At 37.1% G+C, this 135066-nt stretch overlaps 2 protein-coding genes and 2 long non-coding RNA genes across 4 annotated transcripts in view; 3 read left to right on the top strand and 1 right to left on the bottom strand.

Moving 5' to 3' along the window:
- LOC112966162 (5'-nucleotidase domain-containing protein 1-like) overlaps positions 1 to 1824 on the top strand; it is a 47697-nt gene extending 45873 nt beyond the window's left edge. Inside the window, exon 9 of the mRNA XM_026065968.1 lies at positions 1326 to 1824. Coding sequence (XP_025921753.1) covers positions 1326 to 1393 — 68 coding nt within the window. The 3' untranslated portion in view covers positions 1394 to 1824. The remainder of the gene's footprint in view (positions 1 to 1325) is intronic.
- A 22920-nt stretch (positions 1825 to 24744) lies between these two features.
- On the top strand, positions 24745 to 121271 carry LOC112966146 (5'-nucleotidase domain-containing protein 1-like). The gene is made up of 8 exons (XM_026065944.1): positions 24745 to 24843; positions 25376 to 25487; positions 66355 to 66529; positions 71362 to 71459; positions 98919 to 99037; positions 100056 to 100214; positions 106885 to 107053; positions 121041 to 121271. The coding sequence occupies exons 1-8, from the start codon at positions 24745 to 24747 to the stop codon at positions 121157 to 121159; spliced, it is 1050 nt and encodes a 349-aa protein (XP_025921729.1). The 3' UTR covers positions 121160 to 121271.
- On the bottom strand, positions 72937 to 91309 carry LOC112966155. The gene is made up of 3 exons (XR_003253525.1): positions 91164 to 91309; positions 88200 to 88290; positions 72937 to 73089 (listed from the first exon to the last, which is right to left on the bottom strand). It is a non-coding gene; the product is annotated as an uncharacterized LOC112966155 (long non-coding RNA).
- Positions 121272 to 132503: 11232 nt separating the features above from the next.
- Positions 132504 to 134441, top strand: LOC112966156. The gene is made up of 2 exons (XR_003253526.1): positions 132504 to 132571; positions 134325 to 134441. It is a non-coding gene; the product is annotated as an uncharacterized LOC112966156 (long non-coding RNA).
- Positions 134442 to 135066: the final 625 nt, after the last annotated feature.

Genomic DNA, 135066 nt, shown 5'->3' on the forward strand with positions numbered 1-135066 from the left:
CTGAGTATTTGGAAAGTTTTTATTTTGTGTGTAAGCTATGTAATCATTTTGTTTGTAAAATGTAGATCCGCTCCTGGGGACCTCAGGCTTACTGTGTGTAATGGTCGTCTGGGAAGTCCTGGACTGTCATATAGCACCCATAATAAAGGAAATACTGATGTGTTTTACTTCCATTTCCCAGTCAAAAAGGAGCCAATATCAAGGGGCTAACCAGAGAACACCAGAATGTGAGTCACTCATTGAGCAGGAATGGCAGCTAGTCAGTATTAAAAGATAGAGCTAGAAGAGAAATAAATGTGAAAYGTACTGTAGCAGTTAATGGGTCAGGTTATGGTAAGGCAAGAAAAGAGGACATAGCCCCATACTCCTCGTCAAAATAAACTCACTGTGTTAGCCTAATTTAATAGACTTCTCTAAGCTCTAAGCACCACATCTCATGATTCCAAAAACAAAATGTAAAATAGTTCTTACTGGAGAATATAACACTGAAAAGGTTTACAGTAGGTGTGGCTATTGCTGAGAAAGCTCCATCTCAAATGAGTAATATTTTACCCTTAAAAATACTGAGTGCCTTGTTAGGCATCATGCATTTTGACTTAAGTTTGATATTTGCTTGAGATATCCACAAAATTTCCTCAGCTAAGGTTGTGAGCCATCTAAGGCTACACCCAAAGTAGCCTCAATCCTCAGCGTCGGAAGTATTTTCATGCTCTGGATACCAGTTTTATAGAGGCAACTAATTGCGGTCCTCAGATCAGTCAGGAGATAAGATTTCAGATGCATTCCTCTCTCCAGCTGGCAGACTGAGGCATTCTGGCACTGAGTGTGTTGGCAATCATAAATCCATCCTTCAGTGTCTCACTCTGTCCGTTGTTCAGTGTACTTAGGTGTTGAATGCTCTGTAATGCTTGCATCTCTTTTTGCATCTGGCCCTTAGCACCCAGTGACGCTGGGTGGGATCCTCTTCATATAGGCAGAACGGCATCCAAAGGACTAAATCATGGAGGGATGTTGTCCGTGATTAATCAAACCTTTATAAAATGCAGTCTTATATACCTTCATTGCTAGAGGAGAATGAGACTGTAATCATGTACTGATGACCACATTTGTATTATAGTTTATATTTAGAACAATTAGGCAGTTGAAGATGCATCCTTAATAATTTTCTTCAGACTTAAAAATATTATATTCCTTCACTGTCTGACTCTTCCCTAAGCATCTCTGTATGGCTACTATTGGAGATAGACTAGTAGAATACACAGATATTTTGGTCTGACCCATTTCAGCCATTTCTAAATTCTTAAAGCACATCTCTTGTTTCCCAGGACGTTTGCCTAATTCCCATACTATAGATCTGACCAGATTGGAGGCAACTATTCACCATTTCTGCTGAAGCTGGATCACTGTGCTGAAAACCATTAAAGACCCAGGGAGTCAGAAAATGTTCATTGAACTTCTCATTTGTATTTTAGACTTTATCTTGCTGCAAAGGGCAATACCTTATTTCAGGACTGTTCTGTTATACAGAAATAGCATTTAACAAGCATTTAAACTTATGTGCTGTCATATCTATGATCCATGTTGATTTTTCATCTATTGTTTTGGGGGCATGAAGRGACACATTGTAACAATAGAAGATTCTGACATATAGTAACAAAGGGTTTGGTTTGGTTGTTTGGTTTGKTTTTTTTGTTTTGTTTTGTTTTGTTTTTCTTAGTGGAACACAACTAATATCAATAAAGAATGCATTTTAAGAATAGCTTCCTTTTGCCATTCCTCTACTGTGTTCCTGTCAGTTTTTGAATGTTGTTTTCCAAAATTTGCAAAAGGCAAAATGGCAAACTGTAAGGAAACCAAAAAGGAAACATTTTCTTTTCAGGGTATCCTATTTCCAACAGCACTTCAAAAATGTGGTTTCGGTCTCTTTAGAGCTGCTGGGTTTCTTTTCCAGAAGACTTTGTGGGCTGGTGGAAGTGGGTGTAGRTGGAGAGGAAAGTTATCGTTTAATTAGAAAGGTGAACACTACACATTTCATGCATAAAATGTAAGCAATAAATTTTAGAAATGAATGTGTCTGTCTCCTTCACTGATTCTTTCTATACATTTCTTTCCATCTTCTACACCTTTAGCTCTGCTGTCTGCTTCTCCATATATTTGTTGCTCCTTCATACTTTTTACTGTGTTCTGTCTATGCCATTTAGCATGGTGTGGATGAAAGAATTTCTTGCTGCTCTTTATATCAGCTCTTGATACTCATGCATTATCAAGCAGGAGCTGAACTGTGTGCGTATAGTGAGAGTCCTTTCTGGCCTAATCAGAGAAAGTATATTTTTGAAATTGGCTAGCATCTGTCTTTAGATAGCAAGAAACTGCTGTAATGTGAACCGTTCTTACTGCAAATTGTCTGACCCTATTGACATAGGGTTGCTATAATTTTAAATAGAATAATTTAACTAGCATTTAGGTTAGGTCATATTCTAGTCCATCTAAACATCCCTTCTGAAACACTATACGCAAAAGTCAGTATTTTAGCATTAGACCACTGAAGACATTGGGCTGTCTATTGACTCACTTTAGAAAGTGTCCCTATAAAAATGCAACCTGCAACAAAACCCAACAATCCTGGGATTCAGACAGAATCATTATGTAATTTAAGTGAAAACTTTGTGATTTCTAGTTCTATTTATTACCATAATTTCCTCTCATGCTGTCTGAGAATAAAATTTTCAGTCTGGCTGGTGTTAAGAAGTATCTTGCCCATTCAGCAGAACTGAAGGTCATCTGAGTTTGAGGGCAAGCCATACTGGATAAAAATCAAGTTTTATGTTTCTCACTCTGTTTGCTTGTACATACACAGAAAAGGAAAACCTGCTTCTTGGCTCTTAGCTCCAAGAAGTTGCAGAGTGACTCAGGCTTGAAATGAAATGGTTCTGCTGTGATGACAGCCCAAGAATGCTGTCTGCTCCATCAGGGCATCTTTGGGATTTGGGGTATTTTTCTTTTGTTTATATCCTTGAATTTGACAGGAGCTTCCTCCAGAATGAAAAAACTACTGATGTTTTACAAAATGCCACTCATTTCAAGTTTCTTCTTGCAGTTGCTCAGTCACTTGTTTTCTTCAACTGGTTTTAAACTCAGTGGGACTGAAAAGCTTTCTTGCCATTGAGAAATCACAGGTTTTCAGTTAATTCTCTAGTGTCTTGACATATGTCTCTAAATTATTCTCCCTTGAGCAACACATAATTTTACATATTCTTAGTAGTTAAGGCCAGACTGGATCATTACGATAATCCATTCTGACTGTCATAATGCAAGCCAAAGAAGCTTGCCCAATAGCTTCTGTTTCTGCCCGAAGCTCAAATTTTAAATGAGAAAATATCCTTTAAGGACATACCATCTGATCCTATATTTAGATGTGTGTTACTCTGGCTGCCTCACAAAGGGCTGTTGATTCTCTTGAGAGTTCCTGCTTCATATCACACAGGGGAGCTCCCTCTAGATGACTTGTCATCACGTCTTTTGCATGTTTGGCAGAAGTTTTCTTTCTTTCCTTTTAAAGTTGAATTCTGTATTAGAGTATCATGCAATGCAACTTTAGTATGCAAGGAGTACTGAACTTTGCAAATCTATATGGCCTTAATTTGATTTGGCAGAATGTAAGCATCTGTAATGTATCATCAACAGCCATTTCAGAGCTTAGTTTAGAAGGTTATGCTATCATCACCTGTTTCAAAATCATTCTTCATCACTGTAGGAAGCAGTAGTGAACCAAAGAACAATTAAGATCTTTTTTTCATATGCATCTCCACAGAGACTTTCGTTATCAGACTCTCTTGGCATCATTCCTATCTCTTTCCTTTCAGCAAACAACAGAAAAGTAATGGTAGGAACCATAAAGCATGCAGTGTGCAGAGGAGAGAGTGATGTTGGAGCACATTTTCTGACATTTTTTGGTCCTTGTCTGTATGGATGGTCGATTGATGAAATTGTTTGTCCTTTGAAAGTAACTAGCTTTTTGCTGGAGTAGCCTAAAGTGAAGCATCTGTAGTGGGTAAGAACACAAGAAATGCCCAGTTGATATGCTGCCCAGTGGACCGCTTAGTGATCCACCATCCTGTCGGTGGCATCAAGAGCAGATGTATTTTGGGAAAGCACACAAACCTGGACACGTTATCTGTAGACCATTAGCTACCATCCATATAATATCATATATAACAATCACACTTCTGTCAGGGTGCTCCATATGGAAGCTTGGTTACTGAACAACCTTCCCTGACAATCCTCCTAGTGTACACAGTGAATAAGCACAGAATGCATCTTCTACAGGACATCATCTACACAATAATCATTATGAAATCATTGGCCACCTTGCCATTTAAATTGCCAAAAGTAGGTAAAAGGACCAATATCATCACCAAAATTGCATTTTGTTTGATGTATTTAAAACACTAATTAGATCACATATTTGAAACAATGGCTATAACCAAAAAATAGGGAAAATCAGACTTTCCTCATTTATACTCCAAAGATTTGATATAATGTTGTTAGACTTGTCAGGTATTGCTCACTGAATGCAAGAACGTAGTAATGGCCTCCTGTCTCGTGCACAGGAACCTGCATCTCACTCATTCTTAATGCAGTACCCAGCTTTTTTCTCACAGTATTCACCCACCTGGCAGACACAGCTGCTTGGCTTGGTTTGTGACCAGCTATGCCTCAATCACACCATGAACAGAGCTGCAGAGCTGTACAAAACTGGTGCATGTGTCTTTCTCTGCTGTTGGAAATGATCTCTAGTGGGATGCAGAACTTGACGGGACCTCACTAGATGATAAACTACATATACTATGGCCTCTCTTTCACAAGAAAGTTAAGCTTGCCAGCAGGATCTAGTGTATACAACCTCCCACACAGGGAAAAAAAGCGTTTAAAAAAATGCAATGAGTATTATCTCTTTCACCAATTTCACCTTTCACCAGGAAATCCTTTTTTTTTCTTTTTCTTAAACCCAGTTAAGTAAAAAAGATGATCTGTTGAAAAGTTGATCTCATTGAGCATGTTTTGAAGTTGTATGTTGGAATAACTGTATTTCATCTCTCTTGTCCCATCACCGTCAGGGAAAAAGACAGAGAAACTAATCACTGTTAGCTGTATTGTAAGCTGTTTTGTTGCATGGTGTCATTTATGTTTTCAGTTCCTTATTTTTTGCTTACAGCTTCAGAAACACTTGTGCTTCACTGTTGGATTAAAAATAGCCTTTTTAAAGCTTGAGGCCTAAACTCTCAAACTTTATATTAATTTCCAAATGAAGCATCACATGGTGTAGTATTTGGGATGAAGTAATGAAGATATTCTTTTTGAGTCTGTCCTCCTATGCCACCCTCCACTGGCTTTTCTCATGCCCATCTTCTCTTCCATTACTTCTCCTGTTTCTTTCCTTCCCTCTTTAACTGCTACCTTCATCCAGCCTGTTTTCATTTCTGAGTCATTCACCCTGCCTCTTTCTTAGACTAATATCTTTTCTTAAATTCTTTTTTTTCTCAGAAAATTGCCCCTCTTGTTTTTTGCCACTTAAAAATCCTTCCTCTCCTCAACACTCAATTGAAAGTTTTTGCATTTTCGTCTTCAAGCCAAATAAGAACCTGCTTATGCATGAAATATGTTACAATAGGTATTCCATTATGCTTCTGAATAACTGTATRTATACCTAGTGTTGAACATCTCTGAGTTATCTACCAACTCCATGTAAGCTATAGCAATACCCTGTAAATATTCTATTAAAAAAAAATTATCTGCAAATGCAAAGAAACTGGCTTACGGAAAGAAGAGTCTTTGTGCTAGTCTTGAGACTTTACTCTTAGATGCAGCAAAAATTTTACTTTTTCAAATGTTTTCTTTTTTTTTTTTCTTTTCTAAAGCAAGCAAATGATCTCTGATGGGTAACCACAGCTGCATAAGGAGCCAAAACAGTTCTGAAAAATATATTTTCCCTGGCAGGAGATCTTCCTTRATTATATATTTGGTCTAACATTTGAAAACAGAGTAAAAAATGTTTTAAACAATGTAATTATCTTTTGAGAATTATTAATTAATGCTTTAAAATATGGAGTTCAGTTACTTATTCATTATGTTTCAGAACAGCGTTGTTCCCAAAAGGGAAATAACAAATAGTTTCAAAATTATTTCAGCCTCTATACACTAAAACTCATCTCCTTTACAATTGACAGGAAGTAGAATGACAGACTGTACTGTCCACTGGAGAAAATGTCTAGACTGACTCCCTGCATTTGAAAGCAGAGTCTGTTGGATTCTGACTTTGTCCATATTGACAAAAGTCCTGCCCTTGTCAAAGGTTTCCTATTAGAATAACTTGCTAAAATAGGCTGAAGTACATCTTTCATGCTGGAAAAATGAATTTAAAAGGTAAAGGCTACGGTGAAAATGAAGCTGTGGCAGCAAATATGAGTCAACAAAGGAATGCTGTCAAGACTGGCAGGCCCAAAGCCTACATGACCTACATGAAGTATTTCACAGTGTTTCTATTGAGAAATGCTTGACTGAACTTGCATCTGGCAAGTTCTTCTGACAGCCACCAAAACAGCTCCTTTTTCAGCTAGAAGAGTGGATACAGAACCCCTACTGTGACTTGCAAAATGCACACAAATAAACTTGGGACACTGGTACTATTTGTGACTGAGGTAGCAGGTTGTACTTTTCCTCTTACTGTCAGTATTACCTCTCCACATGTACGATATCATATCTTTCAGTGGCAATTTCTAGTAGACTCCATTAGATTAGTTGTGCTTCCCTATTGGGTTATTTCTTTCTTCTCTAGCAATTGCAGCTTTACAGAAGTGTGTTCCTCAGGGTATTTCATGCCTCATGCCACCTACCAAATCCTGCTTTCTGATATTTGGGCATCATAGTCTGTTGGGCACATCTATACAGTCGGCACCAGGCAAGATCTTCTGCTTCTGCAGAAAGTGGCTGGATGTGAAACAGGCTTTGACTTGCTATATGACCATCCTATTAGCAAGGGGACAACCATACTAATGCAGCTAACCTGCTTCCAGACTGCTACTGCTTTGTAGTCAGCCAGCCCAGGGTGTAGGCAGTCTGGTTGCACCTGCCTATGGAGACTTTTTTGCTGTGTTCAACAGACTGTATAGAACTGCCAGTTCTGGTGACATAAAATTAAATTATCAAATTACAGCAAAAAAAAAATATATATATATATATATATATATATGTAGTATCATTATAGAATATGAAAAGAGTGGAAAAAGAATATTGTTGGAAAGGGAAAGGAACTTTTTCTTTTGCACCAAACTATTTCCATCAAAATGCCAGAGAATACAACACTGAAAATTGGCAGGAACCTTGTCCTCACAGCAGTTTGGATGCTTAGTGGAAAGCTGCTTTGGATTTGGATGAGTGAGGAGGCTGGAAATCCTATTGTGCGTACTTAAATGATTTTGAGCAGAAGAACTTCTTAATTCTAAACAGAGAAAAATGGTAGTCTGTGTTTGGCAAATGTTAACGTTTGTCACAAATATGTATAACCTATTAAGTAGTATGCTATGCAGCTGTAACTCCAGAGGGGACACCTTTGGTTTCTATTACACCGGGTTCTTAGAACTTCATTTGGTGACTGAGTGATTTTAAAGAGAGAAAAAGATAAATATTTCCACACCCACTGGGAAAGCAGATATTTTCCTTTTAGGAAAGAACATCTGTTGTAGTTAAACTTATATACAAAATACTGTTTCTGAGAAATCCAAGTTACTGCAGTTTTTACAAACAGTAAAGACTGAAAAGAGGACAAGAGTCCTTGTGAGTTAAAGGTCCTCTTTTGAATGGAAAATGGACGCTGCCTTTGTATCAACAGAGACTTTCTCATAACCTCCATATCCTGCATAACTTAAGAAAAAACTGCAACAACAAATCACCCCCAAGAAAAACTCTAGAGCTGTGGTCTTTCCTCATTTTATATAATTTGGTTGATGTTGGTATTTTGGAAATGTAGGTATATGAAAAGCCCTGCTCTACTCACTGGACAATACGAGCAGTGAAATATTTGTGTAAGTGACATTAGGTAGCATTAGTCTTTGTCTCCCAAAAAGGCTAGTTCAGATAACAGCGTAAGAGCCGCCTTCTTTAGCTCAAAAGTTGACTCAGGCTTTTAGTTACTGATTCAGCAGAACAAGTAGCATTTGCAGCACGTGAACAGCCCCATATAATCACTCAAACCACTGAYGTGATTCAGAGAGCAATTATCCTTTGGGTTTGTATGATGTGATTTTTTCCCTCCGTAAAGAAGGTCAAGAAGCACAGAAGACCATTTAATTTCTCTTTTAAAAATGTCTGACGCTGTACAGATAGAAGCAATATTGTGGGGATTATTTAAGGTAGTAGTAGAACTCACCTGGGTTAGTAGTATCCACTGTTACACCAGCTGACATAATTGTAAGAGACAAACTTTGAGACTCAAAGTGAATGTGATGAAAATAAACAAATTCCAAGCTAATCGGTCCTGGGGGCTTTTTTTTTTTTTTTTTCTTCTTCGAGCTGTTCCAGTTAGATCAATAGGTACACTTCAGTAAAGAAGTGGAGGAACAGAAAATGTGTCTTGTTTGAGGAACAGTCACAGCTTTGATACTTGCAAGCTTGGCTACAGCTAGGTTTCTTATACTAGCCTGACTTAATTCAGTGGGTCATGCCCAAAGCAGGCATTGTTTAAAAAAAAAAAAAGCCAAAGTCCAAATCATTCTACAACTTAATCATGCTACAACTTAATACTTACTAGTTCAGTCACTGCATTGACTATTTTTTCTGATAGCTAACCTTTTTTCTGATTCATTTCTAGTGCATCTATGTATAATTTTAAGGCTGTTATGGAATAATTAAAGTTTCCAGAATAGCATAAGGGAAATGTACAACATTCATGTACAGTGCTAGTAATGCGATGTTACAAATTAGGTGCATTGCCTTTAAAGAACAGCAAAAGCCGTTGTTTGCAAAATGTCATTGTTGTTGTTATGTCAAGGGACATAAAAATGACATGCCTGATGAAGGGAGGTGTTAGAAAATGACATTATATTTCTCAACAATTACAACTACATTTCCTCTGCTCTCTGCCCCCCCTCCGGCCTCCCCCCCCCCAGGCAAGGAAAGAAATCTCAATAATGTTTAAAAAACTGTGTTTATGTAAAAAAGTGTTTTTCATTCAAAAGTGTTTCACTGGGAAAACTTTGTAATGTCTTTCTCCCTGAAACCCTTTTTCTTCTGAACATTATTGTGAAAGGCCAGGAAATTTGTGGCTTGGTTTCATTACACATTTCAAATGTTCTTTATTTTCTCCTACTAAAAACAAATTAAATGTTATACGTGTGTGTGTTTGTGTGTGTATACATGTATATATTTGTGACATATATATAGAGAGAGAGAGAGAGAGAGAGAGAGAGAGAAAGGAGGCAACCTGGAAAAGATGACAGAAGATTTACAAATATTTTCCCATCATTAATATAACCATTCTAACTTAGTTATATGTGGCCAACTTGTAAAATTCTCCATCCAAACTGGCCTTTGCTCATGAAACACAACATGGTTACTTTGGCTGCAGGAATTTTAAACAGGCATGGTATGATAAGTGGACACTGCCAAGTTAGTTGAAATGCCTGTTAAAATGTTTTCAAGAGGGCAGGGAAAAACAGTGCTACTTACTTATTTTAACTCAAAGTAGTAAAATATGGAATGGCTTTCTGCGATAGTGTGGAAAGATTATTTTTTTCCTAACTGAGAATGTAAGATACCATTAGCGGATGGATGTTGATTTTTTTGTAGACTTATAAGAATAATATAATTTATAGGCTTATAAAATATATATTGTCTTCTATTATAAGTAGAATAATTTGATCTTACCCTCTTCTTTAGACACATTTTATTTACTTATCAGCTGGTGAAAAAAAATAAAAAAATAAAATTCATATTACCACTGAGGATGGAGAAAACAGTTTAAATTAATAATAATGGCTTGAGTTTAGCAAGGAAGGATACTGTTGTTTCTGAAGCTGGAATGCAGCTGTTCGTTATATTGTCTTATTTTTCTTTTGTTTGCTGAGGGTTTAAGCCCACAAGCTAGGGCAGATCAGCTGATCTGTGAATAGCTGTCTCTGTACGTGCTTTTAATTTGTCAAGCTTCGTTTTATCATTAAATGATATTTTTTCATTGCATTTTGACTTTCAACTTAGATTTTAAAAAAACGTGCTGAAATACAGAAATATGTGCTATCTGTGAAATATGTTATATAAGGGATAAAGCATATATCTTTATCTAAAACTGAATGGCACAATTTCGTCTTTCTGTTTTTCTTTACAGTCCACAACTTTGTCAATCTTACACACCTTCTACCATTCTTCAGTCTTCTTTTTTGATTTTCCTAACCTTCTTCAGATTGCAATTTTTCATTGTCCACAACATATTTTATTATAGACTTTAAATAAAACTGCATTTATTTTTCTCATTTCATACATATAATATTGTTTCTGTATAGTGGCTCATGATTACATTTGTAATCTATTACACTGTATGTACAGGTGTGCTTAAGGATAAAAGAGAAACAAGGTGTATCTCTTTTAAACCACTTGGCAACATAGAGCTGCATGAAAATAGCGCTGTTTTGGAGTTGTTTGTTGAGCACTCTTATATCATTGTTATAAATATGAGAAGTCTATTATTTTCCATTGTTTTTCATTGTCAGAGGTTGATGTGTAATAGATGAGATAAATAAATTATATTTTAATGAAAAGGGATTAATTCAGACTTGCGTGGTTTTCCAGAACTGGAAGAGCAATGTGGTTATGAATGTTAATAATTTGTACACAATTTTGTTTTAAACTATTTTGTCATAACAATAAAATTTCTTTGCATAACTTTTTGAACCACATTATGGTTAATTACTTATTTTGGTAGGACAGGAGGAGCTGTACAAAGGCATGTAGTGGGGTTGCTCATCACAGCACATACCAGGCATCCTATCCAGYAGCTTCAACTTTTTCCAGGAGCATTTGTAATTTTATATTCAACATAAAAATTACTCCTCATGTTTCTTGCATCGTGTTTTCTTATTATAGTAAGAGGAATGAATGAAAAAGACCTGCTTGTCACAAACAAGTTAGTTTTTTTTTTTTCCTTGCATCCAGACTAGAAATACCTCTCTTAAAGGAAAAAAAGAAGTGTTCTTAAAGAACAAGAATGAATACATACCGGAGGACAAGAACTATTCTTATATTTCTGTTTAAAAGTAAAGGTGTCTCTGAGTAATTTTCACAAATATAAACATTATAGTTACCTTATAATCTTTAATAACTTGGCCTATAATTTCTTATGTGTTTTACTATAAGAGTTTAAGTGTGCAGACTAGCACAGAAAATGTCATCTGCATGGGACGGGAGAGATTGTATTTAGAGAATTTACCCCTTAGTTGTTGGAGGACCAGATTCTTGCCCTTTTATTTCCCCGTACTCCCTATCTCTATGACTAAGACTATTTGGATTGAGATATAATGATGGCAAAAAAGGGCTCTGATTTTACATTGAGGCAGCGTAATTATTTTCATAAAATTATTTTCTGTTGATAAGAAAAAATCAGAGACCAAAGGAAACACTCATAATAATTTCAGCATTTGTGGTATTTGCAAGTTATTTTCCGTATTTTAGAAGTGTTCTAGCTCTTTTTCTTTGTAATATAATACTACTTCCTAACTTAGATACTTTCAAGATAATCTTTGGCCTAACAAATGATTGAAATAAATCTAAGAAAATTGTAACACTAAGAAGCATTTTTGCAGAAATTAATCTTAACATGTAAAATGTCAAGAGGAAAAGAACTTTATTCCAAATTTGACATCTGTCTCTTATTTTTAAGCCACTACTTTAAATGATTTCATATGTGTTACACAACATCTTATCAACTGCATGTTTTATAGCTGCTAAGTTGTATTCCCTAAATTTATGCAAGATAGGTGCTTACTTATTACTCAGTAATCATTTTCTTTGTCCCCCCCCCCCAAAGTGTCATAAACACTGGAATTGTTTATGTGTAATTCCAGGGGAAGATACCTAGAGGCTCACGTTTTATAAGTAATATGTGTGGTGCCATGATCTATTACTTCACAGGAGCTGGAGACAGAAGGATCAGCCACCAGCGTGTGCACAGTGTCAAAAGGACAGTGCTGACGGTTGCGCCACTGTTGCTGTGCTTTTAACCCTGGCACTTGGCTTATAGTCAGGTTCCCACAGTGTTAGGGGTTACCCTGCATCAACACAGTAACGTGTGAGTCTGTTCTTAGTGGCCTGTAGTAAATGTGAAATTATGTGAGCAATTAAGTATGGACTTTCCTATTATGGGCTACACAAGAGTTTCTCCCCTTTTGAAAGGCTGATTACTTAATGGTTTGGGGGCACCTCCAGTTAAAATGCGATATTCTGCAGGAAATCCAACCAATTTGGGTTCAGATCTGTGAAAGCCAGTAAGTTCAAAATGGTTCATACTGGAAAATATGCCACTGGAGAGAAATGTATGTTGGGGGAGAGCTTGACCAGTCCAGCTCCTCTTTCCCCAGTTACATCCATGAGCACATGGAGCTGCCGCAGAACAAATGGGTTGCACAGCCCTCCTTGGCGGCAACGCAGGACTGCAGTACCTGGAGCCAGCCGGGCTCCTCGCGTGTGTGGCTCCTGCCGAGGCAAGAGAGAAGGACAGGCTGCGATATGATCCTGCGCTACGGACTGCAGGTGGAAATTGGAAAGGCCCTGGACTTAAATTAATTATTCTAAATCCYGCAACTTTTTATTAAGTATTCTCATTAATTTCTAATTCCTGCTTTAAACTCATGACAGTTGCTCTATTGCAAAATTGTTACCATTTTCCATTCCTGTCTTTGAGAAAGATGGACTATGCTATTCCAAGGCAAATGGTATGAGGTCACCTTACAGAAATGTTTGTCATACAATAAACATCATAGGAGGAGAGAGTATTAAAAACAGACCATGGAAGTGACAGAAAGAAAATAATTAGGTACTGGCAACAGCCAAGAGGAGGAGAAGGAAGCATATGGGAGCAGGAAAGTATGCAAGAGGAAAAGGAGGGAGAAATCCCAAAGGAGGTGGAATGGAAAGTTGGAACTGCGTTTTCATTGTTCAGAAAGGACAGCATGGCAGCTTTGCGTACCCCAAAAATAGGAGAAGTTCGACATCAGTGTATTGAAGCACAAACAACATGTTTAAATCCATATTTAATACTGAATATTGAGTGTAGATGATTCTACAAAGAACTGTCAGAAGAATGTAAGAACGACGTACTTTGTCAAACAAACGTCCCTGCAGACCAGTATGCTGCCTTCAACAATAGTCCTAGGCAGATGTTCAGGGAAAAGCAGAAACAGCGTAAGCATAGAGGCAATAATTCTCTTGAAAGATGAAACAATCAAAAGGCTGTTTAATTTGGTTTTAATTTCATGTTTCTTGGGATTTCAATCACAGCTTTTGAATGCTTGATTTTGACAATACTCCTGTATCTAAGAACACCTATCATGTCGTCTCCTTTTTCTTTCCTCATTTAAATCCAATTTCTTACCTTCCTATGTCTTGGTTTTGTTTGATAAGGTATTAAAGGTAATATTTAGATATTAAATATCTAAATATAGACACTTTCAGATACTATTTTAGATACTATTAATACTATTTAGATATTAAATATCTAAGTAAATGATTAATACTGTAAAGACAATATTAAATATTGCAGTTAAAACATCAGCAAAATTGAATTAAAAAATGATGGAAAATTTGAGAAAGATTTACTGTTTGCTCCCAATAAAAGTACAAAGTGTTGAAAAGTTTTTCTCCTCTGAACACTTTTCATATGTCTCAGAGTTTGAAAATGGAGACACACTAAATTTATCTACTAGAAATAAAAAAGAAGCTAAATGATTAATTTTAGAAAAAGTATTGTGTGTTTTCTTTTACAAGAAAAGAAAGCTGTTACTTGTATAACAGTAGTGTAGCTAATATGCTAGTAAGGATTTGATAGTCTTACTAATGTAATGTAGATATTAGCTTGTAATGTAGATATTAGCCTTGACAGCATGGACTTCCTCTATTTCATAAAATAGGGTATCATTCTTACTTACTGCTCATTGTATGAACACAGTAAACTATCACTCTTATTCATCCAGATTCCAATGTAACAGCATCTGTCAATTACTATGTATTATATTTGCACATACACTGCCATCTGCAGTATGGCCTAATTGGGGATTATAATGTTCTTTATCACCACCCATCTGGTGGATCATCCTAAGAATAACCAGATAATGCTACTCAAGATAATGCCTAAATACATTTCAGTCCATTTTAAGGGGTGTGAGGCTTAGCATTGCATGCCTCATGAACAAACATAAAAATCTGTTTATTTTTTAACGATCTTTCTTCCTGAAGTTCTCACAGAGAATCCTTTGATCTGATAGTATCAGGCTTTTTCTGCATATAGTATGTATACAGGACTGCAACCACTGCTTACTACACTTCATTGTAAACCCTCAGCTATCGTCTAAAATACAGATGAGTCATGTAACACTCATTTTGGTTCTGTCTATTGCGGAGTTGACTGGTGCGTGCAGTTTTGCTCTCCATGGCCTATTCTGTTCTTTACAGGATACAAAGTGAATGGTCTTTTCCCTTCGTTTATTGGCCACAATTACATTACCAGGAAAAGCAATCTGTATTATTCAAAGGATCCATATATTTTTTGATATTGGGAGTGGAGCTTGTGAAACATTACCCCCCAAAGCTACTACTTCATTGTATCCTGAGACTTAAGCAGATTCTGTCCGAATGGATCATTTAATAAAGGCCTAAATTTTGTTCTTGCAAAAGACAGACATTCTTGATTTAAAAAGTAGATGTCTCTCCCAATATGATTTTACTTTTTTTTCTTTATGTAAATTGCTGAATAGAATTACCTGGTTTTGATTTTTTTTGATAATATTTTCCTCTGAACCAGTAATTAGTGGCGGTTTCTCTGCTCCATATTTTCTACTTGGATCAAGAATTAAGTGTTAGAGAAAGATAAATACTGAGCTAAAAGATAGCCTTAGTATGATTTAGCCAATTGCTTGTTCCTCAACTTCATATTCAAAAGTTGTTAGTTTCAACAGATTTATTTTTCATTCAAATTCAACATCTATCACCACCACAATCTACAAGGTTGATGAAATATCAATGATAAGCAGTAATACAAATTAATTATCTAAATTGGTTTAGTAAGCAACTAAACCTTTTATTCTCCCCCAAATAATTAACGACCAGATGCATTCTTAATCTAATTTAAATTTGGCAAAGTAAAACAAATTTATCAAATATTTAATAATGTTGGGGCAGAATTATGAAATGCATTTATGCTTTGAACTTGACCCAGAAAATGACTTCATACAAAAATAAATAGCTCTGAGGCTATTTGTGGGAAAGTATTAAAAATAAGAATTCAGCACTTGGAACTACTGATGTGATAGGTAATAAATAATATACTGGCTTGTGAGGAATCACACATAGGGCATTGATAAGTAATTTATAACTGAAAGATCAGTCTGAGTCCACTGGAAAATGGTCATAGTGAAGGAAAGACTGGTGATCTGCAATCTCTCATACATTTGGAGAAAATCACTGAGCTTGTGAAAAGAAGCTGAAAAGCAATTCTGACACCAGAGGGACCAAGAATAAGGTTCTCTGCTGTTTCTGATTTCCTGACTTCTTATACTCAGTTTAAGTTCAGGATGTCTCCAGTGCAAGATTTCCTTACCAGGTTAGGGAATCCAGCGTAGAATATTTACACGAGCTATAATGAGAGTTTCACTGCTTTCAGTGAAGCAGCTATGTTAGTTTGATCTTGCTAATTTCTTTACACTGTAAGTCATCTGCAAATTTACTGGCAGCCTTCTGAAATGTCATTGGTTTAGTAATCTTAGGCTATGTCTGTACTAGTAAATTAAACCATGCCAGGGCCGAGGCCCAGGCCCTGGAAGTCTATTGCCTGTATTGTAAGGTGTTACAACTCTCCTTGTCATCCTTTTGGCCCAAACTGGCTATCATGCTCCCAGAAAATCCTTAAGCACACTTCAGGCATCATCCAGGCTCAGAAATGTTCCTGCCAAGCAGGTTAAACGGAGCTTTTTTTATTTGTTTTATTTTTTTATAGTTTATTAGTGTGAATATGACCAGACTGTGCCAGCTGGCCTCAGGGCTGGAGAACAGGCAATGACATTCTTCAGTTTACTAACCTTAGAGTTAGAGAGGGAAGTACCAAAACATAGTAAAATGTTCTGTAACCTGTAGAAAATATATTGACAGCAAATAGCAAGTGCCTTAATGAAAAATTCTGTTATGTGAAGAGGTGTTCAAAGCCAAACAATATAACAATATTTGGTGCAATGATACTAATTTGGTCATTCTTGAATGCAGATGCATACAGGGTAAATTTTAGCCTGTCAATCTGTTTCAATGAATAACTTAAGTATATTGATTATATGCTTGGTAATAGCTTGAAATAACTTATAGTGCACAGTAGATAAGTCATGGTGGAATAGAAAACTAAACAGAAATCTTAATCTTTAACTGATATGTGCGTTCATGCACTTTGGAGATCTTTTAGCCTATAGATGTAAGATATGCTGCATCTTAAAAAAAGATGCGTCTATGATGGGAAAATAAAGCTCAATCAGTAGCACTTGTGTTTGGCAGAAACGGTGTTGTCTGCTACATTTCTCTCTCCCTCCATCTTATAATATTAGGGGTATTCTCCTTTGATTTATATCACAAAGTAATTTAAGTTGACATCTTGACATCAATAAAATATGTACTTTTCTTTCTCTGAGCTGCTTCTAAAAGGCAGACTTATCAACTTGCATGGCAAGCCATGCTAAACTGTTTTGCCAACCACAAAGTCTCAAGTCTTTGATTTTAGGAAGGCTGCATCCTGTATCAAAAAGGAATTTCTGGCACATCCCTTTCAAAATGAAGGAAGGGACTTTAACCCTTTAGAACAGGCTGTTTTAGTTTTCTGTATGAATAAAAAATCTGTTGTTACGTTTCAAAGAAGATTTGGCTGTTTCGTATTCTAAAATGTGTTTAAAAAGAAAACTAGCTTTTTAATTAATCTTAGTGTTGCCGGATGGCAATACAATTTAGGCATAAGCTTGGAGGACATTTTCTTTTTGGTGATCTCTGGCTATCTATTTTAGATTTTAGTATTCCTCCTATTGGTAAGGTGTGTGAGGATGAGCTCTCCCATGGGTCCCCTGCTCAGTGGGCAGGTCTTGCAAATTCTTCTGTCCTGGTAGGTTGGGACGGTCTGCGTAAAAGACAGGATTGTGATGAGGTGGCCTTCGGACCAAGCCCAGAGAGGGAAATATTTCTGGGAGGGGATTCCTGGGGAATGGGATCTTATAAAGAAGTATGTTGCTTGGCTCTTGTGCACTAGCAGTGTGTCTGCTGTGTCCTTGACAGCAAACTCCCAAGTATAGCTGGTCAAAGGTTATGCATCGCGCTGACCAGCATCTAAGAAAGGGGAGAGGGATTCTGCCACGAAGCTGCAGATGCATGTGACAAAAGTGGGAGAGCCTGGGGTTTGTCTCATTCTCAGTATGCAGATCTTTAGAGGTGAGGACTGCCTTCAACAGACCTACTCTTTGTGCATCCTCCACTTCACACTCCAGGAATCTCTAAAGCAGTGTTGGGATGCAGCATCTGCCTCTTGGACAGACCTGCTCAGGAGGTGTTGAGCCACTGCAGAGCTTGAATTATCAACCTAATTAAAAGTGCCTGGAATAAACCACTATTAATTAGGTTTTCTTAAATCAACACAAACACTCAGATTCRGTCTTGAGCTCTGAGTCAGTGAGTAATCTGAACATGTACCTTACTTGAAAAGTGCTGATCATGTTCTATAAGTGTCCTCAATGTCTTTATTTTGTTAAACAGAAATGGAAACACATAAAATGTTGAGACTTCATTGAAAATGCAGCCATTTTGTTTGATCAGGTTTTGATACATTTCTCTATTAGCCAGTTCTGTTGTCTTCCTTGTTCAAGACCATGTCATCAGAAGTCATGAATAGATAGGATTTTCATTTTCAAAAGTTAGTATGTGCTGAAGTAGCCTTGAACTGGAAGTCCCTTGTAACTCTCCAGCACTGAAATGTGCTAATGGTTAAGAGGCAGTAAGTTATACTATCACAGGAAACACAGATGGTAAATATGGGCACACGTCTAACCCATGCACAGTTAATCCATGCTAAACACCTTGGGACGTATGGGGCACATACAGCCTCACTCTCATGAGAGTGAGCACAAGTCCAGTGTSAGGAGCTACGAGGCTAAACTGAGGGAAGACGGGTTTGGATATGAGCAGATTTCAGGTGTGGTAGGGAGTTGGAGGAAGGGGCTCAGGATGGAATAATTTGGGAGGAGGGGTACTTGGGTGACACAAGCTTCAATGGGAGAGAATTTGTGAGTAAGTAGAACTGGAAAGGAATTTGAAGCAGAAGGGAAAATTAAGAGGTCTTTGGGGCAGACTGCAGAAAAGGGAGAGTTTGGGTAGAAGGGGCGGTAGGTGGCATGACCAGAGTTTAGGAGAGGGGGAGTTTGGGAGGCAAAACATTGGCAATCTGGGATAGGAAAGGTTAGATCTGGGAGGGACTGGAACAAAAGAATTGAAATGAGGGGCTTTATGGGAGTGGGTTTGGAACAGGAAAATTTGAGCATTGGGAGGTTGTGAGGCAAAATGGACTGTGAGTCAGGAGAGGTTTCAATTGCCAGAGGGTATTCCCAGACAAAATACCTCTCCCCTGCCTCCTCTTTTGCCTTTAAAAAGCCCTGTATTTCAAACTTTAGGGACCTACTTTCTTACAGCAAATGTCAACAACTTTAAGTTTCTGATTTTCCTTAAGCAAAGTTAATAACCAAAAATAGCATTCCTGTTCTATCCTTAATTCTCTGCTTCCCCGCTCCCCTTATACAGAAAGACTGTGGACTATAATTGAAAGCTGTAGCTTTAACCCTTTTTATGCTTTCTTTAAACTGTACTGAAAAGCGTCTTTAAGGACTCATTTTGTTATGGGGCATGTTTATTTAAATGTGTCCTGGTATACTGGAGTTACCACCCTAACCTTAGATACATCTTAGAACCTATTATAACAAAAACTATAATAGAACTGGTTCAAATGTTTTTAAGTAAATGCACAAGAGATATAACATAATGTAAAAGATAATGTAAAATAATACAATGATAAAATAATATAATAGTCCATGAGAAGATTAGGTGTGAAGTACTCTCATTAATTTTAAGCAAACTAATAAATTCTTTCAAGTTATCACCATGTATTGTTTAATTTCACGGGACGAAGGAAGCATGTGGGCAAAGCTGAGCCCATATTTGCACTTTCTAATATGAGGTGTATGATAAGGCATGAGAACCATGCTTGTTTCCACTTGCAGTAGAATTCTGCAGTAGGAGGAATTGAAATCTGACCTATTAAATGCAAATTAAATCTGGTCTTGGTGTTGTGTGCAAGTTGTCAGTGTTGCCTTCCCAAGCCAAACTTGGGCCCTCCGGTAGTGATGTATAACATACAAACTCTCTGATTAGATGATCTTTCACTCTGTTGGAATGATTACTCTGAAAATGTCAGAACTTTGTCTAATTTTGTGCATAGAGTGGAGCTGGTAACAGCTGGCATGATGAGGGTCACCTGGAAAACGTATTTTGTCCATTCATGAGCTACTTTTCAAATCTCCACTGCTTTTTAAAGTCAATAAGACAAACAATACAATTGGTTGCTGAGGAGCCTAGAGTTCAAAGCAGGATTATATTCAAGTAAAATATATTCATTAAAAGTTACTGTTTTTTCTGGTAGACTGTGAAAAATATCTGAAACACAAAAAAGTATCCCCCCCTTTTCTGGCCATTTTCAGTCTAAAAATAGTCATATCTAATTAGAGGAAATCTTGGAAGGTAGCAAAAAAGAAACTTGAGTGCCAGGTATCAGCTCAAAACATGTTTATAGTAAAAAAACATACTATTTGCAATGCAGATGGAGCCTCAGTTTTAATGCTATCAGTGATAAGTTGCTTCCAAAAGAAAATAGTTCATTATTGTAACCTTGTTTTTACACTTTTTCAAATAGCAGCATTTCCAGAGTATTTAAATAAAATGAGTGCCCATCAAAACAGATTAAAGAGAGTTAAGTATTTGTTTTCAACTACATTTTAAAGCACTTTTCTGCAACTCAAACTTTTTGTTAACTTCAAGTAGTTTTGCAAACTGTTATTGCAAGTTTTACAAGGCTGCTCTGTAATATCTTAAACAGAAGTCTTTTGAATATACAGGAAATAATCATTGTTAGTAACTTGTTAAAGGATCAGGCTATTAAATATCTAACATATGATTAATTTGGGAGACAAGTAGCACTTCTTTCATTTGGCTTAATAAATGGGACAAACCCCCCTATTTACAGTGTATCCCCATGGAAATATAAGTGAATTACAGCAGAAATAGTTTTCTGAATGTGTACATTATGTCAAGGAATATTAAAAGCATTTGAAGGCACAGCTAAATCATTTTGCAATTCAAAGGCTGTATTTAGCATGAGTGGAATACTTAGTGCTATTTTAACATTTTTTATCATTTTCCAAGACTTGAATGGAATGTCTTTTTCCTACTTGCAAAAATGTTTATTACTTTTTGTTCAATGCTTGCTCGTATAATCATGAAATACAAGCAGAAATCAGCATATTTATGAAGTGTCTTGTTTTATATAATGAACAGATATTTTTCTTTTTAGAAAACACTGTATACGATTGTTTTGTCCTTAAAAAATACGGTGAGGGGTGTAACTGTTATGTATTTTAATCATGGATTTAGTACCTTTTCAATGTCCAGCTACAGGAGTTCACGCTTGTCCTACCTTGTAGTTGAATGAAAGCTGCCCCTCGATAGAGGGAGTGTCTTTTGCCAGCTGTCACCGAAACGCACTGCTTTCTTAACTCAGAGGTGCTCCTCTTGCAGCAGGCATGCTTTGCAGAAGTGCTCAGTAGGCATTTCGGAAGACTTCAAATGAGGCAGCCCTCTAATGCAGGAACCCTTTTCTTGGTGGCTTTTGTACTTTTTAACTTTTGTGAAAAGCTAAGCTGAATCATATGCTGGTTACTGAATGATGGATGGGTCTGCCTTCTGATTCAGTTCCAGGAATAGAATAATTTTTTGTTTCCCAGCAGAAAATGGTTCTGTAGGAGAGGTGGAAGGGGACAGGGGATTCTAATTTATTTAACTCCCTAGGTTCTTATTTATCTGCATTAAAGAGGAACATCAAATTTATTTGGCATGTCTCTCTAATGAGATGGGCTTCTTGGGGAGCAGAAAACAAATTCTTTTATGTTTTGTGATCAATAAAAATTGTTTGTGAGGAGAAAAAATCCCATAATTATAACATTTCCTGTGTTTGTAACTCTATTCACATTCTAGTAACAAAACTCAGATTTCAGAAAAGGTGGTAAGCCTCCTTGGAAATTTCACAAATGCCTTCATGCCTGTTATCCATTTTTCTACTATGATTGCCCTACACATGTATCAGTCAGACATATCTATGCAATTTTTTTTCTTTTAAGGAATGATAAGTAGGTCCAAAGTATTAATGTTTAGGCTGTAACCCAAAGGAATAATCTCAAATCAAGATCTTTTCTTCCTTTCTCCTTTCCATTACCACCTCTGAATCTATTAATTCAAGTGTCAGATTTGGATGATTTGAATATTTCATCTTTTAAACACTTGCTTCATGCCTGTGATAGTCCTTTACCAGACTTGCATCAAAGATGACTATGATGTGCTTCATTAAATCCATGCTTTTTTTCCCTTTTTTTTTATCTTGTTGATATAAGATATCCTATATGCTGATACTTATATTCATCACAAACAGTTCTTTGTTATAAAAAGAAGAAAACTATGCTTTTGGAGTATTTTCAGTCTCTGCCCTGGCCCTGGAAGAAAGAAACAAGATTAGAAGTATGAATTTGTAAATGACAGTTCAGGGTGTGAAGTATCATCGTATCCATGGGTTGAGGTAGATTAGTTCTTTTTACAATCACTGCTTCATTTTGGCATTTCTGTGATATTAGACTTGTAGCTACATCTTAAAAGTGCTTCTTAGACACCATTACAGTTACATTATTGTGCTATTTAAAAATGAAATATCAGAAAAATTATGTAATTCTATTAATTTATACAGACAACTCTAATTATCTTGTTCCTTGCAGCTTACTTTAAGAGATGTTTCAAAAGATGTTTCCAAATTTAGTGCAGAATACCTCAGAATTTAGATACCAAAATTTAACCTGCTCCACGGCTTTGAATTTTAAGTTAAGTGATATGGGAAATACTTTTCATTTCTGATTCTTTTTGACATGTAGCCAAAATCTTCTGAGACTAAATTATCTAGCAGTTTTGGTCCTGCTACATGGAATACATTTTTTGAGAACTGTTTATCTGCCTGATTCATCTCTATTTAATATGTGTTGGTCTACTCCAGAGCTAAACCCTAGCACATTTCTGGGTTGATATTAACCTTATTCAAAATGCAAGTCAATTACGGCTCTAAACCTTGCCTCTCTACCCATTCCATTTTGAAAATCATTTGACAGAAAATTGTAGTTTGGTGCCATTGAAGAGTCTGAGTGGGAATGCCAGTGTTGCAGTGTTGCTGTTCTGGAAGCAGTGACTCCATTCATTTCTATGATATTTTTGGCAGCATCTTCAAGAGGGACAAGCTTTTCGCTGAGCTGCAGAACTTCCCTAGATTTAGAAGCACTGGGCAGTCACCCATCCTGCCAGATAAAAGATCAATTCTGCCCATCAGGACAAGGAATGTAATATATTTCTGGTACTTCAGTCTCAGCTGTTTGTTTCACATAATGGATACATGACTTGATTTTTATAATATTTTTCAAAAGAAAGGTCTTATGGTGAAAGTGACATTTCCCATCCTATATTTATTGGATCTGCCCCTTAAAGAGACCTTCTTTAATRCATCCCTTTCAGTTTAGGGCTATGGTGTCTATAGTCAGGAGTGTTAAGTGCTGCAGAAGTGTTGAGAAGAGCAGGAATTGGCAGTAGGTCAGCTATCAGTGTCCATAAAGTAGTTTCTGTTCTCCATGTGGGCCTGAATCCAGTCTTTGCTAGCTGTGATTTTTTTTTTTTTTTTTGAGTTTAATGCACTTGTACTCAGTCTTTGATATGGCAGCTGTTGCGCTATGGGTAGTTAACATGGTTGAGATGAGGAGGGGATTCATCCTCATCTTCAGATTGATGCTGCTAACTGTGAACCTTGAAAAATATATCGTAAGTTCTTTTGCAGTAGATCCTTCCTTCTTTCCCTCTCCATTTGTGCTTTCCCACTCTGTTTCTTTACAAATTTCCACCCCAGTGATCTTCAGGATTTATCATTTCCACGCAGACTGTCTTGTTCCTCTCCAGATTATTAAAGTCCCTGAGAACTGAGAATCTCATTGCTCTCAGCTTTGGATGTGGTGCAATGCTGCTTCTAAGCTGAGGGAAGGAATTGCAGGCTGAGTTCTGCTCATGCTAAAGGAGACTTGGAAAAGTGTGCTGAGTTTCATCGTAGGAATAATGAATTATGTAATCCAGCTGGCGCAAAAATGCTATGTGGGAATTGAAAATGCATAGTGAAGATGGAATCTTTGGAGAATTTAACTGCCTTAATCTGTAATGCAAATTTCAGAAGTGTGTATTTTAGATTTCACTGAAATGTAAAAAAAAGGAATATTTTAACACCAGGATACAGCCTGCTCTATAACATAAATTTAGAGTACATATACTATAGCATAAAAAGCTAGAGTTTCTTACTGATACGGTTGTTAGATTCTTTTTATTTATTATTATTATGTATGAGCAAAACATCTTTTTAAACCATTTTCTTGAAACTCTCTAAAAATAAAAATTAAAAAAAAGAAATTGATCATGAAGTAACCATAGCATGGAAAATCCTGACTGAATGGTTAAAGTTTACAGTCACTCAGTTTGAGATTCTGGAATAAGCCACCCTAGCAGTAGGTAGGTTGGTCTGCTTTATCTATAGAAACATCCTTTTCATGCTTTTTTCACAGCAAGGATATCTCTAAAGGACAGTTATTTTTAATCCGGGGTTTAAAAATCTTGTTTTGAATGTAAGCCAGACTTCTTGTCATTGCATTACCTGTAATACTAGTACTACTAGTACTGTAATACTAGTATAGTATTACAGGTATAGCTTAGACATCCAAAACCGCTGAAACAAGATGACTTCATTGTGGTAAGTCCTGCATACAACAAACTATATTTTAGCAGATATGATTATATAAAAATTTTAATGGGCACTTATTTATCTTAGATCAAATGATGTTGACATGAAAACTCTTATCACATATTTCTTGTTTTTCTCAATCCATACTCTACTTAACCTTTAACTACACATTTTCCTTGACTGGTTTAATTTTTAACTGGTTTAATTATTTAAATATATCATTAGACCTCTTGATCTATGTAAAATCAGTGCCATAAAATGAACACACACACACAGAGTCACTGTTCAATTCTAATTTAATATTGCTTCGTTACTCTGAATACCTAGTTGCTAACCCTATAATGAGTTTAATGGATGTTAGTTTTGATTACATTACATCTGTAGAGATGCTGGACTCTGCTACTCATCGCAGAATACTAGGTATTGTCCGAGTCATGTTGGTATGCTTTGGAAAATGAACTTCGTGTTCAAAATTTTCATTTTAATTTATTAGGACATTGATACATGCCTCTTGACTTGACTTCTGCAATTCGTATTTCTAGACGGGAATGCACAATCCAAACTATGTACATAAATAAGTATAGAATGCTTCGATCGCATTTCAAGTGAGATGTTTTGTTACACATTACATTACTTCCTTTTCTTYTTTAATGGCTTTAAATCCCATGTGACTGCATTCCAACCTTAGAAAACAGGAATATATTTAAGGTGTTTTTCCAACTAAACATGAGTACACAGTATCTGATTCTACTCTAGTGGAATGAACAAACAAACAAATAAATAAACAAATAAACATAATTCAGTGGACTGTAGTTGCTAAGGAGGAAGAACCTGAGGCCAGATGCTTAACTGAAATTGAGGCATACTTGTAGACCTGTAGCTTCCTTCAACCATTAGGTGTGTGATTCTGATGAAAACAGTGAAGTGATCCCTGAAGATCTTATTTTTTTAAACATATTATTCTGTGCTTAGTGGTCCCCAGCTCTTAGCTTGTTTTCTGGGAAGCTTTTTGCACTGCTTCTGGAGGTAGAAAGAGAGCTGTTAAATGAAGGTGGTCAAGGAAAACAAGCAGATATTGGCTGTGGTACGATCCTCAAAAAACCCTGTGTTTGAGTACCACTGTTCTAGAAGACTTTTATTTTAAATAGAGATAAGCATTGCAGCTGCAGGGAGTTTCTTTCGTTTTATCTGAATTTGAGTTACTATATTTGCTTCTTTTCCATCTCTGTTAATTACAGTGATAAATGTATTTCATCCAAAACATATTATTTGGGGAAATATTAATACATACAAATTCTCTTTCATCATTTAGTTTTCATCTTTGGTTAGGAGAGATCATTCTGTGCTTATTTTAAGATGTGCTTAAGAAAGCTTTGAATACACTTCTACTTGGAAAGGAGAACCTGTGGTAATATTTCAGTTTTTACTTTGAATTTGTTCTATCCCAGACTGAGAATAAATATTATGAAAAGTAAGAGAATCAAAAAAAGGAAATAAAAACAAGAACTGAAGAAGTTCCTCACAGATTCAGTATCTTGTAGTGCATGACCTCTATTTTTCATTTAGAAAATCATTTGATCTTTATCTTCTTCTTTTAAAAAGTACTTAAATGTGGATTTTGAAAGATGTAATATAAAGGTGATTTGTGATTTACTTTTTTAATACTGAAAATCAAAAGATAATTTAAGCAAAGAATAAAAGTGATATACAATAATCTGTTATAAACTGTATGGTTTAAGATACTGGTGGTGAACTAAAATCTGAGAAGCCATATTTCTTGCTTGAATTCATCTATTTGGCACTGACTGAAAACAGTTATCATCAGATAACGCTTTTCACTAACTCATTTGACATCAGTTATTCTTATTTCAAGTTATTATTGGAAGTCTTAACTTTACAATATATACAGTGTGATAGACAGGAGCATTTTCCTTTCGTTATCAAAGTGTCTTAGTGAGAGAGTTTCCATTTTTCAGTATGTGTATTGCTGATGGCACAGAGCTAATGCCAGAAGACTCCAGTGTTCCCATTTCTGTGTGGTAAAAGTCTACTTGAATTATTATGATCGATATTCATGCATATGCTCCATTTTTCATCTTTTTCCACAACAGCAGAACTACAGAAGCTCTTTGTTATACCATTGGTTATAGTCAGGTAAATGCATGTTGGTCTAAGCCTCCAGAAACTGTTGAATTTGAAGTATTAATGTGGAAACCAAATGTTTGTTGTCGRTCAGAGTCAACTTTTCGTTAAATTATAGTATTAGTTTTATAAGAGTAGCATTAGTTTTATTAGAGACCAAATTACTCTGTGAGGAAGAAAATAAGTTGGCAAATGTTTTTGCCTATCCTGCAAAAAAACTGAAACCCAAAACTAAGTGTATGACTTCAACAATCGGCCAAATGTACAAGTTAAGCTAAAAATAAGGTCTCCTAGTTCCTTCCTGAGTTTCCCCCAGAAGAGAAGTTATGCAGAGAGAAGAAAACAAGCAGTCCAGCAAGGAGCAGAGCTTTTGATATCGGGTAGGGGAGTGGCCAAGCTTTCTGACCCTATAATCTACTTACCATAGGGACTGTCTGGAGAAGTTCATAGCTTGGAGATAACAGTAATTCTTCAGCCTGTTTATAATGGAGCTGGGTTACCCACCAGTGTCAGTTTCAGCAACCTTACTGGTTTGCTTTCTTCCATAGCAGGGATTTAGATTGTGCATCTATGTCTCTTATGCTAACCATGTTGAGTCTTGACACCAGAGCTGCATTTGATTCCTCCAGAGACGCAACCATAAGCTGGTTAATCCTTTCAAAGACAGGTCTGCTTGACCGCTAGGCCCTGACACAACCTGCAGCATAGGCAAACTGGAAAGGAGCCCGTCGGGGTCTTCCTCTACAGTGGGCATAACCAGGTGATAGATTAAGAATGGCAATTTCAGTTAGACACTACTCAGTCTGAACCAGGAGGTGGCTTTCCCTTCTTTATGTAGGAGCTTTTATGGTCCCCATCTTAATATAACTGAAGTACATAAAAGGTTAAGAATACAGAAAATGGTTCACGAAATACATAGGTGGAAAAGCCTATCTGGTCTCCTGCTCACTTCTTTTTTGTCAGTTTTTACCTTTTAGGGCTACTTTTTTTTTTTTTTTTTTTTTTAGAGAGACTTAAATCAAGATTATTGGTTTTAACACAGCCATATCTGAGGGTTTGATTCCAATGAAATTTCAGATTATTGATACTAAGGTAAAGAAATAGAACTAGACTGCTATGCATACAATTCATAGGATTTACTGTTTATTTGCTCATTAATACTGTAGTATGTGACTTTTGAATAAAAGTATTTGCCGTTTTTCATTTGAAACACTTTTAGTTATGTTAATTTAGAAGTCTAATCAGTATGGTAGTCACCCAGATCTAGTATRCAGGATCCTGTATGCAGGAATTTTTTTTTTTTCAGTTGAGGCATTTGCTTGGGTTTCAATGTTCTTGAAAGCCTCCTGCATTGCTTACTACTAGTTGATAAACAAGTTTGTTTTTACATATATATGTTTTTACATATATATGTGCAATAATATAGACAACATCCCATAAGGATATAGGAAATATCAAACAAGAAAGAGAGTCACCTGAAAGGTTACAGAACACATTATGTTTGTCTAGATTTGCATACAGTAATATGGACTGGGATGTTCTGATTTAAATCAACATGATTTAACTAACTGTTTTCTTCAATCTTTATTTAAATCAAAAAGCAAGAAACTCCAGTTCAAAATGAAAATGCTAATTTATTCTGAAAGCAATTTTTCCTTATTTTGCTAAGGAAGATTGATCCTTAATTGAGATGCTCATTTGTAACTAAATTTGATTTACATTTGTTTCTGAACTCAGCCAATTAAAAGGATACATGTAATGTGTCTATTTAAGCCTCTCTATGTCTTAATATTCATTTATTCAAATTCACAATGCTTGTGTTTTCTTATGTTATAAAATAGTGATTTTATTATTGCATACTTTTTCTTCCTGTTTTGTGTCAAGTTGGTTTAAAATGAGGCTTAAAATTTAGTTGGATATGAAGAAACATATTTTTGCTACTGGATCTCTTCCTTCCTTCCTCCTCTTTGGTTTATGCTGGACTGTTAATCTTGCCTAATTGTAGGTATTTTTCAAGTTTCAGTTTTCTTTAAAAACAAATCAGATAAAGATTTATGGGTTTCTAATTTACATGGTTTTAAAAAATCTCATTGTCTTTTAATAAGTGTTGATGTTACAAAACTTTAGATCTGTCTAATGACTTATAAATATAGAAAAAAAAAGACTGTTTCATGCAAACAGTAAATCTAGATATAYGTCTAAACCAACATTGTTTGTGAGGTCCAAATCATGTTATGTTACTGTGGATGGAACCAATCATTCATCTAAATAATGCAAGTGGGAAGGAAGGTTTGGGATGTTTCTTAACAGTTCTGGTCTATGGTTTTTTGGGTTTTTTTGTTTTTTTTTTGTTTTAAATTTTCTCTATGTTACTAAAACTTCAACTTTCCCAAAGATTATACATATTTACAGTTTCTGATCTGAAAATGAGCAACATCACCTTGAATCTCCACAAAGAGGTATGATATAGGCATATTTTTAGTGTAAACTGTACTTTAATGGTTTCATTGGTTTAGAGCTACATGTGTGGAAATTTATGGATAAATTTCTATCCTATGTACAATGTGTTACCCTAAAGTGTTCTTCCTACCATCAAAATGGGTGAAATCCTTTCTGTAATTTAGAAATCCATTCCTGAAAGTTTTCACTGCTTTCTCACTTGATGCTTGTAGCTTTGATGCTGATTATCCCCTTGCTTATAAGTTCTCCCTCATGTCTCATCTTACAGATCCATATCTAACTTAAACTACTCAGGTGTTTTCTTTAATGTCCACCATTCAGAGCGTCTAAGTGATTCCCAAGGAAACTATTCACATTTCATGAAACAAGACAGTGTTTCATGTCTTCTGCAGATCCCAGAATCCTTTATTCTTCTCCTTTCTCTGTTAGATTGCGCTTGTTTGAGAGCTCCTTATTTCTTTTTTTCTTTTGTTTCTTGTTTCTTTTGCTTCACGTTTCCTTCATTAATTAGACATTGCACCATGCCTGCTTATACAGTCAGATGATAGATTAGTCAGACTCCCTCTAGAAGCTTGTTTCACAAATGAATGTTCCTGATTTATATGGCTTTCTCCCTCAGCTTTTGCCATTGGTTGTATTAACTTTAACTTGTTTTGGTCGTTTTCATGCATTGGAATAAAATTCTTCTCCATCTTTAAAAATATTCTGTAAAAGAGGTTATTGCTGAATCATGGAAAATTTAACACATTTAACCCTTAGGCAGTATTCTCTGATGGCCTGTTCTTTTGTTAAACCCTCTGCCCACATACACTACGATATCAATTACATAATGCTTGGATATCTATTGTATTCCATTCTTGGATATCCAATTCTTGGATATCTATTGTATTCCATTGGGCAAAAGAAGAGATACGGGTGTTGATCCTCTGCAATATCAGTCTTCATTAGTAACTTCAAATGCTACTAACATATAAACTGTATATTCTTTTCTGTGAGTGACTTTCTCTGCATTACCCCTGCTAGTACTTACCTGGGCATGATTCATATCCCAATAGTTATGAATTTTGTGTTTCAAGTCAGAACGCTGAGAGAAAAGCCTTTGCACTATAGCACACGCTGAGTAGACCGGGTTGTATCTTCAGCGTGGCTCAGATCCTTTTTGTACAGTCCAGACTCAACATCTCAGATAACTGGCTTCCTCTGGCTTCCTAGAGGATTCCCACTTTCTTGCTTTCTTYGCCTTTCTCTTCACCTAAACACAGCATAAATTTGATAACATTCAGGATCTTACTAGATTTACCCAGGAGGTCCATATGGTAGTTCTTTTGTTGAACAAGATAGCTCACTAACATAATTTTACTCATTTAACTTGGATTAAGATATTGATAGAAATAAAATATGAGCCAAAAATCTGCTTTTGATCCAAAAATACCAATCATTTTTTGTTGCCAAACTCATTATTGGAATAAAATCCAGCGCCAAAAATCTCAAGTCAACTTTCGCTAATTATTTCAATTAGATGGTATTTCATTCAGATACTTAAATATTTTCTATAGATTAAATTCAACACAGATTTGTTACTTTCTTAGAGGTTATGTTTCTAGAATATGTGTCTCCTTTCTGAATATGCTTCTAGAAAACAGAAAAAAATTATTTGGTCTTATAAAAAATAATTAAAATAATCATTACATCTTTGTCCTGTGCTTTACTCACTAAGTCATTTCAGGCTACCTTTTATAGTTTGCAGCAATTAGTAACTTTTATATCTGTTTGCACTTTTTTTGTCTTAAGAAGAAAAATTAATTCTTGAGATGTTTTGCTGTAACCTTATCCCAAAGTTAACATTTATTTCTAACACATTGGAAGGGTGTGAAACAAATGCCGTATTATTTTGCTAAACTTTTGAGTCATGATATATATTTTTCAGTTTTGTGTACTCTGTTTCATTGGAGAAAGAATCTTTATGTTTACAGGAAAGTTAAAATGTCATCATAATACAAAAGGGATTCTTGAATGTTCTGTGGCAAATTTCTAAGGTAAAAGTAGAAAGTACTAGTTTTTCATGCTATCACTGTTATTCTCCTAATTTCACAGATGAGAACAGATATCCCCTTATTTTATTCCACAAACAGTTTCTTTAAGGAATCTATGCAAGTTAGCATAATTAACATATCTTTGCCTGTCATCCTATAATGGACAAAGATGTGCTACAGCCAAATATTATATGATGAACTTAAATGTTAAAAACAGTTTATTTCCATAAAGCCAAGTGTTAGCAGTCACAAGCTAGCTGGAAGGATGCAATTTGGCTCTGGCATGTGCCTTCCTACAGGTTAGTGCAAGACTACTGAGAAGGAAGACTTACCTATATAGTCTTTCTTCAGCTGGAATTAGCTTCATTGCAAATGCTGTCTGTACTGGTGTTGGTTCTCACCCCACCTGCCTTTTTTAGCTTAGAGTTTATGCTTTTCACTGTAGGGACACAGCATAAATTGAACCTAGATCTAAGTTTTTTTAAAAAAACCTTTTATTCAGCACCACTATAGCTCTCATTTAACCCTTTTATCTTAATTTACWCAGAGACTGTTTATAGATCAGAGAAGCTGTCTATAAACAGCAGCAACTAGAATGCAGCATGGCCATCTCAAAACAAACTTAGCACAGCTGCCTATGCTAGTCGGTGTAAACTGCGTTGTGTTTGCCTGGTTTCTTGAGCACATTCTCAAGTCTGTGCAATTACTGATACAAGCAGCTAAATAAATTTAAAGGTAACTCAGGTATCTTTACGATACCCTGCAGGCAGAAGTAGAAATCCGGAGTTTTAAGAGAGATCTCAGTTCCTGTACACAATGAAATTGTTTGATGGTAATCACTCACTTTAGCAGCTAACTCACAGCACCTTTAGCCCATGGCATGCCTTCTGTACCAGCCCAACTCTTTTAAGGACTACCATCAAGTAAGTATTCTTCTAGCTTTGTTCTCATTAACCTTTTCTCCTTATTAGCTATACTACATCCTTGCTCCCAGCTGCCTTGTTTGATCCCATGCTCCTATTTCAACAGTCCTTTCTGGATTAGTCCCTAAGTCCTGCTTGCTCCACACTTCTGTCTCCAATTATGGAAGCACCTAGTCCTGCTTCCACAGGTGTTTCTTCAGCAGTAGAAGAACCTGTGGCCTCTTGTAAGCTCTAGCTGCAGTTTTTCCCTCAACTTGACTTTCTTATGCTTAAGTGACTCTCCTTTCATGTGCATGCTTGAAGGCTACAATCCCATTCATCCATCAGATGGACTTCTCCCTTATTATCTATGCTCTCATTTTCTCCACATACAGCCATCTGTCTTCAAACAAGCACCAAGCTATAAATGCAGAAGAAATTCTACCGTACAAAAATATTTTATGCAATCCACAGTTACACAAGTCCTTAAACAATCTTAGATCTTCTTAAAATGATTTAGGCTGATCCCAGGCTAAATCTGCTGTTTGTGCCRTATAAAAATGCAGACTAATTCTGAAAAAATAAATAGAGCTGGGGGAGGTGAGTGTTTCATTTAGGAATAAAGGAATGGATACTGAGGCAGCAGGGCTTATCTGAATTAAGCAAAATAAGAGAAATGCACTCAGCTTCGTGTCAACATTATTTTTCAGCACTTTCAGCTGGGAAATGACAGAATTAAAAACACTGGTAAATTTATTAAGGGTGTGTGATAATGCAAAATGCTTCCAGCTGTCTGCTTTGCTTAAAACATCTTCCTTCTTGAAAACTGTAGTACTAACATGGAAAACTTTTCATCCATTAATCTTTTTGTCCATTAATGAATATGTGCCAAATACACCTTAGTAGCTTTCCCTGAGAGGTTATTTCATGATCATAGCTGCTGTTGCTGCTGCTCTTGAAAAAAAAAAAAAAAAGAAAGAAAGTAAAAACATATTTAAAACTCTTTGGGAAAGCTTTGTAATTAACAGAAACTACTTTGCATGCCGGGTGACATATTTGCAGTGTGAAGGAAATGGGTCTGACATTAGAGCTTTGGAGCAGGAAGGCATGCCTGCCGTCAGGCTTTGAAATCATGGAAATTTCATCACTTGCCTAAAATTAAAAGCAGGACCCAGCTCCTACCTCTTCCACAGATTTTCTTTGACATTATGCAAATCACATGATCTCTGGACTTTAGTCCCATGAATGTAAAATGGAGTTTCCTACTGTAGTCTAAGTAGCAGTTGGTTAATGAAAACACTGAGCTGGGACTTCTAAGTCTGATGAATATTTAACAGAGGAACAGGCAAACTTACAAAAGCTAGACAGGCAAACTCATCTCAGGAGAAGGATCTTTACATCTCTGCTGATCAAGCTGTTGTTCATCTTCTAGCCATGACAACAAATACTTCTAGCCTGAGTGTCCAGGAGCTTCTTACCAAACGGCTTTCCATACGCAGTTCTCAGCATGCTTGGAAAATAAATGTATTAATATTCATAAGAAACCTAGAAATGTCAGTGACAATGTCCGTAGAAGTACACAGATAGATGAAGAGGAGGAAACAAAAGCACTTGAAGCTTTGAAACTGAATTTCTCAACAGTAAATAGATTTAAAACTAAGGCTTCCTCTTGTTTCCTTTATTAAGTCACCACATAGTATCAAAGTATTTCAAAAATAATTAGAAGAGAGAGAGAGAGAGAGAGAGAGAAAGGTAGTAACAACATACATAGTTCATATGCTTATTTTTCTGTATATTTCTATTAAAAATAAATATGGAAACTGTTTTGTTCTGAATGTATATTAAATATGAAGACATCAAAACTTGCATAATTTTCTGCTCTACTAGAAAGTTTATAGCTTTACTTCAAATATTAACCATAAAAATATATTAACTGAGCATGTTACAGCTACAATTTTCCCCATACAACATTACCTCTGGCACAGTTTTACATGTGCTCTATTTTAAAATATTTTATCTATTCAAGATACATTTACAAAACGTATCGAGCTAATATATCAAGTTACAAATAGAGACTCAACAATGAGGACTAACTGTCAAAATAGATCTTTATGTCTGTTTTGGGAAAGATTGTCCCCAATATAATATCCTGATGTTTTCCACATAAAAGAATGACACTGAGGAAGTATGAGCTTCATGTGAAGGAAGAGAGCAAGTTCACAMTGGATTCAGTCATTACACATGTATATATGTGATATAATTTTTAGTATGTATATCTGTCAAGAGAATGTGTAATGTGGAAAGACAGGTTACTGTTCATTAAATTAATATGTATTGCTCTTTGTAAATGCACTCTTATCATACACTGTTTTTGAGTGAATCTTCTGCCAGCTGTTACACCCTGCTTTTAGGTGTTTACTGCTCTGTATCATTGTATGCAGATGTCATCTTTCTATAGAATTTTGCCATTCAGCCACAATTTCTCTATTATATTGATCCTTTTCTTGGGCACCTTTTCATACTGGCAAAGCAATCCCAGATGCTTCTGTTAAATATTTAGCTTGACTTCCTAGGAAAATACACACTGAATATGAACACAAAAGGATAACTTGTAGTATGTCACAGGATAACTTGAAGCCCCTTGGGCACTTTCTAAGTAGTTTAAAAAGCTCAAATGTAATTAAATTCCTAAGAAACTTTATTAGAATTGGTAACCCTATGAAGGTAAGAGATCTKCTTACTGCCCTTTATGCAAGTTCAAAAAACTCTAAAAAATCCATGTGGGAGAGATACCACACAAGTTTCCATGGAGAAAGCTTCAGGTGAAATTCAGAGTCGGCCCATGCAACACAAACCCATAGAATCACCAGACCATCTGTTTTACAATGCAACATGTAATAGAACTTCTGATTAAATGATTGAATAGTTCGGTTCTGTTGAAATTGAACTATTATCAGCTTATCTTGATAATGACGAGAAAAATTATTAGAAAGAAGTTTCTAAGTCTGAAAGTACATTGCTTACCATGGTTACCATACAAGTGCATCAAGCTTAAAGCTCTGATATTCCGTAAAATAGATCAAGGATCCATATGGTCATCCTGCTCCTTTTTTCCTTCTCTTCCATGTCGTTCTGCTTCCAGCAGACTGTCCGCTGCCACTGCTATGAAAATGGCTGCAAAAAATCAAATATGGTCAAATGGTTTGCAAAGCTTACCTTATTTGGCAAGGAGACATCAAATGAATTCCCACAGGATGGTGTGTATTTGGAATGACTGGCATCACAGTACTACTGTTTCACCTAGGCTAGCAATAACAGTAGAAAATTGTTCCAGAGAGATGGGAAAGCATGGGAATGCAAAAGTTGGAGCTGTTGTGTGAGTTAGTTGCAGTTATTTTGCCTACACAAGCAAAATTCTGCCATATGTAGGGAGCGGGGTTGGGACAAAGATGTGAAGAATACATGACCAAAATGCTCTGAGTGTGCAAAAAGCTTTCTTGCATGAAAGCAGTATTTCAGACTGTATTTAGAGCTTATGGGCAATGTCAGTGATATATGGATTTTGGGCCATATATTACTGACAGCATAGAATTAGTGTATCTAAGCACAAGTGCAAGCTAGATCCCTAATAAAGAAAGGACTGGAGTTTAAGTTTTTGGGGGAGGTTGGGCTTTGTTTTTTTTGTTTTGTTTTGTTTTGTTTTGTTTTTTAATGACCAAATGGAAACAGTTTGTGGAACAATATCACTAAAATAATTAATTTTAAGATGTGTGTGTACATAATCTTAGAAATTTTACTTACAGTTTGTTGGTGCCAGTCTCTCAGAAAATAAACATAGTCAAAAGAAATAAAAATAAATTTTCATACTCATTTTGAAAATGGGATGCCTGCCTTAAGGTGAGATTTGTAGAACTGTTTAAGGAACTGGAAAACCATTTCATGTTTCTTTTTCTGAAAATTAAGTAACAAAAATTACTTGGTGATTTTGAAAACTTAACATCTCTCAATACCCATATAATAGTTGTTAAGTTATGGTTTCTCATTTAAGCAGTTAAGATCTCTGTAAATAAGGTAATTGATATTCATGAGTTCTCTCAGCTTTTTTTCCCCCTTTTTGTTAAAACATAGCACAGGAAAATCAAAAGACTTAGCTGTACTTTTGGTYTTGCAGCAGGCTTGTTGTGTAGTTTTGGATAAGCCATTTAAACTTTTCTTTTTTTCCATTTCCATATCCTTTATAAACTGAAGATCATCAGTGTTTGCTTCAGGGGTCATTTTTAAAATGAATGAAAGAAAAGGTGATATATCAAGATATATATATACATATTCTATATATCTTTTTAATTAACTACCTCCCTTTTCTTGGGTGAGGTAATCTAATGCAAGGTTGGGAATGAAAAAGTTTTTTGTTGACAATTTTGCTTTTTTCATACATTTATTTTACAATTCCAAACTTTTGTCGCTAACTGTTCTTTCAGTATGTGATACCCGAGATATAGACACTGAGAAGATGCATTTATAAGAAAAATGTAGATTCAATCCCTAGCTATTTGGTACCATTATAATTATGATTGGCATATGGCAAAATGACAAAGTGAGATTTAAGGTCCATGGGGAAGAAATAAAATCTGATTGTTCATAGTTGTTAATTTATTTATACTGAGCTGATTTAAACTGGACATGCTACATAACCATCTGGTGGCTATGTTGTGAGCTTTGTAAATTTAATTTTTAGATGAAACTCTCCAAGCTCTCTTTCAAGTTTAGATAAGGACATCAGAAATGAAGTGGATTTATCTCATGATGGATTTAAAAGCCTCCACTTCATATTTAATTATAAAAAGATAGTTACTGAAACAAATATATGTTCCAATATTTATTTTAATTATGATATTCATCACTTTACTGGTGATTTAATTTGTTCAACAATGTGTATATGCCAATAATGTAAAGAAATAATGCATTTGATAATATTTCAAATGAATAATCATCTATTTTAAATTGGATAGTTGCTTGAATCACTCTTTCTTTGTTTCTCTCTCTAAAAAAAAAAAAAAAAGTTTAATTGATTAACATGCCCCCAAAAGAAAAAGCAGTAGCTCTGAATTCAGACATTTGATTCTGTTACTGTCATCAGAATTAATAAAGCTGTTATTTCTGTCTGAAAATCTGTATATATATACACTAAGGTACACTGGAAAGATATTTGAAGTGCTTAGGAGATGGCTTTTTTTTTTTTTTTTAAGTTTAAAATAAAGATTTTCCAAGGCATTTCAGTCCATTTCCAAATTACAGTTAGGAATTTAAGTTCTGGAGTCCTCTTTCAAGTGAACATAAAAGTAGCAAGGTTTTCCTGGCTCACTGAGTACAGCCTCTTCTTTACAGGCCCTGCATCATATAATCTATTTCATAAAACTGCCAGGCTCACTTTTAAAACCAGTGAGGTTTCTTGCCTTCAATATCTCTTCTGGAAGGCAATCCCAGTACCTCACTATGATAGTTAAAAAAAATTTCCAGCTTAAATCTATTCATTGTAAGTTTGTAACCTGCTGTTCTTGGTGGGAAGAGTGGGGGGGGAGTGTAAGATTAAATAGCCCTTCTCCCTCACAGGGGGTTTTAACCACATTATTTATTTAAACACTCACGTGGTTCCCTCCACGTTTCTTTCCCACAACTAACCAGCTATGCTCTTGCTTTTTTGAGATAGGCTGTCCTTTTCTTGAAAGAGTCTTGCAGAATGTGGACCACCACATATTTACCAAAATGAGATCTCACTAATGCCCTGTTAATTAACTCTTTGCTGTTTCAATTGAATTTACCTTGTGCAATATAGCATAAGAAGATATTTGAATTTTTCAGAGTTACGGGTCATACAAAATAATATATGTTTTCCTCCTTTCTCATTTTCAGCTGATGAGCTTTTATAATGAAAATTTGTAATCATCTTTGTGTAGAATTTTCTCATCAGTTTAGAAGTTAAAAGTTAGGCACCTGCCTGAGCTAGTCTACCAGACATCCTTTATGAATGAGTAGGGAAAGAGGAAAGCATCTCCATCATCCCGTTCAAACATGGCTGTCTAAATTAGATAGCATAAATTTACCAGTGAACTTGCTCACATCTTTGTATTGACTGTAGAAAGCACTTTGAGAGCTGTGAAGATGCTCAGTTTTTTAGACGAATTGGGTGAGATGAATTCCATGTTAACTGCAGGACCCTGTTCTTTGTACTGTTATATTTCATCCCATCTGTTACTCTTTTTTTTCCTTTCACATGATGTTCTTCCCCCTTTACACTGGCAGAGCCTCTCATTTTCCAACTTCTTGCATGCATTCCTATTTTAGGGGTGAAATCACAAAGTAAAATAGTAAACAAGATGAATGCCAAGACTAATCCATGAGGAAAACTATTAGAGTAATCTGTTTTCAGCCAGAGGCTCCCCTTTCAGTACAGTTCATTGGCATTTCCTCTGCTATAGTCACTTTAGTCAGCACCTTCATATTCTTTTTCTAATCTTCCTTTTTTCCAGTTTACCTAATAATTTCCATTGTGACACCTTATCAAATGTTCTACTGAAGTTCAGATTAAATCTAATCTCCCTGTGCAGTTCTTTTGTCTGGAAAATCAGGTATCCTATCAAAGAAAAAATCAGGTTAGTCTGACATGACCTAACTTTACTAAAACCATGTTACTTTTTATTCTATTGTCCACTTACCACCATGCATTGATTATTCTTTCCTTCAAATTTTATCCTAAGCTTAACATGAAGCCTGAGGTGTGAAAGGAAAAAGAGTTTGGGGTCACTTTTTATTCTCTGGTGTGGGCACGAATTTTGTAATTATCTGTGCATATCTTGTAGCTCTGCCAAAGTAACAGGATCATTAAAGATCCTTTTACTGGATCTATTATCATATGGCCATTTTTAAGCATTCTGAGATGAAAAATGATTTATGAGCAGACTCAAATTCATTAAGCTGCTTAGGCTTTGCTTCTGCCTTGACTATGATTATGTGCATGTTCTTATTGTTGTGTTCAACATCATTGTCTTCACTGAAGACATTCATTTGGTTTGGGGATCACATATTGATTATCCCTTAATTTGACTGAATGGAATTTCTACTTCTTTTCTAGAGGGTTTTTTTTTTCACTAATTAACTTTTTGTCATTTGTTTGAATATCTTTATTTTTTCAAGGAGTAATTCATTTTGCCATTTTGGCTGATCTTTCTTTTCCAATTCCTTTTAGGCTCCCTGCTTTTTAAGATATTGTTATTTATATATCTGGAACTGAAGATTATGTAAAAAGTTTTTGCCTTCCTTGAGATACAAGTTCCAATTAACATGTGAACATTTGATATAAAGAAATTCAAGTGTTCTCCATGGACATGTTGGTCTCTTTAGCTATCTTTTTCCTAGAGGACTAATATTTTGAAATACATTTCGAGGGTACTCTTGAAAAGGTGCTTGAAAGTATGTCTTCTATGCTGAAAATTTACTTTTAGAGGTTAATAGCTAAAATAAATAGCTATACCTCTTAATTAGTAAAATTAAGCTTATATTAATTGTGCACTTTTTAGAGACTTTCTGGTTAATCAAAGCTTGTTTTCCATGGCCATTTCATTACTTAGATAGTCTTTTACAAAACATTTGACTAATACATAAGCACACCATTCTGAGTCATAAAAAAAGTAATAGACTTCAGCAAAGGAAATGTAAAAAAATATTGCTGTGGCATTACATAGATCAATAACAATTACAGAATTATTGTGATATAAGTTCTCCAGGAAGATATGGAAAAAACAAGAGTAATTGCCTGTAGATGTGCCCCACATAGCAGATGCAGTTATTCCTTTAAAGTRTGGGGCCTTTTGCTGTCTAGATTTAGAAGTGCTTGGAAAGGCCAACTTGTAGACCTATTCGCTTTACAAGAAAGTAGAAAAATCAATTGATAATGGCCATTTTGGATGACAAATGTTTTGTTTGCTCCTTCATTTTTTCTTGGAACTAATTGGACTCTGATCCTAGCAGGCTAATTCAATAAACAGGCAATAGAGTTACAAAGAATATAACAACTGTTTATTTTCTTATGAAATCAAAACACCTCTCAATCAATGACACCCTGCTGGAATTTGGGGGAAGGAGGGAYGGTTGTGTGTTAAGTGAAGAGAGAGAGGTTTATTTAGCTAGTTTATTCAAGTGTTTAGTCAATGAGGTTTTGGAAAGTTGCTAATAAAATACAGAGGCCAATAATCTCCTTTGTAAACATGAAAGGAGGCTATTATGTGCCCCATCAGGAATACTCTGTATTATTTATCTTATGCAAAAGGTTTTTTGCAACAAGCGGAGGTCAACAGAAGACCCTTTTTTTCAAAAAGCCTTATAGTACCAGCTTCTTAAACCTGAATCTGGGATGAAGCGGAGACACCTGCTCTTGCCCCTCAGATACCCTTTGGAACACATCTGGTAGCTTCTAGGTGCTAGGTTGTATCCTGATGTTTAGGAATGGGATCAGCTAGTAACCTTGATTTTTTTTTTTTCRTTCAGGTTAACCTAACCTAAAATCAGATATAGATAATTAATTGCAGAATTTGCAATAAAGACCATGGTTGCAAATTTTTAAGGGAGAAGTGAATGCAAATAAAAGGAACAAAACCTCTTATGTTTGCTTAGCATAAAGGTTAATTTAAAGGTTTCCTTCTCCTCCCTGCCCCTGCCACTGCCTGTATGATTCAGCTGACATCCTATCAAATCCTATGTAGATTTGCAAGCTAAGGCCTCCCATTTTCTCCCAGTTGTGTGTGTTTGCAGAAAACAGTCCAGATTCAGGGTTTTTTTACGTGAATAGTCAAAATTAATCTTCAGTGAAAGAGAGAAGCAAAAGGATGGAAAAGAAGATCATTCCTTTTCAGACAGCATGTGCCTTTCGTCATTTGGTATTCATTAATCCAGTTTATTCTTGTCTAACTGTTGTTTGCTATCTCCTGTTCTGGAGATGTTCATGCTTAATTGGCCCAGCTTAACGAATCTCATCTGTCCAGACAGACTGGGTTTCGTGTGGCTGAACATTGGACATGTACAATTAGGCATCTGTTGTCTAGATTTCTTTTTTAAGCAAAGGAAAGAAACAGGCATTTGTAGTGTGTGACTCACATGATCTATTTTAGACATCTGTGTACACTGGGACGGGAGGAACAGCGCACTAGAAACACCCATTTTTCTCAATTGACTATAAAAGAAGCCTTGCCATCCTGCACAGATTTAGAGATTGTAGACCTCTGAAGTTAGGTGGGGTGATTCCCACCCCTAATGACTCTTCTTATACTAGGCTAAGCTGTTACCAAAGCAGCCATTCATGATGAAGAGTACTTCATCCCCTTCTCACAGTGCTGGGAAATTTCCATATCCCAGAGAGAAAYTTCACATTCTCACTATTTGGGAAACCACACGCATAATGTCACGTAACTGGGATTGTATGTGCCTCTCCTTGAAGAGCTCTTGTTTAAGACTGGTCACAGAAGTGACTCGTCAGTGTTGCCAGTAACTACTTAGGGGAGCTTCTGACTCTTTTTCGTGACACTGTGATGAAGGCAATGGAAGTCTACATTGGAAGAACTGAGGAAAAGACAAAAGTTCCTAGGTCTGCTCTTCTCTGTGATCTCCTATAGTTTTCAGGACCTTGCCATGCATTCTGCTAGCAGCTGCAAATGTTCCTGTAGCAAAGGAAAACACAGTATGTTAATGCGTGTGGAAGCTCAAACAAAGCAAAACTTGCATAGAAAGAGTGTTTTCAGAAAGTACAAATCCTTGTAGCTGTTCTAAAAGTGGTGTAAATGGGGACAATGGTAAAAGGGTGCATTTAGAAACATCTTTAGTGTCTAAATATGAACATCTTCAAACACTTTCTTTTGAATATTGAACCTGAATGTGTGTGCTCTTAGATTCAGTAATGAAGTGAACCTGGCTTAATGCTCTTAGTGCTTGATCCAAAACACCACATGACATAAAGCATTGACGTAGTGTAAATTCCCTTTTTCTGATAAGATTTCTTTCCAGAAATACTGGCAGGTTAACTTTGTCCCAGCAGGCTTTTTTCGAGGTCTCTGCCACTCAAACTTTACAAAGGATCAGATGTTTGATCTGCATTTGGCATAAAACCAGCAACAGGTCATAAAGCCAGCATAAAGAGTTCATAGTGTGCACTGGGAAACTTGAGAGTAATGTGATCATGCCCACACCTGACCTAGTGCAAAAGTGGGTGATGGGCTAGAGCACACTTCTGACATAAATGTCTGAAACATAGGCTTTATCCTATTACACTCTTGTGAATTTACTGGCCTACTCTGAGGAGAAAAAAGAAAAGAGAGTAACGAAAGAAAAGAGAGACAACCTGGTGAAGGTATTAAGGAGATAAAAGCAAATGCTTATGTTGCAACTGTGCAATTTTTTAAGAGTGATGGGAAAAATGAATACAGTATTGTTCTAGTTCCAGGCAGGAATGAAGGAATGACATTAAGGGGACATTTAAAAAAAAAATTAGAAAGACATGCTATTGGTACTTGATTTATTCATTTACAAATCTAGGTTTCCTAACACCAAAAAAGACAAAAAGAATGAAGAGAAGTAGAGGTACTTAGCTCTTATTTATGGCTCAAACAATATTCCAAACTTTTGCTGGTGTAGATTCTGTTAATAAAAAATAATATTCTCAATATCCTGACTGTTCCTCTACATCACAAAGCACACTAGGGCTTTGGCTTTGAAAGCTAAAATAAAGCAAGCTGTTAATGGAATTTTATATTTGTGCTCCCAAGATATTTAAATGAAGTCTTAAGGGTAACCACAATCCCTGGCTAGAATCCTCCTTCCTATTAAAGCTGACCTGGACAGGACTTGCTTTCATGCCACATTTAAATTGTCCAGAGAAAAGAATCTCTGTGGGAGACATCACACATTCTTCTTGCCTCCTTTCCTCTGACCAGCTTAACATAGTCACTGCATCTTAATCATTAGCAGGGGAGGGAAGGAAACCAATACTTCCCAGTTCTGGAAAAGAAAACTGTTCAAGAAAAAAAACTTACTAGGTCCCACATTCTAATAATGAAAGGTCTGTTTGATCACCAACACTTATTCTTGACCTCATCAACTGGAGTTTTTTTCTGCTCTCCTTGGGTAAGTCTTGTCAGTGAATTGTTTCAGGGTTTCTTGGGATGGATGAAGTAATTTTAAAAGTCTTTTTTCTTTCTTTCTAATCATTTTTATTTATTTATTCATTAGTCTTCCATTTGCTAATTATTTAGCCTGAACAGAAGCAATAAGTTGTCAGTAAAACATTAGCAGTTAGCGCTCTAATAGTCTTACTGTGATGTTCCCTCTAGGGAGTTAACACTTATGAAACTCTTGTCCTAAATCACCACCCTGGTCAGCCTAGGTCTCTTTGTTAATAAATTAGTAAAACTGGCTGGAAGAGTCAGACAATATGAATACAAATATTTTTATATCAAACAGATACCTTTAAGGCCTTTTTGCATCTGTCTAGCTTGAAAATAGCTCAGCTTCTTTATATATTTAAAAAAAGAAATGTTCCTAAAGCAGAGATTTAGCTAGCTAAATATAAATGTGGAGTGAATTTGTATGGTCAAATGTATAAAAAATCTTTTAACTTGGGCGTACTACCTTTTAATGAGGTTAAAAGCAAAAGAAAGAATATTGATGATATGGGATCTGACTCTGAGATGGTGACCTTTATATCCCTTTGCATGCTCTGACAGCTACTTTATTACTGCTATTAAACTTTAAGGTAAAGAGACCAACTCTTTTTTTAAAAGAAATTTAGAAGCCTTAGAAACAAATAGGAGAAGGAAAGAAACAAGCTATCTGCACAGTTTAAATGGGCTGAAAGATTTTTTTTATCATTTTGCATTAAAAACAGACATGTATCTGCTAAATATTTATATTTTCTGACAAAAATAAAAACAAAAAATGATACACAATCATATGCTAGTTTGGAGAATTGTAAGTATCAAAAAAATCTGTCAGGAAGCCAGATCAGTAATTTCACACACAAATATCACTCTGATAACTTACATTAGCCTTCAGAAGGTGACTTGAACTGTCTTGCTGGTAAATTTGGAAACAAAGTGATATGTGTCCAGTCACTGGGGATATGGCATGCATCTTCTTTCCGCTATGAAAGCCAATATATGGCATTAATGCGTATTTCAGAGGGAAACTAACATCCAGATTGCTGAAGGATAACGGCCAGCTGACTAAATGGAGAGTGAGAGAAAAAGAAACGCGGGGGAGAGCGCCACTGCTGAAACCCTTTAAGTCTCCAATGTCTTTGCACCAACTATTTACTTTAAAGAGCTTTGAACAAAACCAAACAGGAAAGATCTTAGACCTGTGGGACTGCCAAAAATTTAGTGGTCTCTGGGAGTTTGACGGTTGAACTGCTAGACCTATGTGGTATGTGAAACTGTTGGAAAGAATTGTTTAAAGTAAGGAGCCAGTGACAGCACTGCTGGATCTCAACAGCAGGTGTAGGTGCCAGACAGTCTGTTTCTTAGAGTTTAAAAAGGGCAAGTGAAGTGATCTGACATCTAATAAGTTAATCCATTAAGGTCAGGTGAAGTACAAACTCCCTAATAACAGTGACCTCCTTCCTTACCACGAGGAGGAAGAACGCTTCGTGGAGTTTATGAAATCAGACTTATACTCCTTTCACTTAAATATACTGTCCAGTCCACTGTTTGTCCACAGACCTGTATACTAATTTTGTGATATTTAGCACAATTTATACTATTTGTGAACTATATATCCTTTCTCTGAGAAAAAAATAAAATAAAAAATAAAGGGAATAGTTCCATGCATTAGGAAAAGCCTTATTGCAAGACTACCCTAGCCAGAAGCCGCTGTCATGGTATGAACGGCCTCTCTTTRGAATAGGGTGCTGAGAACGAGCTCACTGGCTAAGGTAAATATCAACCATCCAAAGAAAAAGAGAACTGGTCCCAAAACAATGGAAACCACTGAAGGAGGCAGAAGGATGTAGTTTGTGGAAAGAGTCCAAGAAACCATGACTTGTGTTCGCTCTCTGCTCCTTAAAATCTCATTTCAGGGCTTCCCTAACTTTTAAACAGACATGTGGGCAGTGTAGCAACTCAGCAGTTATGTAGCCTGAGCAGAGAAATGATGCTGCTGTGCGATGTGTATTTATGATTTTGGATAACAGATTAAAAATCGTGCCACACACGCCTGAGGATTAGCTTGTAAAGATCTTTATCACAGAAGGCAAGTTTCCTTAGCAAGCTTGGCAGAGGGTGACTTTTTTCATGTACGTTTTCATCTTCTATATTGCCTGGACACAAGGCTGTGTTTGCTCCCCAGCTCCTGTTACATTGTCAGAGTGTGCTAGTTTTCTTTTTTTTCAGCCTGTACTTTGGAAACAGGAAAATACTTTGGTTTTAGGCATTAGAAATCCCCTTAGTTCTGCATAAAGGTGGGAAGGGACAATAAGGAATTCTAATATATATATATTTGACAGATTTTTAACTGATTCAAATACAGCTGCAGGGCAGCTTGCAAAGTGCTATCTTTCAGGCATTCTCTTTGCTTGCTCCTTCCCCCAGTTCTTTGCATCTTGCCCTAAATATGATGATAAAATCCCTGTGATGGTTGGTATCTTTCTTCCATGTGCTCATACTGAGTTTAGAGTGAATGTAATATGAATCTTTTTTTGTCACTACGATACCAGTTAGATCATCTGCAAAAAGTATGCCATGAATTCCACTTTCTGTTATTGTTGCTGTTCCCTCACCCGAAACTCTACTCTCTAAAGAGGTAGCTCTTTTCCCCTTTTCCCCCTCCTTTCCAGGCTTGGACTTAGAACTTCCTGCTCTTCTCTTCCCTCTTTCCAGAAACTGGTTGTTCTTAGTTTGGAAGCAGACTTCTGGATACCCAAAGCACTACAAATTGTTTTCCTCTTTTAGGAACACCCCTTCCTGTAGGTGCTGTTTATATGGAGTTATTGTCCATGGATGTTAGCAGCCTGCTAACAGTTTGGATCAGACACCATTCATGGGGCAGAGCATGGAGGAGTAAGATGGTATACACTTCAGTCCCTCAGTCCTGAGAGAGAGCAAAAGCATCAGAGTGAATTTTCTTCAAATTCACTCAAAAATAACTAATTAAATAAAGGTTTTACTTCTGATTTGACAAAACTCAGACAGATAATCTTTCTTCAAGTATTTGGAGATAACAGTGGTCAACAGCAGAAAGATTAGTTTAACAAAACTACCTTGTCTTCCCCTAAAGTCACAAAGCTGCTAAGTCTGTAAGGATTGGTTTTGACACTTAGCTACTAAATGCATTGCTAATATGGAGCTTTTAACTGTTGAGCATGGAGCATTAGATTTATTTACTATTCTTCTGCTACTTTTTCTGTAGTTTATCAGGTTAGGCCAGCAGCTAGATCTAAAGTTTTGTACTACAGGTATGAGGAATTTAACAAACTTGTGGTCATTAAAGATGCCACAGTCTGCTATACTTTGTGAAACAATTGGTTTCTTGTAATTTATTATTTTGCTTTTAAATCATATATCTTCAGTCCTCCACATTATTGGATGTCATTTGATTGCTTGAAAGTATAGATTAGTTCAAACCTATGTTTTAGGTGAAAATTTACTGTGTACTGGACTTGATAACACTGATGATTGAGCATGCATAAAAATACTCACATAGATTCTTCTAGAAAGACAATTTTGGCCCTTATACTGTAAATGTATTAGTTTGGGTAGACAGTTACAGTTAAATAGTTGCTACTACTCCAGTGAAACTCTTAAGAGGTGCAGGGCTATGTCCTTGTGGATCTCTGCTACATTTTCTTAAATGATAACACCTGCAAAGTAGGAGATTTGGGGGGCCATTGGGAGTTCTATTATTTCTGTTTTCTCTAGCAAACTCGAGTACTCCAAGTACAAATGATAATGTATGACATCTTTAATTAATTGACTAAAGATAGACTTGGTAAGAARTGAGTACACAATATCCCTCCAATATAAAAACAAACAACAACAAAAACCATAGTGTACTATAAGCCTTTAGCCTCTCCTAAATCTTAATTAATCCCAGTGAGATGTAGGTACTAAAAAAAAAAAAAGTAGCATGTTTTAGATAATGAACCTGATTTAGTTGGGTGGAATGACTCTACTCTCACACACTAAATTAAATACTCTTAAGTTGTCAAGAAAAGAAATGGTCTGGAATACAGTATGCTCAAAACCTTTGTGAACAGCTGCTCTCCTAACAGTTTAGTGTTTTGATATTGAACCCAGTAGCAGATTGCCTTCAAAGGTGCAGGTTATTTCCTATAAAGCAAGTTGGTTCCTGATAAACATCATCTATCTTCCATTGCCATATTCTCGGTACCATGATGAATGTGCTATGTTTCCCTGCTATCTGCTGCCAAGGGAGCATTTCTTTATATGAACTTTTTAATGAAAAGATTTTCACAGTATGTCAGGAATTCTAAGGGAAATAACACTAAAAGACATGAGAGACCATAGAAAATATTATCAAGTTCTAGTTTTCAGGCATCTGTATGACACAGTGAATTAAGCAAGTGAATAGTCTTTTCTGTGTAGGCACAATTACATTGATTTTGCCCTATGGGTACTGCAGGCTAGCAAGAAAGTTTTGGCCACCTAGTCGCAGTAAAGCAAGATTATTTTCTGTATTATGTAAAAAAATTGTTATTTAGTGCTTATAAATTATTTTTAATGAAAATAAATCAAATCCTAACACATCATTTTCCATTAATGTGAAATAGAATTCAGTGATTATGGTTTGGGGAAGAGAGCTTGTGGTTTAGAATCTGTAATAAATTTCAGGGGAAAAGACCAAATTAAAATGAAAATGACAAGACTTTAAACAAAAGTGGGTGACCACCAGTGGTTTGAACAGTTCAGAAAGTTGAAAAATTCTCMTTAAAGAGAAATTGCACTAACAGTAGTGGAAAGACTGTCCCTGACTTTAGAGGTTTTTGGATCACTCTGAAACAGGTCACCACTGGCAGCAGGACAGCAGTTATGTCGATAATCCCTTGGAAGAGGACCTCAGCATGCCATGGGTGGCAATGCCTTCTGGCGAAATCTGAGCCCAATGTAGTGAAATAAACAGATTTATCATTGCAAAATCTTAAACAGTATTAAAGAACCAGGCATACATAGTCACTTGGTTAGTCTTTAAAAGTAGCTGAACTGTTTCAATTCCTGGGTAGAACTTTAGCAGTAAAGTCATTTCTCATTCTGATTTAGCTTTTTCAAACATGAGTCATCAGAGAGACAACTGATTTGGGTTGTTTTGTTGTTTTGTTTTTTTTTTTCTTTTGAGGCTTGTATAGTTTTAGTGCCTAAATAGAATTAATTCAGTTCACTGTATAGATTGATTTGACTTTGCCTGGATCATTTCCCTGGCTTCTTTTTTCTTCTTTTAGGAGAGGTGTGAGCCAATTTTTAAAAGCCTGCCTGTACCAAAATAATCTCTTTTAGATGAAGATGGCAAGGTTATTGTTTTTCCTTCCCATGGTCTGTAACAGAAAAAAATTTAAATTCTCTGTGTAAAAACCTGCACGTGTTTGGACTGAAGCACGTTCTAACTTCTTTTGCTGTTTCATGGCTCCTTGTTAACACATTTCCCCACAAACTGAAGAGCTTTGCTTCACTGAAGCATCCTTAGCCTTTTCCAGGTAATCTGACTCTAAATTCTTTGCATCTTGCTAAAGAGGATAACATGCTATTAGTAGCCTGGAGATTTTTCAATAAAAGCTTTCTTCCTCTGTGAAACTTGCTCCCTCTGCTGTTTCAGCCATGCTTGGCAAAAAGGAAAGTTGCTCATGGAAAGCAACTTGAATGCAGACTTATAATGATTTAATTACTTCATAGTAGTGAGGCAATTTTTTATTTGCAAAATGAAGAGAGATTATCACCTTGTTCAGTCAATGTTTTCACAGAGACACTCAAATGTCATTGCTGTTAATAGGGTGAGTACTACACGTGCATTCCCATATTACTCTGAATCTTTCTAGAAGTCAATCCCATTTTTCATATAAATAATCCTTCCATATATTAGGAGTTTTACAAGTACTCTGCTTACAGAATTAAAATATATATATATTGTTAGTGTCATTTTGGAAACCTAGTGTAGATACGTATCTTGTTTTCATCTAATGTAAAGCTATTTGTATCTGTCAAACCAGAATAAAAAATGACATGTAAGCATGTTCTCCTAATTTCAGTTATTCCCAGAATACTTCTAGAAAATAGATTTCAGGAATAGAAATTATCATCAGTACTTAATGGAATTATATTTAAGAATACCAAATTATGAAGAGARAAAACTTTCTGAATACATCTGACATGAGGTAATCCAACCAACGGTTTAATCCTGTTCCCAGTGAAATTGATATTACAAATCCCTTTTACTCCTGGGAGGATCAGGACCAGGCCATCATGAGCAGGTACTACAGATTACAATGTAGGTGGCGTAAAATACTTGAAAAAGCAGGAGGTTCACAGATGCCTGGGAAAGGCAGATCAAAATAATGACAGAAATATTACAAGTTCCCTCAGAATGTGTTTCAGAATTATCTGAAATATGTCTCCAGTAGTGGTTTTAGTAGATTTTATATACTTGTTCTCTGGAGATCAAGAAAGATGTCCTTATTAAAAGCATTATTGTTGAGCAACCAAGTTGAAATTTCTCTTTGGCTTTGTATGATTATTAAAATATAATATAACATGATTGTCAGATTACAAACAATTTCTGTAAAAATACACTCCTTTTTCACCTTACTGGTCTAAGACGTGTTATGCTTCTTCGCATCTCACCGACTCCCTAAGAACTTGATATTTCATATTACAGCACTGTTTTGAAAAAAAAAAACCTCTACCTTAACATGGTAGAAAACTTTTAATAAGCCAATTTTGCAGTTTTGAGGTTGGAATGATGGAATTCAGCTATGTTACAACTTAGACAAGTGCTCACAACTCTAATAACGTGGACTGGGTAACATATAAGACACGTGTTGTGTAGACAAACTTTGCATATACCAATTGAAATGCTTCTGGAATGTCTCGCATTGTAAGTCACTCAGACAACTTTCTTATTGCACTGTAGGGAAATACTGTAACCTGTTTGTTTTAGTTCTCTGCGCTTAATAAGCCAGAGTACTTTTCCCAGCCTTGGACTCCTGCAATCATCTCCATATCCATTTTGATTGGCTTAAGTAAAGGAGATTTAAAGAAGCTGGAAACAAAGTGTTTAAACTTCCCAAATGAGCACTGCAAAAGGTGTTGCTAGATTAGCATTTTACAGGGGTCATGCTCTTGTGCTTGCAAAAGGCTGGGTTAGAATATCTTAAAAAGTCACTGCCTGTCAGGTGAGATGGAGTGATTGATTATGTGTGCATGTTTAACCTGTCTCCACAGTGAAATAAAATGTTAGCCTAAAAAAGGGAGAAGAGAAGGCAGGTGTGCAGTTACAATGCCTTAGCTGACAGATGGTACTTCTTAGATATGCTTATCTGATCACTTGCAATCATCTAAACACACCCTTAGAAATTAAAAGGAGGGGGCAGGAGTAGAAGGAAAATTAGCTTGTCTCTTTTGACAGTATAACATTTCAGTAACTGATACTCACTCTCACTCTCTCACAATGTCTAGGAGGATAAATTTCTTGAAAAAGGTATTCCAATTGGAATCAGCAATTGGAGTCAGCAGAAATTTTGTCAAGGGGATATGAACAAATCCTTAAGAGGGCTTGCTTCCATTAATCTATAAAATATCTTCTAGTAGTACTGAGTCAGCTATGTTCAAGAAAGTACCAAGAGAAACGCTTTATATTAAATTATGTTACTACAGAAGATATACTACTGGCAAAAGCACCTGTATCTTTGGTTTATGAGAGACGTAATTTTTTATATGCAATGAGTGAAGGGAATAAAAAATGATGGATGTATTCCATGGCTTATCCCAGGATGCTGACATAAACAGTAGGCCAAAAATTATGAGTTTCCAGAGCAAATCACATTAGTTACATTCAGGCCAGAATTTCCTCAGATTTTGAAATAAGTTTGGGGCAAAGGAGGATGGAGAGTTTCTAGTGGTTGAATCTGTGGCATCACAGGGTTTCCAGGCTGCACTGTCTTTTACTAGCTGTTTTCACACCAGCTGGGCCCAGCCTTGCTTTGCAATTCTGTCTATGATTTCTGAATAGGCTCTTGCAGTCAGTGGCATAAGTTTTTCTGCAACACACTTGATTGATTGCAGGTGTCAAAGTGGCCAGCTGGCAGCGTTTAATATAGGTTGTCCTGGACTATGGCCCTCATGCTACTTGCATAAAACATTCTGGGGGAGATTCCCCTTCTGGCTAGTCTTACTAATGTATTAAGCCCATGACAAGAGTAACAGCACAGTCTTTAAAAAAAATTTAAAAACGCTGTGTAATCAAACTAGTGAGGCTACATTTCCCTGTAGAAGGTGCTGTTCACCAGGCAGAGATTTATTGCTGCTTCATTTGGGGAGTTTGGTCCACAGACTTGCAGTATAGTCTTCCATTTAGTTGAAATATGTGTGTTGTTTATCCCTTGCAAACTATTTTTTGCACCGGTTTGCTTATTTTGTCGAGGGCATCAGAATTACTATCTCTGGTTTTAGGATTAAATGCTACTTCTGGGTTTTTCCATTTCATACAAAACTTAGAAGAATGGGAATAGCTTCTCTTTTGAGGTCCCATTTGCCAGCTCTTTTCTTTCAGACTGTATCAGTATTAAAATCTGCTCCTTATCATATGCCCCTGCTATTCTCTTGCTTGCTGCTGAAGGCTTCTGTTTCAGTTTTCATGAGTAGTAGTTTGTAGTAATGATTTTCTTTCAGCATCTGTTTGTAGTTGCACACTTTCATTTGTATGAGGCACACTAGGACCTGTAGAGAAAACTGACTTTAAGACAGGACACTTTTTCTTCACTTACTAATCAGTTGGCTTTAATATTTCACATTTTCCTTCTTTAGCTAAAAAGATTTATGAAGCAGCTGTGGCATATAGTTAAATAGAATTTCTTCATTCTTGTAAAGCAATTTTTTCTTACATTAGCATTCTACTATGCTTTAACAAAAGAGAGAGTGTGGTTTTCCTGTGCAAGATGCTGGTTCCCTGGCAAAGATTTTTGAATAAGAAAGTTTTCCTTGTACTGTCTTACTTTTCTTCTTCGACACTAACTTCATAACGCCTTTTGAATATACCCAGCCTTCCTTCAGGCTTCTTGGGCCAGTCCCAAGAGTCAATCCCTCTTTATTGTTGAAGCAATTGGTAACACAAGTCTGAGCACTCAGGAGCATCCACTTCCTTGTTGGACTCCCCGGGCGTTCAGTTAGATTGTGGTCCTTGAGCCGGCATAGGGTTACATTCACATGCTCCTCGCTAGAACTAAATTCAGCACATCTTCCAGCACACTGCAGTAGTGCCGGGGAGATTAAAGTCTGCTGCTTTACCTTCTGAACTGGAAGACTGATATTTTCAAAGAAGTGTTTCCAGCTCCTACAGCAACATAATTTGAATAATCATGTAAAGGTAAATCAGCATCAGCTTTTACTATCATAGCAACTTCCGCCATCTAACCATGGAAAGAGTATAAAGGTAAAAATAGAAATCCAAAGACAATTTACACATCGTTTTTATATTTTTTCATTACAAGAGAATGTGCAAGTGTGTGCCCACATTTCTCCAAGATACATTTCTATAAGCAGTAACATCACAGATTGCATCTTATCAACCAAACAATTTGATCACAACTTATGCATGCAGCTTCGGCAATTGAGTAACTTATACTACTGAAGCACCACATAATTTTTTATTTATGATTTTCTAAAACATTTATGACATTCCAAAATGCTTGTCTTGTCTACTGGTCTGACTCTGTCTGTACTAAGCTGTCCATCTCAGGGCAGGATGTTCTTGAAGGGATTTCATATGTTCTTACACAAATACGCTTCAAAACCTTTCATTACATTAACTCTTTATTGCCTATAGAGGCTTAGAATTTTCTGCAGTTAAACTCATTTATGAAAAATATCTCTATTTACAACTGAAGATATTTTTGTGTCCAGGTATGCCTTTGATGTTACTGTTGTCTGAATTCCTTTCTCCATTAGGGGTAACAATACTTTGTTAGAAATTTTACATGTATGTCTATAAACACATTAGAAATGACAGTCCTTTCTCTAAAGATCTTAAAGTCTTTATTTATATGAAAATCTGAAAATTTCCTATTTCTGTAAGTACAGTTACTGAGTATTCTATCCACTAGTACATAAACTTGTAATTATAATGATAGAATATAATGGCGTTTTCCTTAAAAGTGTACTTTTCTCTCTGTACGGATACATCTTACACTCACATATGTAATATGTGCACACAGTTGTTTTGTTTTATACCAGCCTTTACCAATTAATACAGATATGGGCAAGCTCTTGAAATACCCACATGTAAAGATAGCTGGTATAGTATTATTAGACAGAGGTATGTCTTTAGTACTCAACTGGTGTGTGATGCCTGGCCAATTCCATTTAAAAAGGAAAAGGAAATCTTTATTTCTACTTCTATTACTTTTTGTTTATCTATCTTCAGTACTTATACAGCAGGAAAATTCCTTTAAAAAAAGCAATTGTAACCTAGCTACTATTGCTGATATAATTTAAGATTTGTCCTGATGTGTTATAACGATAAAAATAGAGCCCTCTATTTTGTGTTTTGTATCACTATAAATAGTTGAAGACCAGCAGTTATTATAGATACATTTTCCGTACTCAGTTCATATATTATAATAGAAAGGAGGTAATAACAGACAACCCAAACCACATAATATTAACATAGGAATCTAACATTAATGTTCAGATGTCAGTCCAAAAAATAAAGGAACAAGGATTGAAATTTTAGGTCTAATTACTGCGGAATGTATAGAGCCGCATGCAAACTGTGTGGTGCATATGTCATTGCCATCAGCATGAATGGTAATTTAAAGCCCAAGGCTGTAATAGGACTCCTTAGATGTCTGTTTTCTTGGAACTTAATAAACCAGCCAGCAAAACCTGCAATCTGGAAAACAAGAGAGCTGTTTGTGTGGCATCTGGTTTCTTCATAAATATTCAAGGAAGAGTTTTGTTGCTCTGTGGAAGCTGCCTCTACAAACATTTGTAATGGTTGTGCTGATAAATACAAATTGTTCCCATAGTCTTTCACTTCCACAGATATTCCATCCTGCTTGGCTAAGCTCCATGTAAATAGGATTTGAATGGCAGTACTTTCTCACTTGCAGCCTAGTGAGCATTAAAGTGGTAGCCAGGGTCTTTTCTTCTGTTTTTTTCCCCTCGAAGAAGTGTTTTAGTGAGGGGGCAATGGGAGGGAAAGAGAAGCAATGGAGCAGGGCTGTTGGTGGTGGTTTTCAGCTGCCTGCTGCCGGGACAGCCAGCAGCCGCACCGGGGGTAGCGGCTCAGCCACATCCTCTGGCCTCTCCTATCATCCCTGCAGTTTGGGAAGCCGTAGTGTCAGCATCATTTCTGGCTGCTGCCCGAGGATGCCAGCAAGAAAAAGGCGTTTTCTCATCAGTGCAAGGCAAGGCAGAATTGAGTCCTAAGCTTTACGTCACGGTTACATGTAGAGAAGGGACTCCTGACACCGACCAACTCTTGATTGTCAATCAGGGGACACTGTGTATTTCTTAGTATTTTTTAGCTCTATGATTTATATAGATATCTTAAATACACACACACACACACACACACATATATATATAAAGACACATCCTTTGTAAATGTTTTTTTTCAGATGTAAGCAGTTTTTGACTGTCAACTAGCAAAGAGAGAGAGAATCATTTTTGACAGTAAAATGGATGTATTACACAGTATTGTAGCTGATGAGCCACAATCAAATTTAGTTACAGAGGAATAAAGAAACATTTTTTTCTGATAATATACCAGATGAAAAGGCATTATATGACTTTAAGAGATGTGATAGATTTAGCCCTGTAAAATTTACATCAACAGAAAAAACAGTAGCAGCCTTTCAGCTATGCTGTAAGAGATATTCTGTAGTAACTTACATATTTATTTTCAAATATATAAATTATTTTAAATTTACAGAGTTTCCTGCCAGTAGCTGCAGACATCCATACGAAAATGGCCACAGAAACCCAGCAAACAGTTCTCCCTTGTTAGGGCCTACAGAAAACCTAAAATGGCAAAATGATCTGTCAAAATATGTATGGTCTATCCAGAGCATGTTACCTTCCACTTGCCACAAGAGGTCTCTTTTTCAGCCAGAGCACACATGTGTCTTCAAGTGTGTCTTCAAAAAAAGTGAGCGAGCACCATTGCTACCAGGCTATGTGCATGCGTGTGTTATTATTTCTTTTCTTTTTCTTTCTTTTTTTTTTTTAAGGGCTTCTCCTTCACACTGATACAAAACAGGGAAAAATCTGGAATCCTAATGAAATTCAGGAGCTAAAAAAATTGTTTCTCACACTATCATGCTTACGGAAACCCTGTTACTTCCTCATGCTTACTCCTGGAATTAATTTGGGCTAGCCACTGTTCACTTGGGATCTATTTTACTTTAAATTATATTTACAAGTTTACTTTTCAACTATTTGTCCTTGTTTGGATAATGTTAAAACAGACGAAGATTCAAAACATGAGAGGAAAGAATGCTGAATCACAGATCAAGCCTTTGGAAGGTTTTTCTTCATAACTTTTAAATACAGACTTCCCTGACCTCTAAGCTACACATTTTTGATGGACAGACTGACCATTCAGGACCTTCCCAACAGTGTTTTAGATATAATTTGAGGTAATTTCTTCTTTTACATTCTCCTTATAAAAGTGGTAAATTCAATTCATAGTCTTTGTACAAAGTAAATTACTTTAGTTTTGCATTTTTTTATCATTTTTTAATGGAGACATCCATCTTGTCAAATTTCTAGAAAGCCAGCTTTTTTTCTTTGTTCTCAACCTGGTAGCACTATAATAAGAATAATAAGCAGTTGTTTATGCTCATAAGAATGACATTTGAAACTGAGTATTCCTCTCGCAGCCCTCTTCTGGCAGGTTAGCTAGCACAAGAGGGGATAATCTGTAATAAAAGGTAGCATGAAGTCAACAGTTTGTGTCTGTCTCTCTCACTTGTTTTGATAAAGTTGCCAAGGTTAACCCCAGTTTATGTATTGTTCAATTTTTAGAAAACCATGTTATTAATAGCAAGAAGTCATTGCTGCTCCTTGCTGGTTTCATTTCTCTTACCTGCCTGGAAGAATATTTTGTTTCTGGCAGTTATCATAGGCATTGTGATCCATAACTAAGGTGGTTAAATGAACTCTGGGATCATCATTAAAGCAATGGGTGGAGATGGGAGTGCACAGTCATCTATAATACATAATCATAGTATTTTAAGGAACCATAGGTGATATCTTGCATTAATGCCACCAGTACCAAAGAGATGGGTTACATGTGCCATTCCTAACAGATAATTGTCCAACCTCTTTTTAAAGACCTTCATTTCTGGAAATCATACAGGCTCCTAGGCAGCTTTTCCAGTGCGTCAATACCCTTATGATTAGAAACTTGTCATGTCTCATCTGCAAGCATGTCTTGCTTGCAGAAACATAAGCTCACAGCTTCTTGCCCTTTTAGCCTTGGGCTTGGAGGACAGATTATTCCTCCTCCCCCCCCCCCCAAAGGCAGAAACTTTTTACATTCTTGAGGACTATTATTATTTCTTTCTCAGTTTTATCTTTAAGCTGTCAGATCATTGAGTCTTTTCCACTGCATATCCAGACTTCTGATCATTCCTGTTCTACCAGCTCCCTCCAGTTAATCTGTGCCTTTCTTGACCTGTGAGCGAGAATGGGTCAGAAMCTCCCACCTGAGTAGGATGGAAGAATTAAGGACATAAATTCCTAAAACGAAGGGCTTATTTAGTTTGGTTCAACAGTTGTGCTTATTGTGCGAATTAGCACAACTTAACAGATGCTGTTTGGAGTAATTTCTGTGGAACTGGTAGTTTTGGTTCTGTTCTGTCTTAAAAGTTTTATTTAAGAATTCCAGCAGATTTCACAAGAACTTCTCAGCCTCGCAGATGCTGATAAATACAGCTGTTGTAGCAAGCCACACAAAAAAGTGAACAGCCCAGAAAACAGCAGGAATTTGTTCTGCCAACATCCGTGTTTTGATCATTCTTGATAATAGGGATCCTGCATTGTTTCACAGTGAATGTGTAGGTCCCTACCTAGGAAACGCTATCCCCCTGACAGAAGTCCTTCTTTTCATAGCTGTCTTTTGTGGTCTTAAGGGCTGTGTGGATAACATGTGAAAAATTTGGCTAGGGCTACCCTTCTTTGGGGTTTTATGGTGAATGTTGTCCTCTGCTCACTAGATGGCACTAACTGCACATTGTACATAGAAAAAAAGAAATGTGCAAGGATGAGTTTCCAGTGAGGGAAGTTGGTCTCCCTCTTTCCAGTAACATATGGCTGAACTATTTATATGGCAATCAAATCTGCATATATGTAGTTTTTGTTTCCTACAGTTATGCTGGCTTGTTGGAGATAGATGATGATTGTCTTTATATCTCCTCTCCCAGTGGTGTCTAAATATAACCTGACTCTCTTCTCATAATTTAGGCTCAGCAGCTTTCATCCTAGTAGCCTGTCTTGGTTCATGTTAATTTACGAAGACCGGAAATATACATTCAGAGTCTCATCCAGGAACTGGTTTTATGAAGCACTATGAGTCAGACCCACAAAATTTGTGTGTGTAATTTGAGAGGAGAGCTATATTGACAGGATATCTAGTGTGAGAACCCAGGCAAGAAGAGTTAGGCTTTCATTATATTTAACAAAATATAATGATATGCTTAACAGAAAAAGAGGGTACATCGCCATGTAGAAGTTAATATTATTAAACTATACTTGTAAGTTAGACAAATCATGAGATCACAGAAAGCATGTAAGACTCATAACTTGAATTTTCTAATTTACAGGTTAATCACAGAAATGAAAGGTGAACAGTGTGTTGCTAATCTCCCCTATTGTCAGACTCTTCTGTGTTGTCTCATATTTAGTTTTCTCATAAGGTTACAAATGCCTCTTTTTTGTCTTCTTATTTCTTCTCTCTGTGACGTTCTTGTGGTGCTTGTTGATTGCAGTTTCCTGCTGCCCATCATGTTGTTGCTGAAGTTGGAATATGGCATATATTCAAGTATTTTAGGTAACATGCAAAACTTGAGTTTACATACAGCAGTCGGTCCATCATCTGTGAACCTCTGGACGGCTTGCATTTGTAGACCCAGAGGCTGTAACCACTTGTTATTGTTAGTGTGAAGGTCCTTGGGAGACAGAAAAAGATTATTCCTTCTTTTAAGAAAAAGTACATATTTTCTTTATAACATGTATGTATACATATATGTACACTAACAACAAGGTACTCTAATACAACCTGCCAACATAGGAAAATAGCCTGGCTTTCTCTTACAGTTTCTGTAGACCTCAACCAGAAGTAAGAATAACTCTAGATGCAAAAAAAACCCAAACATCTGATTGTGTCACTGCACTGCTAGGAGCCTTGACAGTTCTTCAGTCAGGTCACTGTGTTCTGGCTCTCTGAGGCAACTACAGTGGCAACTGGGCCTGCCCACTGCAGTTAGCTCAGAGCAGCCCTTTCTTCTATCATGGCCCAGATCATGGTGCTCAGCTGGGTGCTGAAGATTACTTGGGAGGTGAGGAGACAGGGTTAGGAAGCAAGAGTATGAAGATAAGGGGCCGGAGAAATGGGGTTGGGATCTTCTTTGAGATAGGAAAAGAGTGCCGGGGAGGGTAGATTGTGGGGAAAAGTGGCTAACAATTTACGTTTTAAAGAAAAAAAAATAAAATCAGTCTTGAAGCTGACTGGTTATGGCCAGCCCTGAAACCTGCAGCCTTGAGACTGTGTGCGGTCTGTCATAGGTGCTCTTTGGTCTGCTGTGAACTGCAGATAACAGGGGAGTTTTCAGCTAAAAGATGACGGAGCAACAATAGCATCTAATCTGACACCACCTGGAAACCGTGACTTCCACTTAAATGTAGCCAAAGATTATATGCTGTTTTTGACAATCTTTGCCACTGGAATCTTACCTTAGAAATGTGAGGGCAGGAGGGAACATTGTGATTCCTGCCTAATTATCAGGCAAGAAGTAAAAACAGCTGCTATTGGCTTCCTTAGAAGAATTTCTGGTTGTTCAGATTCCAGATAACCTAGGAACTGCTTTAGGTGCCTTATAGTTTGAGACCTATCTTTAGCTATGAAAGCATTTTAATTCTTGCAGTAAGTTTTTAGTAGGTCACAAGTAGAWAATGAGCAGAGGAGGAAGTGAACCATGAAATAGTTTAAGAGATGATGTTTTGCGTATGTGCTGTTGAAGTGTTTTGTTCTAGTCTATTAAATATTTAGATAGCCCTGCAGTCACTATTAATCCAAGTAGTCATTTTTCCCTAGCCCACCATGGATTCTTACCTTATAATCGCACCCTTGAAATTAATCAAGGTGAATGCCAAGTTGTCACCACTGGAAAACAGTTTACTATTTTAGAAAATAAGATGTGTTTGTGCCTGACCAGAGATGGATGTTGCTAAAAATATTGGAAAGATTGATGTTACATAAGCTGTAAACATCCGCTTTAATAGATAGAGAGGTAAAAGAGGCAACTGGAGGATCAAAGGATCCTGTACTCCCATTGGTAGTATGTGATTTGTTCAAAACTGAAGTGTCACAAAGAACTAACTTTGTGGTCATAAAAATCCTTAGTTTTCTGAGAACAGCAGAAGAAAAGGGTTTTGTTCAGTTTGATTTGACATATTGATACATGTTGTTCATTATCTACAGATGTATTTTATTAATACAATACATCTTACTCTTCTTAACACWGGTCTATTTTTCATCATGTTTCCTGGCTCCTCTCTTCTGTCTGTCTTCTGTCATTTCCTTTCACTTTATTATCCTCTTTCTATTCTAGTTTTACCTGCAAGAGAAAGAGAAAGTCTTTTCTAGGCAGCCACCTGCATAGCCAGGTACACAAGCTAAGCCTTTGCTTCAACAAGCATAGGTTCATCGTACTGCCATGCTCAGTCTCAGGATGGGGAACAACTTACCTAGGGAATTTTTAATTCCTGGTCTTTACTTTACAACACACCCATACTCCTTTTTTTCCCCTTTCTGTCCTCCTAGAAAAGTTCCTTCTCTCTTTTTCTCAGATGAGAAAGAAAGATTTGGTATCCTAATACTAACATCTCCATTGTCTCCAGACTCAGTAACCTCTTTTCATATCTGCTCCTAGTTAACTATGAGATGGAAATAGCCAGTATTCTTCCTGTCTGAACTCTTGACAGGATCCTTAACCCATTGATCTGTTAAGAAACTGCGCAGTCTAAGCTAAGGAATTGAGACAATTGCAGGAAACATTAAAATATACAATATTTTTCTATCTGTCACTTCTCTTTTTTGCTCTTATGACATTCATGTCTTCATGACCTTCATATCTTCTTATCTTCTTGCACTCCCATCCTTTTGTTCTGTTTTTAAACATCTTTATCTCCTGGAGGAAAGAAAGACAGGATTTATCTCTTCCTGTTGTTCCCTGTTCATGGTATCTGTCTGAACTCAGGCCTCCAGAATGTAGCCATATTTTGCGTAGTCTTCCCTGCTTCACACTTCACTCTACTTTCTGATCTTGCTTTATGCTATCATTTCCTTCCCTCTGTCTCTCATTTCTCTTCTCCTGCTCCTCCTGGAATACCCATTTTAGCTTAAATGAAAGGAAATGAAAGAGGATTTGTCTAATGTGATTTTAACCATCATCCCTTTCTCCTCTAATTGCTTTCATTAAATAAAATGTAAATTCTTTTGCAAATTCTTCTGGAAATAGGGTATTTCTCTTGTGTTTTTGTCRAATGCTTATGTTAATTGTTGGATATGCTTAGTTAGATGAGAGAAGAAGCCAAAAACAATGGTCAATGTCAAGTTTCTTTCTGCTCATGCTAAAAACCTGAAATGCTGTGAAACTACAGTTGAAAGTATTATATAATGAATATAGCTATCAGCATCATCATTTAAAGTAAGACTTTCTTTCAGCTCTTACTCTCTTTGTCAAATAAACAATTGGAACCTACAGTCCTTCATTTAGACAAATATTAGGAAAGAGGTATATCTTCTCAGTCACTTCAGAATTACGGAGAATCTGGCTAGGGATTTTGATGGCTAAGTGATCAAATTGCCTTTGAGTTTAAAAGAGAGAAACATCACACTCCCAAACAGTACTTTCATTGTAAGAGATGGTTATTTATTAAAGCCACTAAATACAAGCTACAAATTGGCAGCTGAAAGTTCATTTTTCTTGGCTGATTTCTAGTGATTCTTTTAGTCTCATACCTCTCTGCTTAGCTAAATCATACAAATAGTTGATAAATTCCTTTAATCCAACCAAGTAGCTGCCCCTTAAGAATCAGTGACAATATTGAAACATACAGTATGTTTCTGTATTCTAGCTCTGGGGTCATACCTTGCCAGAAACATACTTCTTGAACATTTGTCTTTTTTAAAATCCAAGTAATAGCTAAGAGATGAAAAGTGCAGTGTCCCTGCAGTCCAGATTTACAGACAATGAGTCCAAGGGAGACTGGAGCTAGTGGGGTGTAAGCTGACCCTGCCAAAGCAACCGCAAGAGGAATCAACAGTTATTTTTCTTCCCTGAATAGAAGTGTTATACTGGAACACCAAACTATGCATAGTTACTTAAGTATACTTAGTTCCTAGAGAGTAATGGAAACTTGATTACTAGAGAGTAATTTTGTGACTGGATTAGAGAAGAGAGGTTGGATTAAAGACTGGATTATTGTCTGTGCTGGAAGAGTCCTACCAGTCACAGCAACCATTGTACAGCCTCTTCCTAAATTTGATCAGCAGACTTTGGGAGCATATTTATTACTACCAGTTATGCAGTACCATCCTTTCAAATGCATGGTGACTTGGATGTAAAAGCATACATGCATTATAGAGACAGATAATTTAGACAGCTATCTACCTGCAAATAGCTCAACATACTTAAGAGCATCTCCATATTGGAATTCTCTTCCTGTGTAATTGATATATCCATGGCATATATTCTCTAGTTTCCATGAAAAGTATGTCCCACACTTCCCTTGGTCACCCATCTGCAGCATGAGATCTCAGCCTTGATTTCTCAGATCTTCTCCTTCTGCTCTTTCCTCTGCCCAAAACAGCTGGATTCATTCTGAGTTGTTCCTTGATTATTGTCTGGGGGTTACCTATTTCTAGATATATATAATCCCCATCACACTATCACAGCTGTATTACAGGCAATTAAGATATAAAGCATGAAGATGTAAATAACATCTTGATGGATTGACTATTAAACAAACAAACACAAAAACAAACTAGACACTAAAGAAACTTTTAATAGTACTCTAATAGTAAACATAGAGGACTTCACATTGCTTTGTAAATGCAGCATGAAGTAGATCTCACAAGACGCTCCCAAGCAATTTCTGGCAGGGTTTTAACATGTGGCAGTTCTGGACAACTCATTTTAATTGTTTATATTTCCATCTCCTGATTAAAAAATAAATATATTTTCTGGAAGGGTACATGATGGACTGCAAAGGCAATTAGTATTTTTTTAAAGTGTATCTGGAGGATGATTACAAATCCCTACAGAGGCTAATTGCCAATCTGTTAGCCTATGCTATACTTCAGAGAATTCAGATAAACTGGAAGTTGTTTAGAAACAGGAATGGAAATTGAAAAACTACATTTGCTCCACACACACATTTAATGGATCACAGAGTTGTACATAAAATGTTTAAGCTTTTGTTTTCCTGCTCATCATTACTGAATTAAGCTTTCTCTTACAATCAAAGGTCATAAAAATGTTGATTATTATGTTGTTTATTTAGATATTCTTGTTTTCATTTTGGTTATAAAATGTTTTTGTACATAACATTTTGAGAAAATGTTCACACCATTGAAGAACCAGAGGTTGCTAGTGTAGGTTTTGGCATGCATACAGCTATCTGAAAGTGATAGACACATTTGAGGTGAAAATTGGGACATTTTTTTTTTATTTTATTCTGTTTTCATTGATTTGTGAGTATTCATTAATACATGTCAATACCAATATATGTCAATATCAATATGGCAGTATTTTTAGTGATGTTCATAAAACACAGAGATAAAAATGGAGAGATTTTCTTTTAGGATATATGCAGGTAGTGAGCTGTCAGTTGTAGACTGGAGGTCACCATAAATCCCCCATTTTGATTTTGAGGACCACCAAAGCTTCTCTAGTGCATGCTTATTTTTAAGAGTATTTTTAGAAATATTTTGAAACTTGGATGGTCCATAAGAGTTATCARGAAATTATTGCAGGATAGAGACATTGGTTATTTCTCTAGATTGTCGCTTATGTGAAGAATTTCTTCAGCTGCTTTTCAAGAACAGAGCAGTATGACATATGCAGATCATCACTCTCATTAGCATTAACTCACATTCTCTTTTCCTTCATTTGATCCAGTAAAATTCATTGTTTTCTGATTGTTCACAGACTCTTTGCTCAAAAAAGTGTTCTTATTATTTTTACAGTTTTCCTACTTTAGAAAAACAAAATACAGCATGGCAGTAACATATACCCTTGGAACAAATGCTTTCATTTCTCACTTTCAAATCATTCCGTTTGATTGTGAAAGCTTAACATGATATTTCTCCATAACATGTTAAAACTCTCACAACTCTTTTTGCATACAAGGTTCCTCTGGCTCTTCTGTCCCTGAAACCGGTTCTTAGCCTGGCATAACAAGCAAAATTTTCAGCTTTTATTTTATTTGGATTGTAGTAAAATCTTACAAGCTTTAGTGATTAAATTCCTTTACAGGTATGTGTATATAATATATTTGACCAGACTTTCTTCACCAGAAGCAATAGTATCTAAAGAATTAAGTTAAACTCTACATTCCTGAGTCGTGCTGGCCTAATTACGGAACGGCATGCTTTAATGAGGGTTCTTCCAAGGTATCTATGACTGATATGGCATACAACCTGGAGGCAAACTTCAGATCCCAGTGTCAAGAACTGATTCATTGCCTTTCTGCAATTAACAATTGGGCTTAAGGGTCTGGATAGAAAACTAAAACAAGTCTCTTTTTCAGTTCATATGCTGAATCCAGAGTTGTTGACCTTTTTACTTCAGATGAAACTGAAAGACTAAGTATAATAGATTTGTCACACAGCAGATAGTTCACAGAATATGAAGAAAGAAGACCATGTTGTTTACATTTGCTCATAGTCCTTAAATAGGTTACACATCAAAGAATGGTCCAGTGAGGATGGGTGGAACAAGGAAAGAAAAACATAAAGTGTTCAACAGTAAAGCTCATATAAAACAGGTCTTTCAACCTTAGGGTAAAAAATGCAATAAACTACTGTATATATCAAAGAACCTTGCCATCTCACTTGTAATTGTTTGAACCTGTGAAAACTGGTGCCAAACCAATGCTTTGTGTCCCCATTTGTTCTTATGCAATGATGTGTGTTTACCAAGGAAAGAAAGAAGGAAGAAAAACTGCCATAGCATTGCATATGAAATATAATTACCAATGATAATCCTGGAAAAAATACTGCAACTTCTGCTACTAAAAATCATATTGCTCATCCCAAACAACATTCACACAAAAGGAAAAGGGGGAAAAAAACACTACAGGAAACATTCTTTGGTAAATGTGCTTTGTTTAATAAAAAAATCATTGGTCTTGGCTAGCTCTCAAGACAAATGTTGTGGCACCCCATGACGCTGCCTGTAGGAACATGCTCTTATTCCCCTGCTAAAGGCTGTAACACTTCCTGACCTAGATACTATGTATGAAGAACTGGAATTGTTACGTAGCTATAAATTGAGAGATTTYGTTTGAGAAGCTTTCCTCATGTATAATGGTCCACTCTGTAGCTTTTGGACAGGAATCTCCATCATGTCACAGTGCAGATTATTTTGTCTCCTGTCTAGTTGCAGTGATAACAGAAAATTAGAAACTTCTTTGGGTTTTTTTTTTTCTTTCCATCTGTAGAAGTTTGAATGTGTAACTGTTATGAAACAGTGTTATGTTTAACATCCGGCTTTTTTCTGTCTTATTTTGATACTACTGGTTCAAACATACATGTTCTCTCTTTCATTACGTAGTTCAAGTGGTTTAAAATCTTATTTTTTCAAACTAGAGAATAGCATTACTCACATACCAGAAGGCTAAGTAATGTCTGGGATTTATTAAATCGTTCAGCAAAGTTAACCACAGACAGTTGCATATAGAACAAATGCTGGAAGAAAAGTAATCTTCTGTTGATGTTCATTATACTATAACATATTAAGACTGTTCTGTTTCTGCAGTTAGTATATTTCTTCTTAGACCTTTAACTAGCTTGACTTTTTTGGTTATAGAGTGTTTGAGCATAGAGGAAATATGTACTCTTAAGTTATAGGAATGATTTTAAAAAGGTAAGTTTAATGTTAGTTTGTCATCTTGGTAAAGCAGCTTTGGGTTATACCAAGGTAAATCTTTACTTATTGGTGACATTAACAAATTGCTGACTTTTCCTGCCAATTAAGAGTTATTATACACTTTTTAAGAAGTTATATTCCCATTGTATTTGCATAATTCTGTCGCTGCTGTATTCAACAAAAAAGCATTATCGATGTTGCAATTTGAAATCTTTTGCTTTGCATCTGTTCCTAGTATTCTGCATACCTTTGAAACTTTGCTTGCTGTTTTATCAACCTTTCACAGATAAAATGCCAGTTGTGGAAATTGCAAAAATATTTAAAATAATATTATAGATCAGATAGCACTGACGTAAAGTGTCAGAAGAAACTGAATAGACATTCCTGGGAACTTCAGGTTCTGACATTTTCTGAACACTAAACTTGTTTTAAAATCACAAACTAAGTATCCAAAAATTGCACAAAGGTAACAGGAAGTCATTATTTGCTGTGTAAGACTCTAACCTATAATTTATATATTATTCACTTTTATGAGTGAAAGAACATCAAATAAATTAACTGTGAAAATTCCATAATAAAAGAGAAATATATTTAAAAACTTTTTCCTGCTATAGTTTATCCTTTTTTTCTTTGAATGTTTTTCTTTATATAGAGTTACAACCCACTGAAATTTTTAAACTTTGTCTTTTTCAAATTTGCATATAAAAGAATATTTTTTGTGTGAATTAAGTGGTTTGTGAGTAGGACTGGATAATACATAATTATGTTTTAATTTTTTAGAAAACTGTGGGACATATTTCCCAGAAGTGAAAAATGACCCAGACAAATATTTACAAAGATGTCCCSAGTCTGTAAAGAAGTGGCTAAAACAACTGAAGAATGCTGGGAAGATTCTGCTGCTAATTACCAGTTCTCACAGTGACTATTGCAGGCTCCTGTGTGAACATATCCTTGGGTAGGTGCAACGTTCATTTCAAATTATATCTGCCAGCATCTTAAGCAACTTGAGATAAGCCTGAACTGTAGGGAAGATGATTTCATCTTCCTTACGTGTGATAACTTATTTGGATCTGAGGTTTCTGGTGGGCCTGTCTCTGGTTGGAGTGCAACAGGGTATCAAGACCAAGTAGTCCAATGGGAGCCTGGGAACTACAACTGACACACAGCACAGTTATATCCTATGTTTTATCATGATGGGGTTAAAGATAACAGGGAATATCTTTCAGGCCAACAGCCGCAACATCATCTGAATCCCAACTTTATCATCAGTCTTTGCTACACTGTCCTATTCAAGTCACTTCCTTTCTGTGCTTCTCGAGTCATGAGTGTAAGTAGTAGTATTTCATTTCCTTGCAGTAAATCTGCATGGAAAAGCTCGTAAATACCTCTTCCTAATGCACGGCTTCTAAGAGATGGTTGTGCATGAGAAATGTGCATTTACAGATCACAGCAGAAAAGATAAAACAAGTAGTTCATTGCACGTAGTAATTGGTTGAGACTTGCAGCTGCTCATGACAACAGCTATTTTTCAGCTGTAATTTTAAGAACATGACAGGTCAAGTCAAATTCAGTGAAATGCAGCAGACACCACTAGAGATGAATTAATCAGTGATGCAAATAGCCAGGTGGGTGACATGGTGAGACTGACTTTATTCATTAAATGAATCAAAGGAACAAAGTAGTGCAATATGAGCCAACTTTGTCTGTGGATTTACAAGGGAACAACAGAGTGAATACAGCAACACAATAAGAAAACTACAGATAAGGTGAAAAACGGAGCTACCCTCCAAAAACAATCCAGCCAGTATCACCTCCGTTTTGTACTCTCTGGGCTAACTGGAATGAGAGCATCAGCTGTGCCAGTTCTCACTGCCTTATACTCACTATTTGAGGTGGAAATCTACCTCCTTGCAAAAGGCAATTCTCCTGATGAGTATCCTGATATGATGTCTGTGAATTATTTATTTTTTGTTTGGAGATCTGTATAGCTGTATATGAATGAAAATGGAGAATAAAACTATAAAATTCTTGTAGAATGATTTTGCATTTCTTTTGTGGATAAAGTTCGAAAAGTTATAGGCATCTGTAGTGATCATGCTGGAAGCCAGTAATAAAGGTAGCAGAGAGGGTTGCCTTTCAAAACACAAAAAGAGAATGGATCATTTTGTCTCTTTCCTCATTAATGTAGGATGTTCTACAGTGTTTATTTCAATAATATTTTTCAGTGACTCATGTAGTGTGGCTTCCAAGACATCTTGAAGACCAAGTACTGCACTGTCCATTAGCCATTATTGAAGTAGTTTTCTTCACAAAAATAATTCTAAACTTTTTATTGTTCTTGCTTGATCCGTATCTCCTGCATAGTTTAACATGACTCTACATTCCCTTGCTGTTTTTTGCACTACTGAAGCATAGTCTAGGTTGGCATCCATCATCCGTTCCCTTAACTTTAATTTGTCTGGGCTAACTGAATTTTATTCTTGATATCAGCCCTTATGAATGACTCCTATGTACTCCTTTATTATATTTCTTTCCCAGCTTCTTTCCAATTAATCAGTATATTTAGAAGTTCATGACTGTACATAGTATTACAGGTGTTACATCCAACAAAACCAAGGATAAAGATGAAGAGCAGAGATGTGTGTGAGATTTTATCCTCTTCTTATCATTGTCTTGGAACTGTTAACTTTCTTGTACTTTATTGAAAAAGTTCCTCTTTGGATACAGAAATTACTGGCCACATAAAATCAGTATTGGGAAATGCATACCTAAACACATCATTTTCTCTTTAAAGAGCAAAGTATTCCAGTTGCTTTCATCTAACCAAGTTGTCTTTAATTGAAAGCCATTTTCATAAGGAGAGAAGAAGTGTCAGAGAAAATCTTGTTTTGAACTAAAATGACAACCATTTCTGAGCCAGACAACACACACATTGCTGGGATCAGTGTGTAAAGGCTTGTAAACCTATTAAAGCAGGTATGAGTTCATTCACACAGGTAACATTATCATGGTATGACTATTCAGGCTTACCTACAGTGAGAATGTGTGTCAAGTTAATTGAATGGGTGAGTTTTGGCAGGAGCACACCTAAAGACAAGTTTATGATCATATAGTCACTAAAGTTGAGTGTCATTTCACTTTTTCATGAATGTTAGCTATTTAAAAGCTAGTAATTTGTCTAAGATGATCATTTTGATTCCTTCAGTGGTCCATGGAAAGAAAAGTTGGGCATCATACTTGGAAATTCATTCTAAATCATAAAATAGTGTCTGAAATAAGAGGGATGAATTGCCCTCTAAGAGTGTACGTGTTTCTCCATTGGCTATATGTGYGGTAGATCACTAACTGTGATTCAGCATGCAGCTTTTGGATGACTAAAGTCATGTGAGATATATCCTACTCTCTGTCTCGGCCCTTTACTGTAACCACAAGCCACAATGCCAAGCAYGAGCAGTAACTGGAACTGATTTTGTTGTGCATAATGTTGCACAGTAATGTAACATCAAGTATATGTTCTCATAAAATGAGTAGCCTTGTACAAGAAATTTAGCCTGACTCAAAAAAGGCTATAGGTGACATCTCTTTTCACACAAAACACAGTTTCTTCTACAACAAATCAACAAAAAGTTCTTGTTCCCGTTAAACAAATCTTTCTGAAAGACTGCATTCCTTTTTTTTTTTGACTTTTGTACACAAAGCACTGATCATTGTTTCCACAAGTCTTTGTTGTGCTACTAAGGTATTGGCTTTATTTTGAAAGTTCAAGTTTAACTTACCTGTTGAAACATTGTTTGCACAGTATATTAACATGAAAACTTACCTCTATTGATATCTGTCATCCAAGCATAGAAGAAGCACATCTGTTTGTTCAACTTGAGGATGGATCAATGGGCATTTTGTAAGAAAATACCTTAGAGAGGTGAACGCTCTATGCAAATATTTACTCTAGGGTGAAATGTGACTTTGGTAACAAAAGAATATATGAAAAATAAGGTCTTTTATTACACAGTGAGTGATTCTGATCTCAAGATAGTTTCCCTGTATTTAACATAAGCTCATGCAAACCCTTTGGGTAATTTGATTGCCATTCAATAAACATGTCCTGTATAAGACAGTTCTTTTGATCCCACTTGAAGTTTATTTCATTTTATATTAATAGTTCTACCACTGTTCTGTCCTTTAAGTGAAGCAAACATCTTTCTAACCAACAGAATCTTCCAGACAGAGGAAATTTTTTAAAAATATGCCATTGTAATATTTGCTATTAGTTATATTAAAAAGGTAGAAGTTTACATATGGCGACAAGTGSGGAAAAATAGACAATGTTAAAATTTCATTAGAGAAAGGAAATTTAAAACCATTTATTTTGAAGGCTGGAATGTAATTGAGAGAACAAATTAAAAGGTAGAAGATAAAACTCATAGGGAGAGTGTTAACTTGTTAAGATATCTCAGTTTAATGGAAAATTTTAGATTATTTGAAAATGACACATTTAGCTAGTTTTCTTCAAATAAACTTTTTCAACCATTGATAGTATTTTAGTGCCTCTAACCATCGTGGACTTGCTGTCCATGACTTCTTTGTTCCATGCTAGTATGTCCATTGTTTTTCAAGTGTTGCAGGCAATACAGTCACACAAGCAATTAAACATTTCTACTAAAATAAAATACTTCACATATGTGGAATGTTTATATTTTCCAAAAATAAACAATAATCACTCTTTAAGCAATATTTGTCTAATTTTACATTTTAGTAACTTCTGAAATTTGTAAGTAGGCATTGTTGTAATTATTTCTTGCTATAGTTCCCAGTAGGCTGTTGGAATAAATGAGGTCAAATAGATTCCTTAAAGTAAAGAAGACTCTTTCTAGAGTCTTCTAGGAATAACTGGCCCTTCCAGAAATAATTCATCTCATGGTAGGACAGGTGGCATGTATGTCCCCTAGGGTTGCCTATTTTTCCCACTGGCTTTACTTACTGACTTACATGTATGTTTCTATTTCTTAAATACCTAAGTTTAAATAACAYGAGTCCTACTTATATGCCTTGCTTAAATGTTTAATCTCATTTAAATTAATAGGATTTCCACAATTCAGATATCTGTCTGTATTTTCATAAACCTAATGACCTTTGAAAAATCTGAATTTAATGGTGGGATTCAGCTAGCAGATTAAGGCTCCTACTCATAGGTGTCTGTTTGTGAGCTTTATGTCTAACCTCCCTTTAATCAAATGGGTGAGTAAAATTTACTTACCTTTGTAAGTAAATCACTTGATTTCCTGTATTCCTACTCGATAAAGGAAAACTCCTAATTTAGACCTTTCTTATCAGCCTAAGCACAGAAATTTGAGAAGAATTTGCCTTCAGAATAAACCACTCAACACCAGTGTTTTCACTGATCGGTATGTTTTCCATTCCAGGTACTTTCCCATCTGTCTATTCATAGAGATATTCATGTCTCCTGAGGTTAAAATATGTCACATTATATGTTATCCTGAGATTAAAAAACTCTCTGGTCCAAAGACCATCTTTTTACAAAAAATGAGTGATTCTCAAGGGTACAGTATTGTGGGTTGTCAATCCAAATGTCTTTTCATTTATTACAACCTCAGTAAAAGAACGGCGCTAATGACACTGAACAAACATATCAGGAAAAAAAGTGACAAAAAATGCCATTAAAAAGTGTTTTGACACTTTGTTATTTATGTGATCTTAAGTCTTAAGGAATATTTAGGGACAGAGTAGCTAATTAATTACCTAGCTAATTTAATTTCCTTTGCTTCCTAGGCATGATTTTGAAGAGTTTTTTGACATTGTGATCACAAATGCTTTGAAACCTGGTTTCTTCTCCCAAACTCCGAACCAAAGACCTTTCCGAACTCTTGGTAAGTTGCAGTCAAAATCCCCTTCTTATCGGCTCACCTCTATCAAAAAAAAAAAAAAAAAAAAAAAGTGAGAGGGGAAAGAACCAGACTAGCCAGGTGAATATATTTTGATAATCTAGCAGTGGAAAAAAATAAGGGATTCTATACAGGACTCAGTTTCCAGAGATGTTACTAAGAAATTTCTTAAGACTGAGGAACCCTGAGAAAATAAGAATTGCAATATTGAGGATAATGAAAGGGAGAGCTGGGACAATAAGTAAAAATGGTATTATTTGGGGCTCAGATATTGCATCATTAATGAAAAAGTAAGAATCTTTTTCTTTATTGTGCTGACAAGGTCATACACAGAAAGCTGAATTTAGTTCTGGGGAAAAAATGTACCAGAAATATTTTAAAATTTTGAAGGAAATTCAAAGAATGATACAAATACAATTGCAAGGCTGGAGGAAATGATTTGTGATGGAAATGTGGCAATATTAAATGTGTGTACTTTGGCTAAATAATGACAGTGTAGGCTAAAAGGAAGTGCCCCTGTACTCACTTAATTTAATTAAAACATTCTGAAACATTTGGCAATGTTGTCCATTAGGTGATTAAGGTAGTAACAAAAGAGATTTACAAGAGCAGCATTTGTTAAACCACAAATAACAATAGAAATACGTATGGAGCCAGATAATTTTTCCATATTTTGTTAAATATCCTTAAGATTAAGTTCTATCCTGAAAATTAATCTTATATCCAAAATAGTGTGAGTCAGAATATATTGAACTGTATTTTAGCATTTTATGGCAGGAAAGTCAACTGTTCCAGCCCAAAAGAAATTGTGTCTGTGAAACTTTTACAGTGAAACTAAAATGAGCAGTGGAAATATATATTGAAATTGTATTTTAATGATTTAAGTATTTATATAGGAAACATAAATATGAAGAGTCTTAAATGTAATTTTTAAAGGATTAGTTTAAATAGGAAATTGCCAAGTTGACAATTTGAGGAAAAATAACTTTGAAGGGAAATTATATAAAATGAAAAAAAAAAAGAAAAAACATAGAAGGTGATACAACCTCAGTTCTGTAAGCATTTTAGTTAGATATATATATAATGGAAATTGAAAATAAAACATAATTCACTTTGGATATTTTTAAACAATCTGATCAGCCTAAGGAAATTTTCCTAAGGAAATCCTGCTGTGTCTCTGTCAGTAAAGCAGCTAGCAACTTTTGAACCTTTTGCTCAAATTCAGTAAATGTAATAGGCAAAAAGCTCCAAGAAATTTCTGCAAGTCTTTTTTCTGCAAACAAGGTCAGAGCAGGGGGAAAAGACTTCAAATTACTGTCTCCATCGAAGACTACTGTGTACCATTAGCTTGATCACGTTATTAGATACTTGAAACTAGTCACAGCTGAGAACCACAGGAAACTATTTCATAAGTACCAATGTTCATAAAGCTGTTTCTTTCTTATGCATTCAAACAGGAACAGCGCTCCCTGGAGTCTTCTTACTCACTTACTGGTTTTTATTCCTTTTATATTTTGGCATTGCAAAGATGCTCAAATGAGAGTTGGTCAATGATTATGTGAATACTTTATTAGTGCAGAATAAAGAGTAGTTTCTGTTCTGGAGACCTTACTGCCTAAACAGGTAAGAGATACAAACATAATTAGAACAATCCGCAAATAAATAATTTGCTCAAACTACAAAACTGTGAATGATTTTATTTTTTTTAACAAATTTGTGTGCAATTGATAATAAAATGTCTTCTGTAAAACTAACCAGAATATTCAAAGCAAATAATTATACATATAGGACAGGTTTTTAGAGACATGTCTTAAAGTGGTGAATAGGCTAGTTTAAGAGTATGTGAAGTTTTTAGCATCAAAATAGAAACAACTATATGAGAAAGTGTCCAAAATAATAATATAATTTTATAAAGTATCTTTTACTGTGTCAAAGGCTCACTTTACAGAACAAGTTTGTTCATGCAACAAGTTTTATTTCAATTACTGGAGCTTATTTTTCTAAATTACTATAAAAAATGTTTACTCTTGGATCCACTAGTGCTTCAAGAAAGTATTTACTCTGATGTTCATGCATATTTTTTTCCTATTTCAAAGCAAAAATAATGAAATTTTGTGTCCTTAATAAAATATATCCAGTGCTCTCAGAGAGAGGAGTGTCTGAAACACAGTGGCTGTTTTCAGAACTTTAAGAGGTTCTGATTTGAAACAAAGCCTTAAGAAAAATTCTGCAAATTGGAAAGCCGCCTTGAAAAATATGTATTAGAAATGCCACCACGTACTGTTTCAGAAAGAATGTTCCCTGGTGTCTGCAGCAACTGGGTGACATGAGCATCACCTATCCTGAAGTGATAAGTCTATGCTGAGGAACACAAAGGGAGGGCATGCACCCAGGTCACCCTTGTTTTCAGTGCAAAGGAAGCATGAGCAGGCAGGCCAGAGGTCTGCTCATTCAATAGTAAATTAACTATTCATTAATTGTTTCACTCAATGGTTAGTCCTATGTGATGCTGACTCTGAGGCACAGCACAGGGAACAGTTCTCCCCCATCTAAATATAGTCTCCAAGTCCCAGTTTGAACTGGAAGCTGCAGGACCTCCAGGCATCAGGTCTACAGCCCGAAGCATGAACAAAAAGCAGTCCCGATGTGCCAAGGGCTGTTGAGAGTGCCATCAATTTGCTGACCAGGTTCCTTAGCTACCCTCTGTAAAAYTAGGCAGGCCTCTCCGAATCCTATCTGCTTTTTTATTAAAGATCATTGGACTGACTTTGGACACATTTTGTGTTCCAAGTTTTTTGGCAATTTTCTACATTTTCAGGAAGTCTCAAAGTTGATTCTGAAGTTGAACCTGAAGAAGTGGGAAGTTTGATCTGGTCAGAAAAATTCTGACATTTCTAGACTTTTTTGACAAGACACTTGCCTGTTGACATTTTCATGCAAATGGAATTTTCTGTAAAAGAACAGATATACCCCTGAAAAAGTATTCCCCTGATAACTGAAGTAATTGCTTCTGAATCCTATCCATTTCTCCAGGGCTGAGTTTCAGCCACATTCTTCTGTCCATCAGTAGGGCTGAATTAGAAAAGAAATCCTAATAATACATCTAGTAGGTTTTCCCTTCTTTTTTGATGGAATTGTGTTATAAACAGACTTCAAGCACAAAATACGGAGTATGTTCTTAATTTCAAGTACCACAAGTGTTGCATTGTGTACTGGAGCTAAATTCTATTTATGTATAACAGGATTTTTTGCTGAAAATGTTCTAAAGGAAAGGCTTTGAGGTTTACCAAAGAGAAGGATAACTTATTTTCAGTGAATAATTTCAAAAAGGACACTGTGTTCAGTAAACATTTGAAGGAGGACAAAAAACAGGACAACATGACAAAGAAGTCATTGTCTGCAGGATTGTGATATCATATCACAATTTCTGCAGAAAATGTTTCTTCAGTAGACAAGCAATTTTAGAACTAATCCATTTAGAACCATGAAAAATGATTTCAATTGTGCAATTAAAAATGCATCACTACTTCATTTGTGTTTCAAGACATGCATTATTCAAAGGAATCAAAACATTGCTTGAAGTCTCACAAAATTCATGTGACTGCTTTTCATTAAACTGAGGCACTAAAAAGCACAATAATTAGTTGTTTAGTTGGCATAATAATCTTTCAAAGTATCATAATGCTAAATGGAGAAATAGTGTATACATCTCTTTCTGGGTTTTAGAACAGCTACCTGTGTTTTCACCTGGCGAAACAGTTTTTATATAGTTAGGTGTAGCTTATATAGCAAAGTACATATATTATGAGAACAGTGTTACAAGAAAACAAATTCACTCCCATAATACAAATACCCTGTAATGTATCTCATGTACTTGTTATTCACAGGGTTACATTTACTTTTTAGTAGGGAAATTTCTTAAATCATTCTTGAAAGTACTAATAATATCTTGAACTCTTCAGGCGAAGGATCTTGTCCAAAATGTTTGTGTAAATGCTATGTTGAGAATGTAGGGTTTTCTATCTTTCCTTTCAACAGCCACAGCCAGCTTAAAATAATATGTCATGCATATAGGATGTGAAGAAATATAGAGCAGCAAATACAGTTCTCACTCATTTGATAATCTGCAGTATACCAAGATTTCTGTAACATTTGACAACAGAGCTTACCATATATCACATCACTTATTAACGGAGGTCAGATTACTAGCCTGACTGCCAGCTCTGGTCGTTGTCAAATACGTTCTTTAGAATGTGAAGTTAAAATAAAAATGCTATAGGTAACTCTAACTTCCCTGAAAGCCTTCTGTAAGTTTGCGTGTACAGGGAATACTTACTTAGGTCCTAAATAAGACTTTAATCTTTTATTTTCAGTTGAGGAACTATCTATTTTGGTCTGTTTTTCTGATAAACTGAAATTGTGTTTCTCATAAGTGTTCAGTGTGTGAATGCACAATGCATATTTAAGGGTGAATGTGCTGATATATCTTCATATATATGTGCATATATATGCACAGGACAAGAAGATCCTTTATTTGAAGTGACAGTGGATGTGATGTTTCTGCGAGATCATGTGCCTTTATTAAACACCTAGATAAGCAGCCCTGCTCACTTTCTACTGTAGAGATTCTTGGGTTTTCAAAGCCCACTTACAGTTGCACTTCCTAGCTGTCTGCCTTATTCCTGCACTTGATTTTCTGTCCAGCTCAGGATGCCTCTCCTACATGATGTAGCCTCCAATTTAGGAATCTTTTTCAATCCTGCAGTTTTTTATGGTTCTCTGGTAGCTGCCATTTTTAACAGCTCACTTCAGCTTTTTTTTCATCCTTCAACTATTCTTCTCTAGTCTTCTAAAAATACAGGAAAATGCTATAAACTGGAAAGGCCAATTAGAAAAGAAAAAAGAGGAAGAGGATATAAAATGGCTCAAGAAAGTCTTCAATTAATAGGGCTTCAAGACTTCATCAGGAGGAGATGATCCTATGTCCGCCATTTAAGTTTTCTTGTGAGACATCTGGGCTTGATTATTGCCAGAGATGGGATTCAGAACTGAGTGGAGATCAGGGCTGATCCTATATGGTTATTTTTAGGCATTTACATTTGAAGGGCTTTTAGGCCCACAGAGTGGGATCTGAAAGGGAGTAGCTTCATTTTCCTGGATGTTAAATGTGTAAGTCTTTTAACTTCTCTTAGTGTCATTCTTTTTACATTTGGACTTGTACTAATTAAGACTTTAGTCTTCACAGGCAGAAGAATAACAAAATTTTACCCAGTAAATATTTGAATGCCTTAAGTAAAACTGAAATTTCTATAAAAAATGTGGAAGTTTTGAAACAGATGATATTGTCCTGCTATAAGCACTATAATTTAAATAGTCTTGCAGTATTTGCTTATTTGAAAAGCATAAAAGCCATTTCTAGAAAATGGTGATGAAACTTTCAATAAAAACACTTTGAGTTGAATCTATAATATAGGCAGCTAAGTTGCTATATTTGCTATGTTATAGGCATCTCAGTTACTACCTCTATATTGAAGAATGCCTTGACAACAAAATCCCTTTTTTTTTTTTTACATCAGCCTGAGAAGTTAAAAGTCATGATAGCTTGTTTATTACTATTATTTGTTCCAATCATCTCTCTTTACTGATCTTGTCTTGCTTTAGATATTTACATGTTAAGATTTAAATGTAGATTCAAATTTAAATTTAAAATTACTTTTAGATTTAGTCCTTAGGTCATCACAAATACAACAGCACAACTGTTAGTGTTTTTGTGCAGAGACCTGATATTTGGCAGAGACTCACTCTCCCAATAGGGATCTGGTCTTTTGCTGCACCTGTGAATACTTACCAAATATATGGGTTATGGTCTTCAGTCTGCAAAGACTTAATGGATTCTGTCATATTTTCCAAGATTTTGTCTGTACTGAAATCCTTCAGCCTCAAGTCATTTCTGGGATTAAATAGGACCTTTTCTTCAATGGTTCAACACAGGTCCCTAGTGCATCTTTATCATGGACCACTGAAGCTTGGATGCCCACTGCTCCCTCCCCAAACAGCAGTGGAGGTCGGAGGGGAGCAAATTCCCTCACAGAAATGCAGCAGTGCACAAAGCATGTGCGTGGGACACAGATGAATCGGAGAGGGCGTTGGAGTGGCCAGGTTATGGGAAGAGTGAAAAGCGTGGGAGGAGGCAGAGTAAGAGCACAGCATGATAGGTAGACGTACAGAGGAGAGGGATTTCACCCTGTGATGGGGTTTTCTGAATTTCAAGTCTTTACTTTTGCATTTCTATTTCTTCTATTGTCTTAAGGAAGATTTTGGAAATAGGTCTAATGTGTCAAGCAGAAATAGCTTAAAGGGAGTCTAACAGTGTACTGCCTGGCTTGGTGCTTCCCAGCTAGTTGTCAGTCAGCAGCACGGGATGCGACGCTGCCCCTCCAGGAAGGATCTCTGGGGTCAGGAAGCCATCCGGAGGGGAAGTCCAGGAAAGGCCTGTTTTCCTGCTTCTCAGAAGATACAAACAGAATAGCAACACCACCAGCAGAAGAGACCTGTGTAATCTGCTCCTGCAGTGTCTTGTGTTATTCCTTTATTTAATGCAGTTACCACTTTGAAATGCAAGCTACCACTTGCATACCACGTTTATTTAATGCAGTTGTGCTGGCTGCCATTTTTCTGGAAAGAGTGTCTCTTCTCGTATTAGCCTGTCTGAAAATATTCTATAATGCAGGGCCACATAATAATGCATATTTGCTGAGAGCTCATGACATAATGGCATGCAAAGGTTATCCTGACTGAGGACTGCCTTATCCAGGAGCAGTAAAGTCCACAAATGTTTTACATAGGTCTTCTAAAACAGGTGCCTTTATATTGTTATAACATCCCACAGTAGTCTGAAAGAAATCCATTTCTATCATGGAAATCTTGTTTAGCAATTCTATACAGTGTATTACCACTGTTTTTCATATATTTTCTGGCTATTTAGAAAAGGGAAAGTTATAACTAATAATTCTATACTCTGGTTTTCAAAACTAGATCTTTTTGTACCTTTTTGTACCTAGATCTTTTTGCAGATCTTTTGTATATGTCAAGATTTAGGGTCTCCTAATTCTCTAATGTCAGGAACAGGTTCTGTATACAGCTGACAGCAGAGGACTCACTGTTTTAAGGCATAAAGTACCTAGTTCTGTGCCCAAGTTACCAATAAGAAATATATCCCTACTCTTATCTCTAATAGGGATTCTCATTTCATTCATCATTTTGGGGAAAAGAGGAAATTTTTTTTGAGCAAATAGTTGGTATGGGTGATGAAAGGCTTTATAGAGAGAGATCCTAATGTCTAGTAATAGATCCTGACTGTTTTCAGTGTTTATTATGAAAACCCCAAAAGACTATGGAAATGCCATATGAAGGTGACTCCTCCAGTTGACGCCCTTTCGGCAGCATGGTTAATGTCTGATTCCACATTCTGAAAACCAGCCTCAGGTAGGCCAGTAGGGCTGACAGTGACATACGCAGACAAATTTAATCTCATAAAACAGAGGTTGTTTCATAGCTATTTATCATACACCCAAGAAGTTAAGAGGGTGTTTCCAAAATCCACAGCATCAGGCTCCTTGGCCTTCACCTCCCATCCTTTGTTTAAATGATCTTAGTCTAAAACTATTCCACTCAAATTACAGCATTTGTACAGATATCAGCCACACAGCAAAGTTTTTCTGACAGTGTAAACAGCTGTCTCAAGGACTTCTGGTTTCCCAATATTATTTATATGCTGCAGAGAAACCTTAAAAGAATCAGTATATGTTACCTACTGATCAAAGCGCATTACCAATTAATCTTTTTTTAAGTTTGCTAGATACTCCCTGTCTTAGAACTCTTGAGATCAACAGTTTGGAAATTGTTTGAAAATAGGGAGCTGATCATTTCCTACTGTGTGGTCAGCATGTTTGTAATTAAGCCATGGGATAGGTAAGATGGGAGGCTATAGTTAAGGACCTCTTTTCTAACAATTTATTTCACGTCCGCTAAACATAGTCTTAGATGACGGTGTCAGTCTGGATATTGTTTTTTACATATTCAGCACAGTGGCCTATGTGAAGGCATCAAAAACACATGCAAAGAGCAAAATTAAGTTGGGCCAGCACATACTTGCATCCTTTTGCAGAATGGGTTGCCACAGTCACGGACAGCCACAATATCTTAACAGATGACAACAAAAAATCTTTGTTCCTTGGCATAAGGCTTCATGTGTTCTGATGGTTTTCAAAGCCCTTGGCTACCTTATTTGATGGTCATTACCTCATAAAAACAAAACAAGTATGTTTTGAACATTTTTGCTCCATTGCAGAGATAAATTAGTTAGACATTGGGAAAGCAGAAGGAGGAGAGATGGAAAAAAACTCTTGAGGAGGTTACTATGAAAGTAAAAGTAAATTCATTTTACTAAGTGAAAATATATCGTTATAATCGTGTTGTAAAATGATGCAAGGGGCCACTCTGCACTGATTGTAAACATACCCACTTTTACCACAGTATAGTTAGACTGGTCTAATTTCTGTATGTTGCCACTAACCATAATAGTTAGACTGTGTGGAAGCCAACCAAAGCAAGCCAAGCTTTCCATTACAGTACATCCTTTTTGGCAATCTGAGCAGAGGGGCCATTTCTTTCTCCAAAGGAAAGGAATGGAGGGTTTTTCTTGGAATGGGCTTCACTGGTAGTTGCTTCAAAAGTGCTGGAAGGCCAGATTCTCATTGCATCATTTCTCTATATTCTCACAGATGGCTGCTCTCACTTGGGCATTTTAGACATGCCCACATGTCACTTTTCTTAATGGGGGGAAAATGGAACTCAGCAAATGAGAAGTTAAAGGTTTGAGCAGGCAAGTTCTCTTTCTGTTTTGGTCAGGAGGGTACAGTGCTGATACCACTAAAGCAGTTTACTGTAAACCTGGTGGTAGGAGCATGTGCCAAGCTCTGAGATTTCAGCTGATCTCCCCTCCTAGATGGGAGGTACTTGGTCATCAGGCTGAGCCAGGCTTTGGAAATTGGGTTGGATGCTGCTTCTTTAGCTCCTTTGGCTAATGCCTCAACCATATTAGCCAAAAGAGCTGCCAGGACGTGGGCTAATTCTTCAACATTTTAGTCTGTTTTCCCAAAACAATGAGGTTTATGCACATGGTATGTACAGGTAGGAATTTCTGGCCATCCCCTACTGCTAACCTCTATTTGTAAGCCAATATTTCAACCAAATTTGAGTATGGCCTAGTATTCTCAGAAATATTACAGATTCTGCAGGCTATGGAGGAAAAAAGGAGTCTGTCAGTCCCCGCTCAGAGAAAGGCTGCAGCATAAACTTACCCCTTATTAGATACCAGAGGATCCACACAGGAGAGTCTGGTTATAAATGATCCAGCTACAGSAAAAGCATCCATGAGACCTTGCATCTTATTAGACATTCAGTGAATCCAATTGCGAGACACAACTTCATAGGAAACTAGGCCCCATTATTTCCACCATTGTTCCTCAACAATTCCTTGTTTATTAAAAAAAATAAAAATAAAGTCTTTGAAATATGACATATGTTTGTTTCTGAGTAGCAAGATGAATGCTGAACTATGGATTCATTCTCCAATGCTTACCCTTCTTTAAAAGAAAAAATTAAAGTAAATGTGTCAAGCCAAGTTCTTTATATGTTTGCATAGTGTTCAAAGTACCTTAGAGGATAAAAGGAATAAGAAGTAATTCATCCAAAAATCAGAACATTGAAAAACTGCAAAATATTTCTGCATAAAGACAGCAGGGGTTGCTTCAGCTGGTTACCTTTGATATTAAATACTGTGTTTGGCACTAAACTGATAAGAATATTACAGAAAGCTATTTCAAAGAAAACTAAAGCCGCTGCTTTCAAAAGCTGGATATAAACAATATTCCTTTGTTAAAACTGGAAAACATGTTTAGCATAATTGCCAAGTGCTCCAAAAACAGATTTCTTTTTCTACGGAAAGCGTATTTTCATTTTTGAAAGGGGCTGCAGTAACTAACACTACTGTCAAATCCTATTTATTGATTATATTACATTATACTCAAGGCACAGATAAAAATCAAAGTCCAATTGTTTAAGGTATTGTGCAAACACCTGATAAGAGTCAGTTCTCTGTCTTCAAGGAGTCCACAGGCAGACCAGAAGAACAAATGGTAGAAAAATAAAAGTATTATTTTTTCATCTTAGAGCCAGCGAACTGAAGCACAGACAGATTGAATGACTTAGCCATAATCATACCTCTGGCAGATCTACATATTTAACTAAGATCTCCAGTGTCCTAATGCAGAAGCAGTGAAGATGTGTAAACCATATTTGCCAAAGGACTCCAGGAGACTTTTGACTGTGAGAATCCTTTTAGCCCTTTCCAAAGATCCATAATGGGAAAATTAAGAAAACATAATTACAATTAATTCTGTTGGTTTTATTTTTTATGGTTCAGTGATACACCCCTTATAAGTTTAAGTAACCAGATCTACTAACTTGATTTGTTCTACACCGGAATTATTCAAACCAAATTAATTTGAAAGCAATCGCCTAGCATAATGTTTGTTTTGGAAGACAGTTCTGTACCAATGATTTTTTAAATTGGTTATTGGTTATCAAGTCATGCATATGTTTAATCTTAATGGAAAAAACTTTCTTCGTAGAGAACCATGCTAAAAACCCTCTTAATTTTGGAATTATTTTTGTCTTCCCACCATGTGTACTTAGAAGCAGCTTCTGTCAAAGAACTGTTCTGTGACATAGGCTGCAAAATCTGTAACTCATGATGATGCTTTAAATGTGGTTGCTGAAGAGATTGCATCACCATTTGAAAATAACAGCTGTTATAACAATGATATACAGTAGTATGTAAGCTATAAATAGAGTTAAATATAGTAGCTCTATATAATTCTATTTCAACATATTCACAGTGTGCTCGTGGAAAGTCAGGATATAGAAAATCCTCAGTTGTAGTTTTGTGATTGCTTCTCAGTGTTGCTATTGTGGGTTTTTTTCGTTTTTTTTTTTTTTTTTAAGTGTCTCCATTCTCCAGGATATTAGCACAGAATGGAACCATGAAACAGTCCAATCTGGACTGTACCGGACTCATCAGAGAGATCAGGCAGGATAGTTTGCACGCCTAGGAAGCCCAAATAATCAAAAAGCATAGCATGTTTTTCCATCAATATGGGCTACTATGGAGCTGACAACCCTATCCTCTCTCTGTTGTGAAAACTACAGAACTTGAATTGTGTTTCATGTACTAGTCTTTATTTTCAAAACCAAAGCCAAAACACCTAAAATGACCAGCTCATGTTCCCAGACAAAGCTGTGTTTAGCAAACAAACTTCTTTGGAATAAAGGAATTCTCCAGCACATAAAAAGGTTGTTAAAAAGAGATTGTTTACCATTTTTTCCTTCGTAATCTCTGGGAAAGCATAGCCAAATGCAAGATCTAGAAACAGAGCAGTCAGTAGTGAACATAGATCACGTATTTATAGTGTGATAATACTCTAACAACATGTGATGCTGAAAAAGACTTGGGATTTATGTGAGTTATGCTACAGAAAGCGAAGACCCAATACCCTGTGGAAGGCAAAAGCAAATGCAGATCTTACACCTATAWGCAGGACTTGCAGCACTAACTTTCTGTGCAGCATCAGTAAGACCATTTCCAAAAAAATACTTTCAGTTCTCATATTTACCCTTCCACAGAAATACTGAAAGTTTGAAAGGGCTGACTATGATATTATGTTTGAGGGAGACATAAGGTCACTTTATTTAATTTACTGAAGAGAGCATTAAGATGTCTTAATAACCAAGTAGTTTATGGTTCTTTGACATCTGATACAATGGAGCCCAGGCTAGGATAACATAATACCTGAAGAATGTGTAGCAATTATTTATATAGATAGTTCAATATCCAGCATAGCAATTCTAGAATAGACCAAACTTTATTTTATTTTTTTAATATTCCCTCTGGTTAGATTAAATATTTATTTTCACCTTCATTTTTATTTCCCAGCACACCTAACAGCCTCCATGCAAGAGTAGGAAGGGAAGTAAAAGCTAAACTGTAGGACTTGTAGGACTGAAAGAAAGAGTAGGGAAACAAACCATGTGCAAGCCAGCAGCTATTTTGACATTAAGTGAACATTACTTCCTTTTGATCTGTATTGTGTATTTTTTAATATAAGATGCTTAAACAAATACATCTTATCTTAAACAAATACATCTTATTTTGTCCATGGAATAAAAAAAGGTCCCACTGGGGAGCTTATTAACTCATGCAGATCGTTACCAGACTTTACTGATGCTTACAAGTAAGACGTTATGCCCTCGTTATCCTAGTTTCAAAATATGGCTTCTCTTCTTGCCATTTCTATATCATAGAGATGGATAGTGTTCAGATGCTAATTTTGGCCATTCAGTTGCTGGCCTCTCCCTTAGGCAAAAATTGACTAGTAACAACATCAAAAGGGTGATTCCATACATCATAAATCACAAAGCTCTATTTTGGAAATAAATAAATAAATACTAGGCATGGATATAGAAACCACTGTGTATAGAAACCACTGTAGCTATCATTTTTGGATATTACTCAGCTGACTCCCATTATAGTCAATGAAGAGCTAGCCAATAAAGTCAGTGGAGAACTGTACAGCTGCCCAAAAGGAAGTGTCTGCACTACTACTCTATTGAATACATTGACTCCATTGACATGCATTGCCATCTATTGTGGCTGTGTGCCCTGTCAGAGGCCCTTTAAGTTATGTTTCTGCCTCTGGAGCTGATCCTCAGCCATGGTGCACAATTCAGTTCCCTAACTCTGCTAACTGAGAGCCCCAGGGAGCCCAACCACATGGGGCCTGTGGAAATGGCAAAGGATCTAGGGGAGACCCATGCCCTCTCGACTGGCACCATAGGGCATCTCAAATGTTGCTAGACACCGGTATTTAAGCAACTGAAGACACCAGTATTTAAGCAACCAAACTGTACCAGGCTACCTGCTGACTAGAAAAAGCTGTGATCTGTGCAGGTCTATTCCAGTGCCTACGGAAGCCAAGGACTGGCTGCCTGTGGGACACTTCAATACAAGTTCACAAAATTTACCACTGCACTGAGACTCWGTGCAACCCTGTGTGAATTAGGTTGGTGGACCTTTAGTTTAAACTTTGCATTATAGTCCTTAAAGAGCTGTCAAATTCCACAAGGTATTTCTGGAAGAAAGATTACCTACATCATGGCAGGGGGAGGAAGTGATAACAGTATGACTTTGGGGGGAAAAATCTTTCTGTGGTGTCACATAGATTTCATAAAAGTTTGCAGGGTTTTAATTTATTTTCCTTGTCTGTGTAATTGTTTTCTTCTGTAGGATTCAAAAATAAGTAGATGATTAGACAGAGAACCCAGTAAAGAGTTACCTTGTGATTTGATTTTAAATTTGCTTAGAAATTGGGATTGAAACAGTTTACAGTAGAGTCAAAATAGAGGGTTGTGTATGGTACATTCCTGGCAGATTCAGGACTGGCAGCCACTGCAGAAAGCTTCCTTTCAGCATAGTTTCCATGAATCTGTATGTGCTGGTTTCAATTAAAAAGCTTTAGAGTTCTCTTGTGTGTTCTTCCAAAATGTCAAGCTTTTATAAAGGTTAGTTTGTAGAACTATTTTTCACAGAAAGCACATACTGCTTTTTATACTGCAGGCATCAGATCTGCTACTGAAAGAAAGTAGTGAAAGGACCTGTTTAGGAAGCCCTAGAAATGAGCTGAGAATACAACTGGGAATCATGATGAAAACCTGGGCTGAGATCTGGTTCGCTTTGATAAATCACTGAATCTCTGCCTCTGTTTCCCAGTTTCTAAATGCCAAGGCTTGATTAATGTTTATGAGGTGCTCAGAAGAATCTACAATGCATTAAGTGGTGTAGGAGAGCTGTAACAAATAGCAGGTGTGGATTTATCATGCATGGGGGAAATCTTAGGTGGGTAGAGAACTAGCTGGTTCTGCAAGAATCAGTGGCCAGAGAACATGAAACTTTGACATTTCTTAGCTGACGAGTGATCGTGGGACATGAGTGATCATTTAGATCAGTAACAAGTCCTCTGCAGCTGATGTTCAGAAGGGAATTACTTCTTACAGACTGAAAAATTGGGAGAAGGTAAAGGTGAGGTACTGTATTCTTCCTTTCTCTCTTTGTTATTCACCTCTTCTTTATTATTTGATTAGGACTCCAGATGTCTTAAACTTAAATATGTATGTTGTGTGCTTTGCTAAGTAGAGTTAGCGATCCCAGGACTTTTTCTTTTCATTAGTAAACACATTCATTATAAACTGATTCTCATCTGTTGTGAAAAGAATTTATATATTATTACTGTCCGCAGATCCCAGGTGTCTCTGTGATACTGCCAGGCTAATGCTGAACATTCCAAGATGACTATTTTTTTCTGGAATAATAGTAGCAAAAGATTTTATCTGTGAAATTCCTGCATACGGAGGTCTTGAACAAGATTCTTGATTCTGAGAAACCAGGTAAATCGCATTTTCACATAGGTAGTAAGTGGTTTTGCAAACCACATAAAGTGCACCGTTAAGGTATTGGAAAAATATATTATAGGAAGTGTCATGGGTATCGTTTCCCTTTTACTTCTTCAAAAAAAATCATTAATACAAATTTTTCATATCGGTCTTCTCAGCAAAGAGTAACTAAACTTACTTTTCCAGAAAGGAAATGTTTCCTTTCTTCCTTCCCAACTCCAGCCTGGTTACATTGTTCTGAGATTTACRGTGATAGTTTGACACATAAAAACTTTTTCTCTTTCTTAGAACATTAATTTCCTAATGTTTTTCATTCAGGTTATTAAATATGAAGTTATACAATATCTCAAAATATTGAATACCGATTTTGGGAACAGAGTTTCTTATTCTTTCCGATTTCCATTCCCTGGCATCCCAGATATACATCTGGCCTAGCAGGCCTTAAAGAGCATCTGAAATCTCTGCCAGTTGTTTGAACCTTGTCACATTCTTTGCCCCTCCTTTGAATTCATCCACCAGTTTTTGTCCACAGGGCCACAAAATTGTCCCTAGACCTCAAGACTGAATTTACCATCAAGTCCTTCCCTTTTTATTCCCTTTTACCTCCTTTCTGCTGCAGATCATAATTCTTGATACAGAACTTAATATGCACACCCTGCATAGACAGGAGCTGCTAAGTGTCAAAAGAGGCTTGGAGCAGGGAAAAGAAGATAAAAATTTTGCTAATTTCTCTGACCTCAGAGAAATTTTCCCACTGTTCGTCATCTCAGCACGCACAGCCTGAGCAACATCAAATTCCAGTTACATGTTCTCTTGTCCAGAGCCTATGTAACTGCAGTTCTGCCTCCCTCATCTTGATCACATTTTGTCCCCCTAAGCTACTTAAAAGGCTCTTGTTGCCACTGTATCAAAATACTTTATGATGAACCTTGTTGTATTTACCTGCACAGTACCTTTGATATATGGGAGCCCTAACACTTCCCTTTCCACACAAAATGCTAAGACTCATTTCCCACGTAGGAAATCTGTGGCAGAACTGCCGATCCACTGTTCCAGGGGCCGGACTAACTCAGACAAAACCACCAGTGCGGTCATTCTCCCTCCAAAGCCAGCCCCAAACTCTAGCAGTTTTAGGGTCCTTTCCCCAAAGAGCAGCTCCCCTCTCTCAGGTGGCCCTCCTGCCCCCTGAGCACCCTCCCTGAGGACAACCTGGAGGTACCGCGTCCCCGCACCTCTTGGGACGACACAGTGCAYGCAGTAGCCAGCTGTGGGGGGACCATCCTGCTCTGCAGCTGGCCCTCAGCTCCAGCACACCTGCCATCCACAGAGTAGTTTATTTTCTCCTTTTCCTCCTATTTAGGTGTAGCTTGGCATAGTGCCACATAATTACTCACCAGCACACCTTMAAAGTAATTTCCTTTAGCACTTTCACATAAGGAAATAGAGGTTGGTGGAGGCTTTGTGTGATGGAACCTAATGTGTGCGTTTATCATGGCAAATGTTCACAGCACAAAAACAGATTTTTAAAGGAGCCATTTTTTTCCCTAGAAATGACAGAAATAGTATGGAATAAAGCATAGACTATAGTAAAAGAATCTAATGGTCCTCCTTAATGCAGTAAGATTGCAAAACCCCTGTTGGGATTCACTGACAATATATGAATATGCGCAAAGGTATGTCTCCAAGGGGAGATTCTGTGAAGCTCAGATCAGTGTTAGGCACTAAACCGTATATTGGTGCCTCTTGAGCATTTTCCTAAGATAAGGGGAACACAGTTTAAGGCAGACAATACAGCAGAAAAAATATCTATTTGCTACTGAGCAAGACCACCCACTGTAATTGTTTTCATATTTTGTGCTTTTCTGGTATGTTTGATATTCTGCTATGTTTATGGTTTTAAACTATTAGTGGCAGCTTCTACATTTCATAATGGAAGATAGTTGCTAACTATTTTATGCTGCTATATTTCAATTTGAAATTAAAGATTTTTTCTTTTATTCTTCTTTGCAGTGCTGTTGTTAATAATATTTAAGAATAGTCCCAATTTAGTATAATATGCAAAGCAATGTAAATTAATAAAAAAAATGTAATCTCTTCCCTGACAGAGCCATATTCAAAAGGTTTTAATGTAGATATGATTTTTAGGTGTGTACGTACTGCTTCTGTATGTAGTGTGGTAAGAAGAACTCATGGATCAACAGGAGCCAGAACCCCACTTTCAGCAGCTTCAAATGTTAAGTTTTTGTTTCTGTAAAAAAAACAATAATTCTAAGGCATCCAATTTTGTTTGGAAATGAGTTTGCTTCACAACTTATCGATTGCAGGATACCTGTGTTACACTAAGGGAATAAGCCAAGCTATGTAAAGTTCTCTTTCTGTTGAGAACTTTCCTTTCAAGAGAGGGGTGGGGTTTTTGTTTTGTTTGTTTGTTTGTTTGTTTGTTTGTTTTTAATAAGAGGAACAGAGATGAATTCTTTAAAAGTCAGGTCCAAACCTACTTTTTACTAACAGCGAAAAAGGCAGTACTAAGTTGAACCCCTAGCTGTTCATACAGAAGGAGAGAGATTCCCAGGTTCCACTAGCTGACCCTGGGAATGTTCTCACTGCGCTTGCTGAATTTGCCAGACTCCACTGCAGTACTAAGTAAACTGTCATGTTTTTGGCACGGTTGTTTTCTTGTAACTATTGAGTCAGAGGAACAGTCTGAGCAGCTCTATTAGCAGACAGCAAGCTTTTAATAACCGCTATCTGCAGCTATTGTATGCTTGTAAAATCATTAACTTGCAGAAGGCTATTTAGATTTTTTTTATTACCAAAACAATATGCAATTTTTTTCTTGKTTTTTTTTTTTTAATAAAAGGTACATGTAGTAGTTGAAATTAATTATTTGAAATATTTTAATAAAATTTATACTGATTTTAAAGATCCATCAATTATTTTGCTTTTCATATACAGTTTAAAACTTCTAGATAAGTAGCTCAACAGAAAAACTAAGGTAATATAAGAAATACAAGTTGGCAGAAAAACAGTAGTAAAATGAAACTTTAAGATGTTGATAAGTCACATTTTTAGAGTGCTAAATTATTCTTAATGTGTACAAAGTGAAGAAGAGCATAGTATTCTATTCTCTATAAAAAATTTTGTGCTAAGAAATGTTAGATGCTCAAGTAACATACTGTATCTCCTAATGAAGAAGGCAAAACACTTTTATTCTTTCTACTAAGATACATTTTATGTGAACTATAACATAACAGTGTTTTATTTCCCTTTGCTAAACTGTTTTCTGCTTGATTCTGCATTCATGTCCATGCTCTCTAGTATTGCACATAAGTAGTTATTTTGGATATAGGTAATTATTTCTTTCCCCCCATTTCTTTCCCCCTAAAGCAAGGGAAGTACTCTTTGCTTTAGACATAAAGAAAAGTAATCTCTAAAAACACATAAAATTAGCAAGCAGCAAATATTTACAAGCATGAAAAGCAAACAAGTGCAGCTGAGACTTTTTCTAGGTGAACAAATAGTGTACTCCCCAGGGGCAATAGAAAACTACTCTCTGAAGAACCCCTGCACAGGGAGTTTGCCTTCACTTTCTATGTCTCAGTTATACAAGTCCTTCCAGGTTTCCCAGTTTGCATGGGTGATTTATGTTCCATGCTAGAATAAACTGTAGAGGAACATTACTTGTCTGCAGTTCTTCCTTCAAGCTTTTCCCTAGATACTTGGAATATACACTAATATTCCATACTAAAGAAGGTGGTAGTGTGTATCCCATCTTCTCCACTTTTTTACATAAAAAAATATATATATATATATAAAAACAGCTGCACAACTTCCGCATAAAATCAGCTGGCTGATGCTAAGTGTTTTGTCTAGTTTAACTTTGACCAAGGTTACAAGGTAAGCTATTTGAACAAATCCTGCAAGATTTAAGAAAACTGTTTTGCTTTCTTAAAGATAGAAAGAAGGGATTAGAGTTTATTTTATTTTATTCTATTTTTTTTTCCTGTGCAATTTTGAATCTTAAGTTAGTCTTTAGAGGTTGATGTAAAACTGGGATTTTCTCCCTGCCAAAGGCAGCCAATATTTAAAGAACTGGAAATTCAAGCAGAATTAATTAGTAAAATTAAATTAGGAGTTTTAGGTAGTGTAATCAGTTGAGAAAAGAGTGGAGTTTTTCTTCTAGATCATAAGCAAACTTTGTTGTATAAACAGTTTTCATATAAATGTTAATGAAAGTGTCTATTCTGTATTCCAAGCAGAGTATGTGCCATAGCTATGTATGTTCATGTCTATTTTGCAATTGTTATGCTCTTTAAAAGAACACATTTTAGGGAACTGAAGAAACAAATATCAAAGGTCTCTTGCAGCAGAGTCCATATTGCCTTATGCAGATACGCTTATTCACCGTCAAATTGTCTATTTCAGCTTACATAGTACATTTTCTACCTTTAGTATTAAGAAATGGAAATAAACCTTTTCTTGATCTTTGCTTAACTGAGGATTGAAGAACTATTGTTTTAATATCTGAAGCCAAAGTAAATGAATGGCAGGAAGTTTTTGCCCACCACACTGCAGTGTAGTTTTTCAGTGTGCAAGAGTGCGGTCCAAGAGCAAATTCCAGTATGCCTTGCTTCAACAGAAATTTCTCTAGAGTCTTACATAAACCAAGATTAAAGTCTGCAGTGATACAAGGAAGTTACGTTGTGTGTCCTGATTTTATTTTAATAATTAAAATTGAGACATTTTTCTGAAGTGTCAGCTTAGGTCAGCATGTCTTACTGGTGACCTCATCTTCTGTGCTTCCCTCCAGCTCACCCCTTTTCCTGATTGCTTCAAGCAGTGTTCATTTGGTAATCGTATTCTAAGAGCTGAGCTCCTTCTCTAATGCTTATCCACAGCCTAATGTTCGCAGCCCATATAGCCACCAAGCTTAGCAGCCACAATGTCTGCCTGTGAGGAACGGGCTCTTCTACACAGCCATACTGCTGAGCACTTCTAACCACTGTCCGAAAAAGGACAAAATAGTCTCCCGTCACTGCTCAGGTTAAACCATTCTAGGTTACACCGCCATAATTTCAAAAATAAAGAACTTTTGAAAATAAACCAAGAAAAGTATCTTACCAGCTGCACAGAACCCAAGAGATCCTTTGGACTTCTTACAGAGTTGTGAGCTTTTGTATGATTTTGTAACGTCTTTCCGGTGGTCGTCCATAGTTCTGCACTGATAAAAGTTGAAGCAGTTCGTCTTTCCAGTTTGCAAATTCTTCACAGTTGGGGCTTTTTCTTTCTAAATTCAGACATGGTAGAAAAGGAGCTTAATTGGTTAAGCCCCTATTTCTTAAGAACTGGTTCAGTTCATGTCAATTATAACACAGACAGCCAGCACTTCAATAACAGAAGTGACACCTTGAGATGTCTAATTTTTTTATAACAGTGAAGCATTCCCTGAAAGGAAAGGTTGTAGAAAGTTGCTTGAGCTGAAATATGTATTTTCAAAATGATCATGTCTTTCCCCCGCCCAGTTACCACACCTGGCCTAGCTTGCTTGAATTTGGACTGCTTTCAGGAAAAGCCTGTCTCTCTCTGTAATTAAATAGGGACCTCTAGGATGAATACAGGATTAATAAAGATAGGATCATCTGGGGAGATAATGTCTGGATATCGGGAACCTCTCATTTTTGTGTCTCTGAAGCCTTCTTATGAAACTCATAAGGTTAAGAGTAAAACTGTTTGGGAGAGGGAGTTTTCTTCTCATCTTGCCGTTTTGTACCTCTACAAATGTCCCAATTTTTAAAAAAATTTACAAGATAACTGCAAGGAATAAATGAAATTCTGTATTTTATATCCCTCTTACCCTTCTAAACAGAAGTTCTGGAGAGTTAAATGAAATATTGTAGAAGACTTCATCAAACCTCTGTGAAATATATCTTGCAGATATATTTCTTGGAACTTGCAGATGAATCATTTCCAAAAACAGGAAAAAGGCCTTGCTTTTATTTCATCATACCAGTGTTTTAAATGATAGAAACACTTTGTTCATTAGCCAGACTATTCTTGGAAATATAGCAAATTAATGCATGACAGATTTGAAAACAAATTGCTAAATCTGTGATGATATGTGATTTTCAGTTCCTGTAACACAGAAATCAAAACTTACCAAAATAACTTACTTGCTGACTTCTATAAAGGAATACTGATTTTCTTATAAACAAGTAAAACTTCAGTGTTGTCTTTATGTATCTTACTGCTTCATACAATTAATCCTTTCATAGTAAGGCAGATTTCAATAAAAAACAAAAAAGGTTCAAGTAAAACTAAAAACCTAAAACTGTATATATTTTATTTTCTYTCTCTCTTCTAAGAAGTCTATAGTTCTAACATGCCCAGGGCAATTTGAAAGTACACTGTTTTGTATTTTGGTCTTATCAGGCTTTATAAATGAGCAAAAGAACACGAGTCCATCATGAGAAAAGAAAATGTTGGTAGTTGTATAAGTAGTACTTATGAATTATTATGAAATTTTTCACAGGATGGTATACCTGTATTTTATTTATACTTTTATTTATACCTATATTTATATGTATATTTCTTTATACCTCTATTCATATTTATTTTTCATTCTGCTGGAATATTGTCAGCTTTTTGGGGTACTGCTTTTTAGTTCTCCATATGAACGAGCACATATATGCTGAGGTAGCTAAGCTAAGAAAAGTGCATCACTGCCTACATCWAATTAAAACTCACATCCCAGTTTTTCAAAAGTGAGTTTCCATTTTGATTAATTCACTCTTTGTTTCATCAAACATGAGCCAACTTAAAGAAGGCAGAATGACACATGAGCAAGAAGGGGAACTGATCTTCAGACTCAGCACTTTCTGAAAAATCGGATTGGGCAGCCAAAAATGCAGACAGCCAAAATCACTGGCCAGTTTTGAACCTTTTATTTCAGTTCATCATGCTAAGGGAATAATTTGTTCCTTATCACTTCCCTGCACTCATCCAGTCAGATATGAGACTAGCAAGCACTGGTGCATATGTGGGGCAGATGGATTTCACAGCTGCTTCCAGGGCACAAAATAATTCAGGGACATGGAAACACACAATAATACCCACATGCATCCCTACTAGCAGTTAGTCCTCCCTTGTGCTGCCTCTGAGAAAGTTCAGACGATTCTAAAGTTTCAGTAACCACTTGATCTCCCAATGAACCGGGGAAGGAGGGAAATTTTAGAAATTCTATATATTTAAAGAAATGTTTTTCAGTGTAATGGATGGCTGGGCAGGGGGGGCGGGAGGGGGGAGGTCCCTGCATTTTGTCTCAGTAGCTACAGTAAGGGGGAAATGAGTTTTAAATTATATACTCCACCTTGTCGGAAGCATACAAGAATCAAGATCTACATAGTGGCTGCACCTGACCAGTGGACGATCGTTCATGTGACCAGCAGCTGCTGCTGTATCCTTCCAGTGTCCCTGGGCTGTCATGGGTACAGCAAATAGCACAGGCCAGTGCGCTGGCCGCCTCACAGCAGAGGTACATGCAGGAGGGATGTTGTCTCCATCTGAGCATAGGGAAGGAGCTAGCCCCACTCAGATTTCAGCAGTGCCAATTTGGTAAGGACTGCTGGAGTGCTATTTCAAGCCCCGAGTATCACATTATCCATTAGCTGTTATAAAAATTGCAATTAAGCTTATGACATTTAAAGGGGAGGTTATCAGATGGGAAGGGTCCAGTTTCAGTGCAAACTAATGCAACAGGATAACAGAGCGGACCAGAGGGGGTCACATCCCCACCTGCACTCAGCCGCTCTTCTTCTCCTTCCCTTGAGGCACCTTTGTTGCCCCCAGTGGGAAGGAGCTCCAATGGCATTGGTGCATCTCCCTTTCTCTGGCTTGGTTCCATGCTGAGCTTCCTTAGTTTCCGAACTATATTCATTTTCAGCCACGCATCCTCCAGCAGTTACAGGACCAGCCAGTGACACCACGGCATTGCAGAAATCATGCTGCCAATTGACAGCCAGCCAAGAAAGGTGGTTTCATTATAAATAGGGATTTGGGGTACTACCCAACATAACGGTGCCTCTAAACTGTGAACTTTTACCCTCAGCAAGCTTATAAGTACTTACTTTCTTCAGGAAGGGCATGGTCCATAGAGGAACCCTACAATTTTTGTCTTCCCGTCCCATTACCTTTACAACTGGAAGAAGCCACTGAAAGGATTTTGCTTATGCAGTTCCCTTTTGTCTCCACCATTAAAAGATGTAGTTTCCTGCCCTGAGCCCCTTGCCAAAAAGGAGAGTTTGTGTTTCTTAAGTGAACTGGAAATGCTATCTGTGCTTGCAAGCCAGGCTGGAATACAACCAAGCTTTTATATAAATGCCCTCAGGGTCTGAAATGGCATTATTTTGAATGGCAGAGAGGCATATCAGTATGACAGTTGTGAATTGTAATATTTATTTGTTTTACAACAGCCCCTTGAGGTCTAAACCAAGGCTTCAATGTGCTAAACACATATTCACATCTGTGCTGAGTGCACACACATAGAGAGAGCCTGTAAGAGCTGACCATCATTCGGAAAACAGGAACAGGTATATACACAACAACCAACAGTCAGTTGATGTTTTTATTCCACCGTAGAGCCCAAACAAACAAAAAAAAATCAGTAACCCTAATAGCCTGTCTATCCGGATCTGTACAGAAACTTCGAGTAACAGGTAAAAGGATATCAGAAGAAAAGCATAAAGGCAGAAATATGGGTTACTGGAGAGCTGTACACACATTGTGTATTAGCCTAGCACAGCTTAGGCTGGCTCTTGGATTTTCTCTCTTCCCTCAGTGTCTACCCAGGCAAGGAGGTCAGAGCTGTCCTCGGGCTTTCTGGTGAGCCAGCTGCAGGTCTTCACATCTGTATGTGATGGCCACTTAATGGCCACCTAACTTAAGGAGCAATACAAAAAAAGGGGACAGTCTGCCTTATGGGTGAGCTGATGAAAATTAACCTCATTGTAGGTGCGACTGACTGTAGATGAATAACAGTCGAAGCATAAATTCACTTTGGTGTCCCGAAAGAAAAGGTCAGAGCTGCCCTGTCCCATGGGCTGGGTTTAAACAAGGTAAACATCAGTCAGGTTAAGGACAGAGCTCTAGCTTCAAATCCTGGGCTTAACATTTGGTGTGGACATAACCTTAAGACCTCATGTGTTCAGATTTCCATCTGGGTGGGTATAACCAATAAACAGATAGCTAAGCATACTGCAGTAAGCAAGCGTGTGTAGTCTTTCTCAAAGAGCAATTCTGTGCCAAAGTAAATTATCATCAATTGTCATTTATATGGGAATAAGCTTCACTGATTACTTTTTGCATATTCTTTTAGAATGAAACCAGATGTTCTTCACACCGTGTTATAAACCTGCAACTGACATTTTAAGACACTTTAAGAAAAAGGATACCGAATCTTGTTAGTAAAATGGTTTATTTTAAAAACTCTATCTGCTTTTGGTGATCAGAGTAGCTTTCTGAATCAGGATACATTTCCCTAGTTGTTAAACACAGCAATATGCAAATTGCCATTCCAGGGATACTGGTATTGCCCCAGCATGAGTCAAGCGTTTGTTGTTGCTGTTTTTAGAAAGGAACAGTAATTTCCCCTCAGGAAAATTGCTCTTAATCACTGTTGTGGTTTTGGTGAGTGTGTTAATAGAATCATTTTCTGGTTTTAATTATTTTAATTTTCCTTGCTTGATAATTTTACATTTCTTGTTGTGGCATGTTTTCAGCCTGCAGCCAGGAATCCAGTGATATATTAGACTTCAGAAGCAAGCAAGTCACTCAATCTAAATCATCTGAGAAATTCTTTTTGGTTATCCAGTCTGTTTGAAATTGCCAGGACATCTCCCTTTCCTCCCAATATATGACCTGAAGCATTAGCATCCCCACCTATATATGTGTTTCTTCCTGTTGAAGTAATATTTATAGCATTTCTGACCTTGGAATGAACTTTCAAGAATCAATAACAGCAAAATGGAAGGAAGGTCAGCAGCAGTTTTCCTCTTGTCTGATTGAGTGTAGCCTATGTTACACTTGGAACATCTAAGATGCATTAGGAACTATCAGAATCACATTTTGCAGCATTTTTGCAGGCACTGGAGAGATTTCTTGAGTACCATCATGCATCTGCTCTCGCAAGGATATAAGACAATCTCAAAGTAAATTGTATCATTAAAGTATTTTAAGCTGTTATGTATTCATTTTTACAGGGCAAAACTGCTGCGAGAGGCCTTACAGCCAGTGCCAAAGAGTAATTTTCTTGAGTATATTTTGCCACGAGAAAAGTGTAACTGGCTTTGAAACCCTTCTCATTAATGACCTCCCAAAATGAAAACACCATTAAAGTGTAAATTTCCTCCCATTTTAGACTATAGCAATAAAACTGACACAATATCACCCACATATTTGAACTAACTGTCTGAGCACAAGCAGCCATATGAGATTGTTCAGGAAGCAAGGCTTGCCAGTTCAGATCTGTTAATCCTGTAACCCTACAACTGAAGTATCGTAAGGGACCTTTCTAATTCTTCAGATTTTTGGAGCTTCTTCCCAAACCAAGGTGTTACCATATCGAATGAGACATCTTGATGTTGTTTGATGCTTCTGTGTGTAGAGGAGGAAATAGAGGCTTGAAATTTCCCCTAATTTCAGCTACTTAACTGTGAAGATCCTAGTTAAATCAAACACTTTCCTTCTACAGTCAATGGCCAGAGCTGGACCTGTAGAAAGTGCTTCTTGCTGTCTCTGTTGCCTACAAAGGGAGCCTAGCCAAGTAATTTAGATCCTAGCTAGATGAATCGTACTGCTAGGGGTGACAATAATGGATCTCACAGTGAGACATCTTTTACCTTGTAATTAGAGTGATTTTTTTTTTCAGTCAGGACTGCCCTTGTGCCTTTCTGTAGAGGTAACAAAGCAGGGTCCTGCTCTTTGCTGGAACCTCCGGGTCCTGCTGTAATACATAGCGTTCACAGCTGCAATAGTGATGCTGTTATTCTGAAAACTCCCCTAGAACTAGCTCCATTTTTCTTCAGTGACTGAATGGGCAGATCATAGGTCATGGATCATGAGAGCTGTGTGTACCTTTACAAATTTCAAGAAACTCTTTTGATAACAGCTCAAAAGAGTTCTGTTTTGATAAATGCTCTTTTTACCTCTCGTTGTTTGAAGATTGTGTCTACTTGTTCAGCCAGCCTCACATATATGTCWAAAAATATCCCCCAAAAGTTTGAAAACTTCTGTTTGATCAAAAGTTGTTTGGTCAAAAGTATTTTAAAAGCCAGGAAATGTAAAATGAGGGAGACTTCCTTTCATGGATGTTACCGTATTTATTATTATTATTGTTAGGTTACTGCAGGAGAACAAAGGCAAAGACATTTCCAGATAAGTTCCACATGAGTTGCTAGTGTCAACCTTGAATTTCCTTGTTTTTACCTTGTTTATAAAACACCCTTAATTTAGAATTGTTTTGTCTGAGAATAAAACCTGTGTTTATTCAAATTCTTAGATCTGTAATAATAAAGAGAGATTTTCTGCGTCTCTCCACATACCTCTTTCCTTCTTTTTGCTTTTTTTTTTTCTTCCTTCAAGGAACAATTTACTGTGCCATGTACATCTCAACTGCTCTTAAACATAAAGCCATCTTGTCATTTCTCTGCTCTTCCAAAATTTACATTTCAGTTTTCAGCAGTCTCTAACCAAGTGAAGTTTGCTCACCCTGTCTCAGTCTTCCTCCTAACACATTTTAAGTTGTATAAAGCAGGAGAAAGATTGGAATCCTGATGCTCTACCTAAGTCAGATCAAAGTACAGCACAGACTCATACCCCCTTTTTCAGCAGAATAAAAAATATATATATTTCCTTGAGATTGAATAACAAAATCACCCTTTTGTTTAACTGCTTTGATAGAGAAGCCATTAATATTAATATTTCTGAAGAAAACCTAGCTTATCATTTCACTAGGACTAGTATTTTGGCTCCAGCACGAAGCTAAAAGCAGTTCTTCTGGCAATAGCATGTGGACCTGAATGGACAATAAAGTTACACACACAGGACAGACGCAGCTGCCTCAAAATCAGCTAGAAACTAAGCTTATGGCACAGTTAGCTGATGACCACAGAGTTTCAGGTTCCACTCATTTTTCTGGTTAGGTGACAGCTGCCAGTGTGGATATACAGAAAGTTTACACCATCAGCAGCAATATTGTCTACTTGTCATCTCCCCAGAACTGGTTGATAACCAGAACTACCTGTTGCTTGTGCTGATCTAAGGCTGGCTGACATCATGAGAACTACCTCAACCTGTTTTGTTATATTTATGTCAGTGTTAAAAGTAGCAGTCAATTTGTCTGTGAGGAAAGGTACATGGTGTTGCTTATGGTCTGTCAAATCTCATGGTTTTGCCTTAGATCTGTAGCAGCTCCTCCATCATTCTTGTCTGCGTGGTTTTCTACCTTCACTGGTACAATATTTGAGAGGTGAAGCCTATGACGTTCATTCTCCAGCTCTTCTATAGGTCCTGCAGAAGAGACTCAGGTGCTTCTTTTCTCACACGTTTCCCTATCATTATTTCTATTTCTTGCCTGCTTCCTGAACATAATAATACACAAGGTCATGTATCACCTGCCACTCTTTGTACATGAGCAGTCCTCAGCTACCAAACACCTGTGTTCAGAACCTGGAACTGAACCTCTTGCCAGACACTGGAACTGTTTTAATGTCAAAATAGGCCATGTTCTCCAGGCTATACGCTTGTTACTTCTCACATGTCTCACAAATACAGGAGCATGTGCTACTATCACTAACAGCAGGCAATTTTGCTTGGTGATTTCAGAGAATGATGAAGAGCAGGAGGCTCTGTTATCCCTTGATAAGCCTGGCTGGTATTCCCAAGGTAATGCTATCCATCTTTATGAACTACTGAAGAAGATGACTGGCAAGGTGGACCCCAAGGTATGTTATAAATGGGTAATTTTTCCTGAAAACATCTCATTTCAGTCTAAAATTCACCAGATCAGCTTGCATTAAGGTTAATGATGTGATCAGTCAGGAGTTTTATTCTGCATACACCTGCCATTGAACTGAGCAATTTCATTGCACTTCCAAGGTGTCTACTTCATTCTGCCTCACAGCTGACACTTACATAAATGGTCAATCGCTGCACAAGGTGAGAGACTTCTTTCTTAGCTTATTCCACATCTTTCCCAGTACATAATATTTCCTATTTAGTTCTTAGTAAATAGGCCCTGTGCTAAAAGGATGGCAGGGGATGTAGCTGCTTCTGCTTTAAATAATGTGTGAAAAAAGCTGCGTTGATATATACTAAGGCTAAAGCTGCCTGCGTCTTCATCATCTCCCAGTTAACCAAGTGTTTATCTATTACAATTTCCCTGAGGAGAGAGATGGATGAAAAGGTGGCGTAAGTGAAAACTAGGATCATTTTATCTCTGCATTTACAGCACAGGCTGGGTGAAAATGCCAGTGAAGACTGCGGGCGCACATTTGCCCTAATGGGTAAATTACCACCTGGGTACAAAAGAGTTCTGAATCAGTGGGAGATGCTCTGTGTTCTTCTTTGTTTCCAACGTTGTCCAAAATGCATTCCATTTATTTAGTGTATTTTCTTTTTAAACTTTTCTACTGCTTCCTGGCAGGCTATTTCAGTCCATCAAAAATCTCAGTGCTGTCCTGTGTGTCAGTCCCAAGCTGACATTGCCTTGTAATGTCACTGGAAGGTCAAATAAGGAAGGTATGCGGGGCTAGCCTTTTGCTTATGGAGAAGCTTGAAGTGAGCTGATTGAAAAAACCTCAAGACTATGACATTAATAAGATGTGTGTGTGTTGTGGCCAGCTGTAAACGTGGAAGAATTTTTATTAGGTTGTTTTAGAGCTCTTTTTCTCTGTCTTTGAAATATGGCTTGCTTGTTTTTCTCATATACAAATAACTTTTAATTTGCTGCTTCCCTCGTAGGTTGTTTATTTTGGTGACAGCATGCACTCGGATATTTTCCCAGCTCGTCACTATAGCAACTGGGAAACTGTCTTCATCTTAGAGGAGCTTCTAGGGGACAAAGTTATGGTGCCTGCAGAGACTGAATCTGAGCCCTTGGAGAAGAAAGGAAAATATGAGGTAAGGGTTCCTCGCAGCTGTTTCCTGGAACAGAAGAAAGTGAGTTACAGAAAAGCCTAGTGCCACCTGCACTGAGAAGAACCCCGCTTGTCCAACAAGGCTGCTGACAGTCTCGGGATCTCTCCTAGGCATGTCCTCGTAGCCGCACCAAGATGGTGCCATCAGGCTCCAGTTTGCCATTGTAAGAATTCGGTTTTTGGCACTAGTGACACACAGTCTTCATTACCCTAACCAAGCCCAATTGTGGACCACAAGAAAAGGTGGGGGATGTGTTTTCCCTTAACCAAAAAATACAGTTTTCTTCTTTGCAGTAACCAGAACCTGCCTTGCATCCTGCAAAGTGAAACTCTATCGCTCTTTGTTGCAAGTCCATACCCTGAACTCTTCACAGTTCATATGTCCCTGTTTACTGCTTCTAAGACAGGTCAACTGTGGGCTACTGAGAGTTACCTCGGATAAATAATTTAATTTTTAGGTTGCCTGCAGCTGGGAAGCAGGGTCTTTGATCAGTTCTAGCACTTCTGCCACTCTTCAATTCTCCCATGGAAGGTGAAATTTGTATTATGGTTTATTCTTCTCTCTGCTGCTTAAGAACAAAGAAGATAGGGAATTGCACTTGGGGTGGAGTTGTACCTCCAGCATTTAGTATTTAGGAACTATAACGCAGCTTCAGCGAGGCACCTCTGCTAATCTGCTCCCCATAACAAGAATAAGGAATCTTATTCTCTCTGTATCCTACTATTCCGATAACTTTCCATATCCTCCTTTTAAAGCTAAACAGAATGTTTAGTCTCTTATAATCTGTAGAGAATGAGAAGCAAAGGCTTAAGTGGCACTTAGAATTGCATTTAGTCCCCAGCACTTGTGGGGGAAGCAATTTAACAGAAAAGATAGAGTTTCAAAGTATATCCATCTCACAAAGTATGAAATTGAACCCATTTCTGTTTCTTTATATAAATATATATTTATTTACTTATTTATTCATTTTTAAGAACATATATATATGGGGTTTTTTACTGAAATGTAAAAGTATTTTTCCCTAAAACTCCTTCTGTAACAGTTCAGAATGGTTTGATAGAATGTGTGTTCAAATATAATACTGTTCACAGTGCACACAGTACAATAAACAGAGAATTATATATATTTTTGAGAAGAAGGTTTGCTTTTCTGAGGAAAAGTTATTTTTAATATAATATCTTTTGTTTGAAAAAGAAGAAAATATGTCATTTTGGAGTGTTTACTCTTGTTCTCAAATCCATAGGTAATATTCTTCTGATTGCAGATAGATATAGACACAGATATATACACCTTTTTACACTTTGCTTTGAAAAGCACTTACTTATTTTGTTTCTTTTTAAATAAATATTTTGGGGTATTAAAAATATAACTTACTCATATAAAGATATATTATAGGGTGCTTTATATGAGAGATTTATTTTTTTTTTAAATCTGACTAAGAAGCATATTAAAAGCCCCTGTTTTTTATGGAGAAAAGGAAGCTTTTAATGTGACTAAAACAATATAGAAAAGACATCTATYTCTTTGTGATTTTCTTTTTCTTTTAAGAAATATACAATATATTCTGCCACTATCCTGATTTGTAAAGTAAGGTCAAACAAGGACATTTCACCTGCTGAAATAAGGAAAGATAATAATTAAAATTTAAGTTTTTTCCTGGGTTGTAGAAAAACAAAAATGAGGACAAAGAAACTCAGTCTCCTAGCAAAAAGAATATATTCCTCAGTGAAAAAAAAAAAGAAAGGGTGAGCAACAGTGCTACATAGGTTGAAATAATGTGATTAAATTAATTAACATTGTTAAAATAACTCATTCCTCTCCATAAATTTAGCCTTTCTCTGACTAGAAACTTTGCTGCATTAGTGCTTAGAGCTTACATCCCTGTAAGGTTTTGTTTCTTTTTTTCAAGCATGTTTTCTTAAGCATTTTAAATATATGCTTTTGAAGCATACATTTTTAAGCAAAAAGCCAGCACATGTTTCTTTTCCTGGAAGTACAATGGAAAAGTTATTGAGTCGATGTATTTCTAAGCACTTGGTGGTGATTTGTTTTTCCCTTGTTGTAGTACCTCTGGTGGACTCCTCACCAGACCCATCTTCTGTATCGCTGTAGCTATCAAGCGGGAAATTGAGACTTTTAGACAGGTGTTTGACATTTCGCTAAACCTGTAGTGTTCATGGTAACAGACTGCAGTAGCTCGGTAAGACACCGTGTCTGCCACACAAAACCTCTGCTCAGTTTACATCCGCTAGCAGTGACAGCGAGTAAGCACGGGAGAAATGAATTGTGTTGATTAAAGGAATCCGAAGCAAGGGGCCACGGCAGGTCAGTGGTGTTATTTCATTACCCTGCTGCTCACTGGAGTCTGAACAACAGGTCACATCCATATCTCTGCAGTTGACTGGACACCACGGACTTAACGGGAGTAGTTCAAAGAGATTCCCTTTGCAAGCCTATGAATGTTTTAGTTTTATTCCCCTGATCAGCTTCTCCTGTTAACCCTTTGGTTAAAAGGGGAGAAAAGCCAATTCAAAGGCTTGCACAAAGTCAATTTCTTTGAAAAACTGGCGCTAACAAATTAGATTTAGTATTATTAATTAGCCTTCTCATTCATCAGTAATAAAAAATATTACTCTACTGTTGCAAAGTTTGCAAGCCATGCAGCATGTGCCGAGATGCATTCTTTGATGCAAGATGCAGCCCTTCCTTCTAGCAATCTTCACAAAATAACATTAAAAAAATAAAGTATTACCTCTAATTTGCAATTATATCTTTCAGAAAGAAATTACAAAAAAATGTTTTCAGCTATATGTGTGGTGTTTCATCACTAAAAGAGAGAGGAGAAGAAAACAACCTCCTCACACAACCTCCACAAACTGGGAGGCTAGTAATTTCCATTTTCATTAGTAGTTTTTTTGTCTTTTCCCCTTCAATTGAGGGCATGATACAAACCAGATACACTTAACTGTGAAATTATGGTAACAACTGCAGTTCTTTCAAGTATGTGAGTCATAACCAGATGAGCAAGAGAACAGCAGACTAAAACCATTCATGCAATTACTCAGCTCTTAAGTGTATTACAGCATGCAGGGGGGGGGGGGGGGAAAAAAGACAAGTATCATGTTGAAATTAGATTCCCCCCAGATTTGGGGGTTGGTTTCCTTCCCTGGATGCTTTGTTTTTTCCCTCTGCTCTTTAAATGTGTGATCAATTTCATCAATGAAAACTCTAAGAAAAGCTGGAATTTATCCCAGGATTTCGAGGGAAATTATTATGGAGGAGCTAGTCTGTGTGCAAAAAAACTTGAGCTATGGGAATGAATGGAGCATAAAACTAAGAAATTACTGGCAAATATAGATAATAGATTTCAGTTGGAAGGAAAAATCCATTTTACAGTACTGTCTTGTGGCTGCTCCGTGGGGGAAGTCAGGTCCCTTGAGCCCCTGTTATTTCCAGGACTCCCTCTGAGTGACCTTAGACAAGGGCTAATTACTCTGTGTCTTTTGGCTCTGTTTATCTCTCTATTCCTGTTTATCTTTAACACATATCTAATAGTACTGTCAGGAACAACCTGATGGGGTGTTGTGAAGCCCAATAAGATAAGCAGTATCCTTAAAGCAATATCCTTAAGTGAAATGCATTTTATTAGTTTATAATTGTATCTGATGACTATCTTTTTTTTAAGGGAAGCCTGCTTATAGTGATCCATGTTTTAATTTAGTTACAATGATTATGGGTGAGATGTTTTATGTTTACTCCCAATTTGTGGGGAGCAGGTTCCATGGAAAAGGTAGACGAGCGGCAGGTTTGCCCGCTTGCACAGCCCAACATAGCTGTGTTATACAGGTACATCTGTTTGTCCTGATCCCTTACCAGCAAAGCTGTGCTGGCTGAAACAGCTCAAATACTTGCCGTGATGCAGGCAAAACTATACTTTGACCATTGTTTTTTCTGGCACTAAGAGTCAGTGGTGGTTTTAGTAACCAGGCACAAAGCACATGGCCATCAGTATAGCCATCAGTACCATCTATGATACTGAATGCAAGATACAGTATACAGTAAAGCAATCCTTGTGCCCGGAGCTTGGTACGAAGACAATGGCATGGATGGCAAATCTCCATTTAAATGCCTTTAAAAGATGAGAACATACTGCATACACAAGGCTTCTCAGCTGCACTTTTCACTCCTGTCTCATTTATGTTCTTTTTTTCTTTCACCTCCAAACCAAATGGACAAAAACATCAGAGCTCAGTCTATTTCAATTTTAAATAGGCCATTTGTAAGCAGACAAATTACTCTTACCCAAGGGTCCTATTAACAGATTCTGCCTGGTCTGTTAACAGGCCCTTGTTGTCTGCAGTTAATCAAGTAAGGTAATAGTAAGTATTCCAGGTGGTTTAAGTTAGTGAAAAGCTTGGGACTTGGGGATTAGTTGTATCATCATTATTTCTCTGAAGTCTAGACACAGTCTTTGAGGCTTTGTAGCCTGAATTGACACAATCAACATCTAACCTGCTGTTACTGTTAGACTAATATGCCTGAGAGCAAAAGCAAACGTTCAGAGCGGCTTGCATACAAAAGAGAGATGGCTCAGCACTTCCCAGCATTTATTGTCCTGCAGTGAGAGCAAACCCGCATTTGGGATCTGCAAGAGCGGATGGTGCAGTGTCCAGAGCTCCTCAACTCCATGGTTGCATGCATGTCTCCACGTGTGTGAAGAGCAGTGATTTTGCCAAGGAACTGCTGTCTGATTTCACGGACTTTGTGGTGGTTCATGGTCTAGCCTTGGTTGCAGACTATGTACGCTTCGCGTGACATGTGGAAGTCTTTGGAAAGCAGCAGAATGATAGAGGGAATGATATTGGATACTTTCTAGGGATCATTTTATTGGGCAAAGCTTTGACAGTTCTTTGCAGATTTGAGCTCTAGATGTAGCCTAGCTATTAAACCATTCTCGTCATGGGGAGATAAGCCAGTAGCAAAATAATAAAAGTTCTATACCAGGTGACTTGATGGCAATTTCGATATTTAACAGTGTTTGGTTTTATTAAGGACATAGGCTGTAATTTCTAATTTTATCTTCCTCCTGCTTATGAGGACAAGGAAGAAATCGCYACTCTAACCATCAGACCTCTGAAAAAAATCAGTTCATTTATGCAGATTGCAATTTTAATTGCCTGTTGAACCAACCATAACTATTTCAAAAGACAGAAACCTCTGATGTTTTTTCTTGTCAAAAAACAAGGGCCCGTCATATGTGCAAATGCTTGTGTGGGCCAGTATTGGGGGGGGGGGGGTTGTTTAACCATCTGAGCAGCTGGCATTGTCTTATGAGATTTCTGCATGTGTCATCCAGCTGGCAAATTGATTTTAATTCAGCATAGCATCTATATTGAATTATAACTGATGTAAAGTCCTGAGATTTGCATGGAAAGGTAAGATTTAGCAAAATAAATGTAAGAGACTGTCCTTGTGTGTAGAAAAAAATGAAGAACCTGGCTCATAAGTTAACTGCTGTTTTGAAATCAAAGATATGGGGTTTTTTTCCAACCTATTTTCAGCAATAGACAGAAACCAATATCTGCATTTGTCCAAGTTAATTCTTCCCTTGCAAAAAAAACAAGTACACAGAATAAGAATTGCTACTCAGAATCACTAAAAAAACTCTGTGTGGTTTGTTTTTGTTCTGTTGGATTTTTGGAGCTTTGTTGTGATCAAGATCAAGGATATCTGTCATAAATAAGAACTATTTCAGCACATTCTCAAAATTACTAAGAAAGGGGATAAATGAAAAATGAAGTACAAAAGTTCAAGAATCTGGAGGCACAGGCTAGGATATCTGTTGTTCTGTGCTTTGCTGGTCTGAAAATATACTTTGCACACAAATGACTTTAACAGATTTTCTATAGTGTAGTTTGCAGGTTTGTTTTTTTAATCTTTCTGTAGAGGTGTCTGGATTTTTTTCTGGCTGCCCATGGCAATATATAGCAGGTTTCAAGATGAACCGCAGGGGAAAAAAAAAAAAAATCAGTTCTCAAAGCTGCTTATTACTTTCTTTAAAACATAATGAATCTACATGTTGATGTCTAAAAATATACATGAAAAATACCAAATTTTCATAATTTGCTAGCTAACTGAATGACTCTCCATGGATGCTGTGACTTCATCCTCAGTTATTTAACAGCTCAGAAACAGATATAATAATACATTTAAAATAATACGTCCTTTGCAGTTACTCCCTCTGCCATTCAGCATATGGTAGACTCCTTTCTCATGCAAAGGATTCCAGGTGGGGCTATAGTCTGTGTCATGGGCTACTGGCTTCTCCAGCAGAGAAAGGCAACAAGCTATTCATGCTAAAATAAAAAGCATGGAGAAGAAAAGATTTTTAAAGGAAAAATATTTAAAGCCAACTTTATACATCCTAGGGAATCAATAAATTGCACAAACAGGAGTTTGGGGCCTTATTAGAGAAAGATTTTTATTGTTTTCTTCTATAATATTTTTAAGACGCATTGCTCCTGAGACATGATACAGTTTTCCCAGAAAACCAGAGAATCAATACTGAGTTTCTTAAACTAATATTTGTGGTTGGATAGAGAAAGAAGATAGAATATTTTTCGTAAGCTTACATATTTGTCTTTTATTTCAGGGACATCCCCCCAAAGCTCCTTACTCTGTATCTAAGCAGTGGGGCTCTTTCTTTGTGGACAGCTTACCAGGCATGGGAAATGCTGAGGAAACCTTAGTTAGCACATGGTCCTGTAAATGCATTAGCACTTACAGCACTATTGCAATCCCTAGTCTTGAAGCAATAGCAGGTAAGGAAGATTTTTTTTTTTTTCCCCCTAATGAACATGTAATATTCACAGTAATTTTGTCATATGTAGATCTATTTTTGAGATTATGTGTGCAATATGCATTCAAAAATACTCTCTTAATATCACTCAACAATATATGACTAGTAATTATTTTGATGTTTATGCTTGTAATAGTTGTCTGCCAACCCAGTTCAGGGTTGTGGGTTTGGGGTGTGTGGGTTTTTTTTTTTTTTTTTTTTTTGTATCTGCAAGTATTAGACACTTAATTTAGCCTATGTTAGAAACAGAACTCAACATTTCACGGACTGCAGGTTAGTACTTGAGTTTGGTCAGGACTTCCCCACACTAGTTTGCTGTTTCTACTTTCAGTTACAGTAGGAAACAAACACACATGCAAAATTACTTGTGTTTTTTCAGCTTCCAAATATGTTTCCCTTTAATTCTGAATCAGTTCACTTACTTGTCCCATTACAGTTGAAATGGAGATGAATGAACACAACAGTGTAATGTAGCCAAGAATGCCTAGGACTATGGTTCTCTTTCTCTTTCTTTTTGATTATTTTTTAATATGTGTATTTCTTTTGAAACGGCATCATTATGGACAGAACTGGAGCTTAGAATCTTCTTGTTATCTGCAAAAAAGGCCATCACAAGCAATTTCTTTTTCTCCAAATCGGCCCTAAAAATCACTTTGTTTTGAGAATTTACTTTAGACTTTCAAGACTGTGAGGAATTATGATTGATCTTCCGTTTTTTCTACCTAATTTACCCTGGATGAACTACGTGTTATTTTGTAGCAATAATTGTAGCAGTAATACTGCAATAACTTTGTAACTGCAATACTCATCAACTGGTTATGAAGTGGTGGTGAAGGTCCTCTATTACCAATTTATCATTTTCCTAACTCAACATTATTGATACAACATGCCTAAAGGAATAAATAAATTATTACATGAATGATGTGCTTAGCTGCATGAAGAACACAGCAAATATTTAATTTACTGCCCCTCTGTTCAGATGGAGCCTACCTCATGCATAAAGCCAATGAATAAAAACTTGTTCTGAAAGAGCATTTCAGATTTGCAAAGCAGCTATTTCTATTCTGTTGCCAGAACACAGGCTATATTATCACTGACTCTTAAAAAAGCTGATAACATTTTGGAGTCAGTGAATGACAAAATTAGAGGTCTTTGCAATCATATTCTACACATTTTTCTACATTATAAGAATATCTCAAAACAGATAAACTCATACGGTGCCACAGTTTGTTTACACTTCTGACATTTACTGTGTTGCAGTGAGTATTTCAGCCTAAAGGTACAGAGCTCAAATATAAGAAGGAAAATTGCCAGGAGGGAGACAACTTCTGTAAGACTCCCTTCTAATACTTCTTCCTGAGTCATTCTGGGGTTTGCTTTAAAAAGATATTGGCCTACAGGAAATATATTGGGCAGCCTTGTTCTGTGAAAATCTGCCTTCCAACCAGCTCCTCCAAAGCACAGCTCAGTTTGCATGGCTAGCAAAGGCTTTAAACTGCAAAGGTTTCAAGGAAAGTTTCCAGCGACAGATGAAGGGGTGAGACCAATAGTTATATAGCTGCACATTATGTGGTGAAGTGTGGGAACACTGCAGCTGTCTGTTCCCTCCAATTTGATCATCAGCTGTGGAGCCTCTGCAATGTCCCACTCCATTAGGAGAAATACTCTGTCCTGGGGAAGGGCCTTCCCCCCATTGCATCCGACCCGTGCTGGGGCAGTGACTGGTGTCTTCTCAACCTATATCCCAGAGCTAAAGGATAGGTCAGAGCTAACAATTCTAACTTGCAGCTGTGTGCCTGGAGAGAAACTCAAAGCTGAATGTGTGAGACCATCTATGGTTTCTTACAGAGAGAGGTATTTCTTGTTTGTTTGTACTGAAGAGCAGATGTTCATTATTATGGATGTTGAGGAATTCCTGACTCCTCTAGCATACCTTGTCTAACTCCCGTTACAGCAAGCTGTGTGAGTCCCTGCTTTGCCAAGCCCTGAAGTTTTTGGCTATGGTTGTAAGTCGTAGCCTAGCTGCATTTATTTTGGAATAACTAGCTACAAGAGATTCAAACTGGTTCTGTGAGTCTGATGCACTCTGGCTTTTCCTTTTCTACTCACATATTTTAATTGCTGGCAGAGGACTTCCCTGTGCCAATTTGCAAAAAACATAGGCCCTTCCTCAAGAAGGTCCAAGTCCAAATGTGCAACCACAGCACTGGTTTGGTGATTGTGTGGGCTAAGTGATCCTCCACCAGCTTGAGCTTTGCTAGCAGTGTGGCCACAGCAGCACACAGCTCAGTGTGATCTGACCAACTGAGCGTCTACCATGTTCCCTCAAGGTGTTTTGCACCTTAATTTGAGTTTTGGATTCAGCATTGCTTCACTATTAGCAATAACTGAACTGGCCTTTGTATGTCTCCTTGAGCTACAGTAAGTGCCACATCGAAATAAATATCCTAACAGATTATAATCTGCAAAAATATTTGGTGAAAGCCAAACAGTCACTGTTATACTATCTTTAAAATACACTTAATTCATGTTGCTTGGATGTAATACATATCTGGGCATAAAGAACAGCTTGATTTACTTCTAAAAATGTTCTTTTCATTGAAAAAGATTTTTTAACAAAATAAATAATAGTGTCTTACAAAAATTGCTGAGTTTTCCCCAAGATTCTTATAAGAACTCCTTTGAAGGTATTACCAGAATTTTATCTTGGTTAATAAAACCTTTCAGGGCTTGTTTCCATTTTTTAAAATACAGGAAATATATAAAATATTTTAAAAGTTGTAGCTCTGCTTAGAGATGTTGGAACAAAAAAAAAAAAAAACTTTGACAGTTCTCTTTTTTTCCATCTGAAGTATTGTGAGTTTGGTGCTGATGCCTTTTAGTATTTTCACCTAAAGAATTTATACATATAAAAAAATGGAAAAATCTGGTATTTATCAAAAAATATTCTAGGAAAAGGGTTTCATGGGGAATGCTGCTGTCACAGTTTTTGGCTATTCAACGTATAAAGTAACTGAGCATGCACATAAATTGTTTGTGTAATTAGTAAAATGACAGCTTGATGAAAAAATAGTCCAATTCATTATCTTTCTGTGCTAAATTTCTATAGTTTTTCTTTGTTACTTCTGTCCTCATCTATAGCTGAAAATTTAATATCTGGCTCAAAAGCGGTTTGCTTTGAAAGATACATCGAAATTCTGAATTCTCATCTGGTCTCTAACAAGCAAAGTATTAGTGGGATTGTAGATTACTAGGTCACAGTTTGTCATCTAACCTCTTCTGACAGTCCCTGAAGAGGTGTAGGCATTTTCCTTGAGCATGAAACAAAGGACATTTTGGTTACTGCTAAAATTGCCCAAAGGACAGAAAGGGTCTTCCATCATGTGTTCTGTATACTTTTTTTGGTTTGGAAGGGAAATCAGACAGAAGTTAAGCAAAACTCTTCACTGAAGATATTATCACCCTGACATTAAGAAGACATTAAGAAAGTTTAACTGAAGAGAAGCATTATGGCTGTATCTCTGTAATAGTAAGAGGAAATGAGTTAAACTGAAAGTTTTCTAAGCATTTCATAGGTCTTTTATGAGCTATTAACCACTTTAGTAAGCAGGGAAGTTTTTCTTAAGTTTTTTGAAAGCTGAGGAACTCATGATTATATTGACAGTAAGTGGTTAATAAAATAATGAAGCCAACACTCCTACGCCTATTCTTAATGCCTCATTCACAAGACCATCTGTTCCTTCACTTTTCTGCTATTGAATCTCTCCTCATTTACAGTTCCCTCACAGTTCTTGACTATTTTAAAGCACAATGATACTGTAAGCCAAATTTTCAAGACCAGGATCCATTACTGTGGGAACTTTCCATCCTAGCTCCCACATGGAACTTAAAAGGTATGGGGATTTGTCTGAAAAATGACATTTTGAATAAACCACAGTATGTAATATATCCTACTTGACTTTAGAAAGTTTGGTTTGAGCCAAGTAGAGCCAGATACTCTTATCTACCAACCTGCATTATCTGAACTTTACATTCAAGTAGTGTACTACTGCTATTCTGCTGCTTTTTGATCAAATTTCCAAATGCCCATGTAAATAAAGACATGTCCTGCATCACTAGCCAGTGATGCCATTTCAGATTGCCATTTGATTAACAATTTAAGATCTATATTTCAAACTACCGTTTTTGTTCTGAGTCTCATCATGGTTGGTGTTTTTACTGAAGTCCCACCTCAAAGAATTCCATGATTAGTAACTGTGTAGTTTTAGAGTTTATGGAGGAAATTTAGGCTCTTTGTTCCAAAAAGGAGCTTGAAAAAGTGGGCCCTAAATCCCAATAAAGAGAACTCAAGATAGACTGTTTTAAAATTTCATGATTATTAACCTAATCTGCTGAACTTGTCACATAACCTCTGAATGGTGAGTTTTGCCATAAGATTAAAAATGATTGCAAGCAAGAACAGGAGATTGAGCAGTGTAGAAACTCAAAACAGTTGCACTTCAAAAAAGAATGAGTGTAAATCTAACTGTTTTATGCATGCAATCTTTATTTCACACTTTGGAAATTTGATAATCAAGTCTATGTCACGCATGAAAATAATGCATTTTCTTTAAACTAGCAAGCTATATGAAATCTCATCATGCTTTGCGCATATGAGTCCCTAAGTTTTTCTTCATGCCATATTGTTATTTCAATTAGCTAGTACAAGAGAAAAATCTTAGTTATAATTTGTCAAAACTGTCTCTTTAAAGAGGCCTACGGATCTATACCCTGCTTCCTTCTGCAGGAGTTCGAGGAGTCAGTCTGCTTGCAGTATAAATATAATGATAAAATTGCAAGTGAACCATGGCAAAGAAGTTCATGCTTCTGCTTAGAGTTGCAAATTATCTGCACAATAGAAAACACAAGGCAGCTGTGCCTGGGACAGTAAATCTGGCATAGCATGTCACAGATATGCAAGTCTGCCCATCACAGATTGACTTAAAATTGCAAACCCCACACTCCTTCTTCAACAAATATTTTAAAGCTGAATGTACTTGAAGAATCTACTGGTGCTATGGAAGTCATTATTAACCAAGCATGTAGCCATGTACTCACTTGTACATCATGAACATTATTRTTCTTAATTGTTGCTGAAGTAAAACCAAAAAAACCTGTATTCGAATATATTTGTTCTATGGTTTTTCATTGAAATTACATCATCTAAAGCCAAATGCAGCTCCTATTAAAATTAAATTTGTTTTTCATGTAACTGGAGTGATAATTATATGCTCTTACTTGTTCAAATAATACAATAATGGACGTATAATGTACTTAGACATATAGAGGTATCTATATTATAAATTACTTGTTAATTAGCAGTATCCTTTGATATCTAATGCCTTCCCTTTCAACTGTACTTTTACCCATCAATTTCAGTGTAAGCATGTATCTATACAATATCAGCTAGAGACTAAGTTTAACAAAATGCTTTATGGAATAGTAACTGCTATTAAAAGCCCTAAGAGATCATTTTTATATTTTTTTTTAATGCATGAAATGCATTTTTAAAAAACTAGTGTGTATATATATACATATGACAGAATCATTTCTGTGGGTTTCTGATTCTGAGGTTTTGACACAAGTAAATAAACTGATAGCAAAGATAATTTACTACAGAAAAAATGGGTGTTCTCAATACATTATCAGTATCTTGCTCTGAGTTTGTGTGAAAATTGAAAAGCATCAGATAATGTTAATCTGATTCATCTGTTCCAGGAAAATAGTTTCAGTGTTCTTGATTTAAGAGAGAGAAAAACATACCTGTCTGTCATACAACATGACAGACAAATATAATGCCTTTATTTTTTCATCTGCAAAATATGACTGAAACTGACAGTAAACTACATTTTGGCCATAACAAATTATTTTTCAGTAGATTAGAACTAGCTTGTAAAAATTCTTCAGGACACAGTATTTCCCAAAGGGAAAATTTGATTATTGGTAGTAATTTTGAACATAGAAAGGACAGTTTTTCAGTGCATTACAATTTGTTCAGCCTTTCCCTGCTCCTCCACATACGTGTATTGACTTTTGCCCCTGAAGGCCTTGTCAAATCATGCATAACCCAAAAGATTACTTCCTAGCCAATAACTGACAGAAATGTTCCTGCAATCTTTATTCTGCTCTGTGAGATGTCAAAGCACAGCCACCTCTAAAAGATTAAAGGGACAACTCATGAGCAACTCATTAAGAAAAGGGGAACCACTCAGTCATTTCTATTTTAAAGTTATCCTTCAACTCAGGCAGCATAATTTCATAAAGCTATAATTGGGTTTTGACTAGCCCTAGTGTTATGGGGTGGTTTTGGATTGCTTCTTTTAAAACACCGGTGGCAATACAAAGTGTTGATAGTTTGTAAATGTGAAAAACAGTGAAAATAGATAAGTCACCAACTATTGGAAATATTTCTTGATTAGATTGGAATTTTACATACCCTGCAATCTCATATAGACCAAAACATTGCTGGAAACTTTTTTGTACTCTGGATTGATGCCTAACATATTCCCTCTGGATTAAGATGATAACACACAGGAAAATAGCATAGRCTTTGTCTTCACTGCTTAAAAAGCTCAATGTGTGTGTGTGTGTGGTTTTCTACCTAAAGGTAGGCAATGTCACCGATTCTGAGGACAAAACAGGGAAAGAGAGAGAAAACATTTGTTTTTACAAGACAGGGGAACTTGAGGTTAACCCAAGTTTGGAGAGTAAAGTTGATCTTGGTGAATTTAACCCATAACGAAAGTRAAACCTAAGCAAAATCTTCACTGTATTTTTACTGCCGTATAACTTTCATGCCTTCACAGATTAAAAAGGCAATTTACTTCATTTTCTTCATCAGTAACACCTGTAGTCTCAAACAATTGATTGTTTTTAGGTTAACTTTTTTAGTTTACTGACGAAGCAATGCCCACCTCCCTTATATCCGAGGTGAGTCAGTCAAACTAATTAATTAGCAGGTCCCTGAAAGACCAACACCTGCTTGTAGGGTCTTGACATTCTCTTACAGTCTTACAGTGTTTTGTTGGKTTTTTTTTAGATTAAGCCAAGCCTTAATATTTTCATCGAAGAATGTTATAGTCTACTGTTTTCTTTTGATCAGTTCCAGATCAAGCTTAGAACCACACAAGGCTGTTCCCTCAAAGGATACCCCCAAAAGCGTCACTTAAAATAAATCAAGAATGAGAGAACATTATTTCCTTCTCATAGAAATAACAAGTTTTCTCAAACAAAAATAAAACAGCAAAGGAATTTCTAAGGCTTTTCTTTACTGCAGACTTTATCAGGCTGTCACGTGAAGGGAGGGAAAGGGTGGAAAGGCCCTCCCTTATTTGGTAATCAGTGTTTGCCTGCCAGAGCCCTTCTCAGAGGGCTTTCACTGAGTCACCTTCGCAAAGTTGAACAAAACAATTTATTAAGGCGACAGATCCAACAGGTTCAGGATTACCGGTGATAAATGCACTTACTGCAACAAATTCTACTTTTTGAGCTCAAACTGATAATTAAGCGCTTTCAACAATGGTATTTTTCCCGGGGTAATGTCCGACRTTGTCGGAGGCGCAAACCTTACCAAAGAGGTGCCCCTGTTTGGGGAGGAGAGAGGTCCAGGCCCGTCAACCCGTCCGTAGGTTGGTGTTCTCACCCTCAAAGTGGAGGAACGTTTATGCGCTGAATTTATCCTCTTGGTGAGGTGGGGCTGAGCCAAACACTGTGGGATGATTGGTCCTTGTCGAGCTCAGTGGAGGGCGTCACTGGCTGCTGGCCTTTTTTTGCCCTTAGCAACAACACCACGCTGCAAGACTCCCACCTTGCCCCAGGCGTCGTTTTGGGTGGAACAATGTCGAGTGGTGAGACCTCCGCATCACCCTGCGCATTGCCTCACCAACACCGACTTAGACCGCAAATCACCCTTTGCATCCACTGTTTACCCCGGGCAGGGATGATCAAAGATGATCATAGACCAGTATCCCACACAGGCTCAGATACTAGTTTAGCGCATGCCATGTGCACAGCTGTGGTGTTCAAACAGGGGCCAGCAGTCCCTTTGCTGTCGAGTAGACCTTAAGTCATGTGAATTGTTTCTCCCAAGAAAATTGCAGTGAAACTGCATGCCATGAGCAATCTCACCTGTCAAGGTGGGATCATCTTTCCATCCCCTGGGCACTCATCCCTCTCTATATCTCTGACAGTGAGTCCTCTGCTCCATGTCTCCCAGCAGCTTGCTGCTCACGTTCTCTCCCATTTCCCCATTTCCCATGTTAGATACAACAGAACAGTGACCGATAAAAACCCCCGGTGACAGCGAAGCTCTTCTTTAGGTCAAGCCCATGCTGCACATGTCTACTGGCATAGCAGCAGGCTTGTTCTCTGACCAATAGACCCATGTTGGCAAAGGTGCAATTAAAGCAGCAAATCTGCACTTTCACTGGGACTAGTTTTATTCTCTGTTCCTGGATGCCTAGAAATAAACTGCACTGGCAAACACAGCACTTTCGAAGTGACAGCCGCCTCTGAACTAGGAATTTTTATCATTGACTTCATTCAGTGCAGCATGCCTGTACCAAAGGCCCTCCCACTTGCTCCGTGGTTCCTTTCCCTCCCTCGCCCGCGTGGCACCCACCCACGTTCTCTCCCTCACCCACCTCTCTTTAATTTTCCAGTCACAGTGTGTGGGCAGCAGCGATGACTTTCACATAACGGATAGAAGGAATGCTTTGCTCTTGCTGACTTCAATATTTCAGGAGCTTTATTTTGATACAGCAAACATCTGATCTCCTGTTTAGGAAAAATCAGCCTTAGAAATTTTGCTAAAAATAACTGATATCAGATAAGCCTAACTGTGACCTTGTTTTATTTTTTCTTTTCTTTTTGCCACAAGAATGCTCCCTCACATTCTGAGCTCTTGCTACAAGCATTGTTTTGATTGTTATGCAATATAAATAGGTCATCAGATAAAAACATTTAGTATTTCAGAAAAAACAATAACACATGTTATAGTTTCCCTGTAGATTGGTAAGTCTCAGAGTTGATCACTTGACAGCAGAGCCAAACTAGTGAGCTCTCCTGCAGCAGTTATGCCTACTCCACTGTTAGAATTTTTTTTTTTTAATGGTTATTAAGAAATTAATATTTTTGTTATTCTTCAACAACAACTATGAAATATAAGCAAAGATTTACGGCAAAGCTTCTAGGCTAGTATAAATCACTGGAGTTCCTCCAGAAGCAAGAGGATTAGTGCTGGCTGACAGTCTGCCCCTATAGTTACACCACCTGGATGCTGAAACATATGATAGAGCTCTGTGTGTGTTTTTGGGGGATTTGTCACAATTAAGCAATTTATTCGTTTTTAAAGTTAAAACTTGGCTATCACTGAAGAGGTTTTAGCTTTTCTCTCTGCAATTTCTTTGGTAATAATCAGGAGAGTATATCTGGATTCTGCTAAGAATACAATCCTCCTCTTTACTATGAGGTTTTTGCATTTTGGTTCCAGCCCTGCTGACTGGCATGGTGCTGACCTCAGAAAAGACGGGGGAAGTTCTGCTTTTCGTAGTACTTCTCACTCGTCAAGGGGATGCTGCTGTTGTGTCATGATTAAAAAATGTTGGCTTTGCTTTTGTTGGTCAATACTCCAAAATGATTCATGATATTTCTTCTGTGTGTTTTAGGAGAAATCTATTTTTGTCTTGCACTGTGCTTTTAATTAAAAAAATGACTTCCATCTAAAGAGCTTAGTTAAGATTACATTTTCTTAATGCATGGGTTTGTTCTTAAAGCATTGGTTTGTTCAAGGAAATCTCAAAAAAGGATTAGGCTTGAATACTGAGTTTATCAAGCAGGCCTGTGTCTGGATTAGATTATAATTGTCTTCCATTCAGTTACTCAAATATTTTCCTGATCGCTCATCTAGAATATTACATTTCTTCTTCCGCCGTTTGTGGCTGGAACTCTAATTTCTCTTCCAATAAAAAAGCTTGTGGCTTTCATTTAGCTGCCTTACAATAAATGAATAGCAGACTGACATGGAGGTGTTTCCAGTTAAATAACTAGGAAATCCATCAGTATCACCTAAATACATGTATGGATATGGGTATGCATAAGCATCAGAGGACAGTGTTGTAATTAACAACACTTAATAACTGCATCTTAATTACTGGAAGACAGCAGCTTAATAACTGGAATTAACCTCACAGTGGTTCCTGTTAGAACGTCATTGCTGCTGTTTTGTTAACATCAGGGCTGTTGAAGTCATGTAAGCAATGTAGGGCAACACAGGAATCCTGAAGTGAATTCCTGTGGTCAGTCAGTGCGTATAATCCATGAATGGTGCCCAAGTCACTGGGAAATGCTAATAACAGTCTGAAGGGTCATTGCAAAGGACACTTTTTCATCAGTCACTTGCACTTGGGCTCTGGTATGGGAGCGAAGAAAGAAGTAGAACAGAAATTCAGGAAGAAACATTAAATGACTAAAATTGTGCTAGTTCTAAAAAGCAGCATAGTCCTTTAGGCCCTCCATTTCTGACTTGTAGGAGTCTGGCTCTAAAAGAGAAATTCCTCATTGGGTCATTTCTATATGGTACATAGGTTTGCCTACCTCAGAATAGGCAGTATGTCAATTCCCATATAGTAATGCAATGGAGAGGGGTGTATCTGAAGTCTAAAACTCAGTCAATTTTCCGTAGGTCTGAAGCGGTGAATCTATCTCTGTGTTGAGCACTGATGGGGCAGCATAACCATGCTCAGGCATAGTGAGGGGCCCATCAGGATAGAGGTTCCCTCTCCATCATCTGTGCCTTTCGCTGTGTTGGTGTCTTTTCTCCTTCTTTCCTTCTAGCCTGCTCTCATCTTTTGCAGCTAGACTGTATCTACCAATAAATCTAAGGAGACAGGAGGAAATGTCAAATTGTGCAGAGAGTGAATATCCTATTTGTCTTAGGAACAAAAAATGTCTTGGTGGAATTACCTAGGTATGACAGAAAATTTCCAGGATTTGGGTCCTCAAGGTCTTTGGGTAGAGCCAGCTGGTTCATTCTTCCATTCTCAAGTTATTTAGTTAGTTCATTTTTTAGCAGAGTGGCAATATCTGAGTTGTACTGAATTCATTATCAGTGTAGGTTAGGCCTGATTAGAGCCTCACTATCAGATTACATCTCTGAAAGAACTGGATATCTACCCGCTGCCTAATTTACAACTATCCATCACATTTAGATGAGAAAGGGGTGCCAAGATACGAGGGTTTGCCAAGGCAGCTGCAGTTGTGAGTATGCACAGTAGCAGATCCTGAAGAAATTTACTGGCAGAAACACTAGGAAAACAATCAACTTGGAAAAAAGCAATTTTTTTTTTTTTCTCCTAAGCTGAGACTTGCTTTGCTATCATACACTGTATCTTCTTTCCTTTTGCAGCAGGTTGTGGGATGTGCAACCATTTCAGTTTAGCAAAACTGAGCTGCATTTTTCTTCTCTGTGTCATAAGTGATGATATGAGATACTAAGAGATATGAAATGAATTGCTGCAGTGTCCAGGAGGCACGTTCAAACCTTTATCATTGTTCTTTGTTGATGAGCCAGTATTTCTGGAACTAGTGATATCATTGCCATTTACATCAAAAGAAGCTGGATCGAGCTTTGGTGTACAATTCACATGATACTTTCACAATCCAGGGCAATGGCAATTTATTTGAAGTTGCAAAGATTTCAAAGAACTTAATCTACAAGAGCTTATGACAGACTTCATCTATGACATTCTCTGGATTTCTGTATTTTCATAAATTGTGCATTCCCCCAATAAAAATCCTCATTTCTCTTTCCTTGTCTACCTATCCTTCTTCCTCACTGTGTTTTTATTTATAGCCACTAATATTCCAAGTATGTCTTTCTGGATCAGTCCAGAGCTTTCTCATAAATATATCAGCGAAATAAAGCAATAGTATAAAGGTTACATACTCTGGACAAGTCGGATGCATCAGATGCAGCAACTAAAATAATTGATGGAAACAAACCTGAAAATGCAGGAAGATTTTTACTATATTTGTAATATATAAACTGTGCTTAATGGGTGAGGGATAATGTCTGCTTCAGGCCTCATATAACTTTCAGTGATGCCTTACATAACATTTTTAAATGTAGGTGCCTTCTATTCCATCTAATCTTCCAAAGTCAGCTTGCTGAGAACAAAGCAATATTTAAATAGACAGACTGGTTTCTGAATATGTAAAAAAAAAGTGATTATTCCCTGTTGGAGTCATGTGCACTGTGTACAGAATGGGTTTGGTGGTTCAGTTGATTGTTCAAAGCTACTTTACCATGAAATATCAACAAAATTACCATTTTGATCCAACTGTTTCTTTTCTTTGACATAAACAACTCTGCAGCAGGTTTGCCCCATTTATGCTGCTCTTTGGTTAAACTATACTTGGGAGACTCTAGAATGCTAGAATTAAAAGCTAGTCTTTATATATATATATATATATATATATGTAAAAGTAACTGTTGTTGTTTTGATTTGTTATTTTGGAAACCTTTATTTTAAACAGAGCTGTAATAAATAGACTCAGCAGGCAGTAATTTCATTGGGCCCTCAGTAGGCTAGAAAAACATCTGCCTGTTCTTTTGCTGTGCTCAGAAAAGGCTCTAGAGATTTTGTTGACTCAGACAAAATGAGAAAATGTACTTCTTTCACAACTTGAAGTAACCCACTTAATAAAGCAATCAATGTGTAATTCACTTATAATCCTGTCTCCTCCCATTCCTGCTTTGTTCCAGCCTGTATCTGATTTTTCGACAGGATCTAATACTACTAATTTGTTTTCTTTAGTTGGGTTTAAGCTGCAGGTCTGGATGTTGTCCTGGTGTCTGCATATGAATTGCTTGTGAGACAGAGCTGAACTTCCTGTGGCTTGTGCCAAAACAGCTAAGAATGTGATTTGGGGTTTCACAAAGGCAGCTGAGTGCAAAAGAGTTTCTAGTATATAGTAATAGGATATCACCATCCAAAATTTATTCCAAATTAAAAGAACAAAGTCATCATTCTGGTAACTTACTGCTCARATGTGCTGAGTAACAGTTTTTACGTTTTGCTTTGTTTTTTAAACAGACAAATTAGGAAGGAGCTCTCCTTTTCTTTGGTTTGTCATTTATTGGAAGGGTATTTGTTTCTTGAATAAACAATTTAATTTATTTATTTTTAATTTGGTTTCTTGATCTTTGAATAAGAGGAAAGTATGGGAAGTATCAATTTTCTGACTATAAGGGAACTGTATCACTGCTGGCTTTTTTAAAAAAGGCTACATAAAAGAAAGCTTTGAGTGTTCAGAACTATTTTAATGTATTCAGTGTTCTTTACAGATGGAAAGTGATGAGTATGCCAAGGTATGAGTGCAGATTTCTAAGAACACCTGATACAAGGTGTTGTTGTTAACACTGAACTGCCAGAAAGTCTAAGAGCAGGTGCCGTTTGGGAATCTTGCTACAATAGCCATGAAAAAAAAAAAGGAAAAAAAAGAAAAAAGACAGACTTCTATGTTTTAAAAGTAGCCCTTTTATGAGTAGATTGTTGAGATAAAAGGGAAGGGTAACAATTTAAAGAATGAACTTGAAACTGTTCCTACTGGGAAAATGCTGTGTAGGTTTAATGAAGATTTTTATTTAATTTTTAATCATTAGTTTAGTCATTTTCTATGACTGGCATTATTGCAGCAATCAAGGAGCTGAATATCCTTTACTGCAGTTGAGTTTAATCCCTAGGATGGCTGAAGATGTCAAATAAACATGTAAACATGCAACCTGATTGAGTTCTAATACTATTGAGCAACCAGCTCAAGGGCTTAAGTACTGCTATTCAACACAGGCTTATTTTTTATGTGATACATGCTGTGTTGCTAATCAGATGTGGTATGTTTCTGTTTTTCAGATTTACCACTGGATTACAGATTTACACGATTTTCCTCAAATAACTCAGCAACTGCTGGTTACTACCCAAGCCCTCCAAGAGCACTGCTGCCTAATGAGGAGTCAGTGTCTATGAAATAGGTTGTCTGCTTTTCCTTAAGTAACCTTGTGGTCCTTCCTTAACTGCTATCAAATGTTAATTGATGGAAATGCTATGTGATGCTTCATAAAATAGAATGATGGTTTAAAAGCAGCCTCCCGTGTAGACTTGTGTTTCACTTGTTTCTGTAGTCCAGGTGGAACAGGTGAGCAATGCATACTTCTGTGTAAATCTTTTTACCACCACTGCCTGCCACAAAGTGTTATTGGCTTTTCCGTCCACTGCCCAAATGCTGCGAGAGAAATGCACTGATAATACCTCATGCCAAGTTATGTTTAAATTTACAATTTTTCAAGGACATTTGCAGTAGTATTCCTATTTAAGGTGATGGTGCTGCTATTGTAAGCCCTGAGAAAGACATGAAACTAGACCATATCCCATTAAGAGTTACCTTGGACAGCCCAGGTTATTGTAGTAGCTGGGTGTTTTGCAAACTCTAAGAAATTTATTCTCTCCCTATCTAAACAAAGAAGAGAAGTATGGTGACTGTTCTTGGAGATACAAAAAAACTGTGATCTGGACTGGTCTTCTGATAACAAAAAGATGCTTCATATCCAAAAAGAAACTTGAGTAGAATTTAGGCAGATAAATGTAGAATTAAAGTCCTCAAAACCTTTGTCAAATGCTTCCTATTTCTGAATGTGCCTAACCACTATTACAACAAGGTTCCCTGCATGTCTCTTCCTCCTGTAGTCTTCAATACCTCAAGCGCCAAAGCTCTTTTGCAGAATAAGGGAAACCTGTATACAGTGTCCTCTCCTGCTTGAGTGGATTCAGATCCACATTTTCTACCTCCACAGCAAATCCTTCTAAGGGTCAGAAAGATAGAGCACCACCTGTATACATCCATCATTGCTAAGTACAGCCTTACTTAGCCATAGCTAAGAAAGCCCAGAAGAGAAGCAAGATTCAAGATATAAACTGTTTTTAGTTTTTTTCCTGCTGGCTAAGTTAAGGAAATCCATATCCTATTTTCTATGGATTCAGACTAAAGACCTGATTCTCCAGAGTTTTGCAAAGGGAACCTTAATCCAGAGTTTTGCAAAGGGAACCTTAAGTAACTAACTCAGAGTGGTTGATTCAAAACAATGTCTAAGACGTTTGCTTAGTTTTCAGTTTTGTCCAGGCACACTAGGATGGCAGAATTTGAGATAAATTTCCTTCAAAGTTAAGGGAACAATACACAGAAACTTTCTTTCCTCAGTTCTTGTTTTAAAGAAAAACCCATGTCAAGAATTTACTTTCTTAGGCCTAGACAATTATCTGAATAGAATTAATTGGTGTCTTCACCCAGCTCACTCTATTTTTGCAACTCCACCAGTTAAAATATTTTGCCTCAGAATCAGAATGAAAACACCATTCCACCTTGTTGGAGATATATCAGTCTCTTTGTTTCTGTACTTTTTTMCCTACTCTTGTTTCTAAGATATAGGGATGTTTGTTATAAATTCTAGTGGTCTGGTGCACTTGCAAGTAATATGCAACTTTTCAATCAGCTATATAATTAGCATTGAGCATTGTTTTTCCCAATGGAAAAATGAAACAAATGAGAAAAAAAATGGGAATTTTTTTCCCAAAAGCAAGGTGCAGGAGGGAGGAAAATTAAAAGTGCCATTCTCCTCATAACCTATAGGTTGAAAATATTTGACTTATGAAAGTAGCAGTAAGTAAGTGAAATATTTGGGTTTATTTTGAAATGTTTAAATTACCATCAATGTCTTGGCCAGAAAATCTGGCTCAAGATAAGGATATTTTTTTGTATTAAGTAGAGATGGACCCAGACTAAATTCTCAGATCCATGACTGCAGCATCATTTGAAATTGTAAGCTGAATCAAGTAATCTTTTGCAAAGTTTCTAAGTGGATTATGGTCCAAAATGGTAATGAGTGTGCTCACAAGTTTGTTGTTCTGAATTTGGAGGTGATTTTTTTTATACTGGGATTTCTCTTGGATTTTAAAGAAAATTAATTGCAATCTCAGAGTTAATGAAAATTAGAGTGAAAATCCTCTAAAGAAAGTCTTTGGTTCTTGACGTCTCAGTGGAGAAGCAGTATTTTATTAATAGAAAAGTGACAGGTCCTAAAGACACTCTGAACATGAAGCTTACCAGAAGAAATACATATATGGACTTGATTAACTAGCCATTTGCACTTACTGCCAGAAGGATCACACAGAACATAGAAAGAATTTAAAAATAAAAGCTACTGTAATCATGATTTCATGTATCACCACGGTGTGTGGTTATAGGAAGAGTTAGGAAAATTACTTGAAGCATTTGCCAAAAAACAGATTCCTGTGAGATYGGAACTGCTCCCCTAAGTTTGAAGGGCAGAGAAGGGAATAAGGTTGGAAAAAGCTGAAATATTTCAGTTGTGCATTTTCAAAATGATGCACTTGACTTTTAGTTTTAACTTTTTCTCTTAACTAAAGGAATAAAATATAAATTAAAAGGAAAAGAGAAAATTTATGCAGGTGGCCTAAAGACCCCCAAAATGAAAAAGAAATGTTATTCCAGTAGAAAGAAAGGGTTTCATAAACTCAAAAAAAAATTTTCTGATGTTTCCAAAAAGTGTTGTTGTCTGAGTATTTTTTGATTCAACCACCCGATTGAAAAGTTCATATATGCTCAGCAGTAGTGATGGAGAGAGGTCTGGCTGCTGTTTAAGGCTGTGTGTGTGGCTGCAAAAGAAGAGGTTGGCAATGCAGAGACTTTAGGAGGACAACTGGTGCTCTGGTGACTGCAGAGCTGATGGAAATGGAAATGGAGATAGTAGGTGGCATGGAGACCAGGGACAAGAAAGACACATGACAGAGAACTGGTAGAGAGCTGGCCATATTGGACATGACACTGTAAGGATTCTCTTCTTTTTTGTTTGTTTGKTTTGGTTTGGTTTTTGAGTCCTTGGAAACCTGTCAAATTCCTTGGAATCTGTTGTGAGACACCATTGACAGAAAGATCACTAAAGTGCCTGCAAAACTTATCTTGGATATTGGCAGGGAGAGGTAAATGTGGCAAGTTGTAATGATTCATTAAAAACATTGTGTCTGGTTATATAGCCCTGAAAATCATAGTTTTGCTTAAAAGAAGAAAATAATACCAAGTCTCTTATGGCATCTATTTCAGTATGAAACATATCTGTTGAATTTTAAAATAAAGAGAATTTATTTCTGAAAAAAAAATGTTCTCGGAAGTTCCATTACTTTATAGCCAAGTGGCAAAAAGAGAAAAGGAAGACTAAATGATCACAAATCAGTGCAAGGAGAGGTTAAGGCTACAGCATCAAACAAAGCAAAACTTGACCCACTCAAAATCAATAGATGTGTCATCCAACCAAAACCTACTACCTTTTATACCTATAGGAAAGTCAGCTTTGATGCTAAGCAGAGCTCACTCATGACTGCTTCCTGAATAGGACTTGTTTCTGGAAGCTGAAGGCTTCTTAATCCCCAGTGAGTAAAAGCATAGTTAAATAAACAAATGCAGATAGGTTATCCGTGGTAGATACAGGGCATTGCTAGCCACACGGCTTCCTGAGGCTGCTGGGAGCTCTTTAGCTCATTTGAGTCCCCCAGTTGTCTGGATGCCAGCGTATGTGATAAGGCAGCAGCTCTGGAAGGATTTCTAAGGCAATTGCTAGGAAAGTCAAAAGCTCAGGTATAGGTGGGAGTTGGGGAGCCGCTCTGCCCTGCATGTGCAGCCCAGTCTTGGAATTTGGCTAGGTGATGTAGAGTTTCACAGTATTGTAACAGATGAAATAAAAAATTAAATTACCATAAAGGGCAACATTTGAACTTCAGTAACTTAATAGTTAGCTTTAGTAAACTGAGATAACCATGGTGAAGATAGGCACCAGCAGCCAGAAATCCAAAAACTGGTTTAAACCAGCATAGGTAGAACCAGCTGTTGTCCAGTGTAGTGTGATGACAACCGACCTAATCTACCTAGGGACCAATCATCTATAAAGTAGTGGCATGATAACACAAAAAGGGGTGGGTTCTTACATTGGCAAGTGATGGGCATGTCTTTTGGGATGCCAAAGGGTACCAGGACACCCCGTGAGGTTACTGGACTGGCCATCTAATGCCTTAGGACTTAAGAGCATGTGTGTGTAACCACTGATCTAACCCTTGCCTTGCAGTGGCCCTTAACGCTCTAAACATTATCTATCTGACATCAAATAAATAGCCTTTAGCACTGTCCATGTTGCCTGGAGTGATTTGTTATCGCAGCAACTGACTGTAACAGTTGAAAACAATATGAGCACTGCTTGTCGTGCCTTTGTATGTTGTGTTTCTGCCAGCTGTTGTACAGGTTGTAGGCTTTGTAACAATCCTTTTCACTGATATTTTAGAAATTGAGGAAGTGTAACATACATCATTGGCAAGTTGGAGATTAGTTATTTTGTGAAATAAGAAGCAGGGAATCATCTACCACATCCAGCATGCAACATCTCTCTTTACTAGAGAGAAAGTAAATATAAACCCTGACGTAGCCCCCAGTCTGCGGTCCCATCACAGCCTGGATCAGGTCTGGCCACAGCCAGTTTACAACACTTTCTTGTGTCACCATAGAGGATAAAAATGCAGCAAGTGTAAAATACACTTTTGTACACAATCTCAGTGTTTTACAGCATGCTTTATAGAGAAAATCTCTCAGAAAGTATGGTTTAGAAATAAAGAAGTCACTTCTATGCAAGGAGGTAAAGGTATCATGCAGTACAACATGACAGCTAGGGATCTGGTATGAAGATGTTGCTTCCCCAAGGTACTTTTATGTAAGATGTCTTTGAACTTTCTTGGCAAAAAAGTATGGCGTGGGAAAGCCTGCTGCTTCTCAGTGTTATGGAAGGAGCAAGACAAGCTTTCTGGTAAAATTAAAACAGCTATTTTCGCTTGGTATATTTAAGTGATTGACTTTTAAAACAAAATATTTCTGTTTCCATACACAAACTTGGAGGAAGATACTGTTTTGCCTGAAGCATAGAATCAGATTTAGGAAGGGGAAACGGTCAATCTACATGGACTTTATCTCTGCAGAGAGGGACAGATATCATGGGGCAACCACAGATTTCTATTGCTAAGAACCACCAAAGAGCCATCCCTTTCAGCAGCACATAGCTGATCTAGAAAACCCAAGGAAAAGGCTCAATCCCGTTATCAGTCCAGTTGCCTGTAGTTTTGTTTTCTGCAATTCTGAGAAAGTGAAATGTCAAACCCCCCTGGTGAGTCACAAGAGAAAAAAAAAAAGTAAAAAATGGAGGTTTTCTTCTGAATGCTTTTGGTGCAAGAAACAAATCTTGCTTTTCCGTAACCATTATAAATAGAAATACTTACTTAAAAACAGACCATGGATTAGGGCCAAAATAAGATGGAATCCAGGAAGTTAGACAGACTAGGGGATTTTCAGCTTGAAAAACTTGCAAACATCTTTACAGGGCAAACTGGGGATTCCTCTGTATATGTCAAGGGAATAAGGAAAGCATTGGGGCCAGCATGACTGATGATTTTCTTGAATATAAGCAAAGGTCTAAGGAAATCTTTTCAGGATGAGGTGGGTACCCACAGCATTTCTCTGACATGCACTGCAAGACCACAGAGGTTTTGAAGCTGACCAGCTGCCACGGTTCACAAATGGGCGAACATCTGAAGTCTTGCATCTAACTTTCTGCCCACACCGTAGCTAAACTGACTTTATCAGAGCTGTGCTAAAGATCCCAAGTGCTTCCCACTCACGCTGCCAGAGCTCACACTTGGTTGTCTCTCAGTTATAATGACTTTTAAATACCTGTCCTGGGGTGAGAAACCATCACAGCCACTTCAAAAGTGTGGTATGGCTCACAGCCCCTTGCGCAAATGAGAGGGTGCAGCACACAGCACGGCAGCCACAGCGCAAATGGTGTAATGCTCTGCATAGCATCTGCAGCGGATCAGATGGTCTAGTCAAAACAGATTCTGTCAGTCAGAAAGTGATTTTGGTTGATAACTAAATGYTGAGTGGTGTATGGACTGCTCAGCTGGATCTTCCCTTAAAAAGCTGAATAACTTACTTTCCTTTTAAGAGTGGAAAAAACAATGGTAAAATATCTTACACTCTGTGTACAGGAGAAAAAGAAAAAAAATAAGATGTTCTTCTCCAAAACGTATTTGAGTGGTATTTTTGAGGGTAACTTTTAGGAAGATGAGTCCATTAGGGGTTCAATAGGGCTTATCCTGTCACAACACTAATGCAACTCTGAAAACTCTGACTCCATGTACCTAACAAATTTACATTTCAAAAATCAGCTTTTAAAGCCTCCACTCACCATCTCTGAGGAATAAAACTATTTGTGAGTATAGTAGCTCCTTCTTGCCTGTTCCCCAAATGATACCTGAGAATTGCAGTTTTCTTTGYTATGTTGTCTCCCTGGGACCTCAGGCCCATGCTAAGAATTTAAATGGGTTTTCCTAGGTGCTGAGCAATCTGCAAATTATATTAATCCAGAGGAAGAAGCTGCCATTTTGAATTTTGTGAAAAGAAATATGGGGTTATGAATTGAGTGATAAGAAATTCTGTATCTTACACTGACAGAACACTCCAAAAATATCCCCTTGGGGCTGCTGTTGAAGCAGCTGCCACAATGTGGGAGACAGATAGCAACCGTGAACTTTTATCCCTGCTTTCTCTCTCAAAGCTTCCCATATATATAAGCATATGTGCCCAAACATATATACACATAAACAGACAGTCATTAATGGCAAGGATCCTATCATCTGAGAGCCTAGAGACTAAGGGAATGACCTGCATTTCACAGGAGGATGAGCTTTTTCTTTTTTTCTGGTCAGTTGAATAAACTAATTACTCTTAGGCGGTAAGCAGGAAAATCTCTAGGTCATTAGTAGAGAGGTGATGGAAAATGGAGTACAGATCCTTGAGGGGGATACAGTTGAGGGTCAGCATGAGCTGACATTAATAGCTCAACAGGGTAATAACTGGCTAGAGGAAATCAGTAAAGGGATGGTTTGCACATATAGCAATTTTCTCCTCCCCCTAACATTTCTTCTGTTATCTCACAGATTTTAAAGAATTTTTTTTTTAATTGACATTAATCAAAGCACAAAATTAGCAAAAAAAGTATTGTACCCTGAAGAGAAATATATGAACTAAAAAAACCCAGATTTGATAACTACCATTAATATCATCTTAATTGGACAGATATTATTAAAAGTAAATGTAGGAGCATTACATACACACACACACACACACATAAATATGTGTATATATGTATGTATGTAGAAACCACTGTTGTGTAGGGTGAACTTTTAGTCACCCAAGAGTACAAACGTGTGAGAGTGAACAATCACAAGGTGGTTGCAGGGGCCCCTGAGAGTATGAGATTGCCATGGCCTTGAAAGCCCAGGAACAGGATGGTACCAGAAGCCCCAGAACAATACACGCAATAACCAGTTACTGATGCAAAATTGTGTAACAGCCTAACGAGGGCCCCATAACTAAGGGCAGAGGTAGAGCTGTCTTCAGGGAGTATATATGGCCACAACAAAAGCACCAAGTTGGTGGGCACCATTGCTTCACAGTCAAGTATGCAGAATTGATTACTCCGGTATCCTGTAATGTTGCATATGTAAGTATTATCTTACTGACTTTAAAGAGAAATAAATCTGTAGTACCTGTGCTTGTGCTTGATCTAATAACTGTCCTTTGAGTTTTGGCTGTAACTGGGATGCAACAAATCATAGTTAGATGATTATGAAGAGAGATGGACAGTCAGAAACAAGTTCAAATACAATCTCTAGAACTTTTTTTTTTTTTCATTTACACATCTCTAATGTAAGGAAGATGAAGAGAAATACATGGAAGCATGAAACAGAAGAATATGGGGGCTGGAGGAGGGGAGGGGCTCAGAAAGCATTTTCTAAATATTTTCATGAATTCCAGCAGTTGTTTAGTTGTCTGCTTGCCTTTATGCATATCAAATGATCCCACAAAATAGGTGGACTCTAGTCTTAAAAACTCCATCCATGGAAAACAGTGTGTTACAAATGGAAAACATTATTGCAACATATCTGGCATTCAGGGGAGAGAGTGTAGCAGCTCTAAGGGAGCACTTGCTAAGTCTGTCTTTAGGCTTCTGTGAGTATTAATGGCTTGTACTCCCCAGGGGATCCTGCTCAGTTTATAAAATCACAGAAATATTGGAGGGAAAAATGTTGATATGTTGAGAAAGGTCACACATTTGAGAACAAAGTAACAACAAATTCAGCTGAATGAAAAGCCACATGTTGTTCCTTCCCSCCCCCCCCCCCCAACCTGTTGTCATATGTTAGAGGACAGTTGTAAGAGAAAAGAAAAGGGGAGGTACTAAAGAAGGAACAGGATGGTAATGTATTGTGACAGTTGCTAGAAAGAGATAAACCTAAATATGATCATACAGCAATGAAAAAAGTAAAAAAAATTACATTGTCCTCACTGCTGTCGTAGTGGATTCTGCTATTAATAGGCATAGACCAGATGACACGTAATTTTTTGTTGGGTCTAGGTCAGTGAGCACCTATGTACCTGCTTTATGATTGCTCTCCTTCTGAGATATTCAAGACCATGAATCTGTTTTCTCTCACCAGTGTTTTACTTCCCCTTGCTGAGGTTACTGATGCTGCAGATTCCCATTCACTCAGAAATCTGCAGGAATTTTTTCTCATCAGACTTTCTGTCTACTGGCCTCAGGCTAAACCATGCTAAACACATGGTGAGTGCAAGGAAGAGGGAAAGAACGGAAATGTATAGCACAGAAAGATGTTCCATTTACATACAAAGAAAAGCTGTTTAGGAAACACATCTAGTGTTTTCCCCTTCCAGCTACCCTACTGCTATTTTGGCTGCCACAATGTAGAGGAGTGAAAGACTACATCTGCGGGAAAGAGCAGTGTTTCCAGTACACAATATGTGTAGCAGAAGACAGAGGAATGAAGGAACATCTGTTGCAATAAAGCCTTCATCCAGTCCCATGGAGGTACCTGGCACCTAACAGACCCATAGGAAACAGCAGGCTAGTTTTTTCTCCTTGTGAGAGAAACTGCTTTGCACCACAGAAGATTCCTCGATTTCCAACTCTTTCTGATACTCAGGGTTAATCTCAGGCCACTCCTTAAAGGTACCTAATTTTGGAATTGTGACTATTTCTGCCCATTGCCTGCAGAGTGAGCCAGGGCCCAAAATCTCTGAGTAGTAAATGGTATGAATCATGCAATATGCTCGTAAACTTAGAGGACACAGTAGTAACAACAAGTTAGGACACTCTCTGGTCCACACCCTCCCTGGAAAAGAGCAGAAGGACAAAATTCCCCCAGATGAGGCTGGAATTAAGACAAGTTTTGAAAACTGGAGCTGTCTTCATGTGGCACTAACACAGCCCAGGGGGAACAGCTGGGGAGAGCAGCCCAGATCAAGCAGGGCAGGGTGAGCATTACGCAAACATCCAGATTTGCAAATGTAGTACAAGAAGAGACCTGCCCAATGCTCTTGTCTTAAAGATTTCAGCCCACAATGCTAAGATGTAATCAGATATCATCACAGCTGGACATGAGGGACAAAGGGAACACAAGGGTTACAGTCCTAAGGAAAACAATTGTTTTGGAGAATTAGTGAAAGAAGCTGGAGACTTTTCTATCTTTTCATTTGAAGAGTTTGGGAACTTTGCGATAAAAGCAGAAGTGCCTCTTACTCAGAAACTAGAGACTGAGCAGATTGCACAGAGAATAGGACTTCAGTGGTAGGGAGGTACGTGAGAAAAAAAACAGAGAAAAATAGAAGGAGAGAAAAAGTGCTGTTGCATGCAGCCAGGAAGGCAGGAGTGGCCAAGGTTGTGTGTGTGAAACAGACTGAAAGCTTCCCTCTTTAGGCAAATATCCTCAGTCATAAAGAAAGAAAAAGGAAAGAACCCCACATTTTCACAACTAATTGAGAATCAGAGGCTTTAAAAATGCATACCAAGTGTCCGCAGACATTTCTTGTCAGTTTTGGAAAGGATGAGCCCTACATCACTGTCATCRTGCTGCCCCACTGTCTTTCTCACCTCCTGAGCACAGCAATGGGGCTTGCTCCCTCTTCATGTCCTCCTGAGTCAGCCACTCAAAACAGTGGTAAAATAAAGGGCATTTGCCTTCTGCATCCAGCTCCTTCCCCCTCCTCTCCCTGAGCTCAAAGCCAGACATCCTCAGGGCCATCCTGGAAGTTTTCGCTTCTCAAACTTTACTTGAAGATGAGGGGGGAAAAGAGAGAGATGTTGTCAAGATCTAGTAACTAAGAGGTGGTTACCCACAAAGCTTCTGATGAGGCAGACAATTTAAAGACGTACACTATATATTTCTGTGTATAAACCAGTTACTTCTGTGTGTGTGACTTAAAAAAATTGCCATTGATGGAAAAGGGCAAAGCACCCCCCCCCACCCCATACATTTGTCTCAGTCACAAAGATATCAGGCATTTCATGTTCCTGTCCATGTTGCTTGTCATAAAGGTCAAGGAAAAACAAATACAGAGCATGTGACATATGAGTAGAATAGTTTCTGACCAGAACAGTTTTCAAATATTTTCCATAAAGCTTACTCCGCACAACTAGCCAAGTGAATGTTTAGCTCCAAAAGGTAAACTTAGCTCCTCACCGAAATTCATTCTGGATTAGTGCCACCTGAAAGGTCAGTTTGCTATATACTTCAGTGCTGCATGATATAATTTATGGAAATGATAGCTATAAAATTTATTAAGCTCAGTAGCACCTTTCCAATAGAAAAGAAAGGAAAAAAAATAAAATGGGGCAGCAGGAGGTTCTGATACGTGGGAGCTCAGGGAGAATGAGAGATTGCAGGGACAGAGAAACACAAAGGGAGTGGAAAGCATATGATGACAAGTTGCTGAGTCAGTCATTTAAACCAACTTTATGATGAATGGAAAGAATATGTAGCTTGGGGGCATGAAGATGTCTGAAACAGGTCAAATAAATTGCATCCTAAAAGTACTTATTTTCCTCTGTTGGTTATAAGGAGAGTCTAATGTGACTAGATGTAGATATCTGCAATATATAGGACAAAAGTATTTGACATATTCCATGTTTAAGGAAAAATTTGTGATGGATCCCATCCAAAATGTCTGCTCCGGATGTCAGGAGCTACAAGCAGGAACAAATTCACTAGCACACAGCAAGACTGGCATATCCCAGAGATAAGCTCAACCTTAGCAAGGGAAGTTATTCCCATTGTTAAAGAGGAGAAGGGCATACAAAGATCAGAGAGGAGCCATGATCTTGCCTATTGTCCATGCAAGCAACATCTTGAACATAATCATAGCAGCAGGACTGGAAAGGACTTTGACAGGTCATCTGGTCCACACCCCATGCTCTAAGGTAAGATCAGTCAGACAGACTTTCTAGACCTGAACTGTTCCTGTCAAATATTTGTCTAATTTGTTTTTACAAAGCCTCCAGGAATACAAATGCCATTCACTCCTGCTAGTTCAAGCTTTATTTACCCTTATAGTTAATTTTTTTTTCCTATCTAGCTTACATTTCCCCTACTGCAACTTATATATTATTCTCAGTGGATGTGGAGAAGAGATTATTTTCTTCTTTTCAGCAGCCTTTATGTAGGTGAAGTCTGTTATTATATCTTCCTCTAGTCTTCTCATCCTTAAGCTAATTTTTTCAGTCTTTCCCTATGAGTGATGCTTGCTAGACCTGTGGTCATTCTCATTTCTCTTCCCTCTCCAACTGGTCCACATCTTAAGAGTCCAGCTGAGGCCTTGCTTGCTTAGAGTGGAAGGAGTTTTATGTAAAACTCTTCCAAATGTATATAACTGAATGGAAAACTCAAGAATTCTGTAGGGATGCTGGAATCAGTAATTGTTGATTTTAGGGGGGATGCTGAAGTCAACAGTGTTTGCAGGATGCAAAAAGAAAATTATTAATGGTAATTCTGAAATTAATCTAGAAAGGAAAGACCTTTACCTCCCTTAGGTACCTCTGGATCCCCTCATAAATTTTAATGAATTTATTTAGTTTGACAACCACACTGTGAGTTATTGAGAAGTGAAGTGAACCTCATTTTGCAGACAAGGGACTGAGGCAGAAGAGGCTTCTGAGCTCTCCAGTCTGGTTATGCATCTCCACCACAGTCTAACTCCATATCAGGGCAAGACCCAAGCACATGCCAGCTCCTCCTCCATGAGAAAGAAATGCAAGTGCACAGGCTTGGAGGGAGCACAGCGTGCTTTGCCCATCTTGAGAGTGGAGCACAGTGCAGCTTCTCTTAAATGCAGAGACTAAGGTACAGATTTAAAAGTCATTCAGGCATTATGCTGTTCAGAACTGCAATTCCATTTTATTTAGAGTCAGATAACTAAAGATAACCAAAAGATAAATACCTAATGATGCAGACAGGTATGATGCATTGCTTAGACACCTCCCTCCTCATCACTTTAGGCATCCTGATGGAAATCCCAGTAGAACAGCACTTTTACCCACATCTGGTTCAACTGGTGGTTCACCAGCTGCCTGTAGATCTTCTCAGCCACATTGTGTGTCACAACATTAATATTTTGCAACTGTAGTATCAATGTAGTGTAACATAACATCATTCAAATAAGAGTTTAGAAACATTTCTTCTAATGATTAATCTAGTGTTTGCATGACTGAAGCTGAAGCATTTGGTGCTTTTATGCGTGTCATTACTGGCAAAAAGCAGGGCTTCATTCCAGGCTCTGGCATTGCTCCTTGAGTATCCAGCAGCTGCATGTGGCTCCCTATTCATTATGCTAAGACTGTCAATAGACACTGCTGCGAAATGCAACAGAAGTGAAGGAGAGAAGGGCAATATGTACATTTGCATGGTTTCTAAAGGTTTATTAATCTTGATAGAACAGCAGGAACTCATGCAGCAAGCCATGAAGAGCCTGTCTAAACCATCCTCAGAAAAGGCAGCTTTTACATTTTAAGAGCTGTTATTAATTAGGGAGAACTGAGCACTGTTAAACAGCCCAGTAGTAGATTCAGTAACATCACTAAACAGAATACTAAAATGGAGAATAACCTTTGGAAAATGTAAACTTCAGGTAATTGGACTGTATCCTGTCACATGTAAATATTTTTATTTCGTTCTCAGGAGAGTAGTCTGAACACTTGTTCAGCTTGTGGATGCCAACGAACACTGGAAATTCTTCATTTCATACTTTTTCCTGGTTATGCTGATTAAGAAAATAAAGACCGTTCCAAAACACTGCTTGTTTTGTCCTCTTTTGTATTACTTACCTAAGTATTTTCAATTGAATGACTGCAAAAGATGTCAGAATGACCTGGCTTGAATGACCACGGTGTTTCACGACTCTGTTTTGCACGGGGAACATTTTATATAAACAGCCACACGGCGTTTAAAAGAGCAGATTGATAAATAGGGAATAATAAAAAGCCCCGGGCTCCCAGGCTGCGCGCCTCGCTCGGAGCCGCGACGGCGGGCAGCGCGGGGCCGGGCGGGATCCGCGTCGCAGATCCCCGTCCTGGCTCTCCGTCCCCGTCGCGGATCCCCGTCCCCGTCCCCGTCCCCGCCGAGCGCCCCCGCTGCTGCCGCCATGGTGTGAGGGGCCGGCGGGGCCGGCTGGAGCGGGGCTGGGGGGGAGGAGGAGGAGGAGGAGGAGGAGGAGGAGGAGGAGGATCGGGAGAGGTAAGGACGAAGGGAGGAGAGCGAGGAGGAGGGAGGTGGAGCGGGGAGGGGTAGGGGGTGGGGGAGCCACTTTCTTCCTGAGTTGAAAACCGCCCCCCCTCGCTGCTCTGTCCCCCGGGGCTTCGCAGGAGAAACTTTCTGCTGGAGGAGCGGCGGCGCCGCGCCGAACCGAGCCGAGCCGCGCCGA

The sequence above is a fragment of the Apteryx rowi genome, unplaced genomic scaffold (genome assembly GCF_003343035.1).
Source record: "Apteryx rowi isolate R43461 unplaced genomic scaffold, aptRow1 scaffold_235, whole genome shotgun sequence".
In the NCBI taxonomy this organism is placed as follows: Eukaryota; Metazoa; Chordata; class Aves; order Apterygiformes; family Apterygidae; genus Apteryx; species Apteryx rowi.